Genomic DNA, 142595 nt, shown 5'->3' on the forward strand with positions numbered 1-142595 from the left:
CTGCACCTGCTTACATTCCCACCAACAGTGCACAAAAACTCTCTTTCTCCACATCCTCACCAACACTATCTCTTGCCTTTTTTTTTTTTTTGTGGTACGCAGGCCTCTCACTGTTGTGGCCTCTCCCGTTGTGGAGCACAGGCTCCGGACGCGCAGGCTCAGCAGCCATGGCTCACGGGCCTAGCCGCTCCGCGGCACGTGGGATCTTCCCGGACCGGGGCACGAACCCATGTCCCCTGCATTAGCAGGCGGACTCTCAACCACTGCGCCACCAGGGAAGCCCTCTCTTGCCTTTGTGATGCTAGACATTCTAATAGGTGTGAGATGATATCTCATTGTGGTTTTGTTTTTCATTTCCCTGATGATTAGTGATGTTGAGCTTCTTTTCATGTACCTCTTGGCCATTTGTATGTCTTCTTTGGGAAAATGTCTATTTAGGTCCTTTGCCCATTTTTAAATTGGGTTATTTGGGGTTGTTTTTTTTTTTTGCTATTTTTAAAAATATTTATTTATTTATTTAGGCTGTGCCGGGTCTTAGTTGCAGCACACAGCATCTTAGTTGCAGCATGTTGGATCTAGTTCCCTGACAAGGGACCGAACCCTGGCCCCCTGCATTGCGAGTGCAGAGTTTTAGCCACTGGGAAAGTCCCTTTTTTAGCTATTAAGTTGTATGCATTTCTTGGTTTTTTTTGGTTATTAACTCCTTATTGGATACAGGGTTTGCAAATATGTTCTCCCAACTCATAGGTTGCCTTTTCATGCTATTTTTAAAAATATTTATTGATTTATTTGATGGTTGATGGTTTCCTTTGCTGCGTAGAAGCTTTCCTTTTTCTTTACGTAGAAGCTTTTTAGATTAATGTCACCCCACTGTTCACTTTCTCTTCCATCCCTTTTGCAGCATGCCATTTCTACAAGGTTGTCAGAGTATCAATCAGTGTCCGGTCAGGGCAGGAGCAGCCAAGCTTGGCTCCTGTTTCCTTGAATGTGGCTGTCCTGAGTCATCTGTTCTGTGATGAGAGAAACAGGAGGAGCGCTGGTGTGGAGCTGATGGATGGCTTCCAACACCCTCAGGCCAAGGCGCTTGCTGGGACTCTGAGTCATACTGTTGCCACTGCTCTGCTCCCTGTGTCCCAGTCATGCCTGCCGGCCACTCTCATTGTTGGAGACCTTCTGAAGGTCACTGCCAAATCCTGATGCCCTAACTGCATTGTGGGTCAAGGTGAGAAGCGAGGTGAGTCTTCCCCTTGGACAGTGCACGGCCCAGTAGACCCCCTTAGGAGGAATCATGGGTGCCTAAATGTATTACGGGGAGGAAGGATGGGGGATGGATGTGGAAACAAGTCACCAGGAAGACCTCCCTTGGGACAGATTGGAATCTACAGCCCTGGAAAAGGGTGTGACATGAGCTGGGAAGGCCTGGAGAGGGTGGGTGTGGTCAGAGCCCCAGGGCCTGGAGCTGCCCAGTTTACTACAGGGAAGGAGCAGGATTTCTGCCCTGGGGCCCCCCCTATCCTAACCATTCTGGGTGGCCCATCACCAGCAGACTTTGGCCGTGCCTGTCTCCTGGGATGTTGGGCAGTTCTCTGAGGGTTTGACTCCCTGCAACGCCTATCCGGGATCCCATTCAGCACTGCAACCCTCACCCAGGCCAGCCCCTTCCCGTCTTCCATGACTGTTATGCTGAAGGGGTTCTAAGTTTTCAGATTACTTGTAGCCAAGGTAACCCATCAATATAGCACAAACTGATTCCTGTTTTGAATGGAGACAGTTTTCATTGGATTTCCACTTAGTCCCCGTCTTTCTCTTTGGTTCCCCTGTGTCTGGGGTTCCCGAGGCTGCTGCCACATTTGGTGATTCACTAGGACTCACAGGTCTCAGCATAGAGTTGTACCTACGACTAAGGTATATTACAGCGAAAAGACACACAGTAGGATCACCAAGGGAAAAAGATGCAGGCGGAGTCAGGAGAAATCTGTCTAGGACAAAACTGAAAAATGTCACCATCTGAGTTCGTTGAGCTCCCCCCTTTCCACCTGAGGGCAAGTCTAAGATTGGGCGGGCCACACCTGTGGGACAGGTGCCGACAGGTGGGACTGAGTACAGCTCAGGAGCAGGGCAGGATACTCTGAGACATCTGAGACATCTCAACGTGTTCCTGGAAAGTCACACAAAATACCTCTGACTTCCATGAAGTGAGAGAGTGGGACCAGGAGGGGGCGCACTTCTAGCCCCCCATCTCCCCACACCCCTCCACCCTCACCCTCTACACCCCACCCCACCCCGGCCCCCCAGCCGCCCTGGGCAGAAGCAAGAAGGAACAGGCTGAGGAGATGGGGCCCCGTGGAGAGGTGGAGGCCTGGCCTCACAGGGGGTGGGAGGAAGTGTGTGCCCTCTGGGGTCCTGTGAGAGATTTCATGCAGGGGTGACAAGTCCCTTTTTCCCCAGTGTCACCTCACTGGGCCACAGCTTTCTCGGATATTCCAAAGAAGACTTAATTCATTATCATCTTAAAGATGGATTTATTAAAAAAAAAAGCCCTCAGAGAACTGCTGGGATTTGGGATGACTGATGGCTTTATTAGCTTGCCTCAATTTTATATTTATGGAATTAAACCAGCAGCCAAGGGGCACTTAATTAAGATTCTTTCTCATCAGTTGGAGAAGAAAAGATGGTGGGGAGACAGGGCTTGTGACCCATATTCTAGGAGAAAAGTTTTAAGTACTTGCAATAACACGCTGGAGACCCTCGGTAGGGGGGCTTGGTGGGTCACAGGCCGGGAACAAGGGCTGTCTTCACGCTGGGAACCCAGGGGCCTGGTCCTGGTCCTTCACTTCTTAAGCATTTGCCAGTCAGAGCAGCATTTATTTGGTGTCTGGTCCACAGCGCCCTCTGTGCTGTGTCTGCAGATATACAAGAGCACAGAGCAACCAGGGAGCTCGGGCTTGGAGACAGAATCTGGGTTCCAATCTCGGTTCTCCCCCTTACTAACTGTGTACTTGTGGGCAAGTTATTTCATTTATTAAAAATCGAGATATAATTCACATAAACTTCACCCCTTTTGAGTGTACAATTCAGTGGTTTAGTATATTCATAAGACTGTGCAAATATCACCACTATCCAGTCTTACATATTTTCATCACCCCAGAAAGAAACCCCCTACCCATAAGCAGCCACTCCCATTCCCCTCCCCCAAGCCCATAGTAATCAGTAATCTACTTTCCATCTCTATAGATTTGCCTGTTCTGTACTTTTCTGATGAATGGGATAATACAATATGTGACTGGCCTGTTTTACTTAGCATAATGTTCTCAAGGTCCATCCATGTTGTAGTGTGTCAGAACTTCCTTCCTTTTCAAGGCTGAATAACGTTCCATTGTATGGATGGACCACATTTTATTTTTTCCTTCTTCTGTTAGTGGACATGTGGGATGCTTCCGCCTTTTGGCAGTTGTGAATAACACTGCTCTTGAGACCCTGCTTTCAATTCTTTGGGGTATATACCCAGAGGTGGAATTGCTGGATCATATGGTGATTCTATTTTAATTTTTTGAGGATCATTCCTTCTTAAGGCTGAATAGATAGCATTCCATCATACAGACACACGACAGTTCATGCATTCATCCATCAGTGAGCAGCCTGGGTTTTTTACACTCTTTGGCTATTCTGAATCATGCTGCTGTGGACGTTTGTGTACTGGCTTGTGTGTGGCTGTGTGCTCTCGTTTCTCTTGGGAACTGACCTAGGAATGAAATTACTCCATCCTTTGAGTCTCAGTGTTTGTTCGTGAAATAGTAGCTGCGACCTTGCGGGCTTAGTGTAAATTGATGAGACGCGTACCTGGTGCAAGGTGGGTGCTCAAGAAATGGAAGCTAATAATAACAATGATTTTATCTTTCTCTGTGCCTGAATCTAGTCCTTGAGGAGCTTATAATTTAGTAGGAAAATAAGACAGACAAAAATCAGCACTTACTAGGTATCAGGCCCCGTGAGAAGTCCTTAGGTGCAATCCTCACTCTTTATTTATTTACTTAACCATTTAAAAAATTGAAGTATAGATAACTTACACTGTTGTGTTAATTTCAAGGTTATAGCAAAGATTCAGTTATACATACACACATACTGGGCTGGCCAAAAGTTCATTCGGGTTTTCAGTAGGATCATATATATATATTCTTTTTCAGATTCTTTTCTGTTATAGGTTATTACAAGATATTCGGTATATTTCCCTGTGCTATACAGTAGGTGCAATCCTTACTTTAGAGATGAGGAAACTGAGGCTCTGACAGTAATTTGCCCAATTAAGGCAGGGATGCGGTGGCAGGATTGGAGCACAGGCCCCTGTAACTCCAGACTCCTGCAGTGAGTGAGGCAGTGGCTTGTAGGATCTTAGTTCCCCAACCAGGGATTGAACCCGGGCCACTGAAGGGAAAGAGCTGAGTCCTAACCACTGGACCACCAGGGAATTCCCAGAATGAGGCAGCTTCGATCTGGGCAGACACTGCTGCCCTTCAGGTGCACAGGTGAGCATGCAGGGCAGGGGCCAGGCCATGCCCTGGGGGCTATGTGTATATACACCCCAAAAAGCCAGGAATAGCACAGGGAGGCTGACCTTGGGGGTGATACTCAGAGTGAATGGGGATTTGCACAAAGGAAACAGATTTGGTGACAGTGGAAAGTAGGGAAGCTTTGGGGCAGGAACTCTTTGGACGGCGTGGGAGTGAATACTTCATGGAGGGGGGCTTGCGGAGTAGAAGTGGGGTGCAGAAGGGAAAGTGAGAAATGGCCCCAGCTGACGACAGGTCAGGCTGGGCTTAGAAACTGGGCTGCTTAGAACCAGCCCTTCGACTTTTCCCTGCCCAAACTTCTCTACTGGATGTAGCTTGTGTCAGATACTGTCCAGGACATTTGGGGCACATTGGTAAACAAGAGATAAAAATCCTTCTCCTAGCTGGGGGAGGGCATCTTCACCCTCCCTCATCTGCCTCCTCCTCAAACCTCTCAAGGGACCTAGAAGGGATCACGGCTCTCCCACAACAAGCTGGGGCGTGGGAAGCAGAGGCAGAGTGGGATTGATGAAGGGGGAAGGGACTGCTTTCCACACCTTCCGGGTGTTGGGAGGTCCGTGCCTCTCAGTAGGGGACGGTCCCACATGGGGTTGGATGTCAGGAGATCTTGCTAAAAAGGGACAGATTCCAAGGTGGTCTGAGACACAGCCCAGCGAAACTTGAAATCCTGCATCACCCTTGCCTGAATGGACACCAGAGAGGGGAGCCTTTGGGCAGTTGCTCTTTTGAGATGATCCAGGGGTATTCGGGGAGAAGAAGGGGGAAACCGAGGCAGCTGGGTGGCTTCCCATGTCCACCAGCAGCTCTTGGAGGGAGGGAGCTTTCCTCCTGGGGGCTGAACTCTTTGGAGGATGCCTGCTCATGCCTGCCCCCCAGGACCCCTGGACCAGAGTTTTGAACACAATGAGTGACATAGGTTCTGAGGTCTGCTGGGCTTGAGATTGGAGGCTGGATCTGCAGTGACCCCTTGAGCAAGATACTTCACCTCTCCGAACCTCTGTTTCCTCATCTGTGAAGTGGAGATATGAGCTTGTGTGCGGGGAGCATCAGCCTTTGCAGTGCCTGGCAGTGGTGGCTCTAAAAGACGGTATGTCAGCTTTCTATTACTGCTGTAACAAGTAACCACACACGTAGTGACTTAAAACCACACAAATGTACCAATCATTTTGCTGTTCTGGAGATCAGGAGTCCAAAATGCATCTCATGGGGCTAAAGTCAAGGTGACAGCAGGGCTGTTTTCTTCCTGGAGGCTCTGGGGAGAATCAGCTTCCGGAGCCCACCTGCATTCCTTGGCTTGTGGCCTCTTTCTCCATCTTCAAAGTCAGAGGTGGCCGGTCGAGTCTTTTTCACGCTGCTTCCCTCTTCCATATTTAAGGATTTTTGTGATTACATTAGGCCAACCCAGATAATCCAGGATGATCTCCCTATTTTAAGGTCAGCAGATTTACAACCTTAATTCCACTTGCAGCCTTACTCTCCTTTTGCAACGTTACATAACATATTCACAGATTATGGGGATTGGGACATGGTCGTCTTTGGGAGATCACGATTCTGCTCACCCCAGATGGCTGCTCCCGTACTCCTGCAGTGACCTGTGATGCAACTGGGGAAACTGTCCAGAAAGAAAGGGGTCTTTTAAAAAAAATTTTGGTTATTATCATTTTTTGGCCGTGCCACGTGGCATGCAGGATCTTAGTTCCCCGACCAGGGATCGAACCCGTGCCCCCTGCCTTGGGAGCACGGAGTCTTAATCACTGGACCACCAGGGGAGTCCTGGGGGTCATGTTTTTCAAGTTGCCCTGCTAAAGAAAATTTAAATAAAATAACCATATAGCTGTGGTGACATATTTAGAATCCCTGAGTCGTTTCTGGGCACCTGGTAGGTGCTCAATAACATGTTAAATGAAGAGCTTGCCCTTGTCTCCGGCGCTGGGATGGGGTCCACTTGGGAGGGTCCCCTGTCTAGTCTGTCCTGGGCTTCCCTGCCCGTCCACACACACGCACAGACACAGACACAGACACAGCCGCTAACTTCCCTGTAGAACAGGGAAGTACGATGGCTGTGTTCCCTGCTCTCACAAGCTGTGCGGCAGAATGGCCTTCTGTCATAAATAAAAATAAACCCCAGACACTGCTTTTCAATCGGAAGATTAGGCTAAATGTGAAACAGAAAGCATGAAAGATGAATTGGAGCGGTAGCTCTCCCCGCTTCTCAGCTGCCAGGCCCGGCGCTAGGCTGCGTGCGGCTCTTGTTCCCGCCCAGAGAGGCGGCTGATGATTTGTGCGCAGTGTCAGTGAACGCTGTTATGACATTATTAATGCTCTGCTCTCCGGCAAAGGACAATGGCCTGTTGCCTCTTAATGTGCTGTCTGCTGCGGCGGTCGGAGCACATTAAATGGGGATTTCAAACACCGTAAACCACATGTTTCTTTCTCTCCTCTTCCCACCCCAGGCCGCTGTGAGCTCCAGAAGCAACCTTGAAGCCTTGGGCAGGTGGGTGTGTAGTCAAAGCTGTGATGCCCCAGGAGACTCCAGGGGGGCCCTCAAGGGGGCAGGGAGGTCCCCAGGGAGCCCCTAGAACCACTAGGAGTCTTGACCTTCCTGGGGGCAGCACTGTGTCTTTGCTGTGGGGAGGGGAACCTGGCCTCAGGGAAGCTGGACTTGCTGGGTGGGCAGGGCTGGTGGGCTCCCTGCTCTGCCCTTGGGTGACATCTGCAGGAGGACCCAGATGGCAGACCTCCAATGGATTTTATCGGTCTTGCACAATGTTCTAAAAATATTGAGTCTGCATTTTAAAATTGTGTGACCACACGTGAGAAGCCCAGGTTTCTGACTCCCTTGAAATAACTGGGTCCAGAGTCACACAAAGCAATGGCGGCACATCCCCTCAGGGACCTCCAGTCTTTGGCGTTCTCTGATCACTCCAGCCCCTTTCTACCAGGTCCCTGAAGTAGGTTGAACAGTGCCCGCCCGCCCCCCCACCCCCAATTCATGTCCATCTGGAACCTGAGAACATAACCTTATTTGGAAACAAAGTCTTTGCGGATGTAATTAGTTAAGATGAGGTCATTCGGGATTAGTGTGAACCCGAATCCAATGACTGGGGTCCTTATAAGAAGAGGAGAGGACACAGAGAGACACACACAGAGAAGGTCACACGGAGACAGGGGCAGAGACCGGAGAGATGCAGTTATAGGCCGAGGATGCCAAGGAGTGCTGGGCCCCGCCTGAAGCCAGCAGAGGAGCACGTGACAGTCTCCCTCAGGGCTTCTAGAAGGAACTGACTCTACCAGCACCTTGACTTAGGACTTCTGGCTTCCAGAACTGTGAGAGAATAAATTTCTTTTTCTTTTTTTGCCATACTGCACAGCATACCAGATCTTAGCTCCCCAACCAGTGATCGATCCCAGACCCCCTGCAGTGAAAGCACCGAGTCCTAACCACTGGGCCGCCGGGAAGTCCCGATAATACATTTCTATGGTTTGAAGCCCCCCAGTCTGTGGTCGCTTGTTACAGCATACCTAGGAGACTAATATAACTCCCCTCCCTTCTTTTATTTTTTTTGCGGTACGCGGGCCTCTCACTGTTGTGCCTCTCCCGTTGCGGAGCACAGGCTCCGGACGCGCAGGCTCAGCGGCCATGGCTCCCGGGCCCAGCTGCTCCACGGCACGTGGGATCTTCCCGGACCGGGGCACGAACCCGCGTCCCCTGCATCGGCAGGCGGACTCTCAACCACTGCGCCACCAGGGAAGCCCACCCCTCCCTTCTTTGCATGGCCCACCATCTAGGTATTTTGAGTACGACACCCCCGAACAGTAGTACATCACCCACTTTCCCCCAATTCCTTCCCTGGAGTCCTGCTCCCCTTTCGGACAGAGACCCTCCCCTGCCTGCCCAGTGCCTCTTGCTGGTGCTGAGCTCCTCCTGACCCCTCTAGCCAGACCATCGGGTCATGCAGAGGGCAGCGGGAGAGAGCCAGGAAGTGCCACGGTTAGAGCACCCGGGCCGATGCAGGGTCTGCACCTGACCCCCCACGTTGGGCTAGGCTGTGGTTCTGTTCATAGCCTCAAAAGAGTAAAACAGTAGAAAGGGGAGGGTTTTGGAATGTGGTGTGAGCCGGCATCCTGGGTCCTTGGATGTGCCCCCCAGCAGAAGTGTCCCCTACTCTCCTCTCATTTGTTTCGGGTCACTCTGCTGCTTATCTGAAGGCTGTGGGTATGTATCTAGAACATGGGTGTTTCTCCAATGGTTCTCCACCCTGGCCAGCTATGTGGGCATAACCTGTGGCATTAAAAAACAAATGTGACATTGTAAAGCAATTATACTCAAATAAAGATGTTAAAAAACAAAACGAAACAAAACAACTCCCTCCCCCAAAAAAACCCCCAAATGTGCCGGGAATTCCCTGGCGGTCCAGTGGTTAGGACTCGGTGCTTTCACTGCCGAGGGCCCGGGTTCAATCCCTGGTCGGGGAACTAAGATTCTATAAGCCGTACAACATGGCCAAAAATAAATGCCCAGGGCCCATCTTAGGTACCGAATCAGAATAAGGACTGCATTCTGCAGGTGATTCTGCTGTGAGTCAGGGCTGAGAACCACTGGCCTATAAGCCAGGGTCTTAGTTTGGGTTCCCCAGAAATAGATTCTGAGACAAGCGTTCAAGTGCCAGTAGTTTATTTGGGAGGTGGCCTCAGGAACATGGATGGAGGAGTGGGGGATGAGGCAGGGAAGGAAGGAAGCCAACATGGGGTACATGACCGAGCCGGTTACCGCTGTGGGCAGAGGGAGCTCAGGGAACTCTGGGAACCGAGCAGCCCACCTGAGGGAGAGGGAGCCCTTGAGGGCTGCTTCCAGGGCATTAATTCCCTGATACTTCTATCTTGCCCCTGCATGTTCGAGCATATTCTCACAGCCAGGAAAAAAGCCTCAGGCAGCGTTACATGTATCCTCCGTGGTCTGTCTTCTGGCATGTAGAGCTGGATGCCCGGTGGGTAGGACGAGGCGCCGGCAGCAGCTGCTACAGGTAGACAATAACAAGAAAAGTATAACCACCTGCTGCGAGGGCTCCGAGGTGCTCGGCAATTCACGACTGGCAATTCACAAGTTTTCCCCTAATGTCTGCAGCACAGCGGAGAGCAAGCAGGGTCACGTACACTGAATTTCGCCACAGACAAGAGGCCGACAAAGGGGAAATGGGCTCCGAAAGGAAGAGGCAGCAGGGTGGTCTGGTTCAGCGTCTTTCGCTGTCTGCCCCAAGCCTCCCTGCCTGGCTCGAGCCTGCAATGGGGTACCCTCTCCCACCTTCTGAAATCTGGCTTCCGGCCGAGAGGAGAACACCTCCCCAGATGAGCCACACCTTGGGGGGGACCCCCATCTTCTCCCCTCCCTTTTGGCCTAAATGCCAACCAGGAGCAAATGTGACCCCCTGAACTTACGGGAGAGGTGCACACAATGGGAAGGGGCATTTCATGCCCGAGTGTAGATGTGGCTTTTGCCCTGACATCCAAGGCTTCAGTTATTGCCTGAGTGTGTAGCAGATGTAGGTGCCCAGGGACAAGTGGGACCCCAGGAGAGACCACCCCCCCACCCTCAGAGATCTCCTTGGCCAGCCTGCCGTGATGCCCAAATTTCCCGTCACCATTTGTCACTCTTCGGCACGAAGGCCTGGTCAGCGTGTCCTTGTTCAGTGTAAACTGGCTACCTAGCAGGAGTTAACATATTAATCTGCCAACACCCATTCATCATTGGTTTTCATATCAGCGGAGAGCAAGGCGATGAGGTAATGGAACGTGGGACAGGTGAATTTTGATGAGGAATGAGCAGGAGAAACTGAACAAGAGTCACAGCTGGTGAGAAATGGCTCAGAAGGGGCTGGGAGTTGGGCTAGGCGAGCAGCAAAGGGGCTGGGGGCTGGGGGCCTAGTTGGACCAGGCAGGGACTGGATGGACCAGAATAAAGGTTTTGTCTTGTAGAAAGACCCTCAGGGTCATCCATGTCATTTTACACGTGGCCTGAGGCCTTGGGCTCTTCCGTCTGTGCCTGGCCAAGCTGGTCTGGCAAGTGCCCTTCCTGACTGAGCAGCATCTTCAGCTCCAGGCCTGGCTCTGGGAGCTGCCGTGCCTCGGGTGCTCACAGGGGCTGCTGACCCCTCTCTGCGGTGGCAAACACCTCTCCAGAGTCAAGAAGTGGAGGGAGGGTGGGGTGGGGGTGAAGGGGGGCTGTGCACGCTTTACAGAGTTGGAAGGTGCATTAGTGAACCTCGGGTCACTCTCATTTCATAGCAGAGAGACCGAGGCCCGGGAGTCCCCCTGACTCTAGGCATCACCCACTGGTCAATGGAGGGTCTGAAACTAGAACCCAGACCCACAGGGCGCGCCATTGCTTCTGGGATCAGTGGGAGAGCCTCAGTGTCACAGGCCGAGTTTGAAATCAGAAAGCAAAGGGGAGCTGCTGCAGTTTCTGTTCAGAGAGGGCCAGAGGATGGGCGAAGTTTGCAAAGCGAAATCACTGTGGGTGTGAAGGGGCCATTGCAGAAGCCCACTGTGGCGGCAGAGGCAGCGGCGGCGACCGGAGGGAGGGCCCTGGCACCGCGCGGAAGCGGGGATCGCCTCCCAGCGCCGACCTCCTCTGTGCTCTGCAGGAGCCGAAGCAGGCCTCGGCCCTCAGAGCTGGTGGCACCCGGGATGCTTCCGAAATCCAGCCCGCCGCCCGCCCCCCGCCCCCCGCGCCCCGCCCCGGGCCGGGAGAACGCACTGCTGGGCCGCAGCCATGAGGTGGCGCCAGCGCGCCGAGGAAGCGCGGCGGCCGCTCCTGGGCCGCCCCAGCCGCTGCTCGGCCGCCTCCTCCAAGGAAACAATGCGGCGCCTCCGGGCGTAACGCAGCGCGGGGCCGGACGCCGGACACCCGAGCGCGGGCAGACGAACGAGCGGGAGGCAGGGCGGGCGCGGGGCGCCCTTGCCCGGAGCCATGGGCGCAGCGCGGCGCAGGGCCCGGGAGCGGCGCGGCCCGGAGGCGCGAGGGGCCGGGGCGCGGGCCCGGGGCCGCCTGTAGCCGGCACCGAGGGCGCGGGCCCGGGGATGAGGGCGACCGCGGCGGGGAGCCCGTCTGCGCGCCGCGGCGCCGTCCCGCCCAGAGAGCGAGCCCGAGCAGGCAGACGCGTGGCCGGCGGTCTGGGGGCGCGCCGCCTCCCGGCCCCCAGAATGTGAAGCGGGGAGGGCAGAGACGCAGAGACGGCCCGGCCGGGCGCCCTCGCCGCCCTCCGGCAGCCGCGCCGCGCTCCCCTTCCCCTGCCCGCCGAGGCCGCGCCGACCCCGCGGGCCACGGCCCGGGCAGCGAAGCCGCTGAGCCCCCGCGTCGCTCGGACCCGGCTTCGGCCCGCAGCGGGTTCGTGGCCCGGACGTGGTTAGGAGCAGGGCCCGGGACGCACCGTGGTGCGTCCGGCCTCGCCCGCGGCTCCTCGCCCAGACAAGTTTGAACAATGATCACAGTCAACCCTGATGGGAAGATAATGGTCAGAAGATGCCTGGTCACCCTGAGACCCTTTCGGTAAAGTTGTTTCCCGGTTGGCGTGGGGAGGTCTTTTTCTCCAAGGGGGCGTGGGTTGGGGTGGGCGAGGTCAGCCCCTGCCAGAGTGTCTGTCCCAAGGCTGCCTGTCCCGTTAGCAGAGGGGGCGGTTTGTGCTTCGGCCCTCGGTGGTGGCTAGTGGGGCTGGGAAAGGGATGGAGCTGGGGTTCCGGTTCGGGTAGGGAGGGTGTGTAACTCTGGGACGGGTACCGAGTTTGGTCTAGGTTGGAGAGGATTCGGGGTGTGAAGGTGGGAATGGGGGCAGAAGTCACCGATGTTGTGGTCCTGGACCCTGGAAGTCGCCCAAGCCAGGGTGCCCCTTCCCTGCCCCTCCGGTCCTTCCCCACCTCGCGGACGGCCCAACCCCCGCGGCAAAGTTAGCGCTCTGGGCGGGGCGGTACCCCCACCTGGCGGGCCAGTGGAGCCCTAAGTCGGCCCGCTCACCCCCTCTGCCTGTCCCACCCCCTCTGACCCCGCCTTCTGCGCGCACTCCTCTCCGCGGGGTGCGGGCCTCTGTCCAACGGGAGGGTCCCCGAGATTGCGGCAAGGACCCCCTCTGATGGGAATTCGATCCCCGATCGCGGGCCTTGGAGAGGCTGGGGCAGGGGCGGCGCTGTGGGGCGGAAGGGCGACGAGAGCGTGGAGGCGGGATGGAAGCGGAGACCGACCCCCCCCCCCCCCAACCTCGGCGGTCAAGTCCAGGCAGGGCTACGGCCGTCTGGGTCTGCCTGGGTTCTGCTAGTCCCACCCCAGGGGCCCCCAGAGCCCCGCGGTTCCGGGGCAACTCCCGCTCCTCCCAAGCGCCATCGGAGCCGGGCCTGCAGCCGGGGCTGGGGAGGGGCGCTAAGCGATGGGTGCCCAGCGGAGTCAGGATGCCACCTCGCCCAGGGGCTGAGCCGCGGAGGGCGCCGAGGGGGCGGCGGGGCCCGGGGCGGGGGGCGGGGGTGGGCCGCACTCGGGATGCGGCCACAGGTGGGGTCCGGGCGCGGGAGGGAGCCCGCGAAGGCAGGAGCTGTATGGGCTCTGCCCGAAGTTTGGGGGGCGGGAGGGGCCAGATCTGAGGCCCTCCCCACCAGACCTGAGGCGGAGACCCGGCCCCTCCCATGCCCCCCGCTGGTTTTCCTTCTAATGGAAAGACCGTGGCTCACGTGGCTCCCGCCCCGCCATTGCCTCCAGCTATTGGATCCTCCGGCGTAGGGTGCAGAGTTGAGGAGACAACCTTTAGGACGGCAGGGGTCAAGCTGGACCACCAATGTCCAGAGGATTCGGGACGACCGTAGAGCTGGGGGTCCCCAGAATAGAGCCTTGGGCAGGTGATTGGGGGTGTCAGGAGCCCCCACGCCCTAAAGTTCCCATGGGAAGCAGGTGGGAAGCTAGCATCTCTGGAAAAGGCCTTGTTCCTCCGGGGAAATCCTCAAATCCCTAGCCAACCCAGACCCTCCTCAGCCCTGTCTCTCCCACCCAGTGTTGGCCCCTCCCTCCAGGCCGTGGGAAGCCCAGCCTCTGACCCCAGCTTGGCTGGACATTTCCCGGCACAATAGGAGGTAGCGGCTGGCGCCAGCACCACGGACAGCGCCAGCTCCCTAGCGCTCCTTCCCTTGGGTCCTGCCCCTGTGGCTCTTTCAGGCTCTTTTCTGAAAGCAGGATGCAGAGGTGGGGTTGCATAGGTTCCCCTCCCCACCCCCAGGTTATGTAACTTCCTCTCAGGGTATCCCTAGGCTTCCCACAGAGACCCACAGCCACCAGTGAAGTCTTCAAGTCCCCTTCAGATGCGGGGTGTGTGTGTGGGGGTTTACGACCTCCAACGTATCAGCCCTACTTGTTAATCCTCAAGGGCAGCTGGGAGCCCTATTCCCAATGGTTTTCACAGAGCCTCCGGCAGGGTCCTTATTCTATAATTGCTTCTGGAATGTTGCTTGAATGGATACATGGGTGGACAAAACCATTTTAACTTGAATCTACTGTAAATAGTCCCAGTATTGGGTCTGGCAGAGAGAGATGCAGATGAGGTGTTTTGGGGCTTCAGGTTCTGGGCTAAAGGCCTAGATACCTTTCTCACAGCAGGTTTTTGGACGCTGGCAGCTCAGGTCCCCAGCTCTAAATACAAGTACCCCATAGCTGGGGAAGGGGAGAGGGAGTGGGGGGCGAGAAACTTGGAGAGACCCATCCTCGTCCTCAGGCTGGGGGGACAAACCGCTGATTTCCCCCAGGATCTTCCTGGATGTGTGACCACCCTCCCCCTACACGGCCCTTCTGGCTGCTACCCTGAGACCAGCCTGACTTCATCTTGGAGATCCCAGGGCTAGAGTCCCACCCCCAGGCTTGGTAGAATTCAGTGAGGGGTCCCTGGGAGGTGAGGGAGCAGTGTTCCTTGTGCCATCTGCTGGGGGAAGCTCCCAGTGCCATATCTGCTTTTGGGTTCTGCCCCCCCCCCCCCTCCGCCGCCGCTCTGACTTAATCTCTAACAGCTTCCTTTAAGTATGGGTTGGGAATTTTGTTGTGCTTTTATTTTCTGCTACAATTATGTGTTTTCTTTAATGAATCAAATTTTAATTAAATACTGCTCTGCCAGTTTCAAATAATGAAGATTAAAATGCATAAACAAGTCTTGCATAGAGATACAAACAAATGTAGGGTTTGAGGATGGAGGTGGAGGTGGGAAGGCTGGAGGTCTCCGGCATGATTTGGGGGGCCCCCCCATGGTGAGCCTGGCTCCACCAGAGTTGGGGTTCCTCACCCTGACCTGGGGGGACTCCCCTTTCAGCTCTGCCAGTTGATCAAGTCCTCGGGTAGATTCAAAATCCCAGAACAGCCTCCACCTCTGCTTCCCTAAGGCTGTGCTGGCCCAGAATCTAGTATGGAAGCAGCAGGAGCCTGGGGCCAGACTTGAGGGTGGGTTCCCTGCTGTCCCCCTGGGGATACCTTAGTTCTTGGCACTTGGGATGTAATCAAAAACTATGTGTTGAAGTATAGACAGTCGTGTTTTGGCCAACTCCCCTGACCTCTGTGACGGCACACACTTGTATGACACCCCGTGCACAGGTGTTGGCTTACTCTGAGCCGTGGTGTAATCTACCGTGTGCCTGCCTGGTGAAAATGTGGATAGGGGGAGTCTGGACACAGAAGGCAGCCACAGGACCCTGCCCTTCTAGATCTTACCATCTGGTAGTGATGGGAGCCCTTCCCCACCCCCTGCCCTGAACATGACAAGGATGTGTTCAAGCTGGTTGCTGCAGCAGGCCTGTGTACACAAGTGCTGATCAGGACCCAGGTGATTGATGGGCTCCAGGTGGGTTTTGTCTGGACCAATTACCCTCTGGCTGGCATCAGGTCCTGCTGTTTCCATCTATACCAGTTGTTCTCACACTTGAGCGCGTATCAGGGTTACCTGGAGAGCTTGTTAGAATGCATTGCTTATCCCACCCCCAGAGTGTGTGATTCCGTAAGCCTGGGACTAGGGCCCAAGAATGAGCATTTCTGATATGTCCAAGGTGATGCTGATGCAGCTGGTCTGGGGACCACACGTTGAGGACCTCTGCTGTCAATGAGCCAGCTTCCGTCTGGAGACTAGAACCTGCCCAACCTTATACCTTAAGGATGCCTCACTGTCCTGCATGGTTTTGCATGTGGCCACTTCCTTGTAGTCCAGCTCTCTTTATCCTGTGTGATGGGAGACCTACTGGTCTGGGAGCTCAACCCCCTGGTCTTTTATTCCTCCATCCATCCATCACTCATTCATTCGTAGGGAGCCCTTACAGGATAGGGGTGCATGTGCTGACCTAACCCTGACCTGCCCTATTGTCTCCGCAGGCTTTTTGTCCTGGGCATTGGCTTCTTCTCACTCTGCTTCCTGATGACGTCTCTGGGAGGCCAGTTCTCAGCCCGGCGCCCGGGGGACTCCCCCTTCACTGTCCGCACAGAAGGTATGTTGGTGGGGAAAGGGGTGCAGGGGTTGGGGGGTCAGAGGAGAGGGAAGCCTTTGAGCCTAACGCTGCAAGAGGCTTTCTGGGGCTCTGTCTTGGGCGTCTGGCCACCTCGTTGGTGGCTGTGTGAATGGTGGGGGCCTTGCACCCTGCTTTGGCTCTTGTCCTGGCTGTGGTAATCAGGCTTCCTCTGGTCTAGCCTCTCAGGCCAGGAGGGGCCTTTGAGCCAGGGTCTCCCAAGCATCAGAAGAGGCTGCCTGTGTTGCTTCTCTAGTGGGGTGGTTTGAGGTTTCTGGATATGACTCCTGTCTCTCTGAGATACACATATTCTGTACCTTCGGCCCAGGCACAGGGGAGAGGGCAGGACTGCCGTGGGCTCACGTGTCTTATCTCCAAGCTCTCTGGTCCTTCATTCTTGCCCACGTGATGCTTACAAGGCAGTGGAATGGAGGTTCAGAGCATGGGCTGTGGGGACCAGATGGACCTTGTTCGTACCCTGGTTCATCATTTACTAGCTGTGTGCCATTGGCCACATCACTTAACTCACCTTCAGAGAAGGAAAGCAGTGACCGTTTTCAGGGGTTGGATTACATGGGCTCACGTGGCATGGGGGTGTGATAGGGTGGTGGCCTGGGAGACCTCCTTCTGAAGGTGAGTCCCGCTCCCCCCTCATCCTGCTCAAGGAAGAATGGAGAACAGTTCAGAGCTGCTCAGTGTGTCATGGGGGCTCTCCCAGTAACCGTGGGAAGGAGACACATAGTGGGGAAACTGGGGCAAAGGGGGTTTCTGGAACTGTTCAGGGGGCTGCTTTGTGGGCTCTCCCCTGCCCCTCTGGGAAAGTCCCCCCAGGCCTCATCCGGCTCCCCTCTTCCCAGCAACGGATAAACCCTCCAGTAGGATGGGTTGTGATCTAGGGTCGGTGCCCCGAGGGGCACTTACTCTGCCATCTGGTGTCTCCTTAGATTCATGCCTTTGGTTTAACACGCACTTCTTTAAATTTGCAACAGCTCCCAGCAGGAATTTCACATTTATTAGACATTCTAGCCTGAATGTAAACGAATCTATCCCCTCTCTGACCCACAGAGATCCCTCGGTCTCTCAGAGCCTCCGTTTTCTCCTCTGGTAAACGGGGCTAACATTACCCTCTTCCCCGGGATTGTCATGAGGGGGTGTGAAGATAACATATGTGAAGGGTCTCGAGCAGCTTCTGGCAAACACTGTGAGCTCTGTAAACATTTACTGGATGTGGTGAGTCTGAGACGGGGGGGGCATTGCCGGAAAGAATGTTTAGGGAAAAGAGGACCAAGGAGATACTGAGGTCTCTACGTGGGAGACTCCTGAGGATGTGGGGGGGGGGGCTGTGGAGGTGCACTTGAGGGGTAGCTTGGGGAGGTGGAGAGTAGGGGAAGGGGTATAGGGAGCGATGCTCAGGCTACCTGGGTGCCGTCCCTAGCAAGGGGGTGTGTCTGTCTGGGTGGGCTGCTGCAGGGGGCTTGGGCAAGCTGACCTTCAGCAAGGTCAGGGCCCCAGCAGGTGGGAGTCAGGGACTGGGGGAGGAGGGATGTATGGCTGGGCTCTGGTTCTTCTGTTCATCTGCCTGGGGTGGGGGATGGGGGTCCCATCCTGGCAGGGGGTGGGCCCAGTGCCCAGAGGACTGGGGGCTTGTGGGCGTCCTGCCGTGCTCTGCACTGTGCAGTTTTGCCTGGCAGAGGGAGAAAGGGTCCAACTCCAATCTAGATGTTGTGTCTAAGGGGTGGGCAGAGCCATAGAGGGCAGAGGACTTGCCCAGGGTCATGCAGTTAGACTAGAGGCGTGTGTGTGTGTGTGTGTGTGTGTGTGTGTGTGTGTGTGTGTGTGTACATGGGCACGCGTACACGTGGTTAAGCTTCCTATCGGAGTACAGTATCCAGAAACGGAACCCATGCATGCACCAGCAACCTGGATCAAGAAACGGAGTGTGATCCAACCCCAGAAACGCCCTCAGGCCTCCTTCCACTCGCTCCTTCCCCAAGGACTCCAGGACCCTGACTTCTCATAGCACAGAGGAGTGTTGCCTGGTTCTCTGCCTTTATGAGAATGGAACCATATGGCAGGTGTTCCATCGCGTGCCCCCCGTCTCTCGATAGCACATTTGTGAGATTCGTCCGTCTCGTGTGCGGTTGCAGACGTTTGTTTTCACTGCTGCACAGCATCCGTTGTGTGGACACATCACAATATATTTATCCACTCTACCCCGAGGCGGACGTTGGGCTGTTTCCAATTTGGAGCGTTTGTGCTGCTGTGAACATTCCAGCACACGTCTGTGGTGGACACATATGGCCATTTCTGTTGGGTGCACCTGGGGGTGGAGTTGCCGGGTCTCCTGTGTGTTGTGACATTAGTTCTCAGACCAAGTGTTTTCAAGTCTTTTCACACCTCCCAGGCCCCTGTGCTGGAAGCTTCGTGCCTGGAATATGGAAGTAAAGGCCGTGAGGAGGAACTAGACAGGGAGGGAACCCTCTGAGAACCCCTGGGAACTGACCCCAATTCGGTTCACATCCCGGGTCCCATTTTCCCCTCAATTTTTTTCATGCCCTTGGATTAAGTGGATTTGCTTGGACAGACCCAAAACAGAGACTTGGAAAAGCCCTAAGTTGACTTTGTGGGCTTAGAATCCTGGTCCTGTAAGAGATGACCCCCCAAATGAGAACCCCACCCCGGACCTGGGGTGGCCCTGCAGACAACCTAGGAGTGCCAGCACTTCTACCCAGGAGCCGCCCAGGGAAGGATGGGGTTGGAAGTGGGGGGCGGTTGGGAAGGGGTCTGGGGAGCGATACTGGAGGTCACAGTGGGGGTTGGATGTTGGATAATGTTTGTTCTGGGGGTCTGTGAAGCCCCAAGGCAGAAGCAGAAGGAAACCCACTAAGGGTTAGAAAAACGATTTAGAAAGAAAAATCCTCCATTGGTCAATAAAACTGTCTGAGCACAAATAGGGAGATAACCTCTCCTCTCCTTGCCTGTCAAGCCTGCAAAGATGTGGACATGGCTGGGGGGGGAGGGGCAGAGTGAAGGGTTTTCTCTAAAAAGCGGAGCGCCTGCCACAGCCTCTTGCGGACTGTGGTCTCCCTGGGGAGGCTCTGGTTTCCCCTGTGGGCCAGTTCCTATTTCGTGATAAAGTTCTCTAGTTTGGGGATAAAAATGTGACAGACATCTCATTCTGTACTCTGCACACTCATCTTAAGATTCAGGGGAGCAGTAGCCTGAGCAGAGAATCATAACTGGAAGGAGGGCTAAGCCTAATTCCCTCGTGCCGCAGTTGGGCCCAGCTTGGGCCTTGGGGGAGGATTTTTGTTTTTTATATGCTCCCTCTGCAGTCCTCCCTCCCCACCCCAGTCCCTCCTCCTTGCCTCCTGCCTCTGCTTTCCTGCTCTTGTCCTAAGAGGAACTTGCTTCGCTCCTAACGAGAGGGGACTTGAACTTATGTCTGACGCCTCCCTCCTGGGGTCGCCGCAGATCCCGCAGAGCCTGTGTGGCGGTTCCTGGCTCTCTGTACTGTCTTGAAGTAGAGGTCAGAGGCCGTCTCCGGGGAGAGGGCTGCAGGCCACAGGCCTTGCTTCAGCTGCTTGTGTCCGCCCTGAGGTTCCCCCGTGGACTGGCCCTGCCAGGCGTCCCGGACCCTGGCCAGCCTTGGAACCTGGGGAATATCAGAGACGTAGTTCCTTGCTCTGGCTCTGGCCCTGGATCTCGGTGCTAATGGGGCTTCTATTCTCAGAGGCTGGCAGTGGAGGGGTGAGCCAGGGCCTGCCCTCGTCTCCCACGCTGCCCAGAGCTCCCGTGGCCTCAGCTGGTTTCCGCGTTGGCCCTGTGCAGAGACAAGTGTGCACACTCCTTCAGCTGTGCAAACACCAACTCACAGCCCCCTCTCAAGTGCCTGGGAGGTCTCTTCTGTCTGGCAAGGTGGGGGCTCCTTCAGTTTCCAGGAACCAGTGGGAACGGGTGGCAGGTGGGGACAAGAAAGGGGACAAGGGCAGAGAAGAGAGAGAAACAGAGAGCATGTCTGGGGAGGGGATGGGGCCTCGGCGGGTGATAAAGCACCCCTGTCGATACATGTGAGGACCATTTGTCTCTCTCAGCATCCCAGCTTTCCTTGTTTATATGGAAATATGGAGGGAACCTGTGTGACTTCTGCGATGTGTCACTGGGGCCTCACATTAAATACGTTTCAGTTTAGCCGCCGCTGAGAGCGGTGAGGTGACTCAGGGCAGGCACGTCGGGAACCCGCTCTGCTGATAGCCCTGGCCGGCGGTGGCATCCAGGGGGCACGTCATGTGGCCGAGCGGCTGGACTGGCTGTGTGTGGCCTGCTTCCCTCCCGGGACCCACCCCCTGCCTCGTCCAGGGCAGAAAACGTGCCTAGTGTCCTGGAGCTCCTCAGGAAGTGACGGGGGTGGGGGGTTGGTGGGGGGCTGTCTCCTGAGGTCTCAGGAGCTCCTGGAGTCCTGTACCATCTGCAGACAATGGGAGTGGCCCCCGAACCCCAGGTCCTGGGAGGGTGTCTTCGTCCAGTCTGATGGAGGTGGCCTTACAGACCCATGTGAGGTCTGTCTCCTTAGCCCCAGCCTATAAGCCCTCTGGTCTTCTGGGGTTCCTCTTTCTGTTGACTTTTTTTTTTCTTTTTGGCCGCACCATGTGGCATGCGGGATCTTAATTCCACGACCAGAGATCAAACCCACGCCCCCTGCAGTGGAAGCTCAGAGTCCTAACCACTGGACCGCCAGGGAATTCCCTCTGTTGACACTCTTAAAGAATTGGCTTCGTCCCTTGTATGAAGGGCACTCCAGAACCCCCAGATATCTCCAAATACTCTAGGGGGCTTATGTTTCCCTGGTCACCTCTTGCTCTGATTCCCTGCTTCTACTGAATTATCCTACTGGATGTCTCCCCTCCTGCCTCTTTTGTGTCCCCTACACTGACCTAGTGGGAAGGACACACCTTCCTCCCTAAACCCTCCACAGGGGTGGGGGGATTTGGGGTGGGGTTCGGACCACTGCTCAGCACAGCAAACAGATGACAATTCTCTTTTATCCCTGCCTTTCGCAGCCCCCCCTCCCACGCTTCCCCACGGGTCATCCCTATGGCAGCGGAGCTTCCCCCATCCTGCTTAGCCCCTCTGGGTCGTTGTCCTGCCCCCTGCCCATGTCCTCAGGCCTTGTCCTCTCTCCTGGTCTCCTAGGCTGGGCTGGGAAACTCCAGTCTTCCTGGCTGAATACGCAGCATCATTTAGGTTTCTCTCTGTCTCATTGCTCCCGGCATCTAGATGAAGCTCTGGCCCACCCAGGGCTTTAGCAAAACAAAACAGAGCTCTCTCGCTAAGGAGATTCTGATGGCTTTTATAGGAACACTTCTTTCCTTTTCTATTACCCTGATCTCTGGGGGCAATTAGGGGAAGAGCAGAAACAAGGGTCCCAGGCTGTAGACCGTGGTGGGGGGTGGGGATGGACGCTGAGGCCCAGAGAAGGACAGTGACATGCCCCTTCCCCCATCTAGTTGGGGCAGAGCAGGTCTGGAGTCGAGGCTTCCTGGGCCACGGTGCTACCCCCAGGCTCTGTCTGGCTCTTGGGGCCGCTGTAGCTCTAGGCCAGATCTTGCAGTTATTGGCTCCATCAGCTATTTTGAAGTTTTTGAAATGAGATGGGGTTGGGAGTGGGGGTGGGGTATGGTTGTCAGTGAGATCTTGGGAGGGGCACAGACAGTGAGCTCAGAGGGGAAAAGGAAGCTTGGGATGAGCCCGGAGAGAGGGCAGCCGTGTGACAGGGCAGGTGCCAGGCCTGAGGCATTGTGGGAACGCAGCGCCACCCCAGGAGCAGTGATGTGCCTCAGCACTGCTGGAGTGCTGTTTCAGGTTCCAGCTGCCGCCCAGGCTCTGTGGTCCAGTTGGGCCTGAGTGCATGGCTGGGGGGCCTCTCAGGCTCTGGCCTGATAATGTTCCCAGCCATGGCCTCGCTCTCCGTTTTTCATCCCACTCCTTTGGGGAAGGGGCCACCCCAGCCTGAGCTATGAGCGATCAGGGCAGCCCGGTGAGGCCGGCCAGGCTGTGCACTGCACAACTCCAGGACATCCATCAGGTGGCCCACAACATGAGCGGCTCCCCTGGGGCTGTGCAAAGTGCTGTCAGGACAAATCATCTGCTGGGCTCGGATTTCTCTAGCTGAAATGAAGGGAACTCCCTTCTTGTTTTACTCTGTGCTCCAAGCACTGGTTGAAAGCAAGGTATTGCGTTTGAATGATGGGCTTTGGGGGTTGTCCTCAAGATGAGAGTGATTTGAAAGAGTCATCTGTTGTCCCCAGCTCTGTGGAGCTGAAAGAGAGAAGGAGCTATTTATATCTTGCTTTTTGATTGACTAACCGATTGAGGCCAAGTGAGTCGGGAGGGGCCGAGTGGTGGGAGAGACCTCAGTTTTGCTTCATTTAACACTATGGTGAAATTTCCTGATCCCAACTGAAAAATCCATCCAGTTTTCTGAGGGGAAAGTGGGAAGACCATTACCTCTTTCAGCTACTCGGGTGGGAGGGGTTGGAGACAGTTTCTTTCCTTCCTTCCTTCTGAAGCCCAGTTTCTCCAGTGCCCAACCCCACCCTGTGTCTGTCCTCCGCTTCCTCTTCTCTCCCCCCCCTTGGCCCCCAGCCCCCCATTCATGCCCATCCTTTTCTTCGGAGCCAGGGATCCAGGCTCTCTGAGGAACCTGCAACTCCTCCCTGCTCTGGATTTGATGCTTGGCTGGGTCCCCCCGTCGAGCTCCCCATGGCCTCCCATCTGACCTCAGGTGGGCTCAGCTGGCAGGGGACCCAGCCAGGAGGTGACTTGGTGTGAGAAAGCGGTGGCAGTCACTGGAACGGGCCTGGTGCCAGGGGATATGGGGACAAGCAAAGCAGAAATGTCACAAGCAGCCCTGGTGACGTGCAGCCTCTCTAGGCCCCCCTCCTTGGCTCAGTCCCAAGCATGGAGCGGAGGAGACCGGCCCCCTCCTGCCCACCTCCCCACGTCTCCCCCCGTCTCTGCCTCTGGTCCTCAGTGGCCAGCCATGGTCTCTCCCGCCCTGCTCCTGGCACCTTGACATTGAGTTGCAGACAGGGCCTGGTGTTACTGCCTTGGGTTTGGGACACTGAGGCTGAGAGCAGTATGACGACTCCCTTGGCCATATGGCCATGCAGGGGGTGCTGGCAGAGGCAGGTGAGAGGCCAGGTGTCCACCGTAGCCCCTGTGAGTCCGCTGGGCCCTGACCCTTTCCTTTCCTGAGAAGCAGATGCTGTTGGTGCCCACATCCTCAGCCCTCACGATTCCTGTCACACGCTGGAGACGGCTCTGCCACCCCACGGCAGGTGGAAAGTACCAGAACATGGCCGTCCTTGGGAGCAGCCCTTAAGCGGTGACTGGCGGGAGGTGGTGTGCACATGCCTGGCCCCCTCGCCCCCCGGGGGAGAACTCTGAGGCCGGTTCTACACCTGCTGGTTTCCCCAGGTTGATGACATGCCCTCTCTGGGCTGACTCCTCGTCCCTGGGTCACCTCCCCACTTCCCTTCACCTCCCAAATAACGACTTGCCCTCAAACCCTTGTCTCAGGGTCTGATTCTGGGGAGCCCCACCCAAGGCAGCCCCTGACACCCCCGCCCCTCCAGCAGCCTGGGGAGTCCCGGGGAGCATCTGCGTCCCCATGGTTTCAGCTCATTAATTAAGAGGGACTCAGAGCTTGGCCCCTGGGGTTTGCAGGCAGCCCGGGTGGGGATTGCAGCGTCTGGAACCGAGCACCTACGGATGGTTTGGAGGCGCTGCTTAAAACCTTCACAAAATTTAATTAAAAAGGAAGGCAAGGCCTGCTCTCCCACACGGGCACGATGCTAATGATCGGGAGTGATTAGTAAGGACATTGTGGAAAGTCTCGGGCCGGTTAATGGAATCTTGGTTGAAGCACCTCGTTTTCATTTAATTTTATTCTTCACAAGGTATCCCGGCCCCTCAACCCTGGAGTTGATCTCTGGGAACCCAAAGACCGGGTTGAGAGTCAGGACAAATTCACAGTGGTTTTTCTAGGGTGGTGTCTGGGGGAGTGGGTGGGGACGGGAGGTGGCTGGGGCCCCGAACCCCTTGAACACGGGCTCACAGCCTGTGCATCCGAGCCACGTGAAGAGCAAGCAGAATGCAGGGTCCTGGGCCCCATGCCCTAGAGATCTGCATTGGCAGATCTAGACAGCGAGGGCCCAGGAATCTGGACTTTAGCAGCCTGGCCGGGAGATTCAGGTGCGGGTGGATGGCTGACCACACTTTTAGAAACCCTGGTTTACAGGTTCTGTCTGGAACCTGCTGTTAGGGCGTTTTGGGGTTCCTGTCCCACTACTGGCCCTTCCCTGTCCCTTCACAGACCTGAGATTATGTCTAAAGCCAGATTTTGCTGGTGGCAAAAACTGAGGCCCAGAGAGGTTAAAAGGTCATCCCAATGTCACACAGCTGATAGGGAGCAGGGTGGGCCCAGGCCTCTCTGGATTCCTGTCCTGCAGGGGTAGGGGGTGGGGCAGGCTCATTCTCCTGGCCCCTCCCCTTCCCGAGAAGATGGGGGTGGGGCTGGGGTCTGAGACACCCCGCCAGACACCAGGTGGTCTCCGGTGGCCTCCGGGCTGCTTGGGCTGTGCCTGACTGCACCCACGCTCTTCCTGCAGTGATGGGTGGGCCGGAGTCCCGCGGTGTCCTCCGCAAGATGAGTGACCTGTTGGAGCTGATGCTGAGGCGCATGGACACGCTGGCCAGACTGGAGAACAGCAGTGAGCTACACCGGGCTGCTGGCGACAGGCGCTTCCCTGTGGACAGGTGAGGGGGCCCCGGGAGGGAGAGAGGCACCCCACTGTGTGCTGGGCTGGGGATTCGGCCTCGAAATGCATTTCATACACACACACACACACACACACACACACACATGCACACACACACAAAATGCATAGTGTGTGGTTTTTATAAACTTCCCTAAGTGGCTTCCTATTGTACATATGTTGCCCCTGCTTTTCTCACTCACGGTGGTGATTTTGAGCTCTGTCCATGTCGATGGGCATGTGTGGATATGTACTTGGTTGTGATGGCCATAGTGATCACCTGTCCTCCTCCTGTGGACATGGGCCGTATTTTATTTATTTATTTATTAATTTTTGGCTGCGTTGGGTCTTCGTTGCTGCGCGCAGGCTTTTTCTCCAGTTGCAGCGAGCAGGGGCTACTCTTTGTCGTGGTGCGCGGGCTTCTCATTGCAGTGGCTTCTCTTGTCGTGGAGCATGGGCTCTAGGCGCGTGGGCTCAGTAGTTGTGGCACATGGGCTTAGTTGCTCCACGGCATGTGAGATCTTCCCAGGCCAGGGCTCGAACCCATGTCCCCTGCGTTGGCAGGCAGATTCTTAATCACTGCACCACCAGGGAAGCCCCGACATGGGCCATCTTTGCAAGCAGGATTTCCTGGTTTATTCATTCTAAATATTACCCCCACTGAGGCCAGAATGTGCAAAGTTCCCCAAGGTTTTGTGCTGCAGCCCCACGTGCCTCTGTGTAGCCCCAGGAACCCAGGTGGTGCAGCTTAAGTGTCGGGTTCTCCTGAATCCCAGAGAATGAGGGGATGTGAGGTCAGGGCCGTCCCAGCTGGGAGTCCTGCGCCCCAGACTTGGATGTGGAGGGAGGAGGCTTGGACCCCACCCATCCCAGGGAGGCACTCTGCACCTGACCTTTTAGATGTTGAGGTTCTTGATGAGATGGAATTGCTCAGCGTGTCCTAACTGCTGAAAAATTCGTTTGAAACCCACACTTTTACACAATTTGGGAAAAGCTATACTTCGGCCAGTGTGATTTGCTAAAAGTGTTCTACTGCTGAAAATTATGTTTGAAATCCACACTTTTAGACAGTTTGTGGGAAAGCTATACCTCAGCCAATGCGTGTGATGTAAAAGCCAAAGTTCCAGGCATTTCTGAAGTTCGGTGTTGGGCAAAATCAAAGAAGGTGGTGGTGGTGAGTCCTGGTCATTGAGGGGCCCTGGCTGGGTGGAGCCTGGAGCACAGCCCACCCCTTTGGTCTAGTGGGGGGATCCTTTGCCCCATAGGCTGCCTGGGCTGGACTACTGGCCGTGGGTCCCGACCCCAACAGGCCTTGCTGATTGAATGTTCTGGGTGCCCAGTCAGGTCAGCCGATGGCAGCATCCCCGTCCTCATAAGGGGCGCCATGTACTGAAAGCTCACTTTATTGAGTTACCGCCGTGATCCTGCCAATCCCACAGCCACCTATGGGGGGCTTCAATCCCCGTTGCATAGAGGAGGCATCTGAGGCACAGAGATGTTCATGAACCTGCTCAAAGTTGCACAGCAGCTGAGGCGCTGGGGCCCCGGTCAGATGGCCCCAGGGCCCCACCTTTCTAACCGGTGTGCTCTTGGTGGCCGTTCGCTACGTAGGGGTTCGTTTCTATCCCTTTGCAAGACTTTTCATATCAATTAATTCACAGCTCAGGGCAAACAAATCCTTTGTTAGACCTTTGCTCTGATTTTTTTGTTTTGGAAAATGTAGGCACTGAAATTACAGTCCTGGAGCCTGGGATGAAATGCAGTTGTGGGTGTGAGGAGCCCACCTCAGCGCCTGGCTCCAAGTGGGAGCTCTCCACCCGCGGGAAGTCGGGGCCCCTGGGTGGGCTGTGCGGCTGTGTGCTGGGTCCCCGGTTAAATGCTCTCACCCTCCAGGGACTGAGCATCTGACAGAAGAAACTAAAGGGATCTGTCTGCTCATGAAATACGTCCTGGCACTTACTAAGCTCCAGGCACTGCTCCCGGTGCTGGGGACACAGTGGTGGGCCTTGTGCTCATTCCTGCGGGGAAGACAGACAGTAACTGAGAAAAAGAAAGAAATGAGATAAAGTCAGATACTGAGCCGTGTTCTAAGGATGAGGCAGTGGGTTACTGGGAAAGGGGCTATTCAAACAGGGCGGTCTGGCAAGGCCCTTGGGAATCGATGATATTTGAGCTCAATTCTGCATGATGGGAAGGAGCCAGCCACGTGAGGAGCTGGGGGGCAGAGAATTTGAGGTAGAGAGAGCAGCAAGTGCAAAGGCCCTGGGGTAGGAGCAAGCTGGTGTGTTGGAGGAAAGGAACCAGTGTGAAGGCCACCCTGGCGGAGCGTGGTGGGGTCTGGGAGGGGTCAGCTGTGGTAAGTAGCATTGGGACACTATTCTTAGAGCTGTGGGTTAGTGGAGTGGGAAGAGGGGAAGCAGAGGGGCCAGTGGCAGAGACAGGAGACGGAGGCAAAGCTGCTGGGCTCCCATGGACACCCCCCGGAGGCGTGAGACTGCTTCTTCTCCACGTGCACAGGGCGATTCTCTCCCATGCTGCTGTGTCCCCTCTGATTCAGCCCCTCGCCCCCCTCTCATCCTTTCCACTTTCCCGGCTGCCCCCAGCTGTGCTCCCACCTGTCTGGGCTGCGGATCCAGCCTCTGTCCACAGGTCTGTTCATCAGGGTGAGGGCAGCGGGTCCAGGTCTCCTCCTTGGCAGGCCTGACTCCTGAATGTGCTCCTGCCAGCACATTCAGTGTCTCTGGTTTCTTCCAGTCCTGGCTTTGCCTCCCTCCCATGCTCTGCCCTTCATCTCCACCCCCTCCAGCTCCATCCCCAGGAAATAGCAACAATCTACCATGACCAGCAGAGCCCATCAAACCCCAAGGGCAGAGCCATAAATTTCAGGGACACTGTTGCTTCTGGTTTCGGGGCGAGAAGCAGTGGGTGTGTCCAGGGCACGCTGGGGCTGCTTGCCCCCACTCCCCCTGTGCACAAACACCGCAGCCCCCTCCGCACATTATCCCCCTCCGGCTGTCAACATGGAGCTGGCGGGCGAGAATCCTGCAGACGCGAACCCTGCTGTGTTTCTAGCAAACTCTTCAATGACCTGCACTTGGATTTCTCACTTTACAATTATCTGTGGCTTAAAAAAGAACAACCTCCACTGCCCTCCTTCTGCCCTTTGGAAGCTTCTGGGCTGTGCCTCGCACTTATGGCTGGTTTATCCTCAGGGAAAACACATTTGCCTTTTTTAGCCTAGGAAAACAAAATTTGGGATTATTTGCAGACTTGTTGCAAATGGCATCATATTATGTATCCTAAAACCAAATAGTAGTGATCTCTGAATTTTCCATAAGGCTTCTCTGCAGTGGCAAATAAGGCCGGGGTTTGAGGCTGCCTGCGTTCAAGCCGGTCCGTATTTGTTGAGTGCCTACTGTGTGCGGGGTCTGGGCTGGAGCGTCAGGGATGAGTGGAGAAGACCCAGGAGACAGAAGTCAGAGAGCTCTGTCCTCAAAGAGTGTCCGAGCCTCTTAGGGAGAGGGAGCCAGCACCCTGTCCCTGTGCAGAGGAGACGGCAGGAAGGAAGATACATCAAAATTCTTGTCTGTGGGTAAGGAGTTGAGGTTTTTTTCCCAATTTTTTTAAAGCTTTATTTAAAAACTCAAAAATGCTTCTAGACATTCCTGGCCATCTCTGTACTGGCAGGGCCAGGTGCCGGGGAACGTAGCTTCCCTGGGGTTCTATGTGTGAGGATGGGGAGATGCTACCGGTTAAGATGACCTCATCCTCAATTTTAAAAGATATGCCTCACTTTTCTCAGGCCCTGTGCTGGGCCCAGCCCCTGGATTTGCCCCTTCCTAACAGGACAGATCTGGGAGCGTGTCTGGCTCCTGGGGCTGGGGAGAGGCCAGACTGGTGGATGTCGGGGGTAGTTGGCGGGTGGGTGAGAAGGTCACTCCAGGGCAGACACCTATCAAATGTGCCAGAAGTGTGAAGGGTTAAACATCCCTAATAAAGACAGAGGTTCTCAACATCCAATTATATGCCATTTGTAAGACAGGCCTAAAAACAAATGACTCAGAAATTAAGAATAAAAAGAAATGTATCCAGGACACACAAAGGGAAAGAAAGTTTAGATGGCAGTGTTTATAGCAAAGAAAGCAGAATTTGAGGCAAAAGAACATTCAACAGGACAAAGACTTCCGCCTCGCTAATAATAAAAATCCCACCCTTAAGAAATGGTTTAACTTATCAAACTGACAAGTATGTTTTAATTATAAGACTTTTATCCTTGAGGGTACAGCCAAATAGACACATGTACTTTGAAGGTACTTAAAAGCACTACTATTAAGAAGACACTAGGAAAAGGGCCACTACAGTAGGGGATATCTGTGATGGAATAAAATGTAACCACTAAAAAATATGTTTTAAAAGAGATTTACTGACCGGCAATGTATTTATTCATACAGTCTAAGTAAAAGAGGCAAGATACAAGGCGTACGTAGCAGGATCTCAATGTGTCTTAAATAGAATAAACATATGAGATGTTAAAAAGGAAAATCCTCCAGGGGAAGTCTGGGCCCTGGGTTGTGTGTGGGGCCTCTATCCCCCGTAGTCCGGCTTTGCCCCGCCCATGGGGTACCACTCCCTTCCCCAAGTGATGAAACCACACGCACGCAGTCCAACTCCAGCTCTCTTCCTATCAATAGTGGGAAGACATCGATCTATCCATCTAATAGAAATATATATGTGTACACGTACGTGTATATATATTTCCTGGCGCAGGAGAGAAGGAGGGTCTTACTTGGGGAGGGGCAGGCAGGTCCTTAGTCATCACGTGGGGGCACTCACAGCATCAGGACCTCTGATGGGAATGAGGCAGGGGCTGAAGCAGAGGAGGAGAGCAGTAAAAATGCAGGGAAGGCTGGACACCAGGCTGGGGGTTTCCTGTGTCCCATGTGGTGTGCGTGAGAGGTAGACAGATAGACAGACAGGCAGACAAACCCAGAAAGTACACATCTCCTGTCTGTGGTGCTTGTGTTTCTGGCTGTAGTGTTTGTCTACAGCATGTCTTGGTACGTGTGTCTGCGGGCCCCTGTGAGCTCGAGTCTGTGTTTTAAAAGGAAAGCGATCAGTTTCATAGTGAAATAACAACTCGCAGAAATCAATATCTCATTAATTGAATGCAACCCTCATAGATCATGGGAGGAACTCGAGATTAACCCTCCCTCCCGTGGCTTCCTGGAGAGTTGGCGCTCAGGGCCAGGGGACTGAGGGCTGGAATCAGCGATGGCCTCGTGGGGCTGGGAGGAGGGGGCTGAGCCTCAAGGGGGCCTGGCCTGTTGGGAGGTGATGCCTGGAGCTGGTGTCCTGGGGGGAGCCAGAGTTCCCGGCTTGGCTCTGACCCCTGGCACCTGGCCCTGGGTGGTGGAGGGAGCAGGGTGTCCTGAGGCCAGTGGGTGGCCTGTGGTGTTGGTTCAGTGATGGGCCAGTGCTCAGAGGCTGGCTGCACCTTGGAGGCCGGCTGGCTCTAGGAAGCCACTTACGCCTGAGTAGGAGGGGCTGGTGGCCCATCTGTCATTGCGAGTGAGGAATGCTCAGATAGGTGTTTGAGGATTTAGAGAACCATGAACGCTTCGAATACCCCAGGGAGGCTCCCTGGGGCTGAGGAGTGGCTGGGCGGGTGACCAGGGCCTGTCTTGGCCTTCTTTTACTTTCCAAGTAAGAATTGATCATTTTGGTGGAACGCCTGATACTTAGTATGTGTGCGCAGAGGCCCAGGGCTCACAGTCCGAGCAGGTTTAGTTATTTTGCAAATACAGTGGGAGGGAGCAGGGCTGGTCCAGAGCACCAGTGTCTCAGTCTCGCCTGCAGTGCAACGTTGGGAAATCATTTTACCTTCTCTGGACCAGTTTCAGAGCTAACTGAAGTAGCAGTAATAATGATTAATGATGAGAATAGTAAAAGCGGCTACCCCCTACTGGGTACATATTATGAACTTTGACCTTGGCCAGCGGCCCAATGAGGAAGATCCTGTTCAGGTCTGCATTTGACAGATCTGAGGGAACTGGGCTCAGACAGGAAAAGGACTGGCCCAGGTTTTAGGGCTGGAGGGGGCCGAGCCTGCCTGCCTTGTCTGCACTGCCCCTTGGTGCTGAGAGCCAGGCAACCACGTGACTATCACATTGGTGGGGGAGGGGTGCGAGGTGGAATCTTCGCCAGGCTGAGAGGATGGCTGGACCCTTAGGGCTGGCGTGATAATGCAGAATGTCCCCAGCTTTTCTGCCCCGGCCTGACACCTACAGATTATAGGTTGGGGCCAGAGAACCTCACTCCTCTTGCTGGGGTGCTTGTGGGGCCCCTCCCACACTGGTTCAGGAAGAACCTTTTGCTGCTGGAGGAAGTGCAAAGCCTGGGCCAAACCTGCCTCAGCCTGGAGCCCAGGCACCTACAGAGTCCCGGGCCTGGAAGGGGACAGCGCAAGGCTGATGCCCTGGGCAAACTTGGGTGGGACCGGGGGGGACACAGTTTAACCAATAGCAAAATAATATTTTATGACTGCATTGGCAGAAAGATGAATATAGTGACATTACATATTAAAACCTTTTCTTTGACCTGCAATTGTTTCCCGATGTTTAAAGAAATGGAAACACTTTCGTGGACCCCTAAAAGCACTATGGGCCCTGGTACTGAACTGCCTGGGCCTGATGGGGAAGCCAGCCCCGCCACCACCCTGACCCCATGGTGACAACACTGTTAGCTGCAGGCAGCTGCACACCGTCTCCCCAATCCATCCCCCCTTTTTCTTTTCCACGGAAGCATTTCCCAAGTCATAGATGTGCTGCGGGACATCTTCTTTGATTGTCATTTTAAAAAAAGCTTCCCAGGGAGAGAAGCCTAATCCTATATTATTTGAAAACAGAAAGTGCTGTGCAAATGCTAAGTCCAGTATAATAATAGTGACGCCAAGTAATTCTGTTTTGAACAAGTTGAACTTGTTAAATCAGACAGATGCCATCTGCACTGTTTTGAAGCCAGGGCTGGTGATACGTTTTATGCAAAAAATGCTTATCAGATGAAAATTGCTGAATCTCCCCAAAAGTAAATTGCTTTGCTCCGTAGTTAGACTTATGAGACTTCCTCTCAGGGATGGGGTGACCACTATAGGTAGGGAGAAAAAGAAAAGCATCTCAAGCATTTTTTGAGCATTTACTGTATGCTGAGCACATGACAGTCAGCCTCATGTTTAATCCTTGCAGTTAATCACTCTGTGAGGTAGTTGAGATTATTCAGATTGTATATGAGCTAACCCTCACATAAAGGGTTATAAATCAAAGGGGTTCAGAGAGGTTAGATAACTTGCCCAAGGTCACACAGCTCTCCAGTGGAACCAGGACTTGAATCCAAGACCTCAGACTCTGGGGCCCTTTCTTGGTCCAATAAGTCTCCGAATAATGTGGAGAGTCATGGACCTAGAAGTGTGAGGAGTCAAGGGCTCCCCCGCCCCCCGTGGCTCTTCATCTCCCATGAAAGGAGCAGCAGGATGGAGGCTGGACTTCTGCAAGAGGAGGATGGGTGGGAGATAAGACGTTCCTGACAGCAGGGTTGCAGGAGAACCTGGGCTCTTTTTCTGTAGTGGATTAAAAGCCGTTTTCCCTCAATTCTGCAGACGGTGATTGTGTTTCGTTTCCTAGGGCTGCCGTAAAAACTGACCACAAACCAGGCGTCTTAAAACAACAGAGACTTATTTTCTCCCCATTCTGGAGGCTGGAAGTCCGCAATCTAGGTATCCGTAGGGCCTCACTCCTTCTGAAGTCTCCGGGGAGGATCCTTCCTTGCCTCTTCCAGCTTCTGGTGGCTTCACGTGTCCCTGGCTTGTAGACACATCACTCCAGTCTCTGCTTCCATCGTCACATGGCTTCCTTCTCCCTGGGTGTCTCCACACGGCCTTCTTATAAGGGCACCAGTAACTGAACTTAGGGCCACCCTCCTCCAGTGTGACCTCATCTTAACTAATTACCTCTGCAGTGACCCTATTTCCAAATAAGGTCACATCCTGAGGTTCCAGGTAGATGTGAATTTTGGGGGGACACTATTCAACCCAGCATAGTGATGGAGCTCTGGGCATGTGGCCCATGTGGGGCAGTACCAGGCTCCACTTATGAAAGCAAATCCCTGTTCTTGAAGGCGCAGGACTCCTTTGGGGGTTTTAAACCAGCCACTCATAGCCACCCCCAGGCATGGTGGTGCCCAGAGAGGTGGATGGAGCAGAGCCTGGACGGAGAGGTGACTTCAGGAAGGCTTGAAGTGAGGTGGGATCCCTTCCAAAGTTTCCAGGGACCTGGCAGGACCCCCACTGGTCCCACACAGGGGTAACTTGTGCCCTAAGGTCCCTGGTTAGAAGCTGGAGGGCACCCAGTCCTTCTCCACCTGGGAGCCCCTCCTGTTGGGCCTCAGCTGCCCGTGCTCTGGGCCAGCCCTGACCCAGCAGCTGTCAGGTCTGGCCTTCTACCCTGTGGCCGCCTCCCTCCATCACCAAAATGCTCCTTCCAGGCAGTGCACTGTCCATCCTGTCCCTGGAGGTCAGTGGGGAAAGCATTCCACGACCCTCATTCAGAATTTATTTCAGAGCCCAATGGACACCAAGGTCATCACAGTCATCACGTTCCTTCTCTGCTGTAGCCCAGGCATTGTCAATGGGTGCGTATCACCCCCTGAAGGGTGAAAATTGGCTCTTGTTACTACGATGGTTTGTGGCCCTCCACAGGCTATAGTGTGTAAACAGATCTGCAGAATACCGTGGAGTTGACATTTCAAGGGGGGGAGGGTGAGAAGGGGAAACAATGTCTAAAAAGGCTCCTTAAGGGGGTGATAATGAGAAAAGGTTGGGAAACAATGGTCCAGCCCAAATCCCTTCTGCTGCAGCTCCAACCCCACCTGCACAATAATGATCGCTAACACAGACAGGGCTGCTTTCACGCAGGCATTGCTGTCCTGTGTGCCTTACTCCTTTCCTCACTGAGTCCCCCCAGTGCTATGAGGGAGGTGCCACTATCTCCTCCATTTTATTTGATTTTTTATTTATTTTAAAATTTTTATTTATTTTTAATTTTGGCCGTGTGCACAGCTTGCAGGATCTTAGTTCCCTGACCAGAGATCGAACCCGGGCCCCCTGCAGTGAAAGTGCAGAGTCCTAACCACTGGACCACCAGGGAAGTTCCTTTCTCCTCCATTTTAAAAGACGAGAGCCGGAGGCACAGAGAGGCTAAGTGACTTGCCCAGGGTCACACAGCTCATAAGAGGCAGAGCTTCAGCTCATCTCCTTGTGTGTCACTGTAAATTGGAGATGAACTGACTGTTCTCTTCCCTATAGCATTCCTTGACAATCTGAAGACCAAGGAGAAATATTGCTACTTCCTGCCTGAGGACTTTCTTGCGCAAAAGAAACATCATCTTATATGTCTTTGCTCATTCTTATTTGTAATTTCATAGAAGGTTGTTGAAGGTTGAATTGTATCTTCCAAAGGGATACGTTGACCTTCTAACCCCCGATACCTATGAATATGATCTTATTTGGAAATGGGGTCTTGGCAGATGTAATCAAATTAAGAGGAGGTCATACTGGATCAGGGTAGGCCCTGATCCAATGACTGGTGTCCCTATAAGGAGAGGAAATTCGGATACACACAGAAGAAGGCCAAGTGAAGACAGTGAAAACAGAGGCGGAGGAGACTGGAGTAATGTGTCTACCAGCCCAGGAACGCGGAGGACCGCTGGTCCCAGCCAGAAGCTGGGACAGATGCTCCCTCAGGGCCTCCGGGAGGAACCAACCCTGTCGACAGCTTGATTTCAGACTTCTGGCCTCCAGAAGTGTGAGAGAAGACAGCTTGATTTCAGACTTCTGGCCTCCAGAAGTGTGAGAGAAGACGTTTGTGTTGCTTTAAGCCCCCCCAGTACATGGTCATTTGTTACAGCAGGAAGTGAATAAAAGGCAATGCCATTTTCCATTATAGTTTGGAGAGAGTGGACTGGACTGTGTGTGCACATGTATGTATGTGTGTGTGTACATGTGTATATGTGTGTGGAGGGCTCGTCTGTCACCCCCTTCCTGTCACCTCTGCCTTGTGTCCCCACCCCCACCTCCGTGTCTCCCATACCAGTTGCCTTTCTCTGTGGATGGGGCCACGCCCTTCCTCGCCTTACAGAAGGTAGAGGTAGGGGGGGCGGGGGGCGGCCCGAGGGGCCAGGTGGCCAAGGAGGGGCACCACTCTGTCTCCTCTGGTGAGAGATGGGGTTTACAGACCCCAGAGGAGCCCAGGTTGGAAAAATCCTCCTTCGTATAATTCTCATTATGTGTGGCAATAAAGACCTTACAATAAAGTCCTTGTAAAGGGATAAATGGAGCTTAAACGGGGCCTGCGGAGCCAGAGGAGGTGGGGAAAATCAAAGGAATTGGAATTATCGTCTTCAGAAAAAGTGAGCAGCTTCTTGGAGAAGGGCCTCCAGAGCCTTCCTTGCTCCGAGACCCACGTGCCAGCCAAGTGGGATCTGTCTCAATAGAAGTTTCGGCAATGAGATAAATACTGCATCTGATGTCTAATAAACTTCTCTGAGAGGGGAGTAGTAATCAACACCAGGAAATAAATTCTCCAGAAATAAAGGCAGCACGAGTATTGATGAGGTGGAGGGCCGTGATGTTTATGGCAGTAAACTCATTTAAGATCCTGGGAAGAATTCATTCTTGGGAACCCAACAGTAATTTACTAGAGGTTTAATAGTTGGCAAGTCCCCAGGCTGCTCTGGGTGGAATTTACTTTGGCAAGATACAATTCCTCTGGGAGAAAATAGAGAAAACAGACTCAGGGCAGCTGGCTGTGCTCAGGAAAAGGGCCTCCACCACCTGGAGATCCCTAGACAGATCTCGTCCAGGCTCTTGAATGGAATTCCTCTGCCCATGTCAGCCTCAGGCACTGCCCTTCACACGTGTGCAGACACGCCTGGCACCGGCAGATGTGGGCTTTCCCAGATGAATGCCACGTGGGTCCGTTGATGGTTAGCGAGCCCCTCCAGCCCGGGCTGGGGCAGCAGCGGCTCCATTTCCTGGCCTGACTTTACCCATCGCTACCTTTCCGTTTGGGGCAGGGCGGTGTCTGGGTGCCGGGGGCCCTGCAGTCCTGCTGCCTTTGCTGGCAGGCTGAGGCCTGCCCTGCCCGGGAAGGAGATCGCGGCAGGCTCACCCTGGCTTCTCCCACTTAGGCTACCCCCCGGGGCCGGCCTCATGGAGCGGATCCAGGCCATAGCCCAGAACGTCTCGGACATCGCCGTGAAGGTGGACCAGATCCTGCGCCACAGCCTGCTCCTGCACGGCAAGGGTGGGGGCCGGGGGCACCCCTCTACTCCCAGGAGGCCAGAGTACAGGGTGGGACGTCCGGGGTGGGGCCCTGATTTCTCCCCACGGCAGCTGCCCAGGCTCCCGGGGGCCCTGTGTCTGGCTCTCAGCGGGGTGCCTCAGGGTTCACGCCACCGTCCCTGGGCGGCCCCTTCCATTCCTCTTGATGTGGGGGCATCAGGCTGGGAGGCCCTACCTCTGCCCCCGTCAAAAAGTCAGGAGTACATTTGGGTGGATGCCCGAGGTCTGCCCGTCCAGAAAGCTGGTTCGTAGCCATTCAGACCAGCTCCGCACTGGTTCTGAACCCCCTCAGGAGGGTGGGAGCGTTGGAAGAGGGGGAACCCCCGGCACAGGGACCCCCTGGCGGTGGCCTTTCAGGGGAGAAAACTCAGGCCAAGGGCAGAGTGGGCTCCTGCACTGCCCCACCCCAGACCAGCCCACCTGCCTCACGCTTTCTCTACCGCGCTCCTCGTTGGACCCAGGTCCTCAGCAAGGTGACCTTCTCTCCCTGCAGTGTCTGAAGGCCGGCGGGACCAGTGTGAGGCACCCAGCGACCCCAAGTTCCCTGACTGCTCAGGGAAGGTAGAGGTGAGGCCTGGGCCTGGGCCTGGGGCTGGGGATGACCGGGGGCGCCTCCTCCGCGGGGGCCATACCCCAGATTAGCTCTGCGGTTCTGCTCCTGGCAGGGATATCCCCCATCAAGGGCCTCTCTGCCTGACCTCTGGACTCAGAACCTGGCACTAGCTGGCAGAGGCCCGCCTCAGGGAAACCACTTCTCTGCTTGGGCCATCTGCCTGGGGCACCAACCCAAATGTGCCAGGATGGCTCACGTTGCAGGGTTTTCAGTACTTTCTTACAGCAGGCGAACTATTGAGTATACGTATGGTACCACCAGCAGCCTGATTCCCAACAAATTCAGACACGATGTAGACCTCATTCTCTCTCCCCCTCCCTCCCGGCCCAGCTGACCAGCTGGAGGGAGAGACCCCCTCCCTGTCCCCGCCTCCAGGGTCCCACCTCTGGCTGCATGAAGTCTGTCCATCCGGGGAGCCAGTCCACAGGCATAAAAGCCAGCCCCCTCACTGGTGCTGAAATCCCTAAGAGCGTGGGGTGTTGGCACTGCAGACCCCTTCCTTGGGGACCAGGTGGGGGTCACTGTGGATGAGTCCTGCCCTGGCCGCAGCCCTGGCCCCCCTCAGAGGCTGCTCCCTGACCTTGGCTTCAGCTGAACCCTGCTCTTGGTTACGGGCGGAGGACAAAGGAAGAGGGACCAGCCAGGCCCTGAGCTGCTGCACCTCCACTGTTGCCCCTGGAACCTTGGCCGCATGTGTCCTGGACTGGCCTCATTCCCCCAGGGTCCTTCTCTTTCTGGGCCTGGGCGATGGTGGTCCTGTCTGGCCTTCCCTGAGGCTCTCAGCAGCCAGGACACAGGGCTGGGTCCTAGGGCCCCGGTCTAGTCTCTCTTCTCTGCTTCTAGCCTTGCTGCGTCTTTAGGGTGGGCCCCGGAGACCCTGTCCTGGGGGACCTCGGGGTCCCCAGGGACATGCATGCAGGGGCTCACCGAGGGTGCGCACGGGGCTGGCGCTGGCTCCTTGGCCCAGGCTGGCCCTCTCCACAGTGGATGCGTGCCCGCTGGACCTCTGACCCCTGCTACGCCTTCTTCGGGGTGGACGGCACCGAGTGCTCCTTCCTCGTCTACCTCAGTGAGGTCGAGTGGTTCTGTCCCCCGCTGCCCTGGAGGAACCGGACGGCCACCCAGAGAGCCCACAAGCCCCTCCCCAAAGTCCAGGTAGGTGTGGGAGGTGAGTGGGCCGGCACGGGGCTGCCAGCCAGCTCTGCCAGGTGGGTGGGCTGCTCCCAGCCCGCCAGCCTGCGGGTGCCCGTCCCGACTTCTGCAGGATGCTGCAAGCTGAGGCTGCTTAAGGGGCAGGCTGGGGCCCTGGAGGTGCCCCCTTAATGGACTGGAATAATGGTAATAATAGCTGTCACTCATCGAGGACTTCCTGTGTGCCACTTTATTTGTCCTTATGCAATCGCATTTCATAAATGACGGATCTGAGGTCTGGAGAGCTGAGTTAACTTCTTCAAGGCATATAGTTACTCTGGCTCCACTGAAAGGCGGCCTGGCTTCCCTGCCCTTGGAGCCCCGGCTCCGACCACTACCTACTGCTTCCTTGTCGCGGCTGGGATCCTGGGAACTGTCATAGCTGACCCGCTCATGAAGGGCTCGGGACGGGTGGCTGATTGGAGCTGGGCTGGGACAGACCAATGTGGCTGGGGAGTGAGTGTTGGGGGGAGGAGAGCTGGGCTCCCTGACTGTGGGGACTGGTGGGCCTCTCAGAAAAAGTGGGAGGGACTTCCCTGGCGGTCCAGTGGTTAAGTCTCCGCGCTTCCAATGCAGGGGGTGCAGGTTTGATCCCTGGTCAGGGAACTAAGATCCCACAGGCCGGACGGTCGCAGCCAAAAAATAAAAACAAAAAACAAGAAAACAGAAAAAGGTGGAGAAGCTAGAACAGGCCCAGCCTCACGGGGAAGGTGCCAGCCCCTGTGCCCAGGGCAGTGGGTAATGGCGGTGTCGTGGCTGCTGGGTGGAGGATTAGAGAACTGAGGTCTGGACCCTCCTCCAGGCAGTTTTCCGGAGCAATCTATCCCACCTCCTGGAGCTGATGGGCAGCGGGAAGGAGTCTCTGATCTTCATGAAGAAACGTACCAAGCGGCTCACGGCCCAGTGGGCACTGGCTGCCCAGCGCCTGGCGCAGAAGCTGGGGGGCGCCCGGCGGGATCAGAAGCAGGTACCTTATCCTCTATGTGCATTGAAGGAGCTGAGCTCAGAGAGCTTAGGAAGGGAGCTCAGGGCCTCAGGCTGCCAAGTAGACACGGGGTCTACCCTTACAAAAGTTTTACTGCATTTGTTGGAATTTGAGCCGCGGGCAGGGGGAGGCAGAGTCTGGATAGATGCATGCGGTAGCCCTGGCCCTTTTCATGTTTGGGGCAAAGTGACACCCCCTCCACCTTAGGAGTCCTGCAGTCTGTAGACATCTTGTTCTTGTCAGGCAGAAGAGTCATGGCATTTGCCTGGAATGTTGGGAATAATGTAGCCTGTTTGGGGGAAGTTCCTTCGTTCATTGGTTCGTCCATCTGTCTGTCCATCCATCCATCCATGCAATAAATATTTACCTGACTCTCTCATCACCCTGTTTATTTCTTTCAGAGTCCTTATCATTTCATGAAATTATCTCTTATCTGTGTTTACTGTTGTCTACCTCTTCCATCTGGAACGTAAGCGCCTAGAGGGCAGGATGTGACTGTCTTGTTCACCTGTGTCTCCAGCGAGGTCACTCTGCCCCTTGGCCCCTCCGCTGTGCTCTGGTGCCAGAAAGCGCCCTTCCAGGCACAGCCTGGACACAGTGTCTTCCGCTGGCCGGGTCTCCCTGGGGCGGCAGGGCTGAGGGCTGCTGCTTCTCTGTGCTGATCCTTTGTGCCCCCCCGCCCCCCCCAACCAGGTCCTTGTCCACATTGGCTTCCTGACGGAGGAGTCTGGGGACGTGTTCAGCCCACGGGTGCTGAAGGGCGGGCCTCTGGGGGAGATGGTGCAGTGGGCAGACATCCTGGCTGCTCTCTACGTCCTGGGCCACGGCCTCCGGGTCACGGTGTCCCTGAAGGAGCTGCAGAGGTGAGTGCCGGGGGAGCGGAGGGGAGGAAGGGGAGTCCCTCGTCGCCCGGGAGCTTGTCGGATGGAGACATTCCTAATTCCCTCCTCCGGCTGCTCAGTCTGCCTCCTGCCCTTCCGTCCTCATCGCTGATGCCTAGTCATTTTGGGGATTGCACCAAGGGAGTGTATTTGCGTAGTGCTGTTCAAACAGGGTCCTGGTCTCCATCTCGGGGCTACTGTTTGTGCTCAGGGACTGACCACTACTGGCTTGTGGAGTTGAGCCATGTCACGCAGATGGAGTCCCCTCTGCCTGCTGTCCTGGTGGACTTGGTACAGCCTCAGGGGTCCTCTTCTGGAACGGGGCTCCTTCCTGGGCCTGTTCTGGGGGTTGGGGGCCAGGAAGACCTGGAGGGTGGTGAGGTGGGCCGGCGATGCCTACCCCTTCCAGTGCTTGCCTTTCCAGGGTCCCTCTGGTATTGTTGGAGGTGGGAGACTAGTGGTTAGAGTGGGTAGGATTGTGTGTGTGTGTGTGTGTGTGTGTGTGTGTGTGTGTGTGTGTGTGTGTGATGAGGTTTATTTTAACCACTGTATCTGTGGGATGTAGAAATACGTAAGATTTTTCTTCTTTTATTTAATAATATTTATTATATGATATTTGATACATACAAAAATATATGTACCGTATGTCATGAAGTACAAGAATGGAGTGATCGCCCATGGTTCTGCCATCCACCTTTAGAATGAGAATGTTACCAGGGCTCTCATGTTCGCCTGGGACTCCTCTTGCCCATCCCTCTGTCCTGCCCGCCACCCCCCACCCCCACCCCCGCCCCGGCCCTGGAGGAAACCTGGAACTTGGATTTTGTGTTTATCATTCTTTTGCTTTTTATTATTTATTTATTTATTTATTTTGGCTGGCCGTGCGGCATGTGGGATCTTAGTTCCCTGACCAGGGATCAAACCCCTGCCCCTTGCAGTGGCAGCTCAGAGTCCTAACACCTGGACTGCCAGGGAAGTCCCTCTTTTGCTTTTTAAAAAAAAAATTAGTTGTTTTTTTTACAAATTCATGTATCAATAAATAATATATTGTTTAGTTTTCTTTTCTTTTTCTTTTCTTTTTTCTTTTTTTGCGGTACATGGGCCTTTCACTGTTGTGGCCTCTCCCGCTGCAGAGCACAGGCTCTGGACGCGCAGGCTCAGCGGCCATGGCTCACGGGCCTAGCCACTCCGCGGCATGTGGGATCTTCCCAGACCGGGGCACGAACCCGTGTCCCCTGCATCGGCAGGCGGACTCTCAACCACTACGCCACCAGGGAAGCCCTTATTTTCGTTTGGTTTGAGCTCTGTAAAAATGACATCTGCTGTCTGTAGCCTCCAAGACTTGTTTTCTCCACCTATTATTAGGTTTTAAAGATTTCTCCACATTGCTGCCTGTAGCCCTATTTCATTCATGTTCAGTGCTGTATGATATTCCATTGTGCGAATGTACCATAATTATCACTTTTTCCTGTCTGTGGACATTTTCCCCTGTTTTTACGAGTTATTATTTTTTTTAATTATATATTTTTTTTGGCTGCATTGGGTCTTTCATTGTGTGGGCTTTCTCTAGTTGTGGCGAGCGGGGGCTACTCTTCATTGTGGTGTGCGGGCTTCTCACTACGGTGGCTTCTCTTGTTGTGGAGCACAGGCTCTAGGCATGTGGGCTTCAGTAGCTGCAGCCCACGGGCTCAGTAGTTGCAGCATGCGGGCTCTAGAGTGCAGGCTCAGTAGTTGTGGCGCACGGGCTTAGTTGCTCCGCTTCATGTGGGATCTTCCCAGACCAGGGATCGAACCCGTGTCCCCTGCATTGGCAGGCGGATTCTTAACCACTGCGCCCCCAGGGGAGTCCTTTACAAGTTATTTTGAATGATGCTGTGGTGGACATTTTGTACATGTCACCTGGCGTCCCTGGGTCAGAGTTTCTCTTGGGTATAGACTGAGTTTTTTCTTTGGTATAGACTTTGGTGCACAGTTGCTGGGACTTAGGGTGTCTGAAAATTCAGCTTGACAAGGAAATGCGAACTGTTTTCCTAAGTGACTGTACCAGTCCAGTCCTAGCGTGTGTAGGTTCCCAGTGGGATACGTTGTTACCTGCATTTAGTGTTATCGGACTTTCTCGTTAGGGGTGTGGAGTAGTGTTATAGTATCTTGTTATGGTCTTAACTTGTATCCCTGACAGCTGATGAGGCTGAGCAGTTGGTTATATTTTTGGCCCTCCTTGTTTCCTCTTGATGAAATGCCACTTCACGTCATTTGCTCACTTTTCTGCCGTGTTTGTCTTTTCCATATTGAGTTGGAGGAGTTCTTTATATATTATGGGTATAAATCCTGTGTATATGATATGTGTTTTAAAATCCTCGAAGGCTAATTTGTGGCTTGTCTTTGTAATTGCTTTATGGTCTTTTGTTTTGTTTTAAGGAACAGAAGGTCTTAATTTTAATGTAATCAAAGTTATCAAATATTTCCTTTACGGCTTGGGATTTTGTGCTTGGTGAATGTCTGTTCCTTTCACTGGCATTGGGATAAGATTGTCTTCACTTTGTGCCAGGGCATAACTAAGGAAGGCCTCTGAGTTGTTCGCCTGCAAATGAACTTTTCTCCATCAGCCCATCAACTTACTCTCAGGTGGTTTTCAAGCTAGAATGTGATTCCTCTCCAGAGCCCTCCCACCAGCCGGATGGTCTGTTGGTTCTAGAAGTCTTTCTCTTTTTCTGATTGGCATTTTGTCCCGACCACGAGTGCTGGTGCTATGTAGCGTGGAAGTGTTGGAGAGAGGAGGATGCTGATGGGGACAGAGCCATCGACACTCCTAGATCGACAGGGCCCAGGGGGCGCTGGTCTCGGGCAGCTAATCAGCCTCTGCAGTTTTCCCCTGAGGCTTAAAGTCTGCCAGTGACTCAGGTAGAACTTCTTGTGACCTCAGTCGGAGAGAGCTTAGGGGGAGAGGGAGGCTGAGACTGGGGTGTGCTTTGAAGGTTTACATCCCCATGGCTTGAAATTCACCCCTCTGGAGTCATCCTTTTAAGTTGATGCGCTTGTCTCCAGTAGGCCTAGTAAAGATGGAAAGTGTCTTCAGAGGGGAACGGAACATGTAAGTGTGCATGTGGAAGAGGGTCTGCTTTGAAGGGGGAGAAGGTGACAGGGACCGACGAAGGAGCTGCATGGTTGTGGCAGCGTTGCGAAGCCCATCCCAGGTCGGCGGGGGGGGGGTGGGCAGCAGGTTCTGGGGAAGGAGGTGCCGCCTTGAAACGGCACCTCTGCCCCATCTGTTTGAATGTCACCAGAGTGGGAAGGAACTAGGCTGGGAGCTGTCCCCGTATGCCGGTGCTGAACCGTCAAACTAGCTACCCGGTGCCGGGAGAGGGAACCGGCACATCCCTGTGGCATTTCGTTGTCAGACAAGCTGTTGCCATTGTGCGGGCCATTTCAGAGCAGTGTGCCCTCTCGCTGCCCACCAGAGCGCACTGCTGCTCGCTGAGCTGTGCCCGGCCCTGCTCCCCCTGACCCGAGGGCTCAGGAGATGTGTCTACACTGTGTGTGGAGCAGAGCACTGCAGAGGCAGCTAACATTTGCGAATAATGAAAAGAGGCATCTCTCCCTGGCCTCAAAGCTTCCTACGGGGAAACTCAGATGGGGTGGGGTGGGGGGAGGGGGAGGGAGGAGAAAAGGGACCCGAGGTGTGGGACACCAAAGAGGTCTTAGGCCACTTGGGATGGTACAACCAGTGCCGTGGGAAGCCAGACCTGCCTCAGGCAGAACAGCAGGCAAGGGTTGGGGGACCCTTGTCCCCTGGGTCACCAGAGACCCCAAGATGCAGTGGGAAGAATCCTGGGGGTGGGGACTGTTCAGAGCCCTCATCCCAGACTCTGCCACGTACAAGTCCTCTGTCAGTGTGAAGCATCCTTCTGTCAACACCACGGACCCAGCTCCACCTCAAGCGTTAGATGAACTCACGTTTATCAAACAGCGCTGAGCTGGATTCCTCCCTTCTGACCGTGCATCTTCTGAGGCCAGAGAGGCGAGAACTTCCTTCCTTTACTGCTCCCTCAGGGAACGGGAAGGCTCCTGTGCATTTGTGACAGCCCAGCATCACACTTAGAGAACCGTCCTTCTGTCCTTCCGTGAGAGAGAGCAGGTTATGGCAAGTCTCCCTAAGAGGCAGGAATTTAACTCAGCTGTTCTGCTTCTCAGCCCGTGCTGGGGTGTCTCCTCTTGCAACCTGGGCCCTGAGTCTTCACCTGCCCAGAGTACTTCCTCTTCCTCTGGCCACCCTGGCCCGGCTGGAGCTGAGCCTGTGGTCAGTGAGGTTGCTTTTGCCCATCACAGGGCCCGAGCGGTGAAGATGGGGGTCACTGCACTTGGGAGGCCCTGAAAGTGAGGCCCTGGTGAAAAGTGCCAGAATCTGAAATATGCCCCTGCTGCCATTTCTTTCACTCCACACATGCACCCACGTGCGTGCATGCACGCCCCTGTACACAACCACACATGCACACCCTGTATGTGCACACCCCACGCATGCACACCCCTGCACACGGGCGCACGCCTCCACACACACGCAAACACACACCCTTGCACATGGACACGCACATACCCCGTGCATGACATGCAGCCCATGGCACACACATGCACACACGCACACCCCCAATGCACACACGCACACACCCCACAGAGAATCCGTATCTTTCCACCAGTGTGTCACTTCCTGCCAAGCCTGTACGGATCTGAAATTCCCAGAAGCAGGGGCTCTAGGGAGAGGTCGCCCCACCTCCGCTTGGCAGTGTGTTAAAGGGGCAGAGGCCCAAGGCTGTGCCCAGACAGCTCTGCCCTTGGCTCCCTGCGGGGTGTAGGTGCAAGCAAAGACTTGCCCAGACAGGGCAGAACTGTGTAAACAGCTCAGTCACCTCAGGAAACAGTCTCAGGAAGACCCTTTCTAAATCTGTTAGCAGGTACAATTTAAAACAACTAAACGAATAAAAATTAAAAAAAAGAAAGCCACCTTCCGCAGGAGACAGCATGCTTGTATCTATAAAATTAGCCACGCCCGCTGTGCTGGAATTCGTTTCAGGTGCGAATTCTTAACCCTGGCTGTAGCCAAGCTGCCTTAGAAATATACCGACCTTTGGGCCCACTCTTGGCGTCTCTGATTTAATTGATCTGGGCTGGCGCCGGGTATCAAGTCTTCAAAGCTCCCCCAGGCAATGTACGATCTAATGAGCAGTGACGGTTGGGAAGTAGGAAAGTTGAGGCTGTGGCTTTTCAATGCCCCCCCCCCGCCCCAAGTCTGGGTAGCAGGATAGCTGTGGGGTTAGGACATTGCAGAATGTGTGCACGGTCCTGAGAAGTAGGATTAGGGCCTGGGGTAAGGGCTCAGCGCCTTAAAGATGTGTGGATTCCTCCCGAGCCTGCATTTGCACACTCAAAAGCACCAATGTTGCCCTTGGTTGCAGGGTCGGGGTCAAGTGGAGGGGCAGGCCAGGCAGGTACTCCTTGGAGGTGGCCCAGGTAGCGGGGCCTCTCGCAGCCCACCCAGGACATCCGTGCGAACCTCTGCCCTGGAGTGTACTTCATGCCACGCCCTTTCCTGGATGTACTTTTTCCTGGTGACAGCTGTCAGCTGGGGCTATGAGCTCCTCAAACTGATTCTTTGCTGGGACCACCCGGACGCTGCGTAAATGCAGGCCTTTCCTCGAGTGGAGATTAAAATACAGATGTGATTTAGTTTGCTAAAGTTGCCATAACAAAGTACCACAGACTGGGGGGGTTTAAACAACAGAAGTGTATTGTCTCCTAGTTCTGGAGGCCGGAAGTCCGAGATTAAGGTGTTGGCAGGGTTGCTTGGTTCTGAGGGTGTGAAGGGGGACCTGTCTCAGGCCTCTCCCATAGCTTCTGGCGGTTGTTGGTGATCTTTGGCGCTGGTTGGCCTGTGGAAGCATCACCTCCATCTTCGCCTTTATCTGCACATGGCATTCTCTCTGTGTATGTGTCTGGGTCCAATTTTCCCCTTATAAGAACACCAGTCATATCAGATCAGGACCTACACTAATAACCTTATTTCAACTTGGTCACCTCTGTAAATGCTCTACCTCCAAATAAGGTCACATTCTGGGGTTTGGGGGGTTTGGCGAGGTGACCATTTGAACCTAGAAAGGGTTTGTGGGCAGAGATAGCAATGAATACAGGCATGGCACTGCCATGGGTTCTGCGGGAGGTGGGATCATCTGGGGACCCCATCTCCCAGCCTTGTGGAGCTGTTGCATGCAGCTGGCACCAGGGTAACGTGAAAACAGGTCAACGGGATGTGAAGGTAATCCGAATTCTGAGGGTCGCAGCTTGGGTCCTGCCATAGAGCGTCTCCCTGGGCTGGCAAAATGCCCCTCGTGGGGAAAACCGCAGGACCAAGATGCCGCCTGTACATTTGTGCAGTTTATTCACAGGTGTTCATGGCAGATGTCTTGGCCACTGACTCAACGACGAGGCCGGACGGATGAGCCGCTTTTCTCTGCTCCTCGTGTTTTGGTGTTTTAATTAACCGACTCACTGGAGGGATGTTTGGGGCAATGCACAGAATCTGCATCTGGCTTTGCTGCTGCTAGTTGTTTCCGGGGTGAGAGCGGTGGCGTGCGGGGACAATGGGCCCTGATCAGACTGCAGCTTGGGCATGTCAGACAGTCCCGCCCGTGCCTTGCGCGTGAGACGGGAGGAGAGATGAAGCCAGAGCTCCCGTCAGCTGCATCTGAGACATCCTCGTGGATGCCCGGGTCCACGGTGGGCATTTTAAAGTGAAGCCTTTCCCTCCCTGCCTGCCCAGAATCGGCTGTGCTCACCCATTTTATCTGCGTAATTTCAAGCGTCATTAATAGTACATTGGCATGAGGAAAAATTACCAAGCTCTTCCTCCCTCCATGAGTGAAATTGGGTTTAGTAGAAAATTAGTTGACTTAACTGGAAAATAATGAAAGTTTGAGAGGAGAATGTTTAAATAAGGAGGACGAGGACGGGAAGCTCGGCTGTGTAGCCCCGGCCCCTGTGGAAATCGGTCTCCTGGCATTTTTGTTTGTTCAGTGTTTGTTCAAGGGAAATACTGGGGAGGGTCCCCGGAGAATGACAGAGGCTGGGACCACATCCTGTCCCTCGTGCTCAGCCCAGCTTGACCAAGCTGCAGCCAGTAAACCCTCTGAGGAGCCAGTCCAGGCAGGCCTCAGGGTTTGAACCCATTCAGATCTGTCTGTGACTGGCTCAAACTGGCCTGAACTAGCCAGCTTAAGGCAGCCACTGGGGGGATGGTGCTACCATTCTCTGGAGTGGGGGGAAGGGAGAGAAGAGAAGAGCACTGATTTTGGGGGGCACATGGGGAAGACCTTGAATCTGGGTTTAGACACGTCGAATTAGAGGTGCCCACGTGGAGGCAGCTGAGTGATGGGCCGCGGGGGCTCAGAATGGAGACAGCATCTCGGAGGCCGCTGGTAACTGAACACACGCGTGAATAAAATTGCCAAGTGATAGGGGAAGAGGCCTGAGAGCAAAACCTTAAGAAAGAGCAACACTGAAAGGCTTCTTGGGGAGAGAGGTGCTGGCAGAGGGACTGAGAAGGAGTGGGCACCCATGGAGAAGATGCTTCTAGAAGGAGGGTGTGGCCAATGATGTCACATGCTCACAAAAACTAAGAAGGAGACTGAAAAATGTCCCCGGCATTTGGTCACATGGACGTCATTGTCAACCCTAGAAAGAGCCATTTTGGTTGAGTTGTGGGGACAGAAGCCAGAAATTTGTGGGTCGTGGAATGAGGGGGCTGTTGAGGAAACCAGCAGCGAGTTAGCTTCTCCAAGGAGTTGAGCTGTGAGCGGGAGGAGAGAGAAAGAGAAGCGCGGGGACAGTGGAGTCGTAGATGGTGCGTGAGTTTCTTGGGGCTGCTGAAACAAAGTACCACAAACTGGGGGATTATTGTCTTCCAGTTCTGGAGGCCAGAAGTCCGAAATCAAGGTGTCGGCAGGGTTGGTTCCTCCTGAGGCTGGTGGAAGACTGTTCCATGCCTCTTCTAGATGCTGGGAGCCTCAAGCTTTCCTCAGCTTCTAGATGTCTGTCTTCTCCCAGTGTCTTCACACCATCTTCCTTCTATCGTGTCTGTCTCTGTGTCCAATTTCCCCTTCTTGTGAGGGCACTAATGACCTCACCTTAACTTGACCATCTGCAAAGACCATTTCCAAATGAGTCACATCCCAGATACTGGGGTTAGGACTTCAACATCTTTTGGGGAGAATACAGTTCAACCCATAACAGAGTTTTGCATGTTTATTTTTCAAGATGGGAGAGTTGTAAGCATGTTTAAATGCTGGTGTGAAGGAGGAGGAGAAGGAGGAGTTGAAGCCACAGGAGGGAAGATAGTATCATGCATGGTGGCCCAAGAGGATGGCCCCCAGGAGGAAGAAGAGGCAGGATGTGGTGGGGGCACCGAAGGGGCTACAGGGATGGAGGCAGGGGTTGCAGCGTGCCCACTGATGCTTTTTATTTTATCTTTGTTGTAGGAGGGATGAACATCTGCTGGGAGTGAGGTGGAGGGGGTGGGAGGTGTGAGGAGAGTGGACGAGACCAGAACACCCTGAAGGCTGCCCTGGATTTGTGCTGTGTTAGCCCTTAACAAAGAGATTTCAACCAAATATGGCAAAATCTTATGACTTGACAAGGCTGGGAAGTGGGAGCACAGATACTCATTATATCATTGTATTATTTTCTATAACTTTCTGGATGCTCAAAATATTTTGTTGTTCAATCCGAACAGAGGGGGAAGAGCTGCATCCAGCATCTGCTTGGCGCTTAGCAGACCCTGAACACAGTGGTTCTTTCTCCCCCACCTATTCCCAGAGGAGGCATGAGAGGCAAATGACTAATTTACACTAAAACACTGCATCCCCTCTCCCTTCTGGTTTGTTTGTTTATTTGTGTTTTTGGCTGTGCCACGTGGCTTGCAGGATCTTAGTTCCCTGACCAGGGATCGAACCCGTGCCTCCTGCAATGGAAGCGTGAAGTCCTAACCACTGGACCGCCAGGGAAGTCCCGCCTCTCCCTTCTTTTGCCTTCTTCCTCCTTGGGTTCCAAGGAGCCTCGCTGGTCCCTGCCCTTCATCCTTCCCCGGGATCCAAGAGGGATGATTCCCTGCACCTGCCCCTCCACGCTGCTCTGAGCCACAAAGAGTGGGAGTCTGTCTCTTGCAAATCAAGGCCCCTAAGCCTTGACCTTGGCCCGTAAGTGTGACCTCACGGATGTAGTGGCCGAGGCGCCTTTTCCAGCTCCGGCCTGGTCCACACTGGGGCTGGGAGGTCGTAAAGGAAGAGTGATTTAAAAGAAATCACAGGCCCTCAGGAAAGGTCCACGCAACCCAAGTGGGGTGGGGAGAACTTGGGGGGAGTCAGAGAAGAAATGCAGAGGAGGAGTGGCTTCTGAAGGCTTTTGAAGGAAGTTGCTAAGGAGGTGGGATTCCTTCCGGGGGGCGGCGGGAGGGAGGCATCAGTACATCTTCAAATCTGAGGAGCCATGTGTTCTTGTAAACAGAGGTGGCGTCCTGAGCAAGGGGAGGTCTTGTCCCATGGCGGCTGGAGAGGTGGAAGGCGGACAGTGGGATGAACTTCCTGGAGACTGAAGTACCCCCCACAGGAGGGATAAAACTCCACTGCTCTGCGCTCAGAGCAGGGGCAGGGCCGGCCTGGGACTCTTTTCATTCCTAATGAAGCTGGCAGAAGCATAGGATGGTACAAATAACCCCTAGCACTCCTTCTGACTTCCCCGAAATCATAAAAGGGCCCCTGGGCAAGAGAGGATTTATCTTGGGAGCCAGACTGTTCTGGAACGGACCCAGATTACCCTACGGTTCGTGGCGGCACTCCAGGGCTGTGTCTTTTCTTTAACCCGAGTCCCCCACGGGGCTTGTTCCAGTGGGACTGAGAGCAGAGTCTCACCCATCTTTGTTTCCTCCATGGGTTGGTTCCTCACAAAGGTTTGTGGAACTGGATAGAACAGCGAGGGCCCCTAGGACCTGAGAATCCCCAGAAGAACTGAAAACCAACATCCCAGTGGCAGGCCCCACCCCAGAGCGAAGAGGTGGCACCTCTGGGACCAACCTGGCCATCAAGAGCCGACACGGGCTTCAGTGACCCTCACCTGCACCCGGGCCTGAGAGCCACCTTCACTGAAATCCTGGCTCGGACGAGAGAAGCCTTGTTTCATTCGCAGCGTTCACGTGCATTGTTACATAAATGGGGGAAGGAGGCAGGGGACAGCCAGAGGGACGTGTTCCCTGCCCGGCGGCCCCCAGCGAGCTGGAAGAATGAGTCTGTCATTTCACCCTGCTCTCCTGGGAGCAGCAGCCATATTTTTAGCCCTGAGTTCGCTTACGAGGAGGGAACGCTGGGGAAGAAAGTGTCGGCTTTGGACCACAGGCCCAGTGCGGGCCGCCCAGTGCCGGCCGTTTCCGAACCCTCCTGCCTGTGTTTCCTTTGGGCTTTGGCTAAGGAGTGGCTTTTCCTTTGAACTCCCTTTTCCTCTGAGCCCTGACTCCACTGGGGACCTGACCGTTCTCTTTAGCTGTGATCCCTGACCCTCCGAGGGCACTGGGACACCTGCCTTTTCAGGAGACGGAAGCTGCGGGTGAGCCCATCGTGAGGGCTTCGCAAGGCTGCTTTCGTTGGCTCAGGAAGGTCAGCTCAGGCTGGGCAAGAGAAGAAAACCCTGCAGGAGAATTTAATTCCTTCCTTGTTAGTGATCCTACCTGCTAAAGCAGCTCGTTAGAAGGCCAGTTAACTTTCTGGATTTATTTCTCTGTGGTCCTCACGCTCTGGGGAAGGGGCGGCAGCCGCTCTAACAATGGCCGTGAGAGAGAGACGGGGTCAATGTCTTAGTGCTCAGGGGGTGGGCACCGGACGGGGTCAGAGGGCTAGCAGGCCCCAGAGGAGACAGGGGTCCTGGGCTGCCCAGGCGGGGTGCTCCCAGTGATGAGGAGATGGATCCAGGGAAGCTGAAGTTCCCCATGGGCCCTTAGCGCCTGGAGGCAAAGATCTTTGAGGCTTTGTAGGATTCTTTTTAATTAGGTCCATCCCACACAGAGAAGACAGACAGGGAGAGAGAATAGTTTGTTCCAGAATTTGAGCACTACCTGGAGAGATTATTTCTAGCCACAGACCAAAGGCACAGGGAGAAATAAAACCGGAGAATTTTTAGCCTAGAAGGAGCCGTGGAGGTTTGTCCACGTGTCATGGAATGGGAGCGGAGGTGGACACCAGAGCGATTCTGTGTCTGCGCGAGGCCACCCAGCGAGCTCGTGCTGCAGCTGTACGCCCAGGGCTGCTCTTCACCGTGTGGAACTCAGCATTTTGATTCCTAGCTGAGGTTCGTTTTTTTCTTTTCTTTTGGGCGTAGATTATATTTTTTTCTCTGCCTTGTCCCATTTGCTCATTCACCTTCTGATCTTTTAGCAAAGAGTAACAGTCACCCTGCTTTGGCTCTTTGCTGAGCCCCTACATCGTGGGGGGCCCTGGAGAAATGGGGACACGGGTGCCTTTGGGAGACAGAGTGCTGGGCGTGCACTTGTGCGTCTGGGCACGGAACCGTGAGTGTGGACAGTTTGGTTTTGGCTCTTAAAAAAAATTGTAGTAAAGTTTATTTACCATCTTAACCGTGTGCGGTTCAGTGACGTTAGGTCCGTTCACATGGTTGTACAGCCATCCCCACCATCCATCTCGAGCCTTTTCCCCTCCCCAGACTGAAACGGTCCCCATTAAACCCTAAGTCCCCATCCCCCACTGCCCCTGACAGGTTGGCTTTCAAGGGTGGATTAATCTGGGTTGGGCACCGGGACCAGATGACCAGGTGACCTGCAGAAAGGCTCTTTTTCCCTAGATCACTCCTTCCCCCAGCCCCTTCATCTGTATTTAGACTCCCACTCAGGTGGCCTGGGGACATTTGGAAATCCATTCCAACCATCCAATTTGGCAATTCCACGGAAACTTCCCAAGCATTGTGGGTGGTAGTGGGCGGGCAGGGGAGGCTAAGCGGGTGCATCTGAAGCCCCTTCATGCTGAGAGGCTGCTTGACCCCCTCTCACCAGGGCCATGGGGGTGGGGAGGCTCTGTGAGCCCCTCCTGACACAGCCCTGGGCTAAGAGTCGGAAGAGAAGTGAACTTGACATTGGAATTAGGAAAATGTCTGGACAGGGGCCTTTTGAGGAGTCAGCACGGAAGGTGGAATTGTACAGCTGAGCCTCCCTGGGCACCTTTGTCTGAAGGTTGTCAAGAGACAGCGTTTTTCAATTCATGTCACTGCTCCAACCAACCACTTAGAGTAAAATTGCCCATAAAAGTGAACTTAAATTACAAGTGATAAAACCACAGCCCCCTCTCCCCTCGGCTGACCCTCTGTGCTGTCCTCGGGACGAGCTCAGATTCCTTGTGACAAGAGTAATGAGGAAGCTTCAGACACATTTCCAGTGAAGTCACCGTGAATTGAAAATCTTTGTTTTCTAGGGCTGGGGGGACTGTGGGTCTCTTCGTTAACTCCTCCTGGGAAGAGGACCTGCTGTCTCTGGACCAATTTGTCTCTCCTCCTCTTCTTCCTGCTGTGATGTCCTTTTGGGACCCGTGGGGCCACTTGTGTCCAGTCCAGGCCAGGAGGCTACTCAACTAATAACCCTCGGCAACGCCCATCAGCCCTGGGCCCCTCTCACTCACCCACCCCCTCTCTCCTAACATGCTTTTCTTGACCATATTTTCAGCCTTTAAACCAGTTCTTCCAGGGGTGGGGGGATGGCGGGTTCCCATGGTTCATTACCTTGTGAATTCGTTCATGAACACAACAGTACTTATTGGGTCAGATCCTGTCCCAGCTCTGGGCTTTCAAAGATAACCTGGCCCTGCCCTGGAGGGGCCCCAGTTGTGAGGAGGTGACTCAGGGCAGTGCAGAGGGATGGTGGGGAGGGGAGTGGGATGCTGGGGCAGGGGGATCGAGGGAGAAGGGCGTCTCACTCTGACCAGAGGTCCAAGGAGGGTTCCTGGAGGAGGAGGCATGGTTTGAGTCCAGGAACAGGAGGTGAGAAGTCTCTGGAAAGAATCAGATGGAGCCAGGGATGACTGACCAGGTTGACATCATGGAAAGATCTCTCTAGAAAAGAGTCAGGCAAGACAGGAGGGAGGCAGAATGGAGAGGAAATTATCTCAAGATTCCAGCTGAAAAATGACCGTGACCTTAAGTGAGGGGTGTGTGTGTTGGGCGTGGGGATGGGGTAAGGAGTTGCCAGATTTGGAAATTCAGAAGGTGAACCTGATGACTAAAGTAATAATAATCAACGGAACTTTCACTGTCCTTGCCCCACTTGATCCTACCAGGAACCCCGTGAGGTAGGTTTTTTTTTTTTTTTTTTTTTTGCGTTACACGGGCCGCTCACTGCTGTGGCCTCTCCTGTTGTGGAGCACAGGCTCCGGAAACGCAGACTCAGCGGCCATGGCTCACGGGCCCAGCCGCTCCGCGGCACGCGGGATCCCCCCGGTCCGGGGCACAAACCTGCGTCCCCTGCCTCGGCAGGCAGACTCTCAACCACTGCGCCACCAGGGAAGCCCAAGGTAGGCATTTCTATTTGTCTTTTGCTGATGAGAAAAATGAAATCCCTAGAGGCTAGTGGCCCCTCCAAAGTTAGCAACAAAACTGGGACTGGGGCCCAATCTCTGCTGGCAGCCCGGGGCTCCAATTTCAGGATGTCACTGTGGTCCAGTGACCCACCATTGTGCTGTCTGATGCCCGGTGGCCCTGGGGAGGAAGGAGAGCTCAGTGGGTGGGAGTGTGGGCGCTGGAGCCCACTGCCTGGGCTCCAATCCCAGCTCCACGCCTTCCTGGCTGTATGATCCTGGGTAAATGACTAAACCTCTCTGTTTCCTAATCTGTAAAGAGGAGAGCAGGATGGGAATGGGTCTGATCTCATAGGGTAGTTGCCCAGATGAAAGGAATTGAAGAATCGATGAGTTGAAAGCACGTAGAATGGTGCCTGTGTTCAAAACGGTAGCCATGAAGGTGAGAAAGACCACACAGGCTCTAGGAAGTCAGTGTGCGGTCATTTTCCCAGGAGAGGGCTGTGACTTGCGTATCTGGCCTCTCAGTGGCCCTGGTGTCTGGGGCTGGGGCCAGGGGTGCGGTCAGGGTTGAGGCAACCAGAGGAAGCACCCATGACTCTGTTGGTACCACCCATGGCCACAGAGGGACAACACGTTGCCTGGTAACCAGCCAGAAAGGCAGTGTGGGAAAATCAAGCATGTGACTGGTGCAGGTAGCAGCAACTAGACCCACCTACGGTTTATATTTTCAGAATCGTCTTAATTTTCCCAGACCCAGATTCCATGAGGGAGGAGCAGCCACCCGCTTCCTCACTTCTGCAAGAGGAATCATCACCTTGTCTTTCTATTTGTGGTTCTCAATTGAGTGGAGGAAGTGGGGAGGGGGACCAGGGTCTGTCCTAAACCCGGAGCTTCTGTAGCCCAGGACAGAAATGATGCTCCGTCTGACTGGAGGGCTTTGGGGTGTGAGAGGCAGCCACACTGGAAAGAAAACAGGGATCCTACAGAGGAGAATGTAAAGCCTGCTCACCACTTAAAAATACCACCAAATAGTTCATGCAGTCTCCAGGCTGTGGGAACTGTTTCCTCTGATGGCTCCAGACCCCTGGGGTCCTGGGCTTATTCCCCTTTGCTTTCTGAGTAATTCAGCAAAAACTTGAAGAAGCACGTCCTGCCTGAGAAGCCCTGGGTTTGAGAATCCTGTGTGGCCGTCTGGTTGGAAAGAGGGGCTCATTGGAGGGTTGGACGGGTGGAGACAGGGGTGGGGGGGTGCTTGGCCATTTTTAAGTTTATAGATAAGAAACGGGGAGAAAATGGTTATAAGATTTTTGCATTCCTCTCTCCCCACTTAGCAGCAAAGGTTCTACCACTGGGGGAGCCAGCGTGGGGGAGCTGCGTGAGGCTGGGTGAGCTGGCGGGGGGAGGGCATGCCCTTCTCTGCCGGCCACAGACCAACCCCTGATGCCTTGATCCCCGTCGCCCGAAGCTCCCCGTGACATCTTTCCATCATGGCCTTGTCATCAGGTTATCATCAACATCGCTGAAAAGGCCGCGTTAGGGCAGTTTGCTCAGCGGACGGTGTTTACCGAGCCTCTGTGGGTGTCTTGCTGAATGTGCGCTCGATAGTGCAGAGGCGTCCAGGTGCTGCTTTCCCACATGGCTTGAATTGTCTCAAGGAGCTGGAGATGCGACCCAGGGAACTGATGATAACTGTGGCCTTTTGCCATGTGGATCCCTGAAGGGGCTCACTGGGAGGTCTCACGGATGCCTTCCAGCATCTGGACCACGAATCCGAGGGAGGCGGGAATGGGGGAGGTGGGCAGCTTCTGGGGGGCTTCCCTGGGGACCGACACTACTCTCTGCCTGGCTCAGCCGCTCAGTACAGACTGACTGAGTCATTCATCTGAAAGCCGCATCATCTCTGCAGGGGGTGTGTAGTCAGGCTTAGCAAAGGCTCCCGGATGGTGGGCAGGGACATCCAGGACAAAGTCCACGCTGGCACTGTGGGGGCCAGGCAGGGGGCTTTGAGCCCGTCTCCAGGGAGGTGGACTGGGCAGATGGGAGGCCGTGTCCTTCAGGCTCCAGTGAGATGCTCCAAAGTCTCCACCTCGGTCACCAGTGGCAGCCCTGTTCCCGTATGAAAGCCTGCGAGTAAGTGACCCAGCAGGCAGGGTCTGCCTGTGGGGCAGGGCTAGGCATCTCCGTGGGCCAGGAGCCAGTCAGCAGCGCGGGGCACAGGTTTGGGGACCCTTCAGCTGCTAACAGATGCTGAAGCTGCGCTGGGGACCTCGGCAGGTGTTTATGGCACCTTGTGAACATTGGGTACAGGTGCCCCCTCTGGGTGGACACAGCCCTGCAGGGATCAAGTTTGTGCAAATTAACAGAAGGTGCTCTTTCCTTCTGGCAGGTAGCCCAGGCCAGGAACAGTCTTGGCAAGCTAGCCGGGGCTGGATCTCAGTCCCATTTGCCCCTCGTTGGAGTCTCTTGTGCAGTGAAAAACCTATACAACCGTACATGGCTGCCCTGTTTGCTTCCTCTCCAAGAGTTCGCCAGGATTCATGCACTGACCTCACTTTCCTTTACAGTGTTCTCCCTGCCACTTATTCTGGGCTATAGGAACAAGGGTGGGCTCCAGGTTCCCCCAAGGCAAGCCTGTTTGGGAAGAGGGCTTTTTGCTGTCTGTGGGTCCCTCTCGGGGCTCAGACTCTGAAGGGTTCTTCTCTCAGTAACTTAGGGGTGCCGCCAGGCCGGGGGAACTGCCCGCTCACCATGCCCCTGCCTTTCGACCTCATCTACACCGACTACCACGGCCTGCAGCAGATGAAGCAGCACATGGGACTCTCCTTCAAGAAGTACCGGTGAGAGGGCAGTGGGACTGTGGTGATGGCCCATGGCAGCCCCCGGGGTCTGGCTGCCGGCTGGTCCCCAAGGTGGGGGATTGCACTTTCCCAGGTTCCGCGGTGGAGAGAAGGCTCCCCTCCCCCACTGCCTTCCTTCTCTGACAGCTCTGCCTCCTGACTAAGGCTGACTCAGATGACAATTAATAAACCACAGCCAGGCGATCCAGGCCCCTGCGCTGCTGGACAGGCTGGGGGGCAGGGTCAGAGCTGATCCAGATGGAGGGGGCAGAGGAATTTCAGGGAGTGGTGGAGGGGAACAAGGCAGGTAACGGGGCGTGACCTCTGTGGGTGGGGACCCAGCAGCCCCCCACCCCGACTCCCTCCTCCACCCCACCCCCTCCAGGGCAGGAGGAAGGCCGATGCCATAGCTCTGTCTCTCTGCAGCCAGCCGGGTACGGGGTTTAATTTAGCACAGAGAGCCCTGCTGTTTATTACGTTTGCTCTAGTCTCATTGACTATCCCACATGATTTTATTAGGGGAAAAAAAAGTGACAGGCAGCATTATTGCTTTTATTATTAATGCATGTTCTCCGTGCACTGGGGGCCTCTTCCTGCCATTCCCGCCTCTTCCGGGGGAGGAGTGCCGACCTCAGCAGTCTGGACAATTCTGGGTCACCGGCAAGGACTCTGGGTGAGGGAACTCCTTGTAGGGGCGTCTGAGTCTCAGTGGTTTTCTTCAGGTGCCCACTCCGGGGTGGCCCAGATGGAGGGAGAGGTTCTGGGCTTTGGCCCATTGACAGCAGCCTCAATGGGCCAAAGGGTGGGACAGAACCTCCTCCGGCTGGGAGGCCCACCTGAAGTGGCCACACTTGCAGGAGACTTTGAGGCACGATGGACACGATGGGCCCGTGGCAGTGGCTGGTCCCTCTGAGGCCCTGATCTTCTGCACGTCAGCCCAGATAACCCCAGCACATCCTGCGGGTGTCAGGCTCCTGGGCAGAGGGACTGTGGACCCCCTGCCCAGGAAAGGAGAAATCGTACAAGTGACCCCTGGGGCAGTGGGGAGGGATCCCATTCCAGGCTGGGCCTCCCCTTCTAGGCTCCCTTGGGGCAGCTGTAAAAACTAACAGTTTCTGAGTTAGTGGTCCCTGGTTCAGGTGTATCATTGAGACCCTGAGACAGTTATCCCCATTTCACCAATGGGGAAGCTGACCCAGAGAGGTTAAGGCACTTGCCTGTGGTCACACAGCCAGCTAGTGTCTGAGCCCAAGCCCTGACCACACATCACACTATCCTGACCAGCCACCTTTGGGTTACAGAGCCCACGGCTGGCACAATCCTAGCCCAGGGAGACACAGGGAGGTTGGTGACCCTGGTTCCTGATCCCGGGGGGGTGGACAGGTGCCGCATCCGGGTCATCGACACCTTTGGGACGGAACCTGCATACAACCACGAGGAGTACGCCACCCTGCATGGCTACCGGACAAACTGGGGCTACTGGAACCTCAACCCTAAGCAGTTCATGACCATGTTCCGTGAGTGTCCGGCTCTGGGAGGCGGTGGGGGCCTCTCCGAGGTGGCCCGGGAGGAGGCAGGCCCCATTCCTTCCTCTCCTTCCTTTTGGGGCCTGTGCGGGGAGGGGGGGAACACACCCCCTTGGCGTGTCCCCTTGGACGGGAAAGCCTTGTTCCCCTCTCTGCAAATGTGTGAACCACAGAGGAAGCCTCTGTGGTGTGTAGGGAGGGGGCAGCCTGGGTGCCGGGGGTGGGGGAAGCATGGTGACCTTTCCAACACCCAGAGGACGCAGCCTTTGTCCTCCTGGAGCACACGTTGCTGTCTTGCTCTCGAGAGCGGCTCAGCAGAGGGTTCCAGAACAAAGAGGGTTCCATGGCCTTTGAGAAAGAGAGACATTCCAACGTGGAGGGAGACTTAAGTGAGTGGCGAGGGGGCAGCATAGGGAGGCTTTCTAAGCAGAGGGAACAGACGTAGTGAAGATGGATATGGAAAGAATGGAAGGTTCTGGAAATGCAAATGCTCCGGGAGGCTCCAGCGTTGGGGATAATGGGAAGTAAGGCTGGGGGGTGGGGTGGCTGGGGCCCCTGTGGGTGACGGACTTCGGGCAAAGGATGCCATTCGAGCTGAGCTTTCGTGATTTTTTAAAAAAATTATTTATTTATTTTTGGCTGCTTTGGGTCTTCGTTGCTGCGCGCGGGCTTTTCTCGAGTTGCGGTGAGCGGGGGCTACTCTCGTGTGCGGGCTTCTCATTGCTGTGGCTTCTCTTGTTGTGGAGCACGGGCTCTAGGCGCGTGGGCTTCAGTAGTTGTGGATTGCGGGCTCTAGAGTGCGGGCTCAGTAGTTGCGGCGCATGGGCTTAGTTGCTCTGCGGCATGTGGGATCTTCCCAGACCAGGGCTCGAACCCGTGTGCCCTGCATTGGCAGGCGGATTCTTAACCACTGGGCCACCAGGGAAGCCCGCTTTCGTGATTTTTAATGAGACTTTAAAATATATACACACTGACCTCCCCTCTTACATGCAGCGCGCTGAAAATAATTTAACCTTTTCTTGACAACTCAGGGCCAATGCTCTGTCTCTCTGGTGTGGGGCCTGCCCTGCGGGGCCGGCAGAGGTGTGCGGAGCCACGTCCCCTGCTGAGTGGCCCCTTCTCCTGTCGCTGTTTGGCGTGGCGCCTTTTCTCCTACTTGGGAGACTGTCAGCTGTCACTTTTAATCGTCGTCAAGCCATCTGCATCCAGCAGCATCTTGGACGTCTAATTGGCGGCTCTTTGAAGGCTGTGGGTCAGAAAGCCGGATAAGCGCCCTCGTTAGGATTGTCTCTAAATTAAGAGTGAGCTTGGTTCCAAGCAGGGTCCCGAGGAACTTGCTCGTAAGTAAAGTAGCTGATCTCTGCTGAGCCTGTCAAATGAATGCCTCCCTTTTGGGTGCTTAGGGACTCCTTTTGTATTACTCTGCAGGTTCTAGGCTGTATTAGAGGCAGACAAGATTTCTGAATAATACAGGAGTAATGGCTTGATTGGATCCCAGAAGGTTGGGAAGGTGGGAAGTTTCCTTGGAGCCCAGATGAGGAAACTGAGGCCCAGAAAGGTGGAATGTCCTGTCTGAGGTCACATGGCTCTGTGGGGACCAGACTCCCTCCCCATAGCCCATTGCAAGGTTGTATGAGGCTTCTCCAAGAGAAGAGTGACTGTCCTAACAGGTCATCTGGTGGCATTGTGCTCCCAGCAGAGTGATTGAAGTGGGATGGGTCCTGAGGAGATTTCTGGAGGGAAAGGAAGTGGGGGTGGGTAGTAGAGGTGATGCTGTAGGCTGTGGAAAATACCACTGAGGATCTGGGAGCAGAGGGGTGGGGTCTTTTAGCAAAGATTCCAGAATTTACATTGGATATGGTAATTCGAGGTTCACTGTAGGTTCTTGAGCTAGGGAATATCATGGAGAAATTTTTTTTTTTTTTTTTTTTTTGGTCACGCCGGGCAGTTTGCGGGATTTTAGTTCCATGACCAGAGATTGAACCCAGGCCCTTGGCAGTGAAAGCACGGAGTCCTAACCACTGGACCTCCAGGGAATTCCACCCCCCAAATTTTTTGAGATACATTATTCTGGCAGACTGCAGATGGCCAAAGGGACAGTGGTAGAGGACGGGGAAGCAGGAGATGGGTTAAGAGCCCTCTGTGATAATCTACACTGAGAAAATGAGGACTTGCCCTGGGGTAAAACCCACTGGATCTAGAGTTCCAAAGCTGGCAAACTCCTACTCATCCTCCAAAACCCCATGTCAAATGTCTCTTCTTTTTACTGTCACTTTCACTGATCACCTTATCTATTCCAGGCAGAATGTTTTTATAACTCTTCAACTTAATTCTGTTAAAGCATATATTGAAATAGAGTTATTTGCTTATACATTTATTTCCACTGATAGATTATGTATGAATCACTCAAAAAGGAGCCACTGACTGATTTATCTTTATTTCCCTGGAGCCTATCAAGGTCCTCAGAAAAATGTTAATTGACTGAATCAATTAAAGAAAGAGAGAACAAAAAACAGACTTGCCTGTCTTAATGATATACCAAGTCCAGGAAGGAATTCATGAGCAGACCTCTTTCCCCATCTATTGATAGCTGGTTGATTTCCCCAAAGAGCTAACTGCCTTTGCTCTTTGCTCTGGCTGCCTCTCCCTGCCTTGCCCTGTCCCCAGGAGCTCTTTGCTTAATGGTCCCTGATATTTCAGTTGGTTGCAATACTTCGTTGTCCCACGCCCACTAGTTTAGCTAATTGTTCTAAACCTGTCCCTTCTGGTGGAGTTGGTGGAATGAGATTTTCTTCATCTCTGAGAATAGGGAGGAAATGGCAAACGGGAGAGAGACCTGGGTGCAGCCCCAGCTAGAGCCAGAGGGTAGGGACAGAGGCCAGGGTGGGGCTGGGCAGGCAAACTGAGTCAGGGAGGGTCTGGTCTGCCCTCCTGGGGCCTTTCCCTGGCCTGGCAGAGCCTCCTGAGACAGGAGAGCTGCCTGAGCTCTGACCATCACAGAAACAATTCCAGGCCTCCAGGGCCCCCCTTATGCCTCTGAAGCCCTAGAGGAGAGATCATTTTGTTCTGCAGCCCGTCCTTATAGTGGTCGGATTTTCAGACTCAAGAACCCGTGAGCTTTCTGGGGCATTTCGACAGAAAACCACCACCTCTTCTAAGGTACACCAGTTACTGATTATAAACTTTGTGGGTATGGAGAGGGGTGGGTAGACATATTGTGTTAAATCTACACGTTTGATTAAAGTATGCATCCCAATTTCAGAACTGCTAAAATGTGAAAAAACGTGCATCTGAAATGAAGAATAGGGTATTTGGCATCAGGGCTGTTCTGGGAAATCAAGGGTGTTTGGCTGTTACCAACCTACTCCCCGCAGCCTCTCCCACCTGGGAAGGTAGAGTAGGTTTAATTGGGTTCCATAAGCACTCTATTCAAGGTCCTCTACGTGGAACGGAGGGATCATGTGACTTGCAAATGGCTGGCACTTGTGCCTACACCTCTACCCTGCCACGGCAGACAGGGCTAATCAGTGACATTCCTGCAGCGTGGCCGAGGAATTGGAGCCCTAGCTGAAACGCATTCCTTGCCCCTGGTGTGCTCGGTTCTGGGAGGTGAGGCAGGGTGCGATCCGCGCTTTGCCGGAGACCTAACCACAGTGGATGGGGCCACAAGGGAGGGCACGTGGACCCCAGAGAAGGCTTCTGGGAGGAGAGGAGGTGATGTGTGAGTGGGGCCCTGAAGGGGAATAGGATTTTCTCATCCTGGAAAAGGGTGGTGGGCGCTCCAGGCAGAGGGAAGGGCAGGGCAGGAGTTGGCAGGTGTGAAAGGGAAGATGTCCATGCATTTGTGAGCCAGCCGGCCGGGCGCTCCCGTGTGCCGGGGACACAGACAGAGCTTTTGCTCTCGTGGGGCTTAGATTCTGATGATAATACACAACCAAATCAATATATACTATCACATCTGGTCAGTGAGTGCTGGGACAAAAAATAAAGCAGGGAAAGGAGACAGAGTGGGATTGGGGTCAGGAGAGACCTCTCAGCAGGGACTTGTGAGCAAAGGGCTGCGTGCAGAGAGGGCTGGGTAGGTGGTAAGAGATGCCATGGAAGGGGGCCAGGGCACTGATGCTCTCCCCGCCCCAAACAGGACCCCTTCCCTCCCAGCCCCCTTCCCCATCCTCGCCAAACAGGGAGCCCTCTGATGGGGCTGGGCCGGGTAGACCCAGGGTGTGCCCTTGGCTGCCTGGTAACCCTCTTCCTGACCTCGTGGTCTGGCCGCAGCTCACACCCCGGACAACTCCTTCATGGGCTTCGTGTCCGAGGAGCTCAACGAGACGGAGAAGCAGCTCATCAGAGGCGGCAAGGCCAGCAACATGGCCGTGGCGTACGGCAAGGAGGCGAGTATCTGGAAGGTGAGCCCCGCTGAGCGCAAGCACCCGCCCTCGGCCCCCAGGGGCTCCCCGCCCCAGGATTCGGCTCCCATCTGCCGCCCCCGCACCGGACGACGGTGGGAAACAGCCCCACCAATGGGTCAGAAAAGAGGCCTCGAACTGCCTTTGGAAGTACCACCCGGGGACTCATGCCTCACGCCTCTCCCTGCTCCCACGCTTTGCAACAAATTCAAATGGCTTAACCTTCCACCCTCCCTCAGATGGATCAAGACACTCTCACCCCGCAAAGGGGGTTTAGGCTAGACGTGGGGATTCTGTGGGATGGGAGGCCGTGGAGGAGCAGGAGAGGCCTAGGAACTGGAACCCCGTCTTCAGGGCGGGGTCCCACAAGAAGCACCACCAGCATGGGAGGGTACCCACTCACCCCGCCACTGACTTGTCCTCTCTCCTCTTTTCTCTCTGCCCCCCTGGCAACGAGGCAGCTCCAGGTATGCCACGTGTTCCCTTCGCCTCCCGCCCCCCTCTACTCTATAGGGTCTCCCCTGGGGGTGCTCCGGAGGCGGGCTCCCCGGGGTTTGTGGCTCCTGTGGATGGACCAGACCAAGGTGGGAGGAGGGTGACGGGGACAGCGGGGTCTCAGGCTCTTCCCGGGGCCCTCTGAGGGGAGGCAGGCCCTGGAGGTCAGGGTCCAGCTCCGCGTGGCGCGGGGCAGCTCCTAGGATGGGCCATTGACCTAAGGCAGGCGGCATGAGGCTACAGGTTAATAATAAAGATGCCGATCGTGGGGAACGTTGAGCAGCCCCCGTACCCCATGTCAAGCCTGTCACGTGACCATCTTAGTTACTGATTCTCATGCTGTGTTGATTAGGATTAAGTCCAGCTGTCACAGAAAAGCCCTGAATAATAGTGATGGAGGCAAGATGCAAGTATGTCTTCTTTTCTGTTGACAAACTCTGGAGGTGTCAGTCCTGGCCTGACCCCTGGGGCTCTTCTTCCCTGGTTGACCCGCCCTGTTTAGTTCCCACCCTGGTCTTGCCTCATCATTTAAGATGACCACAGACAGTGCACAGTCATTACATCTGCCCTCCAGCTGGGGGGTGGGGGGAGAGGAAGAGGAGGAAGGAGGAGGGGTGGGGGAAGGTCAGGTTTAGGGACGTCGCCTGACCGTTACGCGCATCTCTTCCCCATATGGCCCTGTGGCTAGGTCTCCGTCCCGTGGCCATGCCTGGTCTCGGGATGCTGGAAGTGGCTGTGCCCCCGGCAACCAGGTGCCCAGCTCAGCCCTGGAGTCCTGTGACTGAGGAAGGGGGAGGAAAGCGATATTATGGTTCATCTCATGGTCTGTGCCACAACAACCCTATGAGCCCATAGCCGTGGCTAATATTGGTCCATCCAGAGCTTACTGTTGCCAGGTGCTCGCATATATTTTCTCACTTGACCATCAACTACGAGGTTAGAGTGACAAGCTAGTTAAGTGGTGGGGCTGGGATTTGAAGCCACATCTAACTCTAAGAGCCAGAACACTTAACTCCGACTTTACGTAGCCTCCCCGTTATGACGCCTTGGATAGAGGCAGAGAGACGCTCTGGATTAAGCTGGACTATGGGTCCAAGCCCGGGCTGAGACATCAGTGCCCACTGCCAGGTGTGGGGAGAGGGGCGAGGACTCATCCTCATTTGAGGCCAAACAAGCTGGCTGCCAGGATGCCCGGGGTGCTGGGAGCGAGCACAGACGGTGTCTGCTTGGACCAGAAAATACTGTTAAGAAACTGCTCCAAGAGAATGAGAGGTTATGAGGCCTGGGAAGAGAACAGTTTTCTCTCTAGCTCAGGAGCCTCTGGGTTAGCCAGGAGCAACGCTGTGCAGCAAGAGACCTCAAAGCAGCTGCTTCCAAAAAAAGACATCTCTGCTCTGGTCTTTGTGACCCAGGGAAGGCAGAGGTGGCCGGCTGAAGAAAGGAATGACAGCAGTATCCTGGGACAAGTGCCATCTAGAGTTCAGGGGACCAGGTGGCGAGAAGCGGAGGAGGGAGGAGGGTATGAGGTCGTGACATCCTTAGGGGAGCGGCAGCCGGGGTCAGGAAGAGGGCTTTGGAGGAGGCTTGTCTTATCCTGGGTCCCCAGAGCTGGAGGCTAAGGCTTAGATGCTGCTGTTTTAGGAGAGCCTGTCCCAGGGAGCAGGACTGAGGGATGGGAGAGAGGCTGCTCGTCCGGATGCAGGGCAAACCCAGCCTTGCTGTTGGAGGAAACATTCCAGACCTCAGGAGTGCTTCTGGGAGAGCTAAGGTGGACTTTTCAAACTGCAGCTTAGCTCTGGTTGTTTTCCTCCTCTGGTTTACTGAGGTATAATTGACAAAGAGAAATTGTATGTATTTAACGTGTACAACATGATGGCTTGATAAACATTTATATTGTGAAACGAGTGCCACAGTCAAGCTAATTAACACATCCACCACCTCAGTTATCATGTGTGTGTGGTGAGAACATTTAAGATGGACTGCCTTAGCAAATTCCAAGTATACAATATAGGTTTATTAACTATAATCACCATGCTGGACATTAACTCCCTGAATTTATTTATCTTAAAACTGAAAGTATGTCTCCTTTGACTCATATGTCCCCATCCCCCCCCCACCCAGCCCTTGACACACACCATTCTACTGTTTCTATGAGTTTGACTCTTTTCAATTCTGCATATTAGTGAGATCATGCAGTATTTGTCTTTTTTTAACTCAGAGAGCCTTGATTAGCCTTTAAAATGAAGCAGAATAACTTAGAAACAATAGAATAAAAGGATATCAGAGGACTTTATATGTATTAAGAGTAATTATTGTTTTGTAAAACTTTAAGTTTTCATACATAAATACACACACGTGTATGATTAGGTGAAAAAAAGTTGCTCAACAGTGCATGTAACGTGAACCTATTTGTGCATGTATGTGTGTGGTGTTTTTTTTGTTTTTTTTTTTTTTGCGGTACGCGGGCCTCTCACTGCTGTGGCCTCTCCCGTTGCGGAGCACAGGCTCCGGACACGCAGGCTCAGTGGTCATGGCTCACGGGCCCAGCCGCTCCGCTGGGATCTTCCCTGACCGGGGCACGAACCCGTGTTCCCCCGCATCGGCAGGCAGACTCTCAACCACTGCGCCACCAGGGAAGCCCGTATGTGTGTGTTTTAAAGGAAATGTACACCTGCTTATAATGCATAAAAGATCTGAGGAAGGCACACAAGAAACTGTTAATAATAGCTGCTCTGGTAATGGGATCAGGAAGTTGAATGGGGGCTTTGGAGACATTTTCTAAACACTTTATGTCCTTGATTTGATTCTTTTCTAGGGCCATAATTCAGTTTTATAATAAGTAATCCTTTTACATTTTTGGTGTGATTACTGATGTGATTTGGCTCTGAATCTACCATTTTATTAGTTGGTTTCTTTTTTTTTTTTTTACCTGTTCTATGTTCCTTTTCCGTTCATTTCTTATCCTTTTACATTGATATATTTTAAAAAATCCACCTCCCTTTAGCTAATTGTACTCTCATATTCTTTTGGTCCCGATCTTCTTAATATTTTTATACCCTAAAGGTTATAACACGCACCTTTGACTTATCAAAGTCTAAGCCAATACTTTTACGTTTCATTGGGTTATAAAAGAACTTTAAAATGTTTTATTTCTATCCGGCCCCAACTTATATGTTTCATGGTATTTTAATACTCTCCAAATATTTTATATCCCACGATATATTATTATCATTGTTGTTGTTATTGCTGCTGTTGTTTTGCAAAGTCAATATTCATTTACGTTTACCCACATTTACCCTTTGTATTGTTCTCTGTTCCTTCTTACATCTCTGAGATTCCATCTGGAATCATTGTCCGTCTCCAGAAGAAACCAACTTAGTCTGGGACTGCTGTTTTTGATTTTCTAAGAATGTCTCGGAGGATATATTCATTATGTACAAATTCTAGCTTGTCCTCTGCCTTCTGTCATTTCTGTTGAGAAGTCAGTGTAGGTCTGATTGTTCCTTTAAAGGTAATTTCTTTTTTGTGTTTTCCTTTGCCTGGTTTGAAGGCTTCCGTTTGGTTTTCAGAAGTTTTACTATGAAAAGCCTGTATGGTTTTTTGCTTGTTTGTTTGTTTTGTTTTGTTTTTATCCTACATGGAGTTTGTAGATCTCTTTGGATCTGTGGTTTGACCTTTCACTAATTTTAGGAAATTCTCAGCTACTCTCTCTTTAAATGTTGCTTCTGCCCCAATCTCTCTCCTGTACTTCTGGGACTCCATTTACACAGACATTAAATCTTCATTATAAACCCTTGTCTCCAGCATTCTTTTCTGCAGTTTCCATCCTTTAGTTTCTCTATGCTTCACTCTGGATGTTTTCTTTTGTTCTTTCAGTAAGTGAAGTTTCTCTTCAGCTGTGTTTAATCTGCTGTTAAATCCATCCATTTAGTCTTTAGTTTCTGCCACTGTGGGGTTTTTTTTTCCATTTGGTTTCAAATTTTATCTTCTATTTCCTAGACTATATTCAGCATATTTATCTTAAAGTCTGTGCCTGGTAACTCCAGCATATAGATCTCCTATGAATCTGTTTTTATTGTCGTGTCTCTTGGGTGTTGATCATATAGTCTTGTCTCTTTATGTACGTGATTTTTTTTAAAAAAATCAAGGTATTTAAATTTTTAAATTTAAAAATCTATTTTAATAGCTTTATTGGGGAAAATTGACATGCAATACACTAAACTTGTTTAAAGTGTATAATTTTATGGCTTCTGACTTACGTGAAACCATCACCACAATCATGAGAGAGAATAGAGTGCTAACTAATATTACTAAACACAAGTTTAGTAATGTTTTTCTTTTCCTCTCTCCATCACCCCTGAAATTCCCTTCTTCCCTTTGGCATCTCTTCCTCCCATCTCTCCTCTCCTCATCTCCAGGCAGCCAGTGGTCTGCTTTCTGTCGCTATGGATTAGTTCTCATCTTCTATTGATATAATTTTATATAAATGGAATCATATGGTATATATTCATATTTGTCTGGATTTTCTCTCTGAGTATAATTATTTTGAGATTCCTTCATCCTGTTGCATGTAACGATAGTTCATTCCTTTTTATTGCTGAGTAGTATTCCATTGCGTGGATGGACTACACTTTATCCATTTACCTGTTAGTGGACATTTGGGTTGTTTCCAGTATTTGGCTATTACAAATAAAGCTGTTATGAACGTTCGCATACATATCTTTGTACACACATATGCTTTCATTCCTTGTGGGTAAATACCTAGGAGTGGAATGGCTGGGTCATATTGTAGAACTGTGTTTAACGTTTGAAGAAAAGTGGTTTTGCCATTTTACAATCCTGCCAGCAATGTATGAGAGTTCCAATTCCTTTACAAATTCATCAATACTTGGCATGGTCAGTCTTTCTAATTTTAGCCATTTTAACAGGTGTGCGGTATTATCTTATTGTGGGTTTAATTTGTAATTCTCTAATGACTAAGGATGTTGACTATGTTTCTCTGTGCTTATTTGTCTTCCGTTCATCTTTTTTGGTGAAATACCTTCAAAAAGGTTGCCCATTTAAAAGATTGGGTTGTTTATTTTCTTATTATTGAGTGGTTAGAGTTCTTTACATATTCTGGATATAGGTTCTTTAACAAATAGATGCTTTGCAAAAATTTTCTCCCAGGCTGTGGCTTGTCTTTCTCTTAACAGCATCTTTCAAAGAGCAAAAGTTTTTAATTTTAATGAAGTCCAGTGTTTTCTTTTACGGATTGTGCTTTTGGTGTATCCAGGAAATCTTTGTCTAACCCCAGGTCACAAAGATTTTTCTCCTATGAGTTTTATAGTTTTAGGTTCACATTTAAGTCTGTGATCCAGTTTGAATTAACTTTTATATATGATATGAAGTATGGGTTGAAGTCCTTTTTTCCCTTCCCTTTCCTTTTTTTTTTTTTTTTTGCATATAGAGTGATCCATGACTGTATGTTGAAAAGATTATCCTTCCTCTACTGAAATGTCTTTGCATCTTTGCCAGGATTCAATTGACCCTACATGTGTAGGTCTATTTCTGGACTCTCTGTTCTGTTCTGTTGATCTGTCTCTCTCGATGCCAATATCACACTGTCTTGATTCCTGTAACTCTACAATAAGTCTTGAAATCAGGTAATATAACTGCCCAATTTCTTCTTCTTTTTCAAAGTCATTTTGTCTCTTCTAGGTCCTTGCATTTCCAAATGAGTTTTAGAATTAGCTTGTCAATTCCTATTTTAAAAAGCCTGCTGGGATTTTGATTGGGATTTTACTGGTTCCCTTTTCTTTTTGAGGAAAGCTACCTCTAGGTAGTTCTGGAAAATGAATATGAAAAACTGTAGAAATAATTTGAGGTCAAGGATGATACTCTCTTCTTCCAGAGAGGATTTACTTTTATCCTTGGATTGCAGCTGGGGCCCTAGCAGTCCCAGGTCACCTCAACCAATGATAGTGATTGAGACAATTTTAAAAGGATTCAGCCCCTGCCAGAGCTGCTCTAGTTCTGGTCCCTCCTTTCTTCCAGGCTGTAACTCCTCAGAGTTCCAGCCCAAAGTGTGGATTTCCATCAGGGCTCCCCATCTTTGGCAGGCCCCAAACTCTGACTTTTGTCTTCCAGGTCTGCTTAGCTGCCTAGATGCTGCCCCTGGAATCAGCAGGTGCCCCCAGGAGGAAAACCAACCCCAACGCTGGCCTCAGCAATCTCTTTTCCTCCTTCTCCCTGGTCTTGGCCTTGTCATTCTTCATTCTTTGTTAGATTTTCCAGGGCCTTCATAGATGTCTTTTACATTTTCCCGTTTTTCCTGGTCATTCTCAGAGGCAGGGCTGATCTGCATTACCCAAAGTGGAAGGCCTCCTTGTGAAAAATGTATACAGTTTGAGTTTCAAAATGTTAATTGTTAACAATTATTCTGACGTCCATTGATAATATTCTACAAGAGCTGTGGTTAATAAAGTGAACCTGGGCTGGAGCTCATGGTGGTCTGATCTCACGCTGGCTGGCGGGACGTGGGGAACCATGAGTTCTTTTCCTCTGACCCATTGGCCTGTTGGGAACTAATCCTCCCTGAAGAGAGCCCCACGCCCCACCCTTCTCCGTGATCTCGAAGCTAATTCCCCTCCCTCTCTTCTGCGAGCCTCAGAAAACCTCTAAAAAATAGAACCCAGCAGCCGATCCCATGCTTGTTCCCGTCGAGGTCCTACACCGACCGCAGCTCGCTCCCAGCTCAGGGCCCTGGCCGTAGCGTCAGATGGGTGCCCGGACGCTGAGAGGTTATGTATTCACCTATGCTCCGTGCCTCCTCAGAGGTCCTTGGAGGTCATCAGGGATTCAGGGGAGGCCATGTAGCTCCAGCTGGATACAATTAAATGTTGGTCTCTATGGGAGACCTTTGGAAAGAAAACAGGTCGGTGGCTAAAAATAGTCTGGAGGCCTCTGGTCTAATCCAACCTCTGTAACTCATCGATAAAGAAATTGAGGACCAGAGAGGGCAGGGGCCTCCTCAGGGTCACACAGCTGGTTAGGGGCCGACCTGAGACTGGCCCCATGTTTTCCGACTTCCTGACCGGGGGCGTCTCTTCAGCTGGCTCTGCCGTCTGAGGTTGGAGCAAGGCTCCCATCCCCTCCATCTCCTCTTCCAGGGGAAGGAGAAGTTCCTGAGCATCCTGAACAAGTACATGGAGATCCACGGCACCGTGTACTACGAGAGCCAGCGGCCCCCCGAAGTCCCGGCCTTCGTGAAGAACCACGGCCTCTTGCCGCAGCCTGAGTTCCAGCAGCTGCTGCGCAAGGCCAAAGTGAGCCCCACCCCGTCCTCCGTCCTCACCCCAGCCCGGCCATAGATGTCCAGGAGGTGCCCATACGTGCCTGCCATGCCTGCCACCATCACTTGTGGCCCCCTCTACGTGTGGACATGCCCAGCACACTCTGCTGCCCTGAGCCTCGTGTCTGGGCCTCTTAGGGGCTGGTCAGAGCTGGGGGCAGAGATGGGGATGGTCATCAGGCAGGGGAGGCCCCACAGTGAAACGGATCTGAGTGGGGCTCAGTGATGGTGAAGAGGAGTTGGGCTGCCCACCTGCCCCCCCGCCCCAACAGCAGTCCAGCCCAGCTGACTCCTGGACCTGGCTTTCAGAGCCACTGAGAGGGTGGAAGGGCAGGCTGGGGGCAAAGGGACGGGGCGCAGCCTGGCTGGAGTTCCATCGGGCCAGTAGTTCTGACGAACTGCTTCTGGAATTCCCTGAGCTGTGTCCCTGAAGCGTGATCCTGCTGTTGGGCCCTGAAGTGTCAGCGAAGGCTGGAGAGTCTCTAGCCAGCTGCCAGGTCCTCTCCTGTTCTCACCATAACTTATTTCTTCAGGCCTCATGTGTGTGTGTGTGTGTGTGTGTGTGTGTGTGTATGTGTGTGTGTGTGTGTGTGTGTGTGTGTGTGTCAGGGTGGAGAGAGGTTATCTTTGTGCAGTGAGCAACCTGAACAACCCTACATGGCAACCCCAGATTCAGAATCACTTATTGATCACCTTCCAGGGGCCAACCCTATGAGCACTCCTAGTACAAGTCAGGTACTGAATGAATGTTTTTTGGGTGAATGAGTAAAGGTCCTTTGAGGTCAGCTGTAGGAGTGGCCTGAAGCCTTCTAAGCTTGGGAACCCTTGTTCTTTTCCCCTCCAGAATCATAGCCTTTAGAGCAGGAGGAGGCCATTGATATGACCTAACTAGACGTCCTGATTTCACAATGGCTGAGGCACACAGCTGCTCTGGGCTCTCTGCTGCCCCAGCTGCCTCCTGTGAATGTCCCAACCCCAGCCTCACTCCCAGCTTCCTGGGGCTCCTGGGCTGTGATACCCAACCTTCCCTGACCATCGTGCCACCTCGGTTCTGCAGCTCTTCATAGGGTTTGGCTTCCCCTACGAGGGCCCTGCCCCGCTGGAGGCCATCGCCAACGGCTGTGTCTTCCTGCAGTCCCGCTTCAGCCCGCCCCACAGCTCGCTCAACCATGAGTTCTTCCGGGGCAAACCCACCTCCAGAGAGGTGAGTGGGAAGGGCCTGGTCCCACATCGGGAGGGTCCGAGATGGGACCCCTGCAGTTCCTGGAAGGGGGAGACTGAGACACGGGGTGAAGGGAGAGATAGGACAGATGGGTGGGGGGCTTTTGCTCTTCACGCAGCCCAGCTTGGCAGGCAGAGGGAGAAGCCTCCCATCTCTGTGCCCTGGCTAGGTGTTCTCCCAGCATCCCTACGCAGAGAGCTTCATTGGCAAGCCCCACGTGTGGACTGTCGACTACAACAACTCAGAGGAGCTCGAAGCAGCCATCAAGACCATCGTGAGAACCCAGGTGAGGCTCGGATCCAGTCAGGCCACCAATATTCCTAAACTTTGCGTCTTTGCTATAATTAGAAGAAGATGCTCCTCTTGGTGAATTCAGACTTGCAGGCCTGGGCTGGCAACTTGGATGCGTGTGTGTTTGTTGAGGGAGTGGGGGGCAAACCTGCCTCTGTGCTGTGAGCAACCCGCACAACTGTACAGGGCAGCCCTGGATCCAGAATCATTTATCGCGTGTCTCTGGGGGCCGGGTCCTGTGAGCACTCCTGGCACAGGTTAAGTGCTGAGGAAATGTTTTCGGGATGAAAGCGTGAAGGTTCTTTGAACTCTGCTGTCTCTGTGGTCTTTCAGCAGCACATCTCAGACTATAACGTGCATACAGATCACCTGGGGGTCTTGTTAAAGCGCAGGTTTAGAGTCAGCAGGTTGGGTGGGGCTGAAGCCCTGCATTTCAAACCAGGTCTGGGTGGTGCCGCCTTTGCGTAGCAAGTGGGTAGAGCGTTCTGCGTTTCCTCCAGCAAGTAAGTGTTGGTGGGTGTGGGCGGAGGGCGAGGAGGGGCTCGTGCAGCTCCTCTCCCTGGTGGACACCTCTGTGGCTTCTGATGGCTCCCTGTGCATGTGCGCTCTCGCGGTCCCTTCATTTTGAGAAGCGGGCAGACTGTGTGAGCACATGGGGGAGGGGCAGCCCTGCTCTCCGTGATCCCTCTGGACCCATTTCTTGCTGTAGCTCGGACACCAGGCTGAGCAAAAAACCCCACTCCTGTCAGGTCCCCTTCTCTGCCCATCACCAAGGTCACCGAGCGTGCCCTCCCTGGCGGGGGGCTGGGGGTGGTTGTGCTGCTCTGGGCGGACCTGTGGCAGAATCAGAGAGCATTAGGCTGCTGGGGCAGGGGCCACCGCAAGGGAGAGCCCTGCCCGGGAGGACACACAGCTGTCTGGGGAGCTGGGGACACTGCCGGGCTTTGGGCAGAGGCCAGCGCGCATCGATGCCCCATACGGTCTTAAGGGCTTAACTTCGGGTCCAGAGCCCTGCTTGGTTGTCCTGACCGTGAGGCAGGGCTGCGTATTTTTTTAAATTTTCTTTTGGCCGTGCCATACAACTTGCAGGATCTTAGTTTCCTGATCAGGGATTGAATCCAGGCCCTGGCAGTGAAAGTGCCAAGTCCTAACCACTGGACTGCCAGGTTTTTTTTTTTTTTTTTTTTTTTGCGGTACGCGGGCCTCTCACTGCTGTGGCCTCTCCCCTTGCGGAGCACAGGCTCCGGACGCGCAGGCTCAGCGGCCATGGCTCACGGGCCCCACCGCTCCGCGGCATGTGGGATCTTCCCGGACCGGGGCACGGACCCGTGTCCCCCGCATTGGCAGGCGGACTCTCAACCAGTGCGCCACCAGGGAAGCCCTTTTTTTTAAAATTTTACTTATTTATTTATTTGGTTGCACCAGGTCTTAGTTGCGGCAGGCGGGGTCCTTAGTTGAGGCTCGCCGACTCCTTAGTTGTGGCATGCGAACTCTTAGTTGAGGCATGTGGGACGTAGTTCCCTGACCAGGGACTGAGCCCGGGCCCCCTGCACTGGGAGCTCAGAGTCTTAACCACTGCGCCACCAGGGAAGTCCCTGCATTGTTTTTTCTTTTTAACACCCTCCTGCATCCCGTGGATCAGTCCCTCCCATTCGGCACTCTCGGTCTTAGCCCACCCCCTCAGCAAATGACCCCAGAAAATCCATGCCCACCCTGCCCACCCCCTTCTTCTACCCACCCCACTCTCGTCCTTCCCTCCTGTCTGGGTGTGAGTGTTTCTCTAGTGAAAGTACCAAGGAAACTGCTGTGTCTCAGCCTAGGTGCATCTCTGGTCGTGGCAGATGTGGCCAGGTTGACCCGCGAAGTGGCTGAACCCCTGGACCTCCACCAGTGGTGCAGGGAGAGCCCTCCGCCCCCTCTTAAGCAACCGCTTAAACAAATCCTCCTCTGCTGGAAGTTCCTCCAGGTCCTGGACTGAGGTTGGGCTCTTCCCGGAGCTGACCCCAGGCAGGGATTTGAGCACAAGTAGTTTATCTGGGGGGTGATTCCAGGAAGGAAGGTCCTGGAGTGCCGGTGAGTCAGGGTGTGTCATCAAGAAGGTTACCCCTGCCTCCAGCCACCTGGTGCTCAGTGCCGGCGGGGACCTCCGAGAGGTGGGGTACTCGCATCCCGGATTGTCCTGAGAAATGAGGAGACTGGGGTGTTTTTCCCACAGCTGCATCCACTGCTGGCTGAGACTGAACCGGGAGGGCAGGTGTCAGCTCTCAACACTGAGCTGAGCAAGCTAGAGAAAGCCGCCCACCCCCCGACAGACGGTGGGGGAGGGCGCTGTGAGAACCTGCCCTGCAGGGGACCCCCATCCTGCACTCTGTCCCTGCTCCCTCTCTGCACCCCTTGCAAAAGCAACTCTCTGGGACTTCCACCCTAGGGGAGCAGGGGCGGGGTGGGAAGGGGACCAGGAAGGCTTTTGTCCACCCCCAGGCCTCAGGTCGGGCTCCACCTTCAAGATCCCTGGTGACTGAGTGAGCGAGATCCCAGCCCTGTGGAGAGCCATGTTCCCAGCCGCAGACCTAAACAGGGGTGTATGTTGGGGGGCGTCTGTGCGTGTGAGCATGCTCATCTATTCACGCGTTATTTCTGGCTGGACACAAGAAATTGATAACAGTGCCTGCCCTGGGGAAGGGGCTGGGCATCTGGGGTCAGAGGAGAACTTGCTTTGCCTTGTTTTCTCTTGATTTTTTAAAACATGAACATCTGTTTAATTGTTAGTTAATTAAAAATCAGGGCTTCCCTGGTGGCGCAGTGGTTGGGAGTCCGGCTGCCAGTGCAGGGGATGCGGGTTCGTGCTGCGGAGCGGCTGCGCCCGTGAGCCATGGCCGCTGAGCCTGCGCGTCCGGAGCCTGTGCTCCGCAGTGGGAGGGGCCACGACAGTGAGAGGCCCGCTTACCGCAAAAAGAAAAAAAAAAAATCAGTAACAAAAGGGTCCAGGAACCAAGGTACTGCAAATTCGTCAGGCTGACTTGCAGCTGGACCCCAAACCAGCCCGTGGCCCCCCTGCCTTTAGCCATCCCACCCCCACCCTGACTCTTGGGCAGTTAACCCTTTACCCGAGAATTGCCTGAGAGGTGTTTAAAATGCAGATTCCTGGGCCTATCCCCAGCGTCTGATTTAAAAGGACCGGTGCAGCCTTGGAGTTTGCGGGTTTTTAAAATTTTTTATTGAAATCTTGCTGGTTTGCTCCCGCCCCCTTCCCCCCTCATCATCACAGGCCAGCAATCCCGGCAGGACCAGCACCTGCCGTTCTGTCCAGACGGATCACCGCGCACACCTGTAATTAGACCTAATGGGGGTAATTTCCAGGCAGGCTGGCTCCTCCGGTGGGAGATTCACGGCAGGCGGGACGTGGCTGCTGCGAATGGTCCCCTCCCTCGCACGGGTGGAGGGGGGCTTAGAATCACCACGTGACGGGCTTCAAACCACCCCGGGGGATGACTCGGTGGCTGCCGCCAGGAGCAGGCAGGGTGATATTTGGAGGGGAAATCTCTTCTCTGGTGGGTTTATTTATAACCAGGACTTGAAGTCTTGGATCCGAGGCGACTGGGGATCCCCTGGGGCAGCAGCTGGCGGCCGGGGCCTCCGTGGCCATCAGCTGGGGTTGGGATTGGCTGTGTGGAGCTCAGGGCTGGAAAGGCTGTGCTGGCTGATGGGCTGTGAAGTGGTGGCTGGATGTGGACCTGGGGATTCTCTGGGATCCTGGATCTGCCCCAGGATTAAGGACACCGACTCACAGGGCAGGTGAAGTCAGAACCGCGGCGCGGTCAGATGGGTGGGGCCTGGTCCCGAGAATCAGTCCTGGTGGTATCTGCTGCTTCCCTGAGACCCTCCTCAGCTTGAAGTCGGGGGTGTCCCCTGGGCCAGAGGGCCCATGATGGGCCTCCAGCCCTTCGAGGTGGGGTCTACAGGAGGCAGGACCCAGCGCAGCCTGATTGGGTTCTGACACACCCATCTCTGATGCGGAGAAAGGACTTGGGCAGACCAGCAACATTTCACTACCTGGGCTGAAACTGCCTGATTTCTGGAGCTGCTGGCAGGGAAACGGCATCATCAGGAGGCAGCTGGGCTGGGTATGGTGCCAACACACATGGTGGGGAGTGGGGGGTGGGGCCAAAGGCTAAAAGAGACCTTCCTCTGAGTCTGAGACGAACATCTCCCAGGTCACCGCCATCTCGCCTCCCGCCCACCTGGCCGACAGTCTCCTCCAAGGAGGCTGTGTGTGCTGGGCCACCGAGGGTTGCTGTAAACGGGGAGGGGGTGGCCAGGTAAGAAGACTGGAGAGGAGGTGGGGGTACCCGCGCTGGGGAGGCGGCCTCATCACCTCTTCCGTTCCCCTTGCTCCTTGCGCCCCAGCTACCAAATCCACCTGGTCCCGTCGGCCCCAGCGTGCGCTGTTCTGTAACTCTGATATTTAGACTGACGGTATGTGGCCTCCCTTTGGGGGCACCTAGTTCATGTAGCTCCCGGGTGCCTGGTCCGGGCAGGAAGCTTTACAAATGTCATCTCATTCCACCAGGCTGGGAGATGCCCTGTGTTGCTTTGCGTGCAACTTCCACATCTTGGGCAGAACACAGGCAGAGCTGGGGATGCTTTTTCGTTCCGTGACTAGTTCCTCAGGGACTCCTGGGTACCAGGCATTGTGCCAGGCCCCGGGGATTCAGTGGCGAACAGGTTGTGGTCCCACAGCCCATGGGGCTTATGACCTGAGGGAGACAAGGGATAAATCAGAGATGATGACACAGGCACTAATTCTCTACTGGGAAAGTCTGGAGTGTGTGCAAAGGAAAGTGGTCCTTTAACAGGAGGGGGGGGAGTGGAGGTCTGGGTCTGCTTCCTGGAGGAGGTGACGTCTAAGAGGGGAGGGTGCATCCGGTGGTTGGCTGGGGAAGAGCAGGCATCACGGCCGAGGAGGGGATGGAATGCCGAGCTTTAGGGAAAGAGGAGAAGCTCAGCGGAAGTGGGAGGGGGTCAGGGAGGGATGAGCTGTCGTGAGGCCCCCGAGGGCCACTGAAGGGTGCACCGGGGAGCGGGGCATCTGCATGGATAGGGTGGTCGGCTCCCTGGGTGCAGGCCGTGAGAGCCCCCAGATCTGGCTGCTCCCAGGGCCGAGCAGCCAGGTCTGGGGAGGCCCAGGGCTGCTCCTGCCCCATGTGTCTGCCTGTCTCTCGCACAGGTGGACCCCTACCTGCCCTACGAGTACACGTGTGAGGGGATGCTGGAGCGGGTCCATGCCTACATCCAGCACCAGGTAGGTGGGTCCCCCATTCTCTGTCTCCAGGGGCCGAGCTGGCTCCAGTGTCTGAGGCCCCACCTCTGCCCAGGGTGCAGCGTGCTTTAACCTCCAGGTCCTTCTCCAATCTGTTTGCTTCCGCGCGGGGGTTGGAGATGGGCGGGGCCGAGCAGTACTGCTCAGAGACCAGGCCTGGGCCACCCCTGCCCTGGGCCCCCAGCTCGAGTCTCAACCCCCATATCACAGCACAGAAATGCAAAGACTCATTTTTCATTTTTATTACACAGTTGTTTAGAAGTTTAGTGAGTGAGTGGGGCGTAGGGAAGACCCTCCCCCTGCACCCCCTACCCAAAGGATGAGTTGGGAGTGAGGTATTCCATTTCCCCTCTTGACAATGCTTTCCTCTGGGCAGGACTTCTGTGCGGCCCCAGGCCCTGCCCCCGCAGGGGCCCGAGCCCCGGAGAGCCCCTTCATCCTGGCCCCCAACGCCACTCACCTCAAGTGGGCCCGCAACGCCAGCTTGGCCCCCGGGGCCTGGCCCCCAGCGCACTCCCTCCGGGCCTGGCTGGCCGCCGCTGGGAGGGCCTGCACGGACGCCTGCCTGGACCACGGGCTGATCTGCGAGCCCTCCTTCTTCCCCTTCCTCAACAGCCAGGACGCCTTCCAGACGTGAGTGAGCCCTGGCCCGACCCGGCCCAGCTGACCTCACCTGTAGCTCCTTTGCTCCCGTGGCCGCCTTGCCCCCGGCCCTGCCAGCAGTGGGGGCATGCGGTGCTTTCCAGTGAGTCAGGAAGGATCCAGAAGGGACCCTCCGGGCAGGTATCCACAGCACAGCTGCCCACTCTTGGCAAAGCCTCTGCCCCAAACCACCAGGGGAAGCTCCCTGCTCAGTCCCTGACCTCCTCATCCCTCCCTCAGCCCCTGCCCAGCCTGTCTGGGCACCTTCTAGGTCCAGGCCACAGAAGCTGCCCCAGGTTCCCCCTGATGGGTGAGCCTGGGCCCCCCGCCCTCCTGCCCACTCTCCTCTCTCACAGCAGGGGTGAGAAGGAGCTGCAGCCCAGCGTTTGTCCTGGCGCCTCCTAGAGACGTCTCCCTGGGTCTGGAATGGGATGGGCCAGGGAGAGGGAGTGGGCAGTGCCAGGCTGGGGCAGCCCCCGCCCCGCACGCTGAGTGACCACCTCCGTTGGTGCCCACCCAGGCTGCAGGTGCCCTGTGATGGCACTGAGTCGGAGATGAACCACCTGTACCCGGCCTTTGCCCAGCCGGGCCAGGAGTGCTTCCTGCAGAAGGAGCCTCTGCTCTTCAGCTGCGCCGGCTCCAGCAGCAAGTACCGCCGGCTCTGCCCCTGCCGAGACTTCCGCAAGGGCCAGGTGGCCTTGTGCCAGGACTGTCTGTAAGGGCGCCCACCCGGCTGGCCCTCCCTGCCGCAGGAGAAAGCACCAGCAGATTCTGAGCTCCAGCGACCCGCCCTACCCACGCCCCCCCCCCCCCACGCCCGCAGGCTGGAGCCTCCTTTCTTGGCCGGGACGTGGGCCAAGCCGATAGGTGCGCAGGTCTGGGGAGGGAGGCAAGTCTGCCGAGTGCCTGGTGCCCGCCCTAGGCAGGCTCCTTGCTCTCACCCCAAGGGCTCGTGGCAGCGTTGTGGCCAAGCAGCTGGGGGTTGGTCAGAGGGTCCCACTGGCCCAGGAGCAGATGGTCGGAGGCCCCTTGCTTTGTGCAAGACCAGATCTGGACCAGGTGGAGTGAGGGCCTTTGTCCTTCTTGGGCCCAAGGATGGGGCCTCTGGGCATACGATAGAGGAAGCGGGGTGATGCTTGCCCAGTGGCCCACTGGAGGGTCCACAGAGTGGGGAGTGATGTGTGAGGGGTCAGCCTTGTCCCTGTGGAATTGTTTGGGGTGTGGACAGAAAGGGCCAGGGACTGGGGGAAGGCCAGGCTGGGGGACCCTGTTCATGCCTCCTCAGCCCCTCCACCCCTCCTGTTTTCCCAGATTCCCCTCCTTTCCACACTTGGGCACCACAGTTAGGGTTGCAGGGACCACTTAGACCCTGGGTTGAATTGTTTCCCTCTTGCTTATTCCAACTTTCTTCACTTTGGGCATTTCCTGAAACCTGTCCCAGCATGACTGCGATTCCAGACCGTGGATTTGTTTCCAAAGCCTCAGTCCCCACCCCAGCCTCTGAGCACAGGCTCTAGAATCTACCCTGCCCCCACCTCCTAGCATCTTTTGTCGGCTTGGGATGAAGCTTCAGCCCCATGGCACACGTGGCCCAGTTCCTGGATGCCCAGGCCTGCTACCCCCACGTAGCCACCCCTGCCCCATCAATGCTGTGTCCGTGTCCCTAACCTCCAGCTTCCTCCAGCCTCCAACCGCCTCTGGATCCAGCCGTCCATCCGTGTGGCATGCCTTCCCCTTCACCTGAGGAAACAGATCGGGCCGTCAGAAACACTGCCACCCCAACCCCGTCTTTAATCCCACTCCCTTCCAGGCAACCCGCCCCACCCACCTAGGCCTGCCCCTCCTCCCTTCCAGGGAGGCAGCCGCAGGGCCCTGCGTCCAGAGGGCGGGGCCTGAAGGTGGATACCTCCCATCAGAGAGCCCTCTCGGCCTGGGCAGCTCCTGTGGTCACAGAAACTCAACAGTCACCAAGGACCTGACCTGTTGGCGGAAAGCAATAGAGATACTCTTTTCTCTCTTTTTTTTTTTAAAGATTTCTTGAAATAATAAATATTTTATTGGGATGTGAGGTGCAGAGGAGGAGCTGTGCTATTTCTCATCTTTTCCTGGGATGCCCAGGCCTGGAGGAGTGAGGCGGTGTGAACACCCTGGGTGGGTGGGGGCGGGGGTGAATATCTGGGGCCCCCGGGCCCCTCCTCCACATTGTCACTCCATCTACAAAGTTGGGGCTGTGTCAGGCTGCCTAAAGGAAGTCCCTGCGTGCGCCAGAAGTCCACGGCCCCTCCCACCACTCCAGCACTGTGACTCCAGGGACCCCGCTTGACCAGCAGGGCTGGATCCAGTTCTGTTCACCTGGGGCTGGCCTCTGCTGGCTGTGGTTGCTGTGAGGTCAGAGAACATAAATGCATTTTGATGAGAGCCTGAGCCAGGTCGTGATAAGAAGACTAACTAGGGGAGGGAGATCAAGATGGCAGAGTAGGGACTTCCCTGGTGGCGCACTGGTTGAGAGTCCGCCTGCCGATGCAGGTGACACGGGTTCATGCCCTGGTCCGGGAAGATCCCACATGCCGCGGAGCGGCGGGGCCCGTGAGCCACGGCCGCTGAGCCTGCGCATCCGCAGCCTGTGCTACGGAAGAAGCCACAACAGTGAGAGGCCCGCGTACTGCAACAACAACAACAAAAAATACATCTATAGGGTTTCCCTGGTGGCGCAGTGGTTGAGAATCTGCCTGCCAATGCAGGGGACATGGGTTCAAGCCCTGGTCTGGGAAGATCCCACATGCCGCTAAGCAACTAGGCCCGTGAGCCACAACTACTGAGCCTGCGCGTCTGGAGCCTGTGCTCTGCAACAAGAGAGGCCACGACAGTGAGAGGCCCGCACACCGCGATGAAGAGTGGCCCCCGCTCGCCGCAACTAGAGAAAGCCCTCGCACAGAAACGAAGACCCAACACAGCCAAAAATAAATAAATTTTAAAAAAAATACATCTATAGGTGGAAGAGTTCTCCCAGAAAGCCAACTGAAAGCTGGCAGAAGATCTTTCACAACCAAAGCTGTAAGAAAGATCTCTTTGTAACCAGGTTGGACAGAAGAAAAAAAACAAAGCAGGATGGAAACTGGGCCCCTGGGAGGGAGCTCTGAAAGAGGAAAGGTTCCCTCATCTTGGGAGCCCTCTTTGCCATTTGGGAGCCCCGCTGGGGCAGACAGGGAGCTGGAGTGGCCTGGACTTTGCTCGGGAGGTGTGTGTGGGTGCTGACTTGCTGCCAGGCAGGGTAGAGAGAGACCAGCACCGACAGCGGCCACGTCTCCACACTTCTCAGCCCAAAACATGCTACTGCTAGTATGCACAGTGGCTGGGGCTTCAGCAGACAGACCCAGGGAGAAGACTTGATTTAGCTGTGTGGAAACAGCCCAAAGGGCCTGGAGTATGGTCTGGGCACCATTGTTAACACGTGCGAGACGGGGCGCGAGTCTGCCATATAAGACCCCTGCTGTCAGCATGCTCAGGTGGGGCGTGGCTACAGTGGCCATGGGCTCTGTGAGTGCATACACTGCGGGGGCAGGGCTGACATCTGAGCCTATTATCAGCACTCCCTCAGCAGGGGCAGGTCCAGCAGCAGCTGACTTTGTTGGTAGGCACACTGAGTGTCAGGCAGCATCACAGAATTGCATGTCCCCAGTGGGCAACCCCTGGGGAGGAATACACAAGGGTTCTTTTCCCAGTGGAAGTGCTCCAGTCCCACCTACCTCACACTGCAGTTTAGAGCCAGATCTGGGAGCTTCTACTCCAACAGCTGGGGAGCAGACCCTGCCCCCAACATAGCTGTGACAACCACAGAGCAAAGAGGAGGACCCACCCAACATCCAGTGCAGGCTCTGGTCACCACAACACCAAACACGCCCCCTATCAAAGGGACAACAGCCTGAGGAAAGACGTGGCAGACATCCATACCCAAAACAGCCCTCACACAAAAAATATTGGACTCACACAGTCTATACCGGGTCACTCCCACGTAAAAGCAGCCCTTTGAGACCACAGTAGAAAACTGTTTCTCCTAAATTCAGAGACAGAGAATTTAAGTAAAATGAAAAAGTGGAAGAACTACTCCCAATTAAAAGAACAAGAGAAATCCCCTGAAAAAACAATGAAACAGACCTCTTCAGTTGACCAGACCCCAAATTCCAAAAGGAGGTAATAAAAATGTTAAAGGAGTGAAGAAAGATTGATAGAAATATAGATCACTGTAACAAGGGACTAGAAACTATAAAGAGGAACCAGTCAAAATTAGACAACTCAATTGCCAAGATAAAAACTGAGCTAAAGGCAATGAATAGCAGACTAAATAATGCAGAAGAACAAATAAGTGATCTGGAAGATAGAATAATGGAAATCACCCAATCAGAACAGCAGATGGAAAGACAAATTAAAAAAAAAATGAAGGCGATATACGAGATCTATGGAATAATATAAAATGTGCCAACCTACACATAATAGGGGTTCCAGAAGGAGAAGAAAAGGGGATTTAAAATGTATTTGAAGAACTTATGGCTGAAAACGTCCCAAACCTAGAGTAAGAAACAGTTATCCAGGTACAGGAAGCACAGAGGGTCCCAAACAGATGAACCCAAACAGACCCACACCAAGACATGTCATAATTAAAATGGTAAAAGTTAAAGATAGGATTCTAAAGGCAGCAAGAGAAAAAGTGTCAGTTACAAACGAACCCTCATAAGGCTATCAGCTGATTTCTCTACAGAAACTTTGCAGGCCAGCAGGGATAATATATTCAAAGTACTGAAAAGGAAAAATCTGCAACCTAGGATACTCTACCCAGCAAGATTATCATTTAGAATAGAAGGAGACACTAAGAATTTCTCAGACAAGCAAAAACTAAAAGCATACAGCAATACTAAACCTAACCTAAAAGAAATATTGAAAGACCTTCTCTAAATAGAAAAGAAGAATCAATAGGAAAGGGAAAAACACAATAGGAAAGGCAAATATATCAAAGGACTGAAGATCACTTAAATAAGCCAGTACATAGATTAAAAACTAATCAAAATATTTTTGTAAAAGTGATTATAACTATAATTAATAGCAAAGGATAAACATGTGGATGTAAAATAGGACATCAAAATTACAAAATGTGGGGGAGAGAAGTAAAAAAATGTAGATCTTGTAGAATGTATTTGAACTAATACGACTATAAGTCTACAGCAAGCATATATAGTTATGGGTTAACATACTTGAAAACCAGGGTAACCACGGACCAAAATCATACAATAGAATCACAAAAAACCAAAAAGAAAGGAACTCAGGCACAATACAAGAAAACCATCAGAACACTAAAGGAAAAACAAAAGAAGAAAAGAACAAAGAAGAACTGCAAAGTCAAATGGAAAACCAGGTTTAAAATGGCAATAAATACATACTTATCAATAATTACTTTAAATATCAATGGACTAAATGCTCTGATCAAAAGACATGGAGTGGCAGATCGAATAAAAAAACAAGAACCTACAATATGCTGCCTACAAGAGATTCACTTTAGGGTGAAAGATGTAGAGAGAAAGTGAGGGGATGGGAAAAGATATTTCATGCAAATGGAAATGACAAGAAAACAGGGATAACAATAATCATATCAGATAAAATAGACTTTAAAATGAAGTCCGTAAAGAAAGACAAAGAAGGACACTATTTAACGATAAAGGGATCAATACAAGAAGAGGATATTGCACTCGTTAACATAGGCAGCCAATATAGGAGCACCTAAATATATGAAACAAATACTAACAGACATAAAGGGAGAAATTTACAGGAATACAACAATATTAGGAGACCTTAATACCCCACTGACATTAATGGACATATATTCCAGACAGAAAATCAATAAGGTAACAGAGGTCCTAAATTACACAATACAACAGTTGGACTTAATTGATATCTACAGGATACTCTATATTAAAAAAAATACACATTTTTTTCAAGTGCACATGGAACATTCTCTAGGATAGACCACAAAGTAGGATAAAAAATAAGCCGCAACAAATTTAAGAGGATAGAAATTATTTCAGGCATCTTTTCTGACCACAGCACTATGATTATAGGCCAATATCTTTGATGAATATAGATGCAAACAAAACTCAACAAAATATTAGCAAACCAATCCAACAGTATATAAAAAGGATCATACACCATGATCAAGTTGGATTCATTCCAGAGTCACCAGGATGATTCAACGTATGCAAATCAATGTGATATGCCCCATCAACAAAATACACAAACCACATTATCTCAATAGAGGCAGAAAAAGCATTTGATAAAATTCAACATCCATTCATGATAAAAACTCTTATCAAAGTGGGTATAGAGGGAACATACCTCAACATAATAAAAGCCATTAATGACAAACCCACAGCCAACATAATACTCAACAGTGAAAAGCTGAAAGCCTTCCCACTAAATTCTGGAACAAGACAAGGATGCCCACACTCACCACTTTTATTCAACATGATATCCAAAGTCCTAGCGTCAGCAATCAGACAAGAAAAAGAAATAAAACATATCCAGATTGGAAGGGAAGAGGTAAAATCGTCATTATATGCAGATGGCATGATATACTCTATATAGAAAACCCTAAAGACTCTACAAAAAAACTATTAGACCTAATAAATGAATTCAGCAAGGTAGCAGGATACAAGATTAATATATAGAAATCTGTTGCATTTCTTTTATCTTAAACATTTATTTATTTATTTGGCTGCATCAGGTCTTCGTTGTAGCATGCGGGATCTTCATTGCAGCATGCGGGATCTTCATTGCAGCACTTGTTGCAGCACACAGGCTCTTTGCTGTGGTGCACGGGCTTCTCTCTAGTTGTGGCGTGCAGGTTTTCTCTTCTCTAGTTGTGGCGCGGGCTCCAGAGCACACAGGCTCTGTAGTTTGTGGCACACGGGTTCTCTAGTTGAGACGCGCGAGCTCAGTAGTTGTGGCACATGGGCTTAGTTGCCCTGTGGCATGTGGGATATTAGTTCCCTGACCAGGGATCGAATCCACATCCCCTACATTGGAAGGCAGATTATTTTTTAAAATTAATTAATTAATTTTATATTTTGGCTGCACTGTTAGTTGTGGCACGAGGGATCTTTGTTGTGGCATGCAGGATATTTCGTTGCAGTGCGTGGGCTCTTCATTGCGACATGTGGGCTTCTCTCTAGTTGTGGCATGTGGGCTTCTCTCCATGTGGCACACGGGCTCCAGAGAACATGGGCTCTGTAGTCGTGGCGTGCAGGCTCCAGAGTGCATGGGCTCTGTAGTTTGCAGCATGTGGGCTCTCTAGTTGAGGCACGTGAGCCCAGTAGTCACGGCCTGCGGGCTTAGTTGCCCCGCAGCATGTGGGATCTTAGTTCCCTGACTAGGGATGAAACCCGCATCCCCTGCATTAGAAGGCGGATTCTTTACCACTGGACCACCAGGGAAGTCCCAGTTGCATTTCTTTACACTAAAAATGAAATATGAGAAACTTAAAAAAAAAATCCCATTTAAAATCACATAAAAAAGAAAAAAAAGTACCCAGGAATAAACCTAACCAAGGAGGTGGAAGATCTATGTGCTGAGAACTATAAAACATTGATTCAGGAAATTGAAGATGATTCAAAGAAATGGAATGTTAGCTCATGCTCTTGGATTGGAAGAATTAATATTGTTAAAATGGCCTTACTACCCAAAGCAATCTACAGATTCAATGCGATCCTATCAAATCACCCATGACATTTTTCACAGAACTAGAACAAATAATCCTAAAATTTGTACAGAACCACAAAAGCTGCTGAGCAATCCTGAGGAAGAAGAACAAAGCTGGAGACATAACCCTCCCAGATTTCAGACAATACTACAAAGCTACAGTAATCAAAATAGCATGGTATTGGCATCAAAACAGACATATGGATCAATGGAACAGAATAGAGAGCCCAGAAATAAACTCACACACCTACAGTCAATCTTCGACAAAGGAGGAAAAACTATACAATGGAGAAAAGATAGTCTCTTCGGCAAATGGTGTTGGGAAAGCTGACAGCCTCACGTAAATCAATGAAGTTAGAAGACTCCCTCACACCATACACAAACTTAAAATGGTTTGACCTAAATATAATACATGATACCATAAAAGTCCTAGAAGAGAAAATAGCAAAACGTTCTGACATAAATCGCAGCAATATTTCTTAGATCAGTTTCCCAAGGCAAAATAAATAAAAGCAAAAATAAACAAATGGGACCTAATCAAACTTAAAAGATTTTGCACAGCAAAGGAAACCATAAACAAAATGAAAAAACCTATGGACTGGGAGAAAAAATTTGCAAACAAGGCAACCGATATGGGGAGAACAAATTTGCAAACAATGCAACCGACAGGGGGTTAATTTCCAAAATATACAAACAGCTCATACAACTCTATATCAAAGAAACAACCCAGTCAAAAAATGGGTAGTAGACCTACATAGACATTTCTGCAAAGAAGACATACAGATGGCCGACAGGCACATGAAAAGATGCTCAACATTGCTAATCATTAGAGAAATGCAAATTAAAACTACAATGAGGTACCAGCTCATACCAGTCAGAATGGCCATCATCAAAAAGTCTACAAATAATAAATGCTGGAGAGGGTGTGGAGAGAAGGGAACCCTCCTACACTGCTGGTGAGAATGTAAACTGGTGCAGCCACTGTGGAAAACAGTATGGAGGTTCCTTAAAAAAGTAAAAATAGAGTTTCCGTATGATCCAGCAATCCCACTCTGGGCATATATCCAGAAAAGATGAAAACCCTAATTCGAAATGATACATGCACCGCAATGTTCATAGCAGCATTATTTACAATAGCCAAGATATGGGAACAACCCAAGTACCCATCGACAGACAACTGGCTTAAGAAGAGGTATATTGGAATAATACCTTGCCATTTGGAGCAACATGGATGGACATAGAAATTATCATACTAAGTGAAGTAAGTCAGACAAAGAAAGACAAATATTATATCCCTTATATGTGGAATCTAAAAAATAACAAATGAATTTATTTACAAAACAGAAACAGACTCACAGACGTAGAAAACGAACTTATGGTTACCAAGGGGAAAGGTGGAGGAGGGAAAATTAGGAGTATGGGATTAACAGATACACACTACTATACATAAAATAGATAAGCAATAAGGATTTACTGTGTAGCACAGAGAATTATATTTAATATCTGTAATAACCTATGATGGAAAAGAATCTGAAAAATATGTATACATATATATAACTGAATCACTTTTCTGAACACCTGAAACTAATATTGTAAATCAACTATACTTCAGTTTAAAAAAAAGACGTATTTCCTGAGCATTTACTGTACTTCAGACACCATGCTGAGAGTCTGATACACCACGATTTGTCATTTTATGTGCTTAGCCATCCTACCAGGTAGGTACTATTCTATCCCCATTTTACAGTTGAGAAAACTGAGGCACAAAGTTTAAGTAACTTGCCCAAGGTCACAGAGCTTCTAAGCAGTGAGACGGGATTTGCTATAAAGTGAGGATCAAATGACCCAATAGAGGGACAGCCCAGCATGGTGCCCAAGCCACAGTATATGTTCATGGTTTTACATAATCCTGTGTTTGAGACGCTCCCTTAGCCAGGGGTTCTCAACGGGGGCAGTTAGCTCCCCAGAGGACAACTGGCATGATCTGGAGATGTTTGACTGTCATGATAGGGGCAGGGGAGTAGCCTACTTCTGGCACTCAGTGGGTAGAGGCCAGGGATGTGGGTCAACCTCCCCACAGTGCACAGGCCGGCCGGCACCAACATGAACTATCTGGCCCAAAGCATCAGCAGTGCCGAGGAGGAGAAACCCTGTTCTAGGCCAGCTGTTCTCAAACTCTGGCGGACATCAAATCACCTGAGTCTGAGCTTATTAAAACCCAGGCTGCTTTCACCCCCAGAGTTTCTGATTCAGTCGGTCTGGGGTGGGCGCTGGGAATTTGAGTTCTTACCAAGGCAGCGCTGCTGCTGCGGGGCCAAGCCCCACACGTTGCACACCAGTGGTCTAGATCAAGTGGGTACCAGTAGCTAGTTTACTTATTTTTAATAGAATTTTAGTTTGCAACTCCCTGATGACATAGGATGTGGAGCATCTTTTCATATGCCCACTGGACAGCTGTGTATCTTCTTGGTGAGAAGCTGTGTATCTTCAGGTCTTTTGCCCATTTTTTAATCGAGTTGTTTGCTTTCTTATTGTTGAGTTTTGAGGCTTTTTGTATAGGAGACTACATTTGAATTCTCTTAAAATGTTAATGAGGTGGATGAGCGGGTGGGGGGCCGGTGAAGCTGGAGGGGCAGGCAAGAGAAAAGTCAGGCGCTGGGAAGAAACTGCAGCCCGGATACAAGACCAGATGCTGGTGCCAGGAGGCCCTTCCTCCCTAAAACTGAAGCTGACCACCCCCTGCTTCACCCCAACCACTGCTGAAATAGGCATGGACCGGCCTCATCCCCACCCTGCAAGGCGACTCCATTCTCTCCACTTACAGGTGAGGAAGCAGGTGTGATGAGGCCCCGTCCTAGCCTTTGCAGTCACCTGGGGAGCGTTAGCCAACCCATGTCCAAGGCTGCACGCAGGCAAATTAAACTGAAATCTCTGGGCGGGGGCCAGGCAACAGAATTTAAAAAACCAACAACAAAAAAACAACACTCCGGGGTTTCTAATGTGCGTCCAGCGTGAACCACCGGTTTCCCCGTCATGCCTGGATGGCTCCTCCCTGCTCCCTCACCTCCCGGCTTTGGTCTCACAGACTGTGATCAGGTTGAGGGCGCTGGAGGAGGCCTCCTTTGAAGGCTTAGCCCCCCCAGTCCCCACCTGCAGCCCTCAGGCCAAAAGCAGCTCCTCCCTACAGCCCAGGGCTCGGGAGGCTGCCAAGCCTGGGAATGAAGAGGGAAGAGGCTGCGTCCGGCCTGGGCCTGGAGCCAAGAGCACACACAGGCTCCAAGACAGAATCCTGAGATCAAGGGCCGGAGAGAGAGCGCAGGGAGGCTGCTGACCAGCTTTGCTTGCCCAGAACCAGGGAGGGGGAGGGCTGCCGAGGGGCAGGGTTTCCTCTAGTCTCTGCAGAGCGCTGAAAGGCATTCCCAACTCCAGTTTCTTCTCCCGGTCACCAAGGACCCTCTTAGCCGGGGCTGGGCCTGGCAGATATGCCTCCCCCATGTCCTGGCACCGCAGCTGCAGCCCCTCCCTTTAGCTGACTCAAAGTCCCCTGAAACCCCATGTGTTCCTCCTGCCATGTCTGGGGGAATGAGCCCAGGGCAGGGGTGAGGTCTCAAGAAAAAAGGCCCACCCACGCCCCCTGCGTTGGGAGCACAGAGTCTTAACCACTGGACTGCCAGGGAAGTCCCGGTGGCCCATGGCGTCACGCTGGTTCCTCCAGTATCTTATCCTAGTAACCTTTAAAGTGGTCACAACATTTCCTTAATTGGGGGGGTCTTTTCAGGACGGTGCTAGGGAGAGGTTCCCCCTGTTCCCCGTGGCCTCTGCTTGTGCAGCCCTGCCCCCAGCTCGGAAGGGAAGACAGGTGTGGAAGCCCCTGTTCCAGCTCTTACAAGAGCTGAGTCAGGCCCGAGCTGGCATCCGGGCACCCAACCTGCTGCCGTGGGGCTCACCTTATTTTGCCCTTTTTTTTCTCCTGTGTGAAACGAGGAAAATGATCCCAGCACACACGGGGGTTGAAGATGAAACAAGGCCAGGTAGGTACGAGCCGGGTTGCGATGTGTGGGATGAGGCGGGTGTTGAGCAAGTGGGCTGTGAAGGCCCAGAGCCGCCTCCAGGTGCTTCCAGGTAAGAGGGGCTGACCACCCCTTCCTGGCAGGTGAGACCAGTAAGGCTTGCGGGAAATGCTGCTCCCAGCCTGCTGCTGCACCAGATATTCTGAACCCCCAACCTGGAGGGCCTTCTTCTAGCCACAGCTGCTGGGGGTGGGGGATGGCTGTCCTTGGGTAGAACGAGATGCAAGGTGTCGTGATTGAATTGAGCACCGCTCCCCATCCCCCCCCAAAGCTGTGTTGAAGTCCTAACCCCAGTGCCTGTGAATGTGACTTATTTGGAAAGAGTCTGCATAGGCGTAGTTAAGACGAGGTCATACTGGATTAGGATGGGCCCTGAGTCCTTATAACAGAGGGAAATTTGGACACACACATACACAGGGGAGAAGGCGATTTGGAGACGGAGCAGAGATTAGAGCGATGTAGCTACAAACCAAGGAACGCCAAGGACTGCCTGCAACACCAGAAGCTGGAAGAGGCGAGGGAAGATTCTTCTCTCAAGGCTTCAGAGTGAAGGCGGCCCTGCCAACACCTTGATCTCAGACTTCTAACCCCCAGAACTATGAGAGAATACATTTCTGTTGTTAAAGCCATGCAGTTTGTGATAACTGATTACAGCAGCCACAGGAAACTAACACAGACGGGGGTCAGATTTCTGCTGCTTTTAAAGATAATAGCAGGAGAGAGGTAACCAGACTGAGTGCCCTCAGTCATGAGCCCAATGGCCCCCCGGCCAGGCTGTCGGCCCCAGCACACAGCCCAGTCCATCTTTTCTCATAAAAGCGTGGTGCTGGCTCAATAAAAGCCCCCAAAGGAAAAACAACGCTTGTGCCCAGGGCTCTAGGCAGGCTGTGGACCATGCCCGTTCTCCTCGCTGCCAAAACCCCCAAATACAGGCTCTCAGGGCACCTGGGAGGAGCATCCGGGCACTTCCAGCAGGAGGGGGGCGGTCCCTCCAGCCTGACTTCCCAGGTTGGCTCTGTTCAATCAGCCTTAGATCATCTCCCCCTGCTAAATATAGCCCAGCCTCGACTTCTGCATATATTTGAATACTGGGCTCCAGAGACGCGTGATTCTGGAGAAACGGCGCAGCTGAATCCCCTGAGTTGGGTAATTCAACTCTCAGCTACCTCCTCTGTCCCTGGCTTCCCAGACTTGACCATCGGCCACGTCTTCCTATCAAGACCCTTTCGGGGGCGTCTTCTCCAGCAGGGATCCCCAGGGCTTGGGTAGGGTTGGCCATTTGGCTTTTGGAGTTTCAGGCTGGGGGCTAGGTCATGTGAGGGCATCTTGGACCCATGTGAGATATCCCTGGACACTTGATACCCTTTCCCTAGCTCCCCACCTCGGTCCACCAGAACCCCTCTCTGTCCACCCCATTCTGGGGTCCTAAGAAGGTGGGGATGGAGGGGTGGGTAGAGATTGTGAATTCCCAGCCTTGTCTAAAGCTGGCATCCTCATTTCCCGTCACTCATTCATCCAGCAAACACTGGCCCAGCACAGGCGCTTGTTACAGCGTTTGGCCCAGAAGATACAAAGTCTCCCCTCTATAGTGCCCGTGTTTTGGGCACCAGCATCCAGGGTCTGGGGGAGTGGGACTCACCGGGCTTCCTGAATCTGCTGACGCTTGGTTTTCATCCATTCTGGAAAGTGCTCAGCCAGCATCTCCTCGTATTTCGCCTCTTCCACGAAAACAGAACAGCCTCCTCGTCTCCCTGCACTGGGACAGGTATTTTCTGCTCTACCCTTTCACTGAAGCTGTGGTCCTTAAGAGGTTGCTTTTCCCCACCTCAATCCCCAGGCCCCGTCTCCCGCCTCCAGGGAGAGGCTGACATCCAAGCCCCTTGGTGCAGGGTTTGGAATCGCCTCTCGGCCTCATAGGCTTAAAGGCCAGGCTCATACACTGACCACCTGGTAGTTTTCATCTCCAGCTTCATTTGGGCCACACCTACCCCGCGGAGGGGGCGGGGTCCCTCCTCCAGCAAGCTCAGCTGAGCCTTCACCTAGACGTTGCTCTTAAAGAAAACTTTCCAGTTACCTAGGCTGAAATAGGACCAAGTTGGTAACCTTCCTAAGGGCGTTTACATTTAAAGAATGGCTTTTCTCATGGGACAGAACAAAGAACTTGGCCCTTGGAATCAGACAGCCCTAGGCTCAAACCCCATTGACCCTCATCGCTATGGCAACCTGGGCAGCCTGCTTCTCTGAGTTTTAGGCTCATCTAGTTAACTGCGGACAATACATATCGGTATTAGTTTCCTATGGCTGCTGTAACAGATGACCACAAACTTAAGTGGCATAAAACAATACAAATGTATTAGTTTACAGTTCTGGAGGTCAAAGTCCGAGATGGGTCTCATAGCTAAAATCAAGGTGTCAGCAAAGCTGTGTTCCTCCTAGAGGCTCTGGGGAAGAATCTGTGTCCTTGCCTTTTCCTCCTTCTAGAGGCTGCCCACATTCCTTGCTTTGTGGCCCCATGACATGGCTGGCCAGGTCTGTCGCATCTCATCGCTTGGACACCGACCCTCCTGCCCGCTCTTGTGATTCCACAGCGCCCTTGTGGATTATCCAGGACAGTCTCCCTATTTCAAAGTCAGCTGATGAACAACCTTAATTCCATCTGCAACCTTAATTCTTCCCTGTTTTCTCCCTTGCCATGTGTATTAGTCAGGGTCCTCCAGAGAAACAGATGTGTATGTATGTGTATATACAGGATATGTACATATATGGGGAGAGAGTTAGTTTAAGAAATTGGCTCATGTGATTATGGAGCTGGGATAGTACAAAATCTGAAGAGCGGACCATCTGGCTGGAGACCCAGGGAAGAGCTGACGCTGCAGTTCATGTCTGAAGGCAGAATTTTCTCTTAGGGGAGCTCAGTCTTTTGTTCCATTCAGGCCTTCAACTGATTGAATAAGGCCCCCCACATTAGGGAGGGCAATCTGCTTTACTCAAAGTCCAGCTACTTAAATGATAAGCGCATCCAAAAATAACGTTTGACCGCATCTGGGCACTGTGGCCCCGTGAAGGTGACGCATAAAACTAATCAGCACATGATGTAACATAACCTATTCATAGGTTCTGGGGATTAGAACATGGACATCTTTGTGTAGGTGGGGGGCATTATTCTGGTGACCACCACTACCCCTGTATTAGGGTTCTCCAGAGAAACAGAACCAACAGGAGATTATCTATCTATCTATATGTAAAATGGAGGCTGGCAACTCTCACCATCTTCATCTGGCAAGCTGGAGACCCAGGGGGGCTAACAGTGTAATTCCAGTCTGAGTCCAAAGCCTAAGGATCTGGTGAGCCAAGAGAGTATGTTCCAGTCCAAAAATCAGAGGCTCAAGACCCAGAAGAACCAGTGTTTCAGTTTGAGTCCAAAGGCAGGAAAAAAAATCAGTTTCCCAGCTCAAGACAGTCAGGCCTTACTCAGGGAAGCATTAGTCTTTTTGTCCTATTCTGGTCCTCAACTGATTAGACAAGGCCCATCCACTCTGGGGAGGGCAATCTGTTTTATTCAGTCTACTCACTCAACAGTTAATGTCATCCAAAACACCCTCAAAGACACACCCAGGTTAATGTTTGACCAAATATCTGGGTACACATGGCCTAGTCAAGCTGGCACATGAAATTAACTAACCATGACACCTTCTTGCAGGGAAGTTTTGAATACCATCACACACACTGTGGTGCTGGGGCTGGCTCCCACTAACGTGCAGAAATGGTTGTTAAATTTTCAGGAATTTTACAAGCCAACTGTTAACTTGTTGGTATCTTGAAACTGGCCGTGGTGGGAGTGTTTACACCTTGGAAATTGGCATGTGCTGCAGATCAGGGCTTTGAAGGTCTCGTTTGCATTTTGTTTTCAGAAAGTAGGTTTATCCCATGTATAAGGTGCCTCAGTCATCGTTCAGTAAGTGGTGATTCTCTTCTCTTTCCTGCTCTGCTGAAGACAAAAGTCCTCACTACCCCATGGAGGGGATCTCCAGAGGCGAGGTGTCTCCCGGGTGGAAGGGGTGTTTTCGCCAGTACAGCCCTCTCCCTCTCCCCTGCCTTCTTTCCTCCCAGAGTTTCGAGCTCCCAGCTCTGGCTCTGGCGCCACTCAGGCTGCTCCCTTGCCCACCCTGGGCCCAGGCGAGCCTGATGGAGCCGACGGGGCAGCTGCTCAGAGCCCCACTCATCCGAGGGTTTGACAGCTGACATGTGGCTGTGGGCTGAGCAGGGTCCTGCCTCCCCCTTGCCACTGCTCAATAATGAATAATAATTAACAAAGAAACTGTTTATTGAGAGCCATTTACCACAAAAGCCTCAGGGTACGTTGCAGTCAAACATAATTAAAAGTGGCATCTTTTAAACTTTGATTTGCAACGGAAAGCTTGGCTCTGTTGCCCAGCATGAGTGCCGCCACACCTCTCTGGATCCCAACTTTGCAGATGGGGCCTGAGAAGGCGGGAGTGAGGGGTCTGGTCATGGGTATAAAGGTGCAGCCAGAAAGCATGGGAAGGGCCCTGGGGAGTGGGGCCCCAAAGATCAGGGTGTGCCCTCAAGTCTATGAGGGCTGGTGCAGCTGTGGCCACCCGTGGGGAGGGAAGCAGATGGCCTAGAAGCAGGTGGCCGCCCTCCATGAAAGGGCAAGACACAGCCTGTGTGCCAAGCTTGGACCACATGGCCTCTGTGCCAGCTGAGCCCAAAGTTAAGACTTTGTCTTTTTAGACCCAACACCCTGTGCTCCTTCCCTAGACAGCAACTGTGATTCACTCATTCAGGCAGCAAGTGTTTATTGAGACCCTACTATGTGGTAAGTACTGTTCAGGAGATCTGTGCACAAAGGACGCCTGTTCTCATCGAGCATATATTGCAGCTGGTGGAAGATAGACAATAAACAAAAATGAGAAAATTACAGCAAGAAGGAGACGGAGTATGGAAGGTGGGAAGGTGGCTATTGGTTTATAAGAAGACACTTGCTGAGATGGCATTTGGCCAGGAAGCTGGAGGAAGTGAGTCAAAAGGAAGAGCATCCCAGGCAGAGGGAACAGCCTGTGCAAAGGCCCTGAGGCAGGTACAAGGTGGAAAAAAGGCTAGTGTGGGTGGAACAAACACAGAGATGGGGAGAGTGGTGATCAGACTCCATGCTCTTTACAGAGAGTCCTAAACTCTAGTTCTGTGCCTGGCCCTGGGCTAGACCCTCAAGGTACTGTGGTTGAACCCCCAAATGGAGAGGCATTTAGATGGCAGTGAAAAATATAGCAATAGAACCCTAACCTGCCAGGGCTTGTGATGACCAGCCAGGTGGGGGACCCCACCCTAAGAGCCCGGGCATCCCAGCCTTGAACAAGGATGGGTGGAGCCTGGGAGGTAGCTTCCCCTGGGGATTGCCTCCCACTCAGCTTTCCATCTCGCTCCAGCCGGGTCCTCTCCTGGCTTCCCTGGCCGCATCAGCCTTATTCTTTTCCTGTTGAGACCCCCTTGGGAAAACCGCCTCCGGGAGGCCATGAGTCACTGCTGACTCTGGATGCTGACTTCCCCTTCTCCTGGGGAAAGAACGGAATTAACAGGACGCATCAGGGCGCCAGGGCCCCTCCCAGAGATCAGCGGTCACATGAACGTGGACCATCTGCGGTTGCCCTGCTCACTTGCTCTTTACGTTTCTCTGAAATCAGAGATGCTTATCCCTTTGTATCCCAAGTAAGGCTAATGGGAACTGCACTGAGGTGACACTGAGGACCCCCGATTCCTGCCAGGAGTGGGAGAAGAGTAGAAGGTATTAGAAGGGTGTCTCTGCCTGCTAGAGTGGTCACCTGGCTGTCCCCACAGGGGGCCATGCTGAGGGCTGCAGACCAAAGCTCTCTGCTCCCCTCTCATCAGTAAGCACACTCCAGGCCCAGGATGGTGCCAATGCTTTAGAAATCCTGCCTCTAGGAGAAGGCTGGAAGCAGGTCACATCTAGAATGTGAGGTGGGCTGGCATCGGATAGGGCAGAAAGGAAACGCAGAATTTTTTGGCCAGGTTCTCAGCCCCTTGGTGTCCTGCAATTTCCATTTCATTTTTAAAAAAATATTTATTTATTCGGCTGCACCAGGTCTTAGTTGCGGCACACAGGGTCTTTCTTGCCGCGTATGGGATTTTTAGTTGTGGCATATGGAATCTAGTTCCCTGACCAGGGATTGAACCTGGGCCCCCTGCATTGGGAGTGTGGAGTCTTAGCCACTGGACCACCAGGGGAGTCCCTCCATTTCATTTTGGTAAAAGAAACAAAATTGGTTTTAGCTCAGAAAGTAAGGAGAACCATCCCTAATTTTGGAAGCTTCTATACAGCTGGCTTGATGATTGACCTTTGGGGTTCTTGTTTCCATCCATCCATCCATTAATTAGAAAGCAATGTCCACCAAAAAAAAAAAAAAAAAAAAGTAATGTCCAGGGCTTCCCTGGTGGCGCAGTGGTTGGGAATCCGCCTGCCAATGCAGGGGACACGGGTTTGTGCCCCGGTCTGGGAAGATGCCACATGCCGCGGAGCAGCTGGACCCGTGGGCCCCGGCTACTGAGCCAGTGCGTCTGGAGCCTGTGCTCCACAGCGGGAGAGGCCGCGATGGTGAGAGGCCCGTGCAAAAAAAAAAAAAAAAGCAATGTCCAGGTGCGCTGTCTGAGCCAAGCACTGTGTTTTAAGCTCTCCAGACTCAGATTTGTTCCATCCATCCCTGGAGAAGGTGGGCTCACTCAAATGTTTCAGACTGCAGTGGAATTATAATTATAAAAAGCACACACACTGCAATTCAGGTTTAGGTTGAAAGTACTAATTTTCTGGTTTCAATTATTCAGCAGAAATTAATGAAAATGCAAAAGGAATCTCAAAGGAGCCGCTCTCACCAGCTGTGGTGGGTGTGGGCGAGGAAAGTTGCATAAAGAGGAGTCTAGGGCTTCCCTGGTGGCGCAGTGGTTGAGGGTCCACCTGCCGATGCAGGGGACGCGAGTTCGTGTCCCGGTCCGGGAGGATCCCACGTGCCACGGAGCGGCTGGGCCCGTGAGCCATGGCCGCTGAGCCTGCGCGTCTGGAGCCTGTGCTCCGCAACGGGAGAGGCCACAACAGTGAGAGGCCCGCGTACCACAAAAAAAAAAAAAAAAAAGAGGAGTCTAGGAAAGTAGGGTGAACCCAAAGGCCAAGGACTCCAGCATCTATCCCCAACCCCATCAGCCTAGGAGCTGCCCGAGGGTGGGGAGCCTCCTGCACCCAACACTTGGCGTTCGCACCTTCATTTGGGGGCGGGCACGGGGAATGTGTTGGCGCCATCTGTGCCAGATTCTGGGGAGACAAATAAGACAGCCCCGCCCTCAGGGACCTCACAGCCCATCAGGAAGATGGTGTTATGGCAACACAGAGGATGCGGCTCAGCCGGCAAGGGATGGCTGGGAGGAGGGGAAAGGAAGGGCTTCCCGGAGGCGGTAACTCCTGGCAGAATTCCAGAACTCAGAAACCCCCCCCTTTGAACAAAGGCACCATTCTGGGCTCCTGGTGACCACTTGAGGCAGGATAATTTCCCATGTGGCATGTCTAATTTGTCCTTCCTGTAAAAGAATCTGACTTCAGAGAGCTCTTTTTTCTTGTCCACCCCAAAGAACAAGATGGGGTGGGCTTTGAGTCCAGATGACTGAATTACTGGGGGCGGACAGTTCCGGGGCTTTCAGAATGGGGACACTGGCTGGGAGGTGGCTTCCACAGGAAGGAAGATCAGAGCTTTGAGGGTGGATGATTCTGAGGGTGGGGAAACCTGTGTCCCAGGCCCATGAGGATCCTTACCAGGAGACAGGTCTTCAGAAAGGATGATGCACAGATGTAGACAGACCCCAAGAGCTCTGGGCTCGGGAGCCCTGGCAAAGGAGTCCGCAAACCCAAGCTTGCCCCAGGGATGGAGCTGCCCATCTTTGAACGGACACCAGCATCTGGATGAAGAGCATCGCCACGGGGACCATGCAGGGATAAAGATGGGGGCTTCCCCATTCTTGTATGACCTTTGAGAGGGTGGGGTGGGGGGCGGAAAACATGACTGACTCCAAACTTCTTGCCTCTCTCAGTAGCAGGATTTGGAGTAAGATTTAACTGGAGTTAGCCAAGTGTTATCTATTTCAAGAGAATGAGAAGACAAGCCACAGACTGGGAGAAAATATTTGCAAAAGACACATCTGATAAAGGACTGTTATCCAAAATGTACAAGAAATTCTTAAAACTCAACAGTAAGAAAATGAACAACTCCAGATAGCTGGCTCACTCTCCTCTGCTCTGATGGTTCCTCTCTCAGAGACCCTTGGATTTCAAGGTTTCCTTTTAAAGTTTTTTCTGTGTTTACAGACAGGTGACCTCCAGGATCTTGTGCCCCGCTGGGGAAGGAGGCCACACACACAGCAATTAGTGATGTGAATGGGCCAAAGGGTGTTCATGCAGAGAAGGACCCAAGTTCAGAGGAGGGAGAGGGCTCCGTGCACTGTGCTGGGCAGGGCAGGTGGGAGCTCAGATGTACCTGAGGGTCAGGGGACACCAAGTTCACCACACACCAAGGCAAAGGGACACAGAGGGAAGAGCCTGGGCTTTGAAGAGAGCAGACCCTGAGTTTGAATCCCACAAATGACTGACCTTCTGTGTGCCTCAGTATCCCCAGCTGGAAACGTGGATGTTTCCATGGCCATCCATGGCACCCATGTCCTGGGGTTGTTGATTGGATGCTGGTGTTTTTCTGGTGATCCGGTAACCAAGCTTTGTTTTGTTTTTTTAATTAATTAATTAATTTTTGGCTGCGTTGGGTCTTCGTTGCTGCACGCGGGCTTCCTCTAGTTGCGGCGAGCGGGGTCTACTCTTTGTTGTGGTGCGCAGGCTTCTCTTGTTGCGGAGCACAGGCTCTAGGCGCGCCGGCTTCAGTAGTTGTGGCTCGCGGAATCTAGAGCGCAGGTTAAGTACTTGTGGTGCACAGGTTTAGTTGCTCCGCGGCATGTGGGATCTTCCTGGACCAGGGCTCGAACTCATGTCCCCTGCATTGGCAGGCGGATTCTTAACCACTGCGCCACAAGGGAAGTCCCCCAAGCCTCGTTTTTATGGTATCAGCACCTCGGTTTTCCTTGAGGGAATAGTCACCTCTCTCCCTTGATGGCACATGACCCAAGGCAGATCAACAGGACCCCACCCTCCCCCAGGACCTTATCTCCAAGAGTGACTCAGGGCAGAAACCGGTTGCATCAGGCATGGGGCTGGAGCCATTCTGGCTCCTGTCCTCCCAGGCCTGGCTCTCCCCATATGTTCTGAGCTCCCAAGGCAATAAACTCCTGATTCTGCTTAAACCAGTCAGAATTGGCTATCTTGTGTAATCAGTGAGTATCAGCTGATGTTAATTGCAACTGTCGGAGGGTCCAAGGTGTCAGGCACTGGGGTTATTGAGAGACTCAATATACAAATGGATAACGGCCAGACTGTATATAAAAATAGAACGCTGACCCACAACCTGCAGCAACCAGCCCAGGAAACAAACCCATTATCTACAGTAACCAGTCCAGGAAGCCGGCCTGCTGGCTGTAAGTCAGACTTGGAGGAATTCAGACCACTATCTCTAGCAAACATCCTGGAAGCCTAACAACCAGCCCTGTAACAACTGGCCCCAAACAGCTAGGACTTGATTCATAACCGGCAGCATCCCTAATTTCTGTCCCCACTTCCAAATCAGGACCAACCAGAGAGTGCCAAACATGCACCCCTAACCAATGGGATGCCCTGCTGCTAGCAGACCCCCACCGGCTTGCACAGGCTGCCAGCCACCAATCGGCGCACACCTGAGGTCTCCTCTTCGCACCCCTAGAAAGCCTTCCCACTCCCTTGCCCGCCTTTGAGTTTCTGCTGAAAGAAAAGTGATGGGGGCTACAGCAACCTTGAATAAATGGTCTTTGCCTATTCTCATCTGGTTGGGCTTCATTTATGTACCAATATTTCCATATTATTTTTTACAGAAACTTGTATAGCACTTACTATATACTGGGCACTGTGTGTAGTGATTCATTTATGCTGAAAAAGACCCTGACACGGGCAAAAAACCCAAACCTCTTACTGTGTGTCCTGTCTCACACACCTTTGGGGTTATCTCCACTTTTTGTTGTCTTTGAGCTACAACTTTAAGTTGTAGAAAACTGATAATAATGTACGTAATTTTTGTCCATAGGAATGCATAGGAGCTGAGTTGATGGAAAGCAATTGATTATCGTCCTGGGGCCAGGTTTGCATCTCTTCGTAAATTTATTTCAGCATTCCCAGTTAACCACATGTGTGTGTTCTTTGAATTCTCCTTTGAACTGGTTGTGACATCTTGGTTCCCTCAGCAATTAATGAGTTCAAGAAAATCTTTGAAACATGTTCATTTTCCATTTGAGCCACGATTTTACCCTCATAAGAAATATCCCTCAGCTATGTCTCACGGTCCTTGACACGGGTACTGTTGTCATCCCCCATGTTACAGAGGAAGACCTCGAGGCACAGAGAGGTAAAGTAGTTTGCCCAAGGTCACACAGCTAAGTGGAGCTGGGATGTGGACCCAGGAATCTGGCTCTAGAGTCTGCGTGCCTCTGAGAGTCCTCGAGCTTTTTTATCTGAGTAAATCCCTCATTAACCCCACAAAATAGGTACATTATTTGTGGAATGAGAACAGGAAAGCACAGAGAGGTTAAGTAACATATCTAAGCTCCCCCTCCTTTAGTGAATGGCTGATTCTATCAATACAATATGGCAGCTGTCCACAGTAGGGGTGGTCTGATGTTGGGGCTGATAGAATACTGCATTGATACAAATCGTGGCTAACATTTATGAAATGCTTTCTAAGTTCCAGACACTGTGCCATGGGCTATACCCAGGCCATCTCATTTACTCCTCACAGCGGCCCTACGAGGCAGATAATCGTATTATCGCATTTTACAGATAGGGGGACTCCAGGCACCCAGAGAGTGAGCAATGAGTCTTCATCTCTTGGTTTATCTGGGGCTAAGCTCTGCAAGCTGAGGTCCCTCCACCAGAGCCCCATCGGGGGTCTCCCTTAAGATCTGGTGTGTGTGTCCCTGGGCTCCCCGACCCCACCTCCCCACCTCCACCTCGAAGTCTAAATTCTCAGACTTCTGAGAGGCATGGTGACAGGTCCAGCCTGACCTGCGCGCAGACCCCTCCAGCTGGGCCTGGCTTTGTGGCACCAGCCTTGAAAATCCACTAATTACCACTGAAGGCGGGAGCCCCAGCTCCCAGGGCTTCAGCCAGGGCCGGGGTCGGGGCGGGGGTGGTGGTGGTCAGGGATCGAAGGTGCCCCGTATGCTTAATAGGGACGCGTCAAGCTAATTGAAATGTGCCAGCTACCTGCCTGGGGACCGGTGAGCTGAGCAGCCCTGGGCTCCTGGGTCGACCGCTGAGTTGATGAGGTTTTAGAGGAAAAGACACGGGAGCAGTGGCTTCATTTGCAAGGGAAATGACAGGGGCCCTTCATTTGCAATCTCTGCCCAGAGGTTTTGATTAACTGCGGAGGAAAAGGTTCCTCCTGTTTTATGTACGAGGAGCTGTGCCTGGGGATGCGGGAGACCCCAGCGGCCGGCAGCTCCCTCACCCTTTCTTTCTCTGCCTCCCGGATGGGGAAGGAGGAGAGGGGTCAGGGCGAGGGTTCCTGGAGGGCAGGATCGATTGCCAAAGCCCAAGGCCAGCCCTTGAGGGTGAGAATGGAAATTTCCCGAGGGAAGCCTGTTCCTCCTCTTCTGTGAGACCTCGTCCTGAGGCTGGCGGGTGGGGGTGGGGGTGAGGGAGGGGGAGGGGGAATTTAAGGAGCTCAGCATGCGGGCGCCTGGCACGAAGCAGGAGCTCCTTTCTGTCCTGCTACCCCACCTGCCAGGGGGCTCAGTGCGAGCCCGCCCCGCCCAGAAGGCTGCTGCCCCCAGGCCTCCTCCATTCTCGCCAGCCCCTCCGGTGCCTACTCTGAGCCAAGACACCAGGCCCCCACCGCGGGCCCTGGTACCTACTGCTGGGAAAGTGGAGGGGGCGGGGACTGAACCAGATGCTTTTCAAAAGGTTTCTCTCCAGCTACCAATTTGGGGGACAGTTCCCCTTTAAAAGTTAGATTTCACTTCCGATTCTCCTTTCCTTTCGTTCCCATCACACCCCCTTCACCGCGTGCTTCCTTGGGTTTTTTCCACCTTCTGTAAGGGCTGCCACCTCCTGCTCTGCACAGGTGATGAAAGGCGGAATCAAGTTCTGCAAGGCTTGAAGGCTGCGGGCGGCCGAGCGGGGTCGGGTGGCCAGCAAGGCCGCGCAGGCGAGGGAGGACTGATCCAGAATCTTGACCAACAACAACGTGGCTGTTTCTCCAGGACCATGGGGAGGGGGGCGTGCAGGATTCAACCTCCAAAATTCCCAACCCAGTGGCCTTGGGGACACCCAGGCCAGGGGCCTCTTGGGGTCAGCCTCTGGGACTGACCGCTCCTTCAGGCCTCTCCAGCCTGTGGCAGAGGTGGGAATCCTGTCACCATGTACGGGGCACACGGCCGTGAGTAACTTTCAGACATAGGTTAATGTCTATGTCACTTACCAGCTGCTGCTCTTCGACAAGGTTCTTAACCTCTGAGCCTCAGCTTCCTCATCAGAAGAATGGGGATGGCCATCCCTACCTGAAAGGGTTAGCGGAAAATTAGAGATGACGTACTAACGCACGTGACTGTGGGAGGCCTTCAATAGATGGTAGCTATTACTCTGAAACTCCTCAGGTGGTGTTACCTGCAGACCAGGTGGGGGATGATGGGGAACAGCTCTGCCTTAGGCTCAGGTATCCCCGCCCCATCAGGCATCTCATCTCCTTCCTCGGACAGCTGCCGTCAGAACAGGAGGTGGGCCCAGGTGGGGCTCTCATCGAGGTGCATTAATAACCTGGAAGAGAGAAAGAAGCCGCAAGGGGCAGCAAGGGCCCTGGAGAAAGCTAGTGTTGGCAGTGCTCCTGGAACACAAGTGTGGGTGAGGATACCGGATGCGAGGGCCTGGGTGTGCGGGAACATCTCCCCCAGTGCTTGGCGTGGACTTTGCTGATTCCTGAAGGCTGGAGCTGTCTTGCCCATGGACGATGGTCCAGTGGGGCCACAGGGAGGCTGCAGAGCCATCTGGACCTTCGTGGCAAATGCGCTGGGGTTGGAATTCTGGTTCCCCCCAATTTGGAGTGAGTTAATTTCTCTGTCTCGGTTTTAAACTGTAAAATGGGGAAAGAATAATAACAAGAAATAAATGAGAGAAGCACGTGAAGCGCTGTGCCTGGTGTGTTACAAGTGCGGATCAATGTCCAATTTCATTCGTGTTGTGAGAACTTCTATTTCCTACTGAGCCCCAATTCAATCTTGGGGTGAGGCTTCTATTTTGAGCGCTGTGCACATGAGCATCTTCCAAGTCCCCAGTGAAAGGCAAGTGTACAAGCAGGAAAGGAATGGCCACAACAGCAAAGATAGCCCTGGGTGGGGGGCTCACCGATCCCTGGAACAGACAGTGGTAAGAGGCTATTGTGGGGCTACATAGGGGGAGCATACTTCAGCCCAGAATAGGCTGTGACAGAGCTGCAGAGAGAGGGCAAGGCCATGCAGGTGAGGGAGGACTGATCCAGTCCTGAGGCTCTGCGCTCAGGTCAAGAGACACTGCAGAACCCAAGTGCGAAGAGGGGTTGCTGAGGACAGGGGAGGGATGGAGGGTCTGTTTATAAGACAACGGCACCAAGGGCAGCTCACCCCTCCCAGTCCCTGTGCTTCTCACCCAACCAAACTCCAGCAGGCTCCCTTGCTAAAGAGGCTGAAACGACTGTTAGGGAGAGCTAAGGCCACTGAGCTGCAAGGCCACCAATTAGGACTGTGGTACCCAGGAGGACACTGTAAAGCCCTACCCCTCCGGCAATGGGAGGTGGTTGGGGAGCTGGGGTAGCTCTCTCTGAAATAAGGCCTGCCCTTACCAGGCTCATATAGAATTCTCACTCCAGAGAGGATGGAGAGGCCTAGCGACACAATGGCAGAGGAAACACCAACCTGTCACCCAGTCCTTGTCTCTTATACGTGAATGAGCCACAAAGGGTCACCAGGCATTTGAGGAAGGTCACTAGTGTGAAGGAGAAGATTCAGGAAAACAACAGAAACACTGGCCCTGAGGAAGCAGAGACGAGTCACGAACAGAAGATAGCATTTAAAATCTCTGCTGAGCACAGGGAACGCTACTCAATACTCTGTAATGACCTATATGGGGAAAGAATCTAAAAAAAGAGTGGATATATGTATATGTATAACCGATTCACTTTTCTGTACAGCAAAAACACAACATTGTAAATCAACTATACTCCAATAAAAATTTTAAAAATAATTTTTAAAAACCTCTGCTGAATATATTCAGAGATTAGAGATGATGTTCCATGTATAAAACAAGAACTCAGTTTGGTCGGGGGAGTAAAATCAGAACAACTAACGAGCTCTTAACTTTAAAAACATGCTTGCCACGATTGAAAGTCCAATAGACACACCAAAAAACAAGTGAACTAAAGGAAACAGAGATGGGAAACATAGGAGAAAAGAGAAGCAGGCTCAATAAAGAAAGGAGAGTCAGGCTAGCGCCACACTACCTATCAGTAAAACTGGATGCTTGAAGAAAATGAAACACTCCTTCCAAGTTACAAGGAAAAATTATTTCCAACCTAGAATTCTATATCTAGCTAAACTATCCATCAATAAACCTCAGGGAAGAATTAAAGACATTTCAGACATGGAAGGACACAGTTTATCTTTAACACACCCTTTCTCTAAAAATTGCTGGAGGATATCAGAGAAGTCAGGAAATAAAGAAAGAGGATGATAGAGTATCCAGAAAGCTGGATTCAACCTAGGAGTCAACGGAAGTTTCAGGATCGAGTGACCCACTCATTCCAGGATGTTTTCTTTTTTAGCACTAATAGGCTTATTTACGTGCTGGGAAACCAGGATGGTTGTTCACCCCAGGCCTCGAGACCAGCCAGTCAAGAGTGGAGCAGGAGGGATAAAGATTCTAAGAGCAAGGTTGGCTGGGGGCAGGGGTATCCATAGAATTTACAGTATGGTAGACATATGATTAAAGTCAAACTATGGATAAAGCAGACAAGACTTGGTTGTAGTTCAGAGACAGATTATAGATGTGAAGAACTCTGACGACGTAAAGATTCAAATGTGGTTGTCAGAAGGAGTGGAAAAGATTGTTAGGGAAAAGGGTGGGCGTGCATATATCCTTGTTACAAAGTCGGAGTCAGGAGATACTGTCAAAAGTTGATGGCAGGGCTTCCCTGGTGGCGCAGTGGTTGAGAGTCCGCCTGTCGATGCAGGGGACGCGGGTTCGTGCCCCGGTCCGGGAAGATCCCACATGCCGCGGAGCGGCTGGGCTCGTGAGCCATGGCCGCTGAGCCTGTGCGTCCGGAGCCTGTGCTCTGCAACGGGAGAGGCCAAAACTGAGAGGCTCGCATACCGCAAAAAAAAAAAAAAAAAAGTTGATGGCAACATGAAATAGAGGTTCATATGTTAGAGTTAAAAGGTACTCAAGAGAACAAAATAACAACAACAACTTTCAAACTTTGAGAGACAGAGAGGGGAAGAGAAAGAAGTGAGCTAAACCCTCATGCTTACAGCAGGAAGCCAATAACGTTTTTAAAAAGTCATGATACAGACTTGGAGAAAACATTTGTGAAGCACATAGCTGATAAAGAACTTGTATCCAGAATACACGTGAAGAACTCTCATAACTTAATATGAAAACAAACAATCGGCCAATCAAAAACGGGCAAAACATTTGAACAGACACTTCACCGGAGAAGAGAGGCAGATGGCCAATAAGTACATGGAAAGATGTTCAACGTCATAAGTCTTCACAGAAATTCAAAAGCCACAACTAGATACCATTACACACCTATTAGAATGGCTAAAGCTCAGGGGAAAAAGTCCTGACCATACCCAGTTTTGGCGAGGATACAGAGCAACAGGAACTTTCGTACACTGTTGTTAGGAAGGCAAAATGGGACAGCAGCTCTGGAAAATATCTGGCAGTTTCTTACAAAGTTAAGCAAACCCAGCATCCCACTCCTAGAGTAACCAAGCAGGACCCTATGAGGCCTTCCCAGGACAGAACACCCCTTCCCGTGTCCTCTGCCTGCGCTGGGCTACTCTTCATTGCGGTGCGCGGGCCTCGCGTTGTGGTGGCTTCTCTTTGCGGAGCATGGGCTCTAGGCACACGGGTTTCAGTAGTTGTGGTGCACGGGCTCAGTAGTTGTGGCTCGCAGGCTCTAGAGCACAGGCTCAATAGTTGTGGCGCACGGGCTAGGTTGCTCCGCAGCATGTGGGATCTTCCTGGACCAGGGCTAGAACCCGTGTCCCCTGCATTGGCAGGCGGATTCTTAACCACTGCGCCACCAGGGAAGCCCCTACCTTGCTTTTTTTTTTTTTTTTTGCAGTACGCGGGCCTCTCACTGTTGTGGCCTCTCCCATTGCGGAGCACAGGCTCCGGACGCACAGGCTCAGCGGCCATGGCTCACGGGCCCAGCTGCTCTGCAGCATGTGGGATCTTCCCTGGCCGGGGCACGAACCCGTGTCCCCTGCATCGGCAGGCGGACTCTCAACCACTGCGCCACCAGGGAAGCCCCTACCTTGCTATTTTTTAATTTAACGTTAAATCTCAGAGATTCTTCCATATAAATACATCCACAGTTGCCTCATCCTTTGTTACGAGCTGTACAATATGCCTTTGTGTCTATACACCATAATTAACTTAACCTGTTCCTTACTGATTGACATTAGTTTCCAATACTTTTCTCTTACAAGAAACAATGCCACAAATGCTTTTATTTGTATAGGTGCCAGGGGTCAAAGTTTTACTTCCAAGAAGTGAAAAGCATGATTCTTGCACCACTATAAAGTGACTGTGTGTCAAAGACCTTGAACTCATTAAGGGAGGAACCAGCAGGATGGCAAAATTGGTTCAAAGAGAATTCAAGAGGCTGGATACATAGAGGCACTGAAAGAAATCTGGAATCAGGCAGCTGTGTTACATAGAAAACTGGTTCATGTATAAACTCCAGGGCAGTGAAACTGTCACCTTCGGGCTTAGTGCTTCTCCAGGATAGAAATTATTTGCATCTCCTCCAGACAAAATTCATTTGAATTGTTATTAGACAAGCACCATTTGCATAGCTAACAGTTTTCTACAAGCTGACGTCTGCCCTTCAGCGTTGTAAAATACCCTAACCCAGAGCAAAAAGTAGGTCGAACCAAGGTGCAAATGTCTATAAAACTAGATGATCCTTGTGCGGGTCTGGTAGACAATACCCTCAAGGACACTGAAGGGACAAGCAGCCACCAGCTTAGGATTATTTTTCTTAACATGGGGCAGCTGTGGGATACATTCCCAGTAGACTTGTTGGGTCCAAGGGTACATGCATTTGTAATTTCCATAGATATGGCCATGGAGACCCCATGGAGTGGTACCTATATGGTGGCTTCCAATCCTGCTGTTCATTGTGATAACTGCGTCCGTTGGGGTGCTGATGGTCAGGTGTCACCACGTGGCCTCTGTTGTTTCGGGGAGGGGAGGAGGTAGAGAGCGGGGTGGGGTCCTCTTCCTCCCATTGCTCTCAGCTCTGCCCTTTGGGCAACCGTACCTCCCACCATCAGCCTGGGCTTACAGAGGAGGCACCAGTGCACCCTCTAGCGATGCTGGCGCCCTCTCCCCAGCACGTTCCATACGCTTTGGTAAATGGTGTGTCCTCTGGGACTTCCCGTGATGCCTGCTCATCTAGTGGCTTTCTGGCCTTCCCTGGTAGATCTCCTTGAACCCACCCACTTCTCTGGCCTTTTGACCCCATGGAATTCGGGCATTTCGACCTCTCTTGGTGGGGGCCATCACCTTCCTATGCTGCTGGGGGCTGTCCTAGCGGGGTGTTCGCATCACCTCCGGGGGTCCCTGCCCAGAAGACTGTTCCCCCGGCCGGCCCCGTGTTCCACCTACTTGGTCAAGCGCGTCCGGCACCGGTTCCATGCGGACTCGTCTGCCTTCTGCAGGAACCAGCCGGCTGCTTCCCAAGCTACTCTGCAGTGTGGTCTTCCTCTTCCATCAGGCCCAGAGTGTCCCCAGCTGAGCTATGTTGCCAACTTGCCCTGGCCGCTGGGGTGGGGGTGGGGGTGGGGGAGGGAGCAGTTTCTGAAAAGGATGCGTGTTGTTTTGCAGGGGAGAGGCCTCCAGGTTGGTCACCAAGCAGGAGGGTGCTACACGTAGTCGTGGGCCTCTCTGCAGATAACGTAAAGCTGAGAGTTGGAGAAATCTTGAGATTCAAGATTTGGGGAATATCGTCCCGTAAGTTCCTATCCCACGTACCAGGGTCCCATTCTTCCCAACCAGGACTCTGCCCTTGGCTTTGCAGACCTTCCTGGATTAGGAGTTTAGCCTTCTATGGAGTTCTGCTACTGTTGGGGTCAGGTCTTGGGCCAAAACTGGGGTCTCACCCCAAGACATGAGAGCCTCTTATGTTTTTCCCAGGAAGGCCCTCCATCCTTCACACATGGCCTTTAATTGCCCGCTAATCACTCTCAGCTTTACATTATCTTTTCCCAAAGCATCGCGGTCCTCATTTGATAAGTGTTTCCTCCGTATTTATGGAATGCCAGATACACCACGCTGGCTGGTGCATTCTCCTCCCCCAAAATGCCAGGTCACCATGGGGAAAATTTTCACAACGTTGGCTACCTGTGTGAAGATCCATGCTCCCCTGACCACTGCTGGGGTCCTCGTTGCCAACCAGATGGCAGATGACCCAGCTCCAAAATCCAACTCCATGTGGGTGTTTTGGACCCTTCTGACACCCCAGGCTGGATTCTCCAGGGGGGCAGAGGCTGAGTCAGAGATTAGCATCACAAGGTTGATCGGCGTGCTCTTGGAATCATGCCTGTGGAAGGGAAGAAGGGAAGGGAAGGGAAGGGAAGGGAAGGGAAGGGAAGGGAAGAAGGGAAGGGAAGGGAAGGGAAGGAAACAGATTGGGCCGGGGGAAGAGCTGGGATGTGATGCAGTCTCAACAGAAGCCCCGGCTGACCCCACAGGGATCTGCAAAGATGGGTGACCCCCAGAGCCATCCCAAGGCGGGAGGAGAGGCCCGGACTTTAAATCCCTGTGTTGATTAGTCCTTTGACACGGGTCACCCTGAGAAGGGGGTGTCATCCAAGCAAGTCTTCAGTTGAGGCAGTCCCCAAAAGGAGCTGCCAGCTGAGGGCTGAGTGTCGGTGACTCAGGCCCCCAGTCCTTCCTTGCTGACTAGGGATCTGGGCAGCTCCAGCACCCACCACACAGGTGCTCAATATACACTTGTCAAGCAAGCAAAACACAGAAGAGGCCCGAGGGAGGGGTGAGGATGGGACAGGCCATCAGGGGCAGTCACAGTGACAGCTGCCAGGTATTGACACTGGACAGTCCATTTGTACCCACTGTCTCATTGGATCCTCCGAGACACAGCAGGTTCTCTCATCTGCCCCATTTTACAGATGCAGACACAGTGGTTCAGAGAGGTTAAGTAACTTGCCTGAGGTCACCCAGCTAGGAGGCGCCCATGTGGTGACCCCCCCCGTGAGCTGGGTAGCAGCCCCCCTCTAGGGGGGTCACACGCTCTCCAGTTTTCCACAGGTTGCACCATGCCCTACAGTGTTCCCTGACGCATTTCCATCACCTGACTGGCTCTGTAGCCGTATGAGTCCGTGAACTCAGATCTGGTGGTTTCTTCGGGCCTTTCTGGTACTAATGTTTTCTATGGCTAATCGTGCCACTTGGGAGGGATTAAAGATAGCCCTACGAGACTAGTGTCATTCACATTTATAATAATGTTCTGGCTGGCTTACTCCCAAGGTCTGTCCCCCACCTGTGCAGAGTCTGCCCCTTGGCCCGTTGGGAGTCTGGACTCCCTGACCTGAGAGCCACTCCTCAGATCTGGGGTGAAAACACATGCTACCCAGATTCCAGCCTGCTGTCCCCTGGGAAGGGCAAGATGTCATCTAAGGGACACCCTGGCAGGGACCTCGCTGCCTTGACTAATCCCCATGTGCACTTTCTCCAGCTGAAAGCAGGCCCTAGAGGAACGCAACCCTGGGCAGTTTTGTCATGATGGGAGTAGAAAGAGCATAAAATATCTCTGGGGAATTGGGCTGCCAAGGCTGAGATTGGGACAAGAAAGGGTCGTTGAGTGAGGACCCTGCAAGCTGGGAGTTTGGGACGGGATATGGAAAGAGTCAGGGTGAACTGTCCATAACCAACGTCCTTCGCACTGGTTCTGAGCCCCTGACGCTCAGTGGTGCCCCCACGGCCTGCCCAGACATCCCCTCCCTGATGCCATGCCAGGGCTCTTGGTGACATCTACTGGCTCCTGCTATGTGCAAGGCCCGTGCTGGGCACCTCACATCTGCTGACCCAGTGGCAATTCTAGGGTTGGGGCACTGAGGGTCAGGGAAGGTAAGAAGGTGACACATTTGGAAGAAGAATCTAGGTGCATCGATGCCTCAGTGATTTCTACCTCACGATGTGGTCCCACCCCAAGGGCCCCACCCACCCCCAATTCATACACCCCCTCACCAGGAGGGCGGGAGGCAGCCCCCTTGTACCAAGTCCTGCAGCATCGAATCTCTGATCCTGTTGCCATAGAAACAGCTTTAGACCTCACCAGTGTCTCCTAGGCTGACTAGGGAGGTATTGGAGGGCATCATGTACCATTTGCTGGCAAAGTAAGGGAACTGGGGGATCGTGCTAGGTAGAAAGGCAGTGATGGGGGGCGGGGAGGCAGCTTGGTATAATTTCAGCCTCTCTCCCTGTTCAGGATGGGGAGATACAGCAGCTTCGCCCCCCTTAGAGACCCCTCCCTGTCGGGGAGGCTGGGCATCAGGAGGGAGAGGCCCCGAGGCTGAACCCCAAGGAGTTCGGCCTCCTGGGATCATTCTCACTCAACCAATAGTCATTCTGCTGCTGCTTTTCGCCAGGCGCTCTTCTGGAGATGTGGGGATGGACATGTATGACAAGGATTCCTGCCCTGGAGGCGCTTACATCCTCGTGGGGGAAACAGACAAGCTACCACAGACACAGCACATGCATAATAAATAGTGCTGGAAGATGTTATGGAAAAAAGAAACAGTAGTTCTGTGTACTGGCAACTGGGAGAAGCACGAGTTTGCTTTGAAGTAATAACGCAGCTCCATCTTGGAGGTGGGCGTCAAGGTGCCCATAAACAGGATCCTACTTGCCCATTTCCGGGCTGACAGGGGACCCAGAAAGGTGCTTGCTTTGTGCAAAGGCAAGAATTACAGGATTCCAGATGAATCATAGGGTCCAATAGTGGGTCAGCAGGTCCCCCACCCCACCCCGGCCCCAAATTTCACAGCCCAGAATTCCTAAGTTTGAACATTAAAAGCTTCCTGTGTTGAAACCGCTCCTGTTATCAACTGGACATGTGGGGAGGTTCTGCTCATAGAGCACGTCGTGGGGTAGTTAGCGGCTCTCGGGAAGCAGGCGTAGACCCTGGGTGGGGCAAAGACAAAATTGCTTGGAAATGAGCCATCCAGCTGACCCTGGGAAGAGGCATTGCCACCCTCGCCAGGCCATCGAGATGGAGGGAAGGCAGCAGGATAGAGCAGGAGAGCAGAGGTGAGTCTGCTTCTGATTGGCAAGGACCTGGGATTTTGAATTTCAAAAGTCAGCTTTGAAGGACGTAGGACATAAAGTTGATGGATCGGTGTGAAAAGATGAAGAGCCAGCCACCGTGTCCCACCCACTCCCAAGACAAAATGTATAAAGTACTGTTGCCATGAGATAATAAGGCAAACAACCCAATTTTTTTTTTTTTTTTTTTTTTGCGGTACGTGGGCCCCTCACTGTTGTGGCCTCTCCCGTTGCGGAGCACAGGCTCCGGACGCGCAGGCTCAGCGGCCATGGCTCACGGGCCCAGCCGCTCCGCGGCATGTGGGATCTTCCCGGACCGGGGCACAAACCCGCGTCCCCTGCATCGGCAGGCGGACTCCCAACCACTGCGCCACCAGGGAAGCCCCCAATTTTTTTTAATGGACAAAAGATTTGAACACACACGTCACTGAAGAAGATACGCAGATGCCAAAGAAGCTCGTGCAGAGATGCTCACCATCGTCAGCCATCAGGGAAATGCAAGTAAATTAAAACCATCACGAGAGAGCACCGCCTGCCTTTCAAGATAACTGTTGGAGAGGATGTGAGGGAACCTGAACGCTCAGATGCTGCTGGTGGGAATGAAAAATGGAACAACCACTTCGGAAAACACCTGGTTCGTTTCTTAAAAAGTGAAACGTACTCCTACCATGTGACCCATCATTCCATTCCCCAGTGAAAATGTGTTTACTCAGGAAAGACTTGCACAGAAATAGTCATAGCAGCTTCATCTGTAATAGCCCTGACACTGAGAATAGAGATGAGGGAATGCCAAGGGGAGCACCAGGGCTCTGCTAAACTATCACATGGGGTCACCTGGGGTCACAGGCAAAAGGCCACTTCCAGGGCTTCCCTGGTGGCGCAGTGGTTGAGAGTCCGCCTGCCGATGCAGGGGACGCGGGTTCGTGCCCCGGTCCGGGAAGATCCCACATGCCGCGGAGCGGCTGGGCCCGTGAGCCATGGCCGCTGAGCCTGTGCGTCCCGAGCCTGTGCTCCGCAATGGGAGAGGCCACAACAGTGAGGGGCCCGTGTACCGAAAAAACAAAAAAAGGCCACTTCCACAGAGTAGCCAGCTGGTTCCCTTGACCTGAGGCTTTAGGGCTCAAAGTCCTTGCAGCTCCTTCCCCGCGGAAGCGCAAAAAGAGCCAAGTTCTCACTACATCCATGCCCTGAGAACCGCCTGTTGCCCTAGAATTTCAGCTGGACCATTACTGACAAGCTCCTGTGCCACCCAGTCCTTTCCCTCACGGACATTCTTCCCAGATCTAAACACGGAAGTCAAAAATCAGTTTTACCAAAAAAGGATAGAATAGATAGGGCTGATGTGCCTTATAATAATTTTTTCTTTTTTTTACTCTGCCTAAAGTTTCCCTTTCAGATAGCAAGCACACCTGGGGCGCTGGAAATAGAATTCAACTCACAAAATCCTGACTCACTCCCAGGTTTCCGGGACCCCACCTACTGGCCTGGCGAAGTGGAGCTGGACTCCAAAGATGATTTGTGGTGAGTGGGGATGACGGCGGAAGATGTTTGCGTCTTACCCATGAGACAGCACCCTGGGGCAGGGTCCCCAAGATGACAGACGTCATTCTTCCCCGGTTTCCAAAAACCCTTGCAATTTCACTATATTAACGGGTATATATTTTTGCAGGATTTTCTGTTTCTGCTCACGAGATTTTATTGTTTTCCGTAAAAGAGAGTTGCTCAATGTATAACAGAACGTGACTTAATGTTTATGGCTGTTTTGTCGGTGCTCCAGATGCACTGTGGTTACCTGGAGTCACGGGGTTATTGGAAGAAATGACATGCAGGGGAACCAGGAACAGCTGAAGCTCCGGGCTGGGGAGGGCTGCACTAGGGCTGCCCACAGGGAATAGAACTGGCTATCGTCATCTTTTTTGCGTGTGTTTTTTTGCGGTACGCAGGCCTCTCACTGTTGTGGCCTCTCTCGTTGCGGAGCGCAGGCTCAGCGGCCATGGCTCACAGGCCCAGCCGCTCCGCGGCATGTGGGATCTTCCCAGACCGGGGCACGAACCCGTGTCCCCTGCATCGGCAGGCAGCCTCTCAGCCACTGCGCCACCAGGGAAGCCCTCGTCATCTTTTTTATTGAAATGCATTCTCGAGGTGAAGGGGGGGAATCCAGGCATCATTTTTGGCTCAGAAAATATAGAAGTTCTTTAGTTATTTTTCCGGCCTGTTCTCTGCCTTCCCGAGATGGACTCGCCTTCTCTTTATAGCCGCCCCAGCAGGGAACGAATCAGTCCTGTCTGTCTGGGCCCCAAGGTACTATTGCCCCTGAGGGCTCTGACTCTCACTGCAGGGCGGGTCGTCTTTCCCTGCCTCCTCAGGAAGGTCTTGGCTGTTCACAAAAGCCTGCCTGGTGCTTCTTTAACATGAGCTGTTCAAGAAAACAACCTTTTCTGACCGCTTGGCTGTGAGCACACGTCAAAGTTTACGTGCGTAAGGGCTCTTCCCTCCCCGACCCAAGTTGAGAATCACCCTCTGAAGGGGGTCTGGCTTCCCCTGCTGCCCTCTGAGCAGTGACTTCTCTCTCAGCTCGGGCTGGCTTCTCCCCAGTGGACATGGGTGGGTGTTTGCTCCAGCCCCTGCACCCCACCCAGCCCGTGTGTGTGAACACATTCCTTGCTCACCGGGAACACACACCCGTGTATACCATGTGACACGCGTTCTGGGGACCCAGATGGTCTGCTCAGAGGGAGTCCCACCTGCTGTGTGCTCTCAGGCAGCCTCTGCGTGTCTGGGATTCTTTGCACAGGATGGAGGCCAAACCCTCCTCCCGGGAACCTTCTTTCCTTTCATCCGCCTTCATCCTGAGAGTGGCCCCCCTCCCACTCCTGTGGACTGACGCTGTCTCTTAGTTCAGGCTGCTGTAACCAATTACCATAGACTGAGGGGATTATCGACAACAGACATGCCTTTCTCATGGTTCTGGAGGCTGGAACTCAGAGAGCAGGTGCCCGTCTACTCTCCTACGAACTGTGGCTCGGTTCTTTCCTTGTCTTACTTCTCTTTCTTTGAAGGGACTGGAGATTTAGCTGAGATCCTCAAAGCCTCCAGAAGTGTGCCCTGTGTCTGAGTTTCCTGCTGTCACTGTAACAAATGACCACAGACTGAGTGGGTTAACACAGCAGGTGTTTATCCTCTGACGGTTCTATGGGTTAGAAGTCCACCATGGGTCTTACTGGACTCGATCGGGTGTCAGCGGGGCTGAGTTCCTTCTGGAGGCTCTGGGGTGGGGGGCAGTCTGTGTCTTTCCCTTTTCCAGCTTCTAGAGGCCACTCGCATCCCTTGGCTCACGGCCCCCCTCCTCCACCACCAAAGCCAGCAATGGCCAGTCAAGTCTTTCTCTCTGCTTCCAATTTCAGCCTCCCTCTTCCCAGAAACCATTTTAGGAGCCCTGTGGGGGACTTCCCTGGTGGCGCAGTGGTTAAGAACCCGCCTGCCAATGCAGGGGACACGGGTTCGAGCCCTGGTCCGGGAAGATCCCACATGCCACGGAGCAACTAAGGCCGTGCACCACAACTACTGAGCCTGTGCTCTAGAGCCCGCAAGCCACAACTACTGAGCCCGCGAGCCACAAGTACTGAAGCCCGTGTGCCTACAGCCCATGCTCCGCAACAAGAGAAGCCACCGCAATGAGAAGCCAGCGCACCGCAACGAAGAGTAGACCCTGCTCGCCGCAACTAGAGAAAGCCCGCACGCAGCAACGAAGACCTAACACAGCCAAAAATAAATAAATTAAAAAAAAAAAAGAAGGATAAGAGCCCTGTGATTAGGTTAGCCCCACCTGCATAATCCACGATAATCTCCCCATCTCGAGGTCTTCAATCACATCTGCAAAGTCTTTTTTGTCATGTGAAGGGAAAACTTTTTTTCTCTTCTTTCTCAATACTTCGGATACCAGATGTGCGTGTGTGGAGCGGGGAGGTGTTTTCCACATCAAGAAATTCTCCAGTTCTCAGCAGACACCAGCTGGCTGTCCTATAACTCAACTCGGTTCTGACGCTATCTATCTGGAGATAGCCTCCGACCCCACCCTGGGGTTAAGGGCTCTGGGTTAAGGGCTCAGTCCCACCGGGCTCCCCACAACACACAGAGATTGTCACCAGTACTTCTGACCTACTGGTTATAACTCAGGACTCTCACCACCACCTCCTCAGGTTTGATCATTTGCTAGAATGGCCCACAAAGCTCAGGGAAACATTTACTGACGTTTACCAGGTGGTTATAAAGGATACAGATGAACGGCCAGATGAGGAAGTCCCCACAGGGCCAGGGCCAGAAGTGCCCTGAGAGCAGGATCTTCTGTCCCTGTGGGATGAGCCAACCTCACCAGCCGGAAGTTCATCAGATCTTCAAGAGTTTTCACTGAGCTGAATCTCCGGGCACTCTCCTTCCCTGGAGGCCAGTGGGTGGGGCTAAAAGTTCCAACTCTCCAATCGCTTGGTCTTTCTGGAGACCAGCCCCATCCAGAGGCCATCTTGGAGGGGGCACCCTAAGTCACCTCATCAGGATAAACTCAGGTGAGATCAAAAAGTGCTTCTTATGGGGGGGAGGGATAACTTAGGAATTTGGGGTTAACAGATACATCCTACTATACATAAAATAGATAAACAGCAAGGACCTACTGTATAGCACAGGGAACTATATTCAAGATCTTGTAATAACCTATAACGGAAAAGAATCTGAAAAAGAATATATATATATATATATGTATATCTGAATCTGCTGTACACCGGAAACATTGTAAATCAGCTGTATTTCAATTTTCAAAAAGGGAGGGCTCCTTCTGAATGACAGAGGACACTCCTGACACTCAGGAAATTCCAAGGGTCTTAGGAGCTCTGCGCCTAGGACCTGGGACAAAAACGAAGTATGTATTTTATCATTCCACACCATGTAAGGTGATAGATTCCCAGGTTCCCTGGATTAGGATGCGGACGACTCCGCGAGCCATTATTCTGCCGAGAACACTCTGTGACTGGCTCTCAGGCCTTTCCTGAATTGGGAGTGAAATCTGATTCCAATTTTGAGTGCAGTGTTGCTGGTATAGTGGTGCGCATAGCTGCCTTCCAAATGTTGTGGGCTCTGTGGATGGAGGGCATGCCCATGCACCCCCAGTCCTGCTGGAAGGCTGAGCCCCGAGCTCCAGGACCTAGGATGGGGAGGGCTAGAGAGGTGAAGGCCATTTGGGTACGATGACCACAGTCCTACATCAGGACCAGCAGAGGTGGGGTCCTTCCCAGGCTTCCTCAGCAGTTTCTCTTTCTGCTTTGCCTCATCCTCAGATAAAAGAAAACTCAGCACAAGTTCTGCCTGACTGTGAAGGCAGCTCACGATACCAGGAAATTCCTCCCATCCCACCCTCCTCCCAGCCCTTGCCCTGAGAAGCTGTTTCTCCCAATTTGTTCTTTGGGGTGGTGGATGTTTATCTGTTCAAATGCACAACCTACACTTGTGCACCACCTCCCAGGGGAGCTGCACGGGGATGCATCATGCAAAACATATCAGGAAAGAACTGGGAGCGGAGACATCGCCATCCAGGGACCCCAGACATCTTAGGCAATTTTCTTATCCTGCGCTTGCGCTAACCCTGTGGGTCCACTTCTCCCAATGAGACAATGGTCATTTCAAGCTCAGACTTCCTGCTGAGGGTCAGCGACTTCCTCATGGTTCCTCTGAAGATTAATAGAGTGGCCCACCCCCAGTCACTATAGCAACCGCCCTCCCCCACCCCAGGGCTTTTGTCACTGGGAAATGGAATTCATCGGACCTGCCATTCAGTGCACTCTTCTCCAGACAAAGAGATGGAAGAAAGAAATTACCGGAAAGTCCAGCACCTCCAAACAGGTCTTTGTTTCCAGGAGAACAGTTCAATTGGCTGATGAGAGACCCAGAAACCACTGCAGAAAAGGACATGTATTAATTAAGGAGTGTTGGGGAAGTTGCCCTGGCCATGGTGGAGGAGCGTGCTTTGCACATCCCCTGGCACCGCAATTAACATCTCCTAAGCCCTCTCCCGGCTCTGCCATCTGAACAGCTGAAGCCCGTTTCCCTGTTGTGTTGACTCTGGGGGTGCAGACCCCATCCCTATTCATGCAAGCTTCTTCAGGCTGGGCTGGGTGTCTGTCCTTTGCATCTCTCAACTATAAGGGACACATTTCAAGGCTCTCTTAGGGGCTGTAGCAGAGACCATGCAGCCCACAGTCTAAAATATTTACTACGAGGCCCTTCATAGAAGAAGTCTGTCAGCCTCTGCGATGGAGGATTAGATCCCCCTGCTTTTTGACCTCAGGGGTGTCCAGGTGATCCTCTCCAACCAATGAAATGTCAGCAGAGTGACTGGGTCACTTTTGTGCAGAAGCTTTGAGAACCAGCTCATACTTTGTGCCTTGCTTTATTTTGCTTCCAGGAAAACCTCCAGTGGTCTGGGTAGAAGCTGCTCGGTCAGCCTGGGTCCCGGAGTGAAGATATAACTTGTATCAGTTTCTTATGGTTGCTGTAAGAAAGTACCATGAACTTGAAACAACAGAAAAGGATGCTCTCAGGGTTCTGGAGGGCAAAGGTCAGAAATCATGGTATCATAGGACTGTGCTCCCTCCCAAGCCTCTAGGGGAGAATTTGCCCTTGCCCCCTCCAGCTTCTGGTGGCCCCCAGTGTTCCTGGACTTGTGGCCATATCACTCCAACCTCTGCCTCTGTCATCACTGGGGGCAGGGCCATAGATGACCCACAATGGACACTATTCACAGGGAGCCCCTGAGACTCGGGGCTTGTTTGCCTTTGCACCACGGCACCACGTGGCCTGTGCTGAGTGATGCTAAACATTAGGTAACACCAGGTGAGGAGGTCATGAGCCTCGAAGCATGGAAGGCAGGTGTGGCCAGTGACCAGGCCGACTTGGACAGTGACGGGAGGCACAGCCTGCCGCGTGTCATGCTTTTAGAAAGCTTTGCTTCGTGATATCTGAAACTACTTAATTTTCTTCCACCTGTGTTCTTCTATTTTTTTCAAGTGCATCAGTTACAATGTTAAGAGTTGAAAGTAAGCTATCGGTTGGGGCTCTCTGGGACAAAGCAGAGAACTTTTGACATGGTTTTGGGACATGGACACCCCCTCCCCTGGTCCCTGCCCAAACAGTAACCCCTCATCCTGGCAGTTCCAACTCTGACCAGAAATCTGCTGCCAGCCTGTTTTATCTTTGCTCGCGACCTGGCTGGAGACCAAAGTGTTGCACCAGGAAGACTGCAGACTGTCTGAATTTACATATAGATTTCCCTGGGCAGGTAGGTTCCAGCTTTTTCCCTGGGAGGGGAGTTTGTTCTCCATTTTCTGATTACTCAGAGGTCGGGTTGACGGTGCAGCCTTTTGTGGAAAGGTTTTGGGAGTGGCGTGGGGTGGGAATTTAACAGTAGAAGTTGGTGATCTTGGAGGGGGCTGGCCAGTCAGAGGCATGGACTGGGCATTCTTTTCAGAAGTCTGTGCCGCAGAGTCAAAACATTCCTTGCAAGGAGCAGGGAAGAAAACAAACCTCCACCTCCCTCCCTTTCATGTTCCAGAGTCACCACCTGGAAGACCAGCTTCCTCTACACGACTTCCCTCCAGTGTCTTTCTTACCTCTTCCATCCTCCAGCTAATTTTACATCCCTCTTCCAAGGCTGGGCTGGTCAGCTTAATGAACCTCACTGATTTGCCCCCAGATGAATAATGGACCATTAGCTGTCATTTAACGACCATATTTCTTCCTCCCGGTGAGGGCTTAGTATCTCTCCCATAAATTATGGCTTGAAGAGCCTCCAACCCAGACTTGAATTTCCAAGCAATTACTCAGCAGTGATTCTGGAGCTGCGGCCGCTCGATGACAGCTGCCCCTTCTGTCTCCTCTGCTTGATTGGAGATCAGAAATGAGCAGGCTTCTATTTTATGAGAGATTGATGCCGCTTCCCCAGCGTTTTTTTGGCTCTCTGTGAAGCTTTCCCTCCAGTGTCCTCTTTCCGTCCTGCATTCTAGAGCCACGGGTCTCAGGGCGCTCAAGGGCTGAGACGGTCTGCAGGCTGGACCTCTGCTAGAGGGAAGTGGCTGACCTGGCCGGACCACGGCCCTGACCTAGGGCAACCATGGGGTTAATGCCCACGAGGTCATGTTACCATTGCAAAGATAATAGAGTGAGACACAGGACATCTACTCTGGAGGACTCTTTCCAACCACCCTACCGAGTTGACTATTTAAATAGGCCTATCCCTGACCCCAAACCAGGTCTCCCCAAATCCATCCTTGTAGAGACTGGCCCTGTGGTCACTCAGGTCATGCATCCCTCCATTATTATTTATCCTCCTCTCCCTTGCTGATCCATGTCCCTCCCCGCTACCTCCTCTATCTAAGGGGCTTTGGAAACATGCCTGTGTCTATGTTAAAAGCAGGTGGAGGGCAGGTGAATGGAAGGTGAGAAGGGCTTCTAGCAACATGGCAGACCAAGTGGATGGGGGCTTTTCTCTCCTCTCTTCTAGCGCAAGGATAAGCAGAACAGAATATAATTCCACTACCAAAAGGTTTTTTAAATGAGTATTCATACTCAAAAGAGAGAGAGAAAAATTCCCAGGGTGGAAAATAGATCATTAAAGGCTGGGGCAGGATAGCAGAGGGAGACCCCAACACTCCCCAGGTTTGGGGATGGGGGCTGAGGTTCTAATGTGTCAAGAAGAGGTGACGTTTGGAGCTTACTTGAGGTGATGTAGCTGGAATGGAAGCCCAGTTTGAAGCCTAGAGTCTTTAAGAGCTGCCCATTACTGCCCTGAAGCTGGTGCGAAGGGGGCTAGAAAACTCCACCTATTGGGCCAGTTACTTAGGGACCTGGATAGAAAAAAAAAAAAAAAATCCACCTGTCAGAAGTCAAAACCCCAGGCCTCTGCCAAAAATGGGGGAAAGTTATAATTTTATGAAATCCGAGACGTGGAGGAAACCTAAGTCACGAGAATAACATAAAAACTGGTCTAGAACCATTTAAACACTTGCACTCTGGCAGAAGCAAATATGAAACTTCTCTGCAAGGACAATTCACAACCCAGAGCATACTGGACTCCCATGGGGCAGGGGCGAACACTCTTAATACGGACCCACGATAGAAAAATTACAAAACTTGTATGTAAACAGACCACCATAAAAAAGAGACATTAGAAATAATAAAAGGAGGGCTTCCCTAGTGGCACAGAGGTTAAGAATCTGCCTGCCAATGCAGGAGACACGGGTTTGATCCCTGTTCCGGGCAGATCCCACATGCCGTGGAGCAACTAAGCCCACGAGCCACAACTACTGAGCCTGTGTGCGACAACTACTGAAGCCTGCGTGCCTAGAGCCTGTGCTCTGCAACAAAAGAAGCCACCGCAATGAGAAGCCCGCGCACCGCAACAAAGAGTAGCCCCCCCCCACTCCTAGCAACTAGAGCAAGCCCGCATGCAGCAACGAAGGCCTAACGCAGCCAAAAACTGAAAAATAAAATAAAAATAAAGTAAAAAAGAAAAGGAAATAATAAAAGGAGAATTAGCTCCCCTATAACTAAACTTAATAGAACATCTGAAATACATTTAAAGTATATTTTAAATGACATGGGAAGTAAAAGAAGGAATCAGAGTCATAAAGAAAGAATAGGACATTTTGAAAAGAGAATAAGCAGACATGAAAAAAATCAAACAGACCTAAATTTTAAAAAAAATTCATTGAAAGTATAAATTAAATTTGTGAGATTAATAGCAAAGTTTACAATGCTAAAGAAAGAATTAGAGAAGTAGAAGATAAATAGAAAGAAATCATCCCAAATGCAATATGAGATACAAAGAGATCAAAAATAGGAAAACACAATACATAAATGTGGAAGATGGAATGAGTAGGTTGAAGACACATCTTATAGATGGTCTAGAATAAGAGAATAAAGACAATGGGGGGAAGGAAATTTAAAATGAAAAAATTATAGGGTTTTTCCATAATTGAAAGAATGAGTCATCAGAGTGAAGAGTCACATTATTCAAACAGGACAAATAAAAATAAATAGGCATCTAGACACATGGTGGAGAAACAAGAGAGCATCAAAGACATAGCGATCTTAAAAGCAACCAAAGAGATAAGACTCACTACCTAAAAAGTAATGACAATTTGATCAACAGAATTCTCAACATCAACAATAGATGCCAGAAGACAAAGCTGTGTTTGCAAAGTAGTGAGAGAATGTATCTGTTAACTAGAATTTTATGCCCAGCTAAACTATCATCCAAAAGTAAGGATTTGTAATAGAGACATTTTCAGAAAGAGACAAAAAGTTTGCTATTCATGGATCCTCACTGAATGAACTACTAAGAGGTTTGGAGTGGAAATTAAATCTAGAATGATTTAAATGATAATCAACCCAATGCACACTGACTATAATTAACCATAATATTAATAAAAATAATGATGAATCAAGGGGGTTAAAAACAAACTGAAACTACAATGCCAGCCGAGAATAACATGCAAGATAGGAGGGAAAAATTAGGGTAGAGACATGATAAATAAGATAACAGATGTAAATCCAAATATACCCATAATTACAATAGTAGTAAATGTATTGCATTTACCTGTTAATTGACTCAGACTAACCGGATGAAAAAAATCCAGACTAACTGGATTGGATGAAAAAAAATCTACCTGTACAACATGTTTTAAGATACAACTGACCCCAAACAGCACAGAAAGGTTGAAAACAAATAAAGCTTGAAAAAAATATAAGCTGGTATAGCAGTACTACTGCCACACAAAGGAGTCATTAAGACAGAAAGCAAGTCTTTACTCAATAATGAAAGACATAATTCTTCAAGAAAATATGCCACACCTGAGCCTCTGTGCCTCTAACTATTTAGCGTCAAATATAGAAAGGAAAACTGGGAATTCCCTGGTGGTCCAGTGGTTAGGACTTGGCACTTTCACTGTCGTGGCCCCGGGTTCAATCCCTAGTCAGGGAACTAAGATCCTGCAAGCCACTCGGCGTGGCAAAAAAACCCCAAACTTCAGGAGAAACCCATCACAGTGGAAAATTTTAACATATCTCTGTCAGAAAAATTATAGCTTAATTAGTAAGACTATAGAAGATCTGAACCACATAATTAATAAAAGCTTGATCTAGACATACACAGGAACTAAATATTCTTTTCAAACATGCATCTGACACTTAACAAATTTAATCAGATATTAGGCTCAAAAAGGAAGTTTCAACAAATACCAGAGAATTGATATCATCTAGATCACTTCCTGACACTAAATAAAGAAATGAGAAATCACAAGTGTTTGGAAACTGAAAAGCATACTTCTAAATCATTCAAAAGATAAAGCATAATAAAAAGTATCAAATATTTAGAACTGAATGTCAATGAAAGGACTACATTTCCAAACAGGGGAGATAGCTGAAGCAGTAATGAGTAATTTTAAAAACTCGTTAACGAGTAAGAGTGAAAATTAATTAAGCATTCAACAGAAGAAGTTAAAATACCAGGGAAACTTTTAAAAGAATGGAAGGAAATAATAAAGTTAACTACAGAAATTAGTGAAATAAAATCTGCAAAAGAAATAATTAACCAATGCGAAATTGATTCTTCAAGAAGACAAAGTAGATAAACTCTTAGAAGTAAAGATCATGAAAGAAAAAAAGGGAAATCATGAATGAATATTATCAGGAATGCAAAGGAAGATATAACTACACAGTAGAGTTCTTTAGAAAAATAAAGAGAGCATTTCCTAGTGCAACTTTATGTCAAAATGTTTAAAAACAGATGAAACAGACAAATGCATAGAAAAAGTAGAAATAATCAAAACTATCTCAAAAAGTAATAGAAACCCTGTAAGCATTGACTATTAAACCAATAGTCACAAATCTATTTGCAAAAATATTAAAGCACCAAACTGGACAGTAGTACCAAGTAAGTTTTATACTTGTAAGTTTTGTATAGTAACACCAAGACAAGTTTTACCAAACCTTCAAGGAGTATTTAACCCTTATCAGATACAAATTGTTCCATAGAAATTTCCTGGGATGAGGGCAGGAGGAACGGACCCCACCACGACTCCTTTTATAAGGGTAGCAGAACTTTGATCCCAAAAGTAGACAAGAACAGTACCTACAAGAAACATAGGAACACAGATGCACAAATCCTGTATCAAAATTAGCAAAACAAATCCAGCAATCTATATATAAATACTTCATCACGAGCACAGAGTCTTTAACTCGGGAATATAAAGACAACTTAACACTATAATAGCTGTTAAAGTCATTTACCACATTAAAAGATTAAAGAGGGCTTCCCTGGTGGTGCAGTGGTTAAGAATCCGCCTGCCAATGCAGGGGACACAGGTTTGAACCCTGGTCCAGGAAGATCCCACATGCCGCGGAGCAACTAAGCCTGTGTGACACAACTACTGACACTGCGCTCCAGAGCCCGTGAGCCACAACTACTGAGCCTGCATGCCACAACTACTGAAGCCCGCGTGCCTAGAGCCCGTGCTCCACAACAAGAGACGCCACCGCAATGAGAAGCCCGTGCACTGCAGGGAAGAGTAGCCCCCACTCGTCGCAACTAGAGAAAGCCTGTGCACAGCAACGAAGACCCAAAGCGGCCCAAAATAAATAAATTTATTTATTTAAAAAAAAAGATTAAAGGAGAAAGTCCATATATAATCATCTTCTTAGACGCAGGGAAGGCATTCGGTAAAATGTAATATACACTCATAATTCTTTAAAGAAAATTCTCAGCAAACAGAATAGATGGAAGTTTTCTTTTTCTTTTTTTTAAGATGTTGGGGGTAGGAGTTTATTAATTAATTTATTTACTTTTGCTGTGTTGGGTCTTTGTTTCTGTGCGAGGGCTTTTTCTAGTTGTGGCAAGCGGGGGCCACTCTTCATAGCGGTGCGCGGGCCTCTCACTATCGCGGCCTCTCGTTGTGGAGCACAGGCTCCAGACGCGCAGGCTCAGTAGTTGTGGCTCACGGGCCTAGCTGCTCCGCGGCATGTGGGATCCTCCCAGACCAGGGCTTGAACCTGTGTCCCCTGCATTAGCAAGCAGATTCTCAACCACTGCGCCACCAGGGAAGCCCCGGAAGTTTTCTTAAACCAATAAGAAACATCTACCAAAAAAACATCATACTCAATGGTAAAACATTAGAATTATTTTCCCTAAAGCCAAGAACAAGGTAAGGTTGCCTTCTCCACCATTTCAATTCAGTATTTTACCAGGATCTTCAGATGAGTTAATAAATAAGAAAAATATTATTACTTAAGATAAATATTTGCCTGCACTTAATTGATATCCATGCAAATTGATAGTGACTTAAGCAAAATGGGTGTTTGTTCCTCACATGAGTATCTGGATGTGGTCCAGGGCTGATGTTTGTGGTTCATGAGGTTGTCCAGGAACCCAGACTCCATCTATCTTGTTGTTTTACCATCCCTAGCATAGTGTCTTCATCCCAAGGTCCACCACACCTGCCACCATCTCCACGTGTAAAAGTCCAACAGTCACCAAGACAATTTTGAAGCAGAAGGATAAGAGATTTGTCCTTCCACATGTAAATACTATAAAGTGATATGTAGAAATAAAACAGCGTAGGGAGGGTGGGAGGGAGACTCAAGAGGGAGGGGATATGGGGATATATGTATACGTATAGCTGATTCACTTTGTTATACAGCAGCAACTAACACAACAACGTAAAGCAATTATACTCCAATAAAGATGTTAAAATAAAAAAGAAATAAAACAGTGTGGTTTGGATCTAAGACAAATAAACCAATGAGATAAAATAGGGAAACCAGAAACTGATGATCAGTTTGTGGAAATTTGGCAAATGTCAAAGGTATCAGTACAAGTCAGTGGTGGGAAGACTGAGTTATGTAATAAATGGTATTAGGATACCTGGCTATCCGTAAAGAAAAACATAAAATTTGTGATTACCATATGTTATGCATGAAAATCAATTCCAGATGAATTAAAGTCCTAGATGTGAAAAAGAAAACTTTAAATCTTTTAGGAGAAAATATAGAACATCTTTTCTTTTTTAACATAGAGAAGAGCTTCTTAGGATCCAAAAAGCACAAGTTATACAGAATAAGATAATTATATTTGACTGCAGTAAAAATGAAAGCTCTTAAACTAAAAAGATGATGTAACAAAGTAAAAACACAAGTTCCATTCTGGGAGATGTTTTAAAACCACCATGTTGCTCAATAAATACTAGATGGATGGATGGATGGATGGATGGACAGATGGATGAAAGGATGAGTGGGTGAAAAGAGAAGCAATCGTTTATTAATTCTTCTGCCTATTCTGGAAATGGGTAAGAAGCCTGAATGTTTGTTACTGTTTAAAATAGAGTGTAGGGCTTCCCTGGTGGCACAGCGGTTAAGAATCCGCCTGCCAGTGCAGGGGACACGGGTTCAAGCCCTGGTCTGGGAAGATCCCATATGCCGCAGAGCAACTAAGCCCGTGCACCACAACTACTGAGCCTGTGCTCTAGAGCCCGCGAGCCACAACTACTGAGCCTGTGTGCCACAACTACTGAAGACCGCGCACCTAGAGCCTGTGCTCCGCAACAGGAGAAGCCACCGCCCGTACACCGCCACGAAGAGTAGCCCCCAATCGCCGCAACCAGAGAAAGCCCGCGTGCAGCAACGAAGACCCAATGCAGCCAAAAATAAATAAATAAAAATAAAATAGAGTGCAATTTCATTGCAGCACTATTTACAATAGCCAGAACATGGAAGCAACCTAAATGTCCATCAACAGAGGAATGGATAAAGAAGATGTGGTACATGTATGCAGTAGAATATTACCCATAAAAAAGAACAAACGAATGCCATTTGCAGCAACATGAATGGACTTAGAGATTGTCATACTGAGTGAAGTAAGTCTGAGAAAGACAAATGCCATATGATATCGCTTATATGTGGAATCTAAAAAGGGGTACAAATGAACTTATTTACAAAGCGGAAACAGAGTCACAGATGTAGAAAACAAACTTCTGGTTACCGGGGGTAAGAGGGGGAGGGATAAATTGGGAGATTGGGATTGACATACACACACTACTGTATAGAAAATAGATAATTAATAAGGACATAGCACAGGGAACTCTCAGTACTCTGTAATGGCCTATACAGGAAAAGAATCTAAAAAGGAGTGGATATATGTATATGTATAACTGATTCACTTTGCTGTACACCTGAAACCAACACAACATTGTAAATAAACTATACTCCAATAAAAATTTTAAAAAAAGAAATAATCATCCTTCAAGTAAACCTCTGAGGGCTGATCTTGGACTGTGAAAAAATAAAATTAAACAAATAAAAGAGTGTATTAATAGAAAATCTGAGGTATGGTAAGGACAAGAGATCAGGAGATGACTGACACTGAAAAGATAGTTAATTACTCACGGTTCCCAAGAGAGCGGTACACAGCATTCCCCAGGGGTCACGTGGGAAAGAACCACAGTCAGTCAGGAGGCAGATCCAGAGGAGGGAACTGTGAACAAGAGTCTTTATTGTGGTTTCCACGGAGAGGAGGGGGCCAGGCAGGGTGAGCAGGCTTAGAATTGGCTACTTTGAGTAATTTCAGCTGGGCCTGGGTCATAGGGGGCGATGGGGTAATTAAGCTGGGAGTGTTGAGCGCCTGTTAAGGAAGGTGTTTTCGATGTGGACTCTTGGACTGGTTGGTTTGAATTGCAAAAGCGTGGCCCTCAGGGCGGAGGACTCCCTGTGATGTGGGAGGAGGTGCAGGGTGGAGAGTAAGAAGGGGGGTGGGGTGGAAGCCGGTGAGGGAGAAGGAGGCCAAGGTAACGTGACCCGGGCATATGGTTGAGTTGTCCAGAACAAGATGGGACCAGCATATGCGTGTGAAGTCACCGAATTTACAGAAACTAGAAACATGGTTAATACAGTTACACGCTGGTAGCTGCTCCCGTCCCCGAATCTTCTTTATTACCCTGCTCTGAATTTTCTTTCCTGCTAAACAGCTGCTCGGTCTGGAGCTTCGGGAGGAAAGGATGAAATTAAAGTGCCAAAATTAAAAATTTATTCTTGCGTGTACCTTATTGTTGGCACCTGGCACACAAGGCCCAGCAGCGTACAGCTTTATTACCTTCACCTGCTTTGTCTGAAAAGAAAAGACCCTTCCCATCTGCCAAAGGAAGGGACACACAGCAGCCCCTTCTATTTGGATCTGCTCCGCTACTTGCCCACACGCCCGCCCCAGTTTGCTCCCCAGATATTTTCCTGCCAAGCTCTCTACATAAGCAAAGACACATTTCATTTGCATGCATGAAAATCTACCCTAGGCTCAACTCCTAGCAGTGATTATAGGATATTTAAATGCAACCCCAGCTGTTAAGTTCTTCCCCAGGAGTGAACTTCAGAAGCAGAGACTCACTCGCAGCCCATGAAATGCAGCCCCCCTAGATCAGCTAATGGGTTGTGCTGCCCGCCAGCAGCCACTGGGAGAGGGGCTGACCTGCAGCTAGAATTGGGGTTCTTCTCGGGCCCCGAATGCGGGGAGACCACTGGCTTTGGGCCCACCTGACCAGTCCTCTGGTCACACTCTGCTGCTTAGAAGCCTTATGCATCCAACCACACTTATAGGTCCCTCTTATAGAGCAGGTCCTTTCTGGGGACGCAGGTGTCAATACAACAGACTGAGGGATATGTGTCTGTAGTCCAGAAGAAGAGACAGACAAGACAGCAGAAATTTCCGATATAGAAGGAGCAGGGCCAGCTACATAACTTCTGGCCCCCCGTGCAAAATCAAAACGTGGGGCTCCTTGTTCAAAAATTATTAAGTATTGGGCTTCCCTGGTGGCGCAGTGGCTGAGAGTCTGCCTGCCGATGCAGGGGACCCGGGTTCGTGCCCCGGTCCAGGAGGATCCCACATGCCGCGGAGCGACTGGACCCGTGAGCCATGGCCGCTGGGCCTGCGTGTCCGTAGCCTGTGCTCCGCAACGGGAGAGGCCACGACAGTGAGAGGCCCGCATAGCGCAAAAAAAAAAAAAAAAAAAAAAATTATTAAGTATTTCAAGTTGGTGACCGTAGAGCATCCAACCCAGCACAGGGTCCCCCCGTGAAGCTGGCCTGGGAAGGAGGCTGGGTTGGGTGCCGTTGGCCAGCTGGACTAAGGGGAGATGGAACCATCCAGAAGCCAGGTAGCTGATGTTTATAGCAAGGGGTCCATGTCACCAGATTCACCAGGCCTGGTCTATTCTAGCAACTGGGTTATCGGGTTGCTCAGAAAACCCCCAAAGACCTTTTCTGACCTTCATGTTGTTCCTCCTGGCCCCAGGCTCCCTCCCTGGGACCATACTTACCTACCCCACCAACAGTGGCATTTAGGTACTTTATCGGGGTCTGTCCTGTCCTAGCTAGTGGTCTTTATTCCTCGATGGGGGGAGGGGGACCCTCAGGTGTTCTGATGGCAGAGGCCCCAGCCAGCTGCTTAGTCCCCATTAATTATTTCCTGCCCATCACTGACCGCTTGTCATCAAGCGCCCGTATGCAAGGTGATGGGCTGGAGTAGGCTACGTCCAAAGAAGCTGAGGTGACGTACTGGGCAGAAGTAACTGTGAAAACGTACGCTGATTAAATCAGAGTGCTTTGTATTATGAAGCTATTGTATGCCAACGTTTGTCCGGAAATCTGGTTTGCCATTTCTCATCGGAACTGTTTTCTGGGCACTAACTGGTTAACACAGACCCAGGCCAGTCTTTGCCTGGGGCGTTGCATGTCCTACTGTCATTGGGTGTATTCTTCCAGAATCAAGGTTCTGAGCAGTGGCCTCAGAAAGGCCCCTGAATAAAAGCATTCACCCAAACTTGGGCTACAGCTAAACGAATTCTGGAATTTTAGCATCTTGGAAGGAGGTACAGAGATCAAAAATCAAAATATGCAGACCGAGTCCACAAACAGAAATTTAGATAAAATAATGTATATTCTGCTTTTATTTACACGCCAGGAATGTGCAACGACTGATCTCGCTAATTTTTAACATATACAAATGCACATCAATCAAAATTGCAAGAATCTGGAGCGCTTTAAACCATGTTGAAATCAGTGCTGATTAAGTTCCTACATTTCTTAATGAAAATGTACGGAAACATGTACCCAGGGCTAGGAGCGTCACAGGCCAAAAAAGATCTGAGACGGCTCTCATTTTTACTGGATCTCAAAACAGAAATCCTTTCCCCAGGAATTGAGGCCCTGTAGGGGGACAGAATCCTACATTCTGCCTGTATGTGGGTGGCTCCCAGATCTACAGCTCCCGCTGACCCCTCTTCCAGAATCAACAGTCTCATCTCCAATGGCTCTCAAGACTGGTACCTGAGCTTAGGAGAGCCATGTTCAGAGGGCAGAGACTCTGCATGGCCAGGGGAACAAGCCATCCCTGCCAGCACCCAGGGGAGGCCTCCTGTCCCCACCCCAGTGCACCCCACTCCACCCCACAGATGCCCTGTACTCTGAGCTGCGAGTCCAGTTTGCCCTGGATGGGCTCATTCTTCAGAGTAGAGTGTCCATGGGACAAACAGACCCCTCTTTTAGCCAACACTGCTGGCAAAAGCTTCATGCTGTGACATACAATACGGATAAGGAGGCTGTATTCATTTCCTGGGGCTGCCGTTACAGAGCGCCATGAACTGGGGGACTTAACACAGTAGAAATCTACACTCTCACAGTTCTGGAGGCCAGAGGTCTGACTTCAAGGCGTCATCAGAGTTGGTTCCTTTCGGGGCTGGTGGAGAATCTGCCCCATTCCTCTCCTAGCTTCTGGTGGCGGCCAGCACTTCGTGGCATCCTTAGCTTGTGGCAACATCACTCCAATCTCTGCCTCTGTTGTCACGTGACCTTCTACCTCTGTCCGTCTGTCTGTGCCCTCTCCTCTTGTTATAAAGACATCAGTCATATTGGATTAGGGCCCACTTTAATCCAGGTGAGCCTCATCTGAAACTTAATTACATCTGCAAAGACTCTGTTTCCAAATAAGCTCACTGTACTAGTCAGCTCGGGGTGCCATAACAGAATACCAGAATACCTTAATTACCTGCCTAAATGCCCCATCTCCAAAACAGTCACATTGGGGGTTATGGCCCCAACATAGGAATTTCGAGGGGATGCAATTCATTTCATACCAGTCACTTTCTGAGGTTCCGAGTGAACACAAATTTTAGAGGGACACTCACTATTCAACCCTCTACAGGGGTGGAGGGGACCGAGGACCCTGTCTTCCACCCCCTCCCCGTTCCCGAGTCCAGCCTCTGCCTGAGGCCCCCAGCTCTGCCTGACCAGGGCCCAGGCTTGAAATCTGGATATAATTGTCCCAGCGAGTCCCCAGGGCACCCCTCTGACTTTATGTCCCTTTGTCCCCCTCAGCTCCCAGATCTGAACCCTTTATTCTTCAAACGGCCCCTCAACACTCCACGTCCTTCTAGTTCTGTCTTCCTGACTTCTGCCCAGCCGTCAAGTCCAACTCAAGTTCCCCCTTCCTGGGAGCTGCCCTCCTCTGAGCTGCTACAGGAAACGTAATGCTTGTCCCAAGCTGAACACATGAGCGGAAGCTTCTGGGGAGCGAAGAACACTCCCTGTTTCTTCTGAGCCCCTGTGGGCCCAGCACAGCCCATTGACAGGGCGTTGGGGGTGAGGGAGCAGAGCACGGGTCTGGCCCTGCCCCTGCTGCATTCCAGCTGTGTCACTTTGGGATGACTGCTTCCTTTCTAAGCCTCATTTTCCCCATCTGTAAAATGGGATCATTAGATTGTCTGCCTCCCCAGGTCAGTACGAAGAGAAGTAAGATAGTGCTCAAACCCTTGACATTCCAGGTGATGGGTGTTCCTCAGGCCCCCAAAATGCAGCCAAGACTCAGAGGCTCCCACACTAAGGACAGGCCAGGGCCAGCAGGCCTGACCACCAGACCCACAGTCTCCGACCTTGACATTTTCACCCTTCTACTTCGGAGCCCCAGGGCCTGCAGGCTCTCCCCTCCTTGCCCTCAAACTGGACTCCCAGGAAGGGCCTGAACACGCTCCCCACCCACACGCCTCAGAACCTGAGCAGTTTCGCCTGCCCAGAGCATTCCCATCCACCCAGGACGAGGGTCTGCAGGAAACCTGGGGCTTCAGCGAGCTCGGTGGGGGAGGGATTTGGGAGCAAGGGACCCCCATGAGGACTGCCGCTTGTTGGGGATTTGGGGGATTCTGATGGATGTTGGCTCCCCTGCTCTCCATGGAGGGAAGATTCTGCAAGGCAGTTACAGTGCTGAATACCAAAGGGAGGGTGGCTAATCTTCCCAACACCGTCAAGTGTTTCTGTCATCAACGCCAGCCCAGCGGGGCTGCTCCAGAAGTGTGCCTGTGGGTAACTTTCCCAGCGCATCTCTGGAACCAGGAGCCGAGGACAGACTCCAGGAGCCGGGCCGGGCCAGCCTCCCTGTGACCGTGTTCCTTCCCAGGGTTCCATGCCCCATAAGCAGCCCAGATGGGGCCTAGGACATCTCGGAGTCCCACAGGTGGGCTGGGAGGCGCCCAGGCGCTGGGCTGCGTGCCACCTGTCAGAGGGCAGCTCCCTCCTGCTGCCACTTGCCAGGAATGTGTCAGATGCACTCAGAGGCCTCCTGCCAAAACCCAGGAGGTGCTGGGTGTGCGGCTGCAGGGGTCTGGGGGCCTAACAGGGTGGGCACGCCAAGGATCAGATCCTCCCCTGCCATCTGCCGGCTGTGAAACCTGGGCTGTCACTTAACCTCAGCCAGGCCTGGCATTCCCCAGGTTCAGGAAGGGGCAGATGGAAAGGGTCTGGAGTGGCCTCTGTCATGCTCCCAGACAGGAGCCACATCCACCCTGTTCATCCTCGTGTCCCCAGTATTGAAGTCAGGGCCTTGGCTTTGGCAAGCGCTCAGGGCCTGTGGGCTGAAAGAAGAAGAATAACTGAATGAATAATAGAAAAAGTAATAATGAAAGAATGGGGTCGACAAAGGATTAATCTCCAAAATTTACAAGCAGCTCATGCAGCTCAATAACAAAAAAACAAACAACCCAATCCAAAAATGGGCAGAAGGCCTAAATAGACATTTCTCCAAAGAAGATATACAGACTGCCAACAAACACATGAAAGAATGCTCAACATCATTAATCATTAGAGAAATGCAAATCAAAACTACAATGAGGTATCATCTCACACCAGTCAGAATGGCCATCATCAAAAAATCTACAAACAATAAATGCTGGAGAGGGTGTGGAGAAAAGGGAACCCTCTTGCACTGCTGGTGGGAATGGGAATTGGTACAGCCACTATGGAGAACAGTATGGAGGTTCCTTAAAAAACTAAAAATAGGATTACCTTATGACCCAGCAATCCCACTACTGGGCATATACCCAGAGAAAACCATAATTCAAAAAGACACATGCACCCCAATGTTCATTGCAGCTCTATTTACAATAGCCCGGAGATGGAAACAACCTAAGTGCCCATCATCGGATGAATGGATAAAGAAGATGTGGCACATATATACAATGGAATATTACTCAGCCATAAAAAGAAACGAAATTGAGCTATTTGTAATGAGGTGGATAGACCTAGAGTCTGTCATACAGAGTGAAGTAAGTCAGAAAGAGAAAGACAAATACCGTATGCTAACACATATATATGGAATTTAAGGAAAAAAAATGTCATGAAGAACCTAGGGGTAAGACAGGAATAAAGACATAGACCTACTAGAGAACGGACTTGAGGATATGGGGAGGGGTAAGTGTGAGCTGTGACAAAGTGAGAGAGAGGCATGGACATATATACACTACCAAACGTAAGGTAGATAGCTAGTGGGAAGCAGCCGCATAGCACAGGGAGATCAGCTCCGTGCCTTGTGACCGCCTGGAGGGGTGGGATAGGGAGGGTGGGAGAGAGACGCAAGAGGGAGGAGATATGGGGATATATGTATATGTATAACTGATTCACTTTGTTATAAAGCAGAAACTAACACACCATTGTAAAGCAATTATACCCCAATAAAGATGATTAAAAAAAAAAGAAAAAAAAAAAAAGAATGGGGTCATAATAGATAAATGATGACTGAATGAATATAATTTTGAAAACATTTAGGGAGAGCTTCCTCTGGGCAGGACACAGCTCTTAGAACTTTATAATTTTTAATTCATGAAATGCTCACAACTACCTTGTCTCCATTTTACAGATGGGGAAACTGAGGCACGGGGCAGAGGCCAGGACTAGAAGCAGGCTGCTGATTGGTGCTCTCAAGCACCACTTTCCTCTGCCCAATGAGCCCCAGGATTGCTGCAGCTTCCCACCCCTTGGAGCGGGGGTAGGAAATGCAGGGGTAGGCAGTAGGCAGGAGGGGTGGAGGGGGAAGGATGCTCAGACTGGGGACTGATCCAGTCACAGACCACCAACCCAGGAAGCAAGGTCCAAACCGCCAACACCTTTACATCCCTGTACCTGGTAATCGTGGCTGGCAGAAATTTGTAAAAGGAATGAAAACAATTCATTAAGCCTTAGGAACAGCCATTAATCTGGAGAAACCGGTGCTTTGCACGGAGTCGTAGCATCCACACTTGGAGGGAGGTTGACATCACCCCACGTGTTCCCCAGATAATCTCCGAGGACAGAACAGGGACAGCAGGTGGTCCCTATAGGTGGCTGCTGGCTTCTGTCCTCCAAAACCAGCTCTAATTTAGACTAACTGGGGTCAAGCTCTGTCTTATCATGGGAAAAGACTGAATTATAGATTTTTGGATGATTTTTCAGAAACTTCTAAAATACACACAGCAACGTAACTCACAAAATAGAATTTGCCTAGTCAAATTTCTTGCTGGAGTGAACGGGAAGAGACAATTTGCAATCAGCATTTCCATCATGTATGAGAGAAGGATGGAAAGTTAATTCTGCTTCCACTCGGTGGTACCCTATGCACCAGCCCAGACCCTGCAGAGCGCTTTCACAGGAAACAGCCTTGCGGTTTCCACCAGGCACCTTCCAAACCCAAACCTCTGTTCCCATATCTTCCTATCCCTCTGTTGGAGGATATTTCTCCCTCCTGTGAACTCCCTCATAACTCATTTATTTCACTTTTTTGCCAATGACTTCTTGCTGTCTTGTAGGATTAATAACAACTCCTGTTTACTGAGCACTTACTAGGTACCAGGCACTCTGAACACTTTATCCCTTTTAATCCTCACACCACCTCTGTGCAGAGGGTTATGACCCTGATTTTACACATGGAGATTAGAAAGGTTAAGTCATTTATTATGGACAGTGCTAAAGGAGCCTGTCTAGCCTTCTCCTATTTCCTCCAAATTCCAAATGAGTTGAATGAATCAAAGAGGGCACATTTATTTGGGAAAGGGGAAGAGCAGATTATTTGCCTACTGCACGCTGTATTATGTTAATTTTCTATACAACCAACTCTATACGTTTATAACATTTATTCTGTAGGTGTTGGACGGTGTGCCCACAGAGGAGTCATGGGAGTAACCAACACTATTTGGGGGGGATCATCAGTCATATGTGAGCTGGGTTTTGAAGGATGAGTAGGAGTTTTCTGGTAGGCAAGGGGAAAAGGTAAGGGGAAAATGGAGTGGGTGAGTCAAGGGGTGAGGGTGGTGGAAGGTGAGTTGAGTTTCTTGGGCATCATGCCCACAGAGGGAGAGGGTGTGCTGGTAGGTAGATGGGCACCTGGACCCACAATGAGGGATAGTAGAAATGAACTATTGACTACCAATGCCCCATGAAGCAGGCAACTTCCAACTGTATTGAAATCTACTCATCAAAATATTAAAAAAACAGTAGAAAGCTATGTACTTTTTTTTACTAGCACATTGAAGCATGAGCCAGTGAAAGTCCTAATAACCACTGTAATTTTTAATAGTGATAAGTGTAAGTGATATTTCAAGATCTCTGCAATAGCCGTGATGGGATAGGAAAATATTGGTAAACATTTGTCTAAACCCATAGAATATACAATACCAAAAGTGAACCGTAATGTGAACGATGGACTCTGGGTGATTATGGTGTGTCAGTGGAAGTTCATTCATTGTCATGAATGTGCCACTCTGATGGGGGAGGTTGATAATGGGGGAGGCTGTGTGTGAGTCAAGGCAGAGCGTTTATGGGAAATATCTGGACCTTCTGCTCTATTTTGCTGTGAACCTAAAACTACTCTAAAAAATAAAGTATTTATTTTTAACGGTTAATTTCTTTTTGGTCGTGCCGTGTGGCTTGCGGGATCCTAGTTCCCCGACCAGGGATCGAACCTGTGCCCCCTACAGTGGAAGCGTGGAGTCCTGACCACTGGACAACCAGGGAGTCCCTTTAATGGTTAATTTTATGTTATGTGAATTTTACCTCAATTGTGTAAAAAAAAAAGCTACACCAGGATACTATTTTGTACCCATCAGACTGGCAAGAGGAACAGGGTTGATGGCAGCCGTGTCAGTCAGCCAGGCTTTGGGGAATCAGGCCCCCTGTACATTGTTCACAGGAGTATAAATGGGAACAGCTCCAAGAAAGCGACTCGGTGACCAGACAACATCTATCCCAGGCTCGTGGCCTTTGACCCAGTGATTCCACAACAGGCATTTATCCTGTAAACACGCTGGCGCACACCAGGAGCGACACAAGTCCATGAATATTTGTTGCAGCATCATGTGCTGTGGCAAAATATTGGAAACAACATAAGCATCCAGGGGACTGGTTAAATAAGTGGCAGCAGTTCACACAGGGAATATAGTGAGGCATCAGGCAGCTCCCCGCGGACTGGCGAAGTGCAGAAAGCGGGCAGCAGGGCGACAGGTTCATGCGCTTCCTTTGTTTATATACATATGTGTGTGTCCATATGTATACATATGTATTTATATATATAAACACTTGTGTGCTTATATGTATATGTACATATATATACACACACACAGCTATACATATGTAGGGTATCCCTAGAGACACATACAAGAACAAATAAGGGGACTTCCCTGGTGGTCCAGTAGGTAAGACTCTGCTCCCAATGCAGGGCCCCGGCTTCGATCCCTGGTCGGGGAACTAGATCCCACACGCGTGCCGTAACTGGGGGTTTGCATGCCACAACTGAGAAGCCCGCGTGCAGCAACTAAACATGACTCAGCAAAGATCCTGCATACCTCAACTAAGACCCAGTGCAGCCTAAATAAATAAATAAATAACAAGAATTCCCCTTGGAGTGAAGGGAGAGGCCTCCAAGACAGCCCCCAATGAGCCCCACCTCCTAGTGTTTCCCACCTCCCTCACTGTAGCAGGATTGTCTGTGTGACCAAGAGGATACAGCAGAAGTATATCACTTCTGAGGCTGTGCTGTGGGCTGAATTGTGTCCCCTCTCAAATGCATATGTTGAAGTCCAAACTGTCTCAGAATGTGACTGTATTTGGAGTGAGAGCCTTTAAAGTGGCAATTAAGGTCCTATGAGGCCACATGGGTGGGCCCTGATGCAATAGGACTGGCGTCCTTATAAGAAGAGGAAATCTGGACACAGACACGCACAGAAGATGGCTGTTGGCCACCCAAGGAGAGAACCCTCATGAGGAACTAACCCTGCTGATACGCTCCCCTCAGATATCTAGCCTCCAGAGTTGTGAAAAAAATATTTCTGTGGTTCACGGCACCCAATCTGTGGTGCTTTGTCATGGCAACCCTGGCAAACTGATACAGGCTAGGTCATGAAGGCACCTTGGTGTCCAGCCCATTTTCTCACTCAGAACACTCAGTCTGGGGGAGCCAGCCAGCCGCCATGTTGTGAGGACACTCAAGCAGCCTTATGCCGAGGCCAGCATGGTGAGGACCTGAGGTCTCCTGCCAAAAGCCACACGAGTGAGCCACCCTGGAGTGGATTCTCCAGCCGGGTGAAGCCTTCAGATGACTGCAGCCCTGGCTGAAAGCTTGACCACAACTTCACGAGAGACCCTGAGCCAGAGGCACCCAGCTAAGCTACTCCAAAATATCGGACCCACAGAAATCGTGTGAGAGAATAAATGTTCATCGTTTTGAGCTGCTGAATTTGGACATAATTTGTTACACAGAAACAGATAAGTATTGTGGAGGCTGTACAATTTTGTATCTGTGAAAGGCTGAATAATGGCCCCCAAAGATGTCCTGCTCCTCTTTCCTGGATCCTACGGATGTGACCTTATATAGCAAAGGCGATTTGGCTGCTGTGATTAAGTTAAGGGTCTTACGAAGGGAAGATTATCCTGGATTCTCTCGTTGGGATTTAAATGTAATCATAAGCATCCTTATAAGAGGCAGGCAGAGGGAGATTTGACCATAAGGAAAAGAGAAGGTGATGTGAGAACCTCAGCGAGAAAAATTTGAAGATGCTACTCTGCTGACTTTAAAGATGGAGAAGATGCAAGCCAAGGGATGCAGCTCTAGAAGCCAGCAAAGCCAAGGAAACAGTCTCCTCTAGAGGCTCCGGAGGGAGTGCAGCGCTGCCAGCTCCCTGATTCCAGCTCAGTGAAACCGATCTTGGATTTCTGATCTCCGGAACTCTGTGTTGAGTTAAGCCACCAGGTTTGTGTAATTCGTTACAACAGCCAAAGGAAACTATCCTTGTACTGATACCTTTTGAGTTTTGTCCTGAGTATGTATGTATGACCTGGTCAGTCTTGGACCTGTGTGCACTCAGATCCATTCCTCGCCTTCTGTGGCTGAGGTCCGGGGGTCTGAGCCCTGCAGGCTGTTTCCTGGGCTTCCATGTCCGTGGGCTTCTGACTGGTTTCAGGCCATGGGGGACACTGGAGGGAAACAGGAGGATGGGAATACCTGAGGGTTCCTCCCTCTTCCTCTGCCCTGGGTGGCGCCTCCACAGGGGCTGTGTCTTCTCCCAGTGGCCCCACCAGTGATCCCAGTCCTGACGTCCCGTAGCTCCACGTCTGCCCTTCGTCCCTGCAGCCCTAAGGGTGGTAGCAGCTTCCTATCAATGCCAACTTCTAGGTTGCCTCACTGCCCCGGTTAGATCCTCAGATCTTCTGACATCTGTGCAAATATTGACTCCGGAGCACGTGGCGCCTGTTGCACTTGCAGGGGAGGGAGCTCACTGCTGGGGGATCTGCCGCCAAGGGCAGCAGCCCCAGGGTTGGCAACTGTCAGGGTCGCCAAGAAAGGCGCGACTTACGCGGGCACCAGGTGCACGGAGATGAGAAGGCAAGATCAGCTTCAAGTGTGTCGGTCCCCCATGGCCAGTGGGTCTCGCCCCACAGCAGGCGCAGGGCGATGGTCTGCAAGCACCCCTCTCATGCTGCAGGTGAGGGACCAAACCCCTCCCCGCCAGGAGCAGATCTAACAGTGGGGTTGGCCACGTGCCATATGGCAGACCCGCTTAAGCAGAACAAAGAAGTACAACCAGAGCAGAGAAAGATATTCCCAAAGGGAGCTGCCCTCACAGGCTCTTCATCTCTCTGTGAGGACACGTTCCAGGCTCAAGTCCTGTTCGTATGCGACGGTGCAGGGGGAAAGCCGGCAAACTGTGACTGCCTTTCCCAACCTTCCCTACATTAAATGCACTCCAGTTTTAATACCTGGAGTGTTATCTATTTCCTGTTTGGGCCCTCATTGATATTCAGATAATATAATAAGAAAAAGGAAAAGGTCATGGAAGTGAAAAAATTATCAAAGAGTATTTGGTCCAATCCAAGCTCCATCCTTGAATCTCCTCTCCTGTGTTCTCAACTGAGGGGCCGTCTTTGTATGTTTTCATACCTCCATACCCACCCCATCTCTCTCACATCCCTCAATATCTTTCAGTCCTGAGCTGCCTCAGCTTCCCTAAAGGATGCCTAGCTGCTGCATCTGATTTCACGAGGGATAGGCAGGTGGGGAGGTGGGGTGCCCCAAAGGTCAGCCCGGTTTGGGCACAGTGAAAGCCACAGAGATGTAGAAAATAAAACAGGAGAACACTGATAAAGCTGTGTGTGCCCCTCTCAGTGTGGTCGGACTGAGGCCCCAGAGGCAGATGTGGGGCTGCTCACCTCCCCTCCTCCAAAAGAGCCCCAGTCCCTCCCGCAGCGGGCCCCTCCTCTGCACAGCCCCAGACCCAGTCAGCTGTGGCTGGAAGGAAGTCTTCAGTGATTCATGGAGCCGAGGCCGACAGTCCACTTTGACAGCATGAGTGATGTTCGCCTGCCTGCCCAGTTTTCGTTTTTAGAGTCTGACATGGGAACATTGCTAGGTGACCATATTTTTCAAAGCTCAAATTGAGACAGATGGTCTGCCCAAAGATGTTTTCCTGATTTAGCCATTTACTTATATAAAAAGCCTCACCAAAAGCGTGCACGCCAATTCGCATATGATTGTCCATTTAATGAATCGCCTTTAAAGCGCAGGGTGAAGCCTCGACCACTGGGGGACATTATCTGGCCTGCACGGGGGAGAGGGCGGGGAGGAGAGGGTGGGGGGCTTCCAAGCCTGGAGGGAGTATGCCCACCAGCCCTGAGGTCAGGAAGTTCAGGACTGCGATTTGCACACCGGAGTGCAGAGCCGGCTGTGCAGAATGAATCACTCTGGGCTGTGAAGGCGATAAATAATTCCAAAGACTCGGGGGAAATCGCTGCAGCCCAGCAGCTGCTCTTTCACTCCGCGCCCTCACCCAGGACGCGGACCTGAGAGAATACTGATGGGGAGCCCACCGCAGAGCTCGAAGGGGCGACCCCTGCACGAGGCCCTGTCTGGAAACCGGGTCTGGGCCTCCTTTTCCCTGTGCCGGGGCAGAGGGGGAGGCAGCAGAGGCCGGGAGGGGGTCAGTGGGCACCCCACCGGGGGCCTCAGCCCCACGTGTCACAGCGTTATCATCTTTGTCCCGAATCCCACCAGATGGTGCTTCAGACTTCAGCTGCTTTTGTACGCATGGCACCCCCTGAGGAAGGTGTCGTTATTTATTTAAAAAAAAAAAATCATTGATTTATTTATTTATTTTTGGCCACATTGGGTCTTCATTGTTGGGTCTTCGTGGCTGCGCGTGGGCTTTCTCTAGTTGCGGCGAGCAGGGTCTACTTTCCGTTGCGGTGCGCGGGCTTCTCATTGCGGTGGCTTCTCTTGTTGCAGAGCACGGGCTCTAGGCACACGGGCTTCAGTAGTTGTGGCACACAGGCTCAGTAGTTGTGGCGCACAGGCTTAGTTGCTCCATGGCATGTGGGATCTTCCCGGACCAGGGCTTGAACCCATGTCCCCTGCATTGGCAGGCAAATTCTTAACCACGGTGTCACCAGGGAAGTCCCGAAGATGGCATTATTAACCCCTCATTTTATAAAGAGGCACAGAGAAGGCAGCAACTTGACTAAGGCCACACAGCTTGTAAACAGCAGAGGTGGGACTCGAACCTGGGCCCGTAGGACTCGGGAGCCTGTGCTCGCAGTCACCTCCCGCTCCTATCCTGAGGCCTTTCACATACGTCTTCTATTTCCTCTCCCCTTGCACGACCCTGTTCCAGGCACCTCCTGTACGTGGCGTGGAGTCTCTCTTGGCTCCTTTCCCCTCCTGCACCTCATCAGAAATCCATAGGAAATCCCATGGCTCCACCTTCAGAGCAGACCCAGAGTGGGACCACCACGCCCCCCATCTCTCCCTGCTGCTCCCACCCAGCTCCCACCACATGGATCATGATGTTCCCCCGAACAGGTCTTGCTTCCTTGGTTCTTAGCAGCACCGCCCCCATAGAGCATTCTCCATGGGGAAGCACGGGAAGCTTCTCACACATGGCAATCAGATGCTTGGGGTTCTCCACGGGTTCCTGTTTCACCAAGTAAATGTCCTCGCAGGGGCTTCCAAGTGCAACCCGATCTGGCCCCATTGCCTCCGTGGCTCCGGCCACGCTGGCCTCCTTATTCTTCTTCAAAACCACCAGCCAGGGCTTCCCTGGTGGTGCAGTGGTTGAGAATCCTCCTGCCAATGCAGGGGAACATGGGTTCGAGCCCTGGTCCGGGAAGATCCCACATACCGTGTAGCAACTAAGCCCGTGTGCCACAACTACTGAGCCTGCGTGCCACAACTGCTGAAGCCCACACGCCTGGAGCCCGTGTTCCACAACAGAAGACACCGCAATGAGAAGCCTGCGCACCACAAGGAAGAGTAACCCCTGCGTGCAGCAACAAAGACCCAATGCAGCCAAAATAAATAAATAAATAAATAAATTTAAATAAAAAAAAAACACCAGCCACACCCCTGCCTCAGGGCCTTTGCACTGCTCCCTCTGCCTGGAATGCTCCTTCCCCAGATACCTGTGTAGCTAACTTCCTCATCACCTTGATGCCTGGGATCAAATGTCACCTCCTCAGCGAAGCCTGCTCTGATTGCATCCTTACTCCCACACCCCAGACTCCCCCCATCTCCTCTCTGCCTTACTTTGCCACCGCACTTAGAACCTCCTAAATTCTCTTTCATTTACTGACCATGCCTCTTGTTCATGGTCTGTCTCCTGCTGCTGGAATATAAACAACACTAGAACAGGCTCTAATTCGCTGGTTATCTCAGTTCCTAGAGAACGCTTAGCACATAGTATACACTCAGTAAACAGGTTAGATGAATTGCCTCTAATCCACACAAGAAGCCTCCTGGTGGGTTTAATCTCCTTTTGCAGATGATACAACTGAGACTAGGAGCTCAGCACCAGCCCAAGTTCACACAGCACGGAGGAGCAGAGCAGGGCTTGGACCTGGTTCTTTCCCCACAACAGGCCGCCTCTGAACTGATTGCAAAAATGGCCCCAATCCTTTGCCCTCCCCTCTACCCACACTCTTTCAGATGATGCAGAGTCTACTCCCCACCCCTTGAATCTGAACTGGCCATGTGACTTTCTTCGGCCACCAGGTTGGGACAGAAGTGTGGGTCCACCAGCTCCAAGCCGCAGCCTCCCCTTTCTCCTGAGACGCCCTCACCAGGGTGAGCACCAGCCCAGGCTGGCCTGGGGAGGATGGCAGTGATGTGGACCCCAGCCAACCCGCTGACTGACAGCAGATGCCTGCGAGGGCCTGAGGTTGGCCGAGCCCAGCCCAGAGCTGCAGAATGGCCCCGCCAGCCGTAGATGCCTTGGGAGCCAAAGCAATTGTTCCGTGTGGGATGCCAGAGAGGGCTGAGTTGTCAGGCACCATTTCTGTGGCACTTGACAACTGACACACTTGAATTTGAACCAGAATCCGCATCGGGCAAGTCAGCCAGTCTAGCTGCACGTGGGCGGCTCTGGCACCTGGGGTACCTTCTGGTGGGTTTGGAGCTGAGGAAGGGCCCTGGACACCAAGGGCCAGTGGCCCCTCCACTCCCTGCTGAGGACTGTAGTGAGACAGAGGGTGGGCCGCAGC

At 52.0% G+C, this 142595-nt stretch overlaps 1 protein-coding gene across 2 annotated transcripts; it reads left to right on the plus strand.

The window, feature by feature from the left end:
* Positions 1-12046: 12046 nt before the first annotated feature.
* On the plus strand, positions 12047-78352 carry MGAT5B (alpha-1,6-mannosylglycoprotein 6-beta-N-acetylglucosaminyltransferase B; the record flags this gene model as incomplete). Of its 2 annotated transcripts, XM_082678873.1 has the most annotated exons (18): positions 12047-12114; positions 15943-16055; positions 24746-24893; positions 36131-36246; positions 36778-36851; positions 37882-38052; positions 38891-39055; positions 39767-39936; positions 56267-56398; positions 57782-57915; positions 62200-62330; positions 62713-62797; positions 69873-70132; positions 71216-71362; positions 71550-71666; positions 76899-76973; positions 77368-77624; positions 78154-78352. In XM_082678873.1, 18 exons carry the CDS (start codon positions 12047-12049, stop codon positions 78350-78352), a joined length of 2562 nt encoding a protein of 853 aa, XP_082534999.1. The 2 variants fall into 2 exon arrangements, with proteins under 2 accessions (XP_082534999.1, XP_082535000.1); XM_082678874.1 differs by lacking the exon at positions 62713-62797 and having other exon boundaries at positions 69977-70132.
* Between the last annotated feature and the right edge of the window lie 64243 nt (positions 78353-142595).

This window comes from Grampus griseus (genome assembly GCF_964374135.1).
Source record: "Grampus griseus genome assembly, chromosome: 20".
Taxonomy (NCBI): domain Eukaryota; kingdom Metazoa; phylum Chordata; class Mammalia; order Artiodactyla; family Delphinidae; genus Grampus; species Grampus griseus.